Source organism: Gracilinanus agilis, chromosome 3 (assembly GCF_016433145.1).
Source record: "Gracilinanus agilis isolate LMUSP501 chromosome 3, AgileGrace, whole genome shotgun sequence".
Lineage (NCBI taxonomy): Eukaryota > Metazoa > Chordata > Mammalia > Didelphimorphia > Didelphidae > Gracilinanus > Gracilinanus agilis.
The window spans coordinates 247,524,462-247,668,640 of record NC_058132.1 but is presented as its reverse complement, the minus strand read 5'-3'; the positions used below and the strand labels follow the sequence as shown (position 1 = coordinate 247,668,640).

General features: G+C 38.1%; 1 protein-coding gene across 1 annotated transcript; it reads right to left on the bottom strand.

Moving 5' to 3' along the window:
- Positions 1–37,510: 37,510 nt before the first annotated feature.
- On the bottom strand, positions 37,511–127,294 carry WIPF1 (WAS/WASL interacting protein family member 1). Its single transcript, XM_044666494.1, has 8 exons — positions 127,142–127,294; positions 64,209–64,296; positions 58,879–59,008; positions 52,465–52,644; positions 48,456–49,238; positions 43,343–43,555; positions 42,465–42,578; positions 37,511–37,707 (listed from the first exon to the last, which is right to left on the bottom strand). Exons 2-8 carry the CDS (start codon positions 64,257–64,259, stop codon positions 37,652–37,654), a joined length of 1,527 nt encoding a protein of 508 aa, XP_044522429.1. The 5' UTR covers positions 64,260–64,296; positions 127,142–127,294; the 3' UTR covers positions 37,511–37,651.
- Between the last annotated feature and the right edge of the window lie 16,885 nt (positions 127,295–144,179).

Below are 144,179 nucleotides of genomic sequence, written 5' to 3'. Positions count from 1 at the left end.
TGGGCATCTTGCAGCTTCTTGGAGCCACAGACACCCAAGGGAGAAGAGAAGTCCCAAAGAGGACTCACACCAAAAAGGCGCTAGTCTTCCCTGAACACCCTATACTCTCAAGGTGCTTAATAAATGTTCAATGACTGACTGATGTTTGGCAAAGTGGAAATCTGGTCTCTATTTGAAAGTCTAATACAGAAGAGATCACTATTTTTAGAACTTCATTGATTACACAGAAAAAAAGAGACCTCTAGTGTTCATCTAATTCATACCTTGCTTTCAGGAAGAAATATTAGCCATCTCAGAGGGTTGTCCCTTGACTTTCCCTAAGATAGAGGAATCTGTCATTTCACTTGGTCATGAATTTCAGTGCCATCTGAATGTAACTAGCACATTTTGCTCATATTGTTTCTTGAAATAGGCTCTTTCTATAGCTTCTTTTCAAATTTAGTATAACAGAGCTCAGTTGATGGATCTGGCTTTTCTTTTTCTTTCTTTTTTTTTTTTTTCCCTTTCTGCTATTTAAAGGAAAAGATGTGTCGAATGATGTGCAATTGCTCCCAATTTTGACAACTCAGTGGAAATTTATCTTGAGCTTGTCATAATTAAAAAAAAATTATTCACATAGTGGAGAAAGTGGTACAGATGGGGAAGAATGGTATAGCTAATTCAAATCAGATTAATTCAGAAGGCATTTAATTTAGATTGTGGAATGTTTTATATAAATTTATGTAATAGATTTTTGACCACAACAATTTGGATGTTTACTACAGACATAACAATCTATGTGATCCTTGCCTGTGACTGCCCATAGTTTATCAAAAGGAAGATCATCCAACATGCTAGGCTGTTCCTTGCTTTTCCTGATACTACAAAAACAACTGGATGTTCACTCTAAATATATGTCAAGTACAGCTTTTTTCACCATATATTTCCTTTTGACTCCCATTCTCCTTCCAAATTCTTGGTCACACCCACCATGTACATTATATACAGTTGTATATTGCAGGAGCTTCTTGGGAGCAGAGACTGTTTAATTTTTGCCTTTTTACTTCCAAAGCCTAACATAGTCTCCGGTATATATTTGATACTTTAATAATTTCTTGTTGATTGACTATGATTTTCTTTTTCATGCAGTCCCTGGTATTTTAGTTGGCAATTTAGTAATTTCTTAATGACTTACTGATTTTATTTTTCATGCCAATTTATTCTTTAATAAGCTAAGATGAAAATTAGAATTCTCTGACCACACAGTAACTTTGAATTGGGGAGAAGAACTCCAAAATGTCTAAGTATTGGCAAGAAGTCAAGTCAAGGAGCAGTTAGGTGGCATAGTGGAGAGCCAGGTCTGGAGTCAGGATGACCTGGGTTCGAATCTAACCTCAGACCCTTCCTAACTGTGTAATCCTGGGCAAGTCATTTACCCTGTTTGCCTAATCCTTGCCCTTCTGTCTTAGAGTTGTTACTAATGCAGAAAGTAAGGGTTTATTTAAAAAAAAAGAAGTCAAGTCGAGATTTTAAATTTGCTCAGGAAAATTCATAATGCAGTTGTTGAAAGTTTATATCATTTGGATGTTGGCAATTAGTGGTAAAACTATCTCCAGTGGAATTATGTATTCTGAATATTCTAAATAAAGTATCTTTCCTGGTGGTTTTGAAAATTCAAAAAGGAAACCATTTTCAGAGTGGAAATTTTGAATGTCATGCAAATTGTGAATGAACATATAGGCCACGTAGGAGTTAATTGTTCCTTTTGAAAAAGTGACTTGAAGTTTAAAAGAAAAAAAAAGATCAAATTAGAAGAATAAAGTACATCTGAGATTTTTACCTTGTTCTTACTCCTACTCAGTATCTAGTATAGAACTTGGCAAATATTTAACTCTATATAAATATTAGTTATTGTTGGTATTAGTATTAGTTTTACCTTTACTTTTTAAGTTGTGGTTCCTGGATTAGATTAGCAATAGTTTGTTCTAGGGAAGTTGAATCTTCTCATCAAGTCACATCTTTGCCTTAATAGACAGGATAGTGATGATGGTAAGAAGTCCCTTTAAAATGGCTTTCTTTTGGAGGGGGCAGCTGGGTAGCTCAGTGGATTGAGAGCCAGGCCTAGAGATGGGAGGTCCTAGGTTCAAGTCTGACCTCAGACACTTCCCAGCTGTGTGACCCTGGGCAAGTCACTTGACCCCCATTGCCTACCTTTACCACTCTTTTGCCTTGGAGCCAATACACAGTATTGACTCCAAGATGGAAGGTAAGGGTTTTTTAAAAAAAATAAAAATTTAAAAAATTAAAAAAATAAATGGCTTTTTAAAAATTTTTGTAAGGGAGTTCTCATTATAAATGGAGGCTATTGATAATCTTCGTACAGACTCTTTTGGTCTTTTAGCTTACAGAGTTTTATTCCTTCCTTCCATTTGCAATAGCTTCAGAGATTAATTGACTCCAATACCCATGAAGAAACAGCCTGCACACCTTAATAGTTACTTGTCATCTCTGATCTTTTCTCTTAGGTCTCATTTCTTTGGGCACTTTCCAGAGGACTCTTTTTTTCTCCCTTGTCCTCTCTCTTACGGTAGTCTCCTCTTGTCTTTTACTGGATATCCCTTGCCTCCGGGGGACCTGCCTAGAAGGCTGAAGACTCGTTACTGTAAGATTAGATAAAATAGAACATTGCCTGTTGGCTCAAATAAGCCAATTTTTAAAAAGCCAATTATTAAATTTTTAGTACAAGCATCTATACTTCAGAAATTGGTAAACAAATCCAGTATTGATTTATTAATTTGTTGATTATCTTTATTGGAGAAAATAACTGAGAAAATGTAAATAATGCAAAATAAACTTAAAAGTATGTAGTGTGCACATTTCCTCCCCAGAGGGCCAGTTGCTAAACATTTGCCAGCACACCACTGTGACACAGTTGAATATTGTTTATTGGATCACTGAGAGTAGGGCTTTGCCTTGGGACTTAGTGGGACAGAGCACCATCAGAGTTAGACTGGAATAAATTTGCTATGCAAAGTGGATAAAGGGCATTAGTTTGTTTTTTTTTAAATCCTTACCTTATATCTTAGAATCAATTCTATCTTTTGGTTATAAAGCAGAAGAGTGGTAAGGGCTAGCCAGTGGGGGCTAAGTGACTTGCTTAGGGCCATACAACTAGGGAGTGTCTGAGACCAGATTTGAACCCAGGACTTCATCTCCAGTCTTGGCTCTCTATCCACTGAGTCACCTAGCTGTCTCCTGAAAGGCATTATTTTTGACACTTGACCAGCACTTAAAATGGTGATGGCAAACCTATGACACACGTGTCAGCACTGACATGCAAAGCAATTTTCGATGACACGTGGCGGTTGCATGCTGAGGAAGAAATGTTTGCTGTAGTGTAAACACTCTGTGCACTATAGATGACAATTCTACCTCTATTAATTTACCTATTTTTGTTTATTAAATAGTTATATATTATAATTATACATTTTTGTTATTTAAACTATAAATATTGTGAAGTTATGTTTTTTCTCAAAGTGACACACCACCCGAGTTATGCTCGTTTTTTTGGCGAATTTTGACACATCAAGCTCAAAAGGTTGTCCATCACTGACTTAGAAAGTACTCATTAGGTACTTATGGAATCAAATGAATAGTTTCCTATATTTAGGTTTACTATCTATTCCATAATAAGAAATGAATTTATTTTGCTCTTTTGAATTGAAAAGACCATTACAGGTCTAAATGCTGACAGGGATAGTCATCTATTGATAGACTGTAAGGATTTGGCTTTCTTTGCCTTTTAAACACTGACCCTGCAGCTTCCTGTGAATATAAGGAGGTGGTTTAAGCATGGTAGGATACTTAGGACAACTAAATATAAGAAGAAATGGGATATTTACCCAGAGAACTATATCCTACCCAAGACTCTTTCAGACTGCCAGGTCCCTCATAACTGCTTTTCAAGAGAAATATTCAGAGTGAGCAGAGTGGAACTTTAGTGATAGTAGTATTCTTTGGAAAGAAAATACTATTTAAAATAGATCTTTCCTTCCATTGAAACTATTTAAAATGTCAGGCCAACTGGAAGTTTGGGAATTAGTGGGAAAAGATATTTGAAGGGCTGTAATTTTTCCCTTGGTCATAAGTGGGTGAATCTAGAGTCACTCTTATATTTACTCACTATTGCTTCCTTATTTTAGGCCCTGGGTAGGTCTGCCCTGGACAGAACTTGGGGAGCTTCACAGGTACCTGAGCTCCATTCTGGACCCAGGATCCAGCATACTTATATTGCAGTAGGATCTGGGCTTCTATGAACACTATTTGCTTAATTAAATAATCACTGTGCTGAGGTTTGGTTTAACATTCTGACTGTTGTGAGGATTATTTAGCAATTAATTTAGTATTAGTGTTGGACCTAGCAGGAAGGGCTGGAGGATTCCAAGATGGAATGAAGGAGCAGGAAGTGGGGCTTGGACTCTGAGGGCGACTCCATTAGTGGTTGGGGACATAACTGTTGCTAACCCTGGGAGATCTCAGAGTTAGGGAAAACCTGCATCCAGATTTCCTGGGATCCTGAGAGGTGAAGGCTTTCAGTAGTGGACAACAGATCTGCAGAGCAGCACCAAGTGGGGAAGTGGTTTGTGATCTGGTGGACAGCATTTCAAACTCACTCTCCCTACCTGGGTACCTTGGATCACCTGGTGGAGTTGCCTCTTGGCATCCTGTGACCATCCTTGGATTCACCGTGAGACCCCATTGAAAGCCATCCTCAGGCCCTTTAGCTGAGCTGACCAACCCTGGCTGGAACCAGGTTTGAAGAAGCTTTCCTTGTGACTTCAGTACTGCTTCCTTTGGGCCCTGCCTGGCTTAGGTCAATAGGATAGTGTAGTCAAGTCCTTCCCTGCCCCCTGTGGTTTGCCCTTAGGTTTCAAGTATAGAATCCCTTATTCCCATCCTTTTATTATTTTCCTCAATTAAACTGTTATAAACTTTTACCTTTTTGCCTGCTGGTTCCATGGCCTACGTGAGCTGAGTGACTGTTGGGCCAACTGCCATTCCTGTGTCAGTTAATAGCTTGGCAGTGAACCCTGGTCTCCCTATCCTGGTTAGTCCTGTCTCTCCTTCAACCCAGTGTGAACCCACAAACCATTTAGATTACATTTTAATAATAATAATTAACATCCCTGGTGCCTCACCATTACATAACTAACACATTCGATCACTTTGCAACACTCATTTTTTTCTTCCCCAAATCCCAATTCTTTTCCTCCAATATTTCTTAGTTTTGCCATTTGTATACATGCCCTGAAATAGTTCCTCAAAGTAACTGTTTATTTTTCATGATTATTCCATTAGCCTTTAATTATTTATTTCAAACAGGGACAGGAATACTGCATAATGAACAATTGTGAATAACAGCTATTCTCAGCAACAAATCTATCCCATTCAAAACTATCCCAAAGAACTCATTATAAAAAATGCTGTGGGGCAGCTGGGTGGCTCAGTGGAGTGAGAACCAGGCCTAGAGACAGGAAGGTTCAAATCTGATCTCAGACACTTGCTAGCTGTGTGACCCTGGGCAAGTCACCTAACCCCCATTGCCTACCCCTTACTACTCTTTTGCCTTAGAACCAATATACAGTATTGATTCTAAGATGGAAGGTAAGAGTTTAAAAATAAATTTTAAAAAATAATTTAAAATGCCATCTACTTCCAGAGAAGAACTGAGTCTGAATCCAGACTAAAGCAAACTTTTTCACTTTCTTAATTTTTTTTCTATTTAAATTTCCTCCCACAAAAAGATTAATATGGAAAAATGTTTTACATGATTGCATATGTAAAATCTATCTGAGACTATTTAAGAGGGAAAGGGGTTTGGTCAGAGAGAGAGTGGGGGAAGGAAAGAATTTGAGGTTCAATATTCCTTGAAAAATGTTGAAAACTTTTTACATGTAATTGGGGAAAATTAAATTTAAAAAAATTTCTCTTGTTGCACTTATACTGGTTATTTTTTCTCTTCTAGTTTTGCAGCCTATTAATTTTTGTTCTGTCTGCTTCTTAATCTAGCAAGTCAAATTATTCTGGCATCTCTTAAATCTTGGCTCCCTTTTTTCTTCGTTCTGGCTATATTCTCAGTAAATCTCAACTCCTAAGGGTTTAACTATCATCCCTATTCAGATGACTCACACACACATATATTTATTTACATATTTACATATACACACAGAGATCCATGTGTATATAGTCATATATACGTATATACACATACACATATAGCCCAAGTTTCTCCTAAGCTTCAGCCCTGAATCACCAATTGTCCATTGCACCTTTTGAACTGGATATTCTGAAGACATAAACTCAAAAAAACTAGTTATCTTATTTATAAATAAAAACTATTTATAAAAAAAATAGTTATAATACCCTCTCCCCCAACCATCTTCCCTTCCAAACTCATCTAATTCCATTTCTAAAGTTCAAAATCTTGGAGTTATCCAAGAATCCTCACTCTCTACTTTACACCTTTCCCATATCCAGTCAGTTGTTAAATATTGCCATTTCTATTTTCCCATCACCTCTCACATCTACCCCTTTTTCTCTACTTACACAGCTAGCACCTGAGTTCAGACCCTCCTTACCTTTTACCAAATTATCACAACAACCTCCTAACTGGTTTCATTGTCTCAAATCTCTCCCCATTCTGGTCCATCCTACACAATGCTGCCAGTCATTTTCCTTAAGCCCAGATATGAACATGTGACTTCCCGACTTTTTCAATCCCGGTAGCTTCCTGTGTCCCTAAGATCAAATAGAGTATACATAATATAATTTTATAATATAATATAATGTGAAATTATATTACAGTAAATTTTAGGTATGTTGTCTAGCTCTTAAAGACCAACACAACTGGGTTCAACCCATCTTTCTAGGTTCATTCCATATTACTACCTCTCCTGAACCCCTTCATTCTTCCAAACTGGATTTCTTTCTGTTCCTCTTATGTGACATTCCATCCTTTATTTTTCTGACTTTGCACTGGCCATCTCACATGCCCGGAAAACACTCTATTCTTATGTCTGCCTCATAGAAATTTTCTTTTCTTTTAAGATGTAGCTCAGGCACTGTCTTCTGCATGAGCCTTTTCTGACCCCTTCCTCCCATTTAGCTTCTTACCTCTCAAATTGCCTTGTATTTTACAGTTTATGTTTATATATATATACATATATATTCATTCATCCATTTATTCATTTTTTTTGCTGTACACATTTTTATGTATTTCATCTCCCCCAGGAGGATGTAAACTTTTTTTGAGTAGAGAACATTTCATTCTTCATACACATATTTCAAGGACTTAGCACAGTGCCTAGCACAGAATAGGTGCTTAATAAATACTTATTGATTGGTTGATTGAGCATGTTTCTTATATTCTCACGTAGACCCCTGAGAAGAATGGTCCAACAGTTGCCCTACATCTTGCTGTCATTGAGCACTACCACTTAGCATGAGATTGAGTCCTTGGCATCAAAAAAACTTGAAAATAAGCTTTCAGGTTGTTATGTACCTGCTTAAAAGTATTTCTGTAATAAGTAACTTTATTTCTGATGAATGCCTTAAAAATTGCCTTTTATTATCCCTTTCACTAAAGAGCCCTTTCCCAAGAACCATCATCCACAAATAAGAGATGGGCAAACAGAAGGAGAGATGTTAAACAGTATGAGTAAACAGGATTGCAGGACGAGACAGAGGAAACTGACTTGTGTTCTAATTGCCATCTCTCAATGTTCTTTGTTGTTTGATCAGAATAGCTTCTTTCTGCGAGGCATTAGTGATTCTAAATGCTGCTTTAAGTAGTCTTTTTATTATAAAGGAAATGATTGAAAACTGCCAATCACTAATCTGGCAATCCCCTCTCCTGTGCTTAAAGACTGTTCTGATTACGATAATTACATTTTCATGAATATCCTACCTCCAGAGTAACAATTTTACTATGTCAGAATACACCCTACAAAGATACATCAATTTCATCTGCAAGGAAAAATAGCACCTAATAGCAAAGTTATTTATATGATGGTAAAAGATCAAGATGCAACATGAGTGCTTCGACTGAAAGAAATCTGATCATTATTTAACCTTTAGATGATGATTAAGGATGAAGGCTTGTCATGGCTTTCATGAATCATCTTTTCATGATTTTGGTGTTTTGTTTTGATTTTTAAAAAATCCATTATCAATGTTTTGGTTTTTCTTTTTAGCTGAACAGATGGTAAAGCCAAAAAAAAGACAAACAGGTATGTTATGACCAAGTGTCCAATAAGTGGTGCTAAGTAATTTTAAAAGCTCACAATAGTATTTCAGTGTCAAGGAAGTCATGCCAATGGGTTCACAACTCTTTGACTATTCTGAGTGAAGTTCTTCAAATAATTAGAATGTGGTGCTAATAAATCAGACAATTTAATATTTGAAATTTGATCTTTTACATATGTATATTTTTCCTGAGATAACTTTAAAATTTTTATTTTTAAAAATTCAACACCTCCATTCCCTTTCCACACCATAGAAGGTATCATCTGGCAAACTATATAGATTATAAATATTATATTTCCATTTTTCAGTTCATTCTCTCCACGTAGACATTTACAAGTGATTCTTCTAATATTAAATCTGTAACTGTATTTAATGTTCTCTTGGTTCTACTCATTTCACTCTTCGCTATCTCCTGGAAGTTCCATTCTTTATGATGAAACATATCATTGCCATGATCTGTTGACTTTGGTCAGCCATTCTGTAAGTATTTGCCTTGGTTACAAAGTTTACAAGACAGAAAAACTTCAAATCCTTCACTGATACTGGTAAAATTGTTGAGAAAAATGAATCATATTGGTGATCAGTATTGTCACTCTTATTTCCTTTTAAATCATCTATCATCTATCTATCTATCATCTATCTATCTATCTATCTATCTATCTATCTATCTATCTATCTATCTATCTATCTATCTATCTATCTATCTATCTTTAATACTCACCTTGGTCTTAAAATCAATACTATGTATTAGTTCTAAGGCAGAAAGGTGGTAAGAGCTAAGTATTTTGGGAATTTTAATGTAACAAAAAAGTAAAAAAATTTTTAAGGATATAGAAGGGCCAGCTAGATGGCTTAGTGGACTGAGAGCCAGGCCTAGAGATGGGATGTCCTGACTTCAAATTTGACCTCAATCACTTCCTAGCTGTGGGACCCTGGGCAAGTCAACCCCCATTGCCTAGCCCTCACCACTCTTCTGCCTTGGAACTGATACTTAATATTGATTCCAAGATAGGAAGTAAGGGCTTTAAAAAATAATAATTTAAGGCATTTTTTTCAAATGGTTGTATGTAGCTTTGATTTCTTCATTCAAAGAATGCCTTTTCATATCTTTTGACCATTTATCAATTGGGGAATGGCAATATTCATATAAATTTGACAATTTTATAATAAATAAAGGACAGCCATTATTTGAGTATCGGAGGTCTTTCACTCTGCCACAGAATAGGGAGGTCTTTGTACTCTGTGCAAAATCATCCAGTACAGGCTTGATGTTTTGTTTTGACTATTTAAAATCCATGATCAATATTTGGATGTTTTTCTTTAGCTGAATAGATTGTAAGGACCCCAAAAGACAAACAATGTTATGATCAAGTGCTAAAGGAAAGATGGTAAGAAATTTTAAAAGCTCACAAGAGGGGTCAGTCAGATGACTAAGTGGATTGAGAACCAGATCTAGAGATGGGTAGTCCTGGGTTCAAATTTGACTTCCGACACTTCCTAGCTGTGTGACCTTGGGCAAGTCACTTAATCCCTACTGGCTAGTCCTTACTGCTCTTCTGCCTTGGAACCAATGCACAATATTTATTCTAAGAAAAAAGGTAAAGGTTTAAAAGAAATATTTTTTTAAAGCTCACAACAATGTTTCAAGGTCAAGGAAGCTATGCCAACAGGTTCACAACTCTTTGGCTACTCTAGACTCAGCTTATAGAAAAGGAACATATCCAGAAATCAAATGCTAAAACTAGCCAAATATAACTAGCAGGAAATGTCTTGGAATAAATTCATTCTTAATCACACCTGAATTAATAGAAAACAATTTTCTAAATCCCTCCTCCAGTAGAAAAGGAAGTCAATTTATTCTGGGGCAAGAATATCTACTGAGAAGGAAGCACCCTCTACAAGATATGAAAGAGGAGGCTGCCTTACATCAGTTTAAGCAGCTCTTGGCTTCCCTAGCTGTCACTGGTGAGGGTTTGCCTCTGCTGCTGTTAATGACAGATAACCACCGCCTTCTGGTTGTCAGTTTGTTTCAGCTCTGCCTCCACTATTCTATCACAGATAGTCTCACCTCCACATATGTCACTCCATCCTAAAATTTCCTCTGACATCAATCACCCTATGCAGCTGAAGCCTAGTTGCCACTTGCACTTGTCCTTGCTTGCCTCAGGCTTTTTCACTATCATACAATGGGTCCCTTCCCTTCCCTTCCCTTCCCTTCCCTTCCCTTCCCTTCCCTTCCCTTCCCTTCCCTTCCCTTCCCTTCCCTTCCCTTCCCTTCCCTTCCCTTCCTAGGCTCCTATGATGACCTTTCTCATACAAGTGTTCTTTAGACTTTGATAAATTTTGAGATGGCATGAAGGTGCTGTGGGGCACAAAAGGGAGTAGGCACATTCATCGAATCCACTGCTGGCATTCCTGATATCCTAGTAGTAAGTATCCTTCTGCCCTTTCCAAACTAAACTCAACAACAACAATAAAAGCTTCTCTGATGTTTGAAATCATTACAGTTTTTATATTTATATAAAAAAGAACACGGCATAGGTTTTGAGACATAGCTAATGTGAGAATTTGTTTCTCTTGGATAAGTGTATTCATTAAAATATTACATATTTATAACAAAATATATATATTATGTTACTGTTATGTTACATATTATATCAAGTTATATGTAAAATAAAAATAAAAATAAATGGTACTAAAAACATTAATATTAGTAGTATAGGAAGTTCTGGAGTTCATTCGCCAAAGATATTGAATGTCTACTCTGTGCAAGGCATTATGCCAGGTGTTGGGAATATAATAATAATAATAAAAATAGCACATAAACACTATTTTTGCCTTCAAGAAACTTAGAGTAGAGTTCTGTCAGAACCATGGCAATGAATCATCAGAACTACCAGTGTACCATAGATTTTGCACTCCCATGTTTAGAGCACAGGGACAATATGTAATTAGGATATTAAAAATGAGGTAATGTGGTGACTCTCCTTGGTGAATAACAAGGGTGTTTTGTCTGTAGCTCAATAGCCCTTTGGTGTAATGTGGAGTCAGATTTAGGTCCAGATTTTTAGTTAGAGGAAGGGGTGGATCCATACTCCTAATGAAGGAGGAGAATTATTTCTTAAGGAATTATGAAAAGTTTGAGGTAGAGTTAGGGGCCATCATAAGCTATGGGATGCCACAATTATCTAAAAGAAGTCTCACAACCCATGCTGACTGACTTTACTATAAATTTATATTATCTAATTTCAACAGGGTCTGTCATGTAGCAAGTTATCTTTATATTTTCTCTTGTCTTTCTATTGTATAGTGACTATTTCAGATCTTTTCTTATCTCCTTGAGCTTTCCCCCTCTTTTCATATTTTATTGAGAAGAGAGAAGCCATTAGCCATGCGCTTCCCTTTATCCCCTATTCTGTCTTAAAATCCATTGTCATACATCATTCTTTCTTCTTTTACTCAAGAATCTGATGAAAAGGTAGCCCTTCTCCTTGTCAAGATCAAGTCCTCTAATTTTAGCTTTGATATCATGCCCTCATAGTTCCTCTAACAGAATTCCTGCCATCTTTTTGTGCTGCCTCTCCATTCTTTCCCCTCTCCTCCTCCATCCCAATTTAATATCTCCTTATCTATTAGCCCCAGTTTTGTTGCCTACAAACATGCCCAGGTCTCCTCCATCCTTAAAAAAAAATCAATCAAACCAACAAAACAAAAACTGTCACCAGGCCCTTTGTTTAGTCATGTCAATTATATTGATTCTTCATGACCCCATTTGGGGTTTTCTTGGCAAAGGTACTGGAGTGATTTGCCATTTCCTTATTCAGGTCATTTTACGGATGAGGAACTGAGGCAAACAGGGTGAACCAGGTGCCCAGTGGTCACACAGCTAGTGTCTGAGGCCAGATCTGAACTCAGGAACGTGACTCTTCCTGACTCCAGGCCCAGCCCACCTACCTGCCCCTACCATCCCTTTGATTCTCCTCTATCTCTCTTCCCTTTTATGCCAAAGTCCAGAGAAGTCTCCAATTGCACTCATCTCTCTGCTTAATCACTTGAAATTCAACTTCTCTTATCTTTCAACTGAAATAACTCTTTTCAAAGTTACCAGTGTCAAATCCAATTACTTTTTCTCAGGTCTCATCCTTCTTGATCTTTCTACAATATTTGACACTAAATACTATGTAGATAGAATCCACTTCTCAGGCTTATCCTCCCCAAGCTTGTCCTACCCCGTATCACCTTCTTACATGGGTACATTGCGTGACAGAGAGGGACAGAAAGAAAAAAGTGTGGTGCAGCATGTGGAGCACTCTCTCCATTGGCGCTAGTGTGGAACATGGTCTAGAGTGGAGCTCTGGTGCCTGCTGTGGCACTTGAGGGTTTTTGTGGACTTTGATGGCTTGGCAGACTTTGGATTCTGGCTTCCTGATTCGGCTTGGGGTATTTTAGCTAGGTGATATTTTCTGTCTCCTTCATACATTTCTGTCTTTTTACTTTATCTCCATTTTGATTAAAAATTAATTGTTAAGAGTTACTAACAGACTTGTGACTTAAGAGTTAATTTTATAAACGACAACCACAACAATTTTTTAAAAATTAATATTGCATTTAATATTTTACTTTCATCATTACAATACTTTTTCCTCTGGATTTCAAGATAGTAATTTCTTTTGGTGCTCCTTCCTCTCTGGTGACTCCTCAGTTTTCTTTTTTGGATTCCACTCATGTTCCATACCCTAACCATGGTAACCCCCCACGGATCTGCTCTGGGACCTCTTTTTCTTTTCTCTCTATACTCCTTTGGTGATCTCATTAACTCTCAGGGGTACAATGGTCATCTCTAAGCAGATGACTCCCAGACAGATATATTGAGTTCTAGTCCTGAACTACAATCTCTTATCAGTCAGTTGATAAGTGTTACAATGAGCTAAGCATGGTGCTGGACAGGTAGGTGATGCGCTGGATAGAGCATAGGGGCCTGAAATCAGGAAGATCTGAGTCCAAATCCAGCCTCAGATACATACTAGCTGTGTGATGCTGGGCAAATTATTTAACTCTGTTTCCCTCAGTTTCTTCATCTGTAAAATGACCTGGAGAAGAAATGGCAAAGCACTCCAATATCTCTGCAAAGAAATCCCAAAAGGAACCACAAAGTGTCAGATATAACTGAGCAATAACAATAAGCATAGTGTTAAATTTTGGAGATTCAAAGAAATTCAAAAAACATAGTTCTGCCCTCAAGGCATAAACCTTCTTATAGGGAAGACAATGCGTAACTTAATAGGAACATATGAGATACATAGATAGTAAAGGGAAGGTGATCTGAAAGGGGAAGATTCATGAGGAGAAGGAATAAAGGTCACAATGATAGATAGGTAAAGCATTTATTAAGCATTTCCTAACTGCCAGGCACTTTGCTAAGTGCTGGAGATACAAATAGAAGAAAAGAAGATAGTATTTAATTTCATGGAGCTTAGTGGATGAAGATAAATACAAAGGGGGGAAGAACTTAAGATGGGAAATGAAGGACAGAGACAAGGTTGCAGGCAGGAGAGTCAGTTGATGAAAGACTAAAAAGAGCATGGCTGGGGTTCCTTATGAAAGGGTGATCTCAGCCAGGCACTGACCACTTTGGAAAGAAGTCCTAGTACATAGTTAAGTTGGCAAGGCTACAGCTGAGGAAATGGAGCAGTCCAGAGTTATTTGACCAAGGGATAAGGTGAGTAAGGCAAGGGCTCCTCATCATGTCATGTCACCATGAAAAGTTTGTTAATTATGGAGGAGAAATTCCAGAAGACACATTGGAAAGGGTAGAAAGATCTGAATTGGAACATGGGAAAGTGAAGGATAATTTTGAGGTGAATAGTGTGAGAGAGCAGTAAATTGATGATGGGGAGTGTAATTTCTACATTCACCACATGGGGTTTAGGATCACTGGGATGAGGATGAATATAAGTGAATTTCCAATTCATTAGTGAGTACAAAACAAATATCAGTGCTTGGAGAGAAGTCTATTGAGAGAGGCACAAGATTAGGTGGTCAGATAGCCTCTCTGAGATTCAGTTTCCTGGTAAATGGAGATAATATGTCCTTTTAAACCATAAGGGAACCATCTTACATCAGGTAGGGGCAAGAGGAGGCGGGGGGGCCCACTGAGGAGGTAGGGTGCTGCCTTGTCATTCCAGGAAAAGGCTCTTCTACTCAGGAGATGGAAGAGATCTTCTCTGCAGAGGTTACTTCTGAATTGCAGACTCCCCAAGTGTGGCATGAGAGATGGTCTGGGAATATGGCAGGTGGGAGTGCAACACTCCTTAATTGCCTATTGGATTTTGGTATTTCAAACTCAAAATATGCAGTCTCCCCTCCCCCCCAACCCATTCCACTTCTGAATTTTCCTATTTCTGATATTCATAATCTCAAAATTATCCTTGACTCTTCACTTTCTTTTCCTTACCCCTCATATCCAATCAGTAGACAAGTCTTACTGATTCTACTTTTATATCACACACATCAGACTCTTCCTATTTTCATGGTCCCAGTCCTATTAGGGTTCTAATCACCTCTCACCTGTCTGTTGCAAGAACTTCATATTTGGCCTCCTTGATTTGCCTCTTCTCTCTCCAGCTTATTCTCCACAGAGTTTGCAAAGCTGTACTTTTGGTAGTTTTATTAGTATAGCATTGTGTGTAAATTTTTTTTTAATCCTTAACTTCTGTGTATTGGCTCATAGATGGAAGAGTGGTAAGGGTGGGCAATGGGGGTCAAGTGACTTGCCCAGGGTCACACAGCTGGGAAGTGTCTGAGGCCGGATTTGAACCTAGGACCTCCCGTTTTTAGGCCTGATTCTCTATCTACTGAGCTACCCAGCTGCCCCCTGTAAATTGTTTTAAAGAGTATTGTGGGTTTTTTTTCCTCTTTGGATGATTCATGTATCTATTTGGAGTGAGAAGCCTTTGGTTTGGTTGAGTGTAGGATTTGAAGTGCCTGGAAGTAAATTCAAATGCTAGTTTTGTCATTTATAACTTACATGACTTATAAGAGAGTTATTTCTCTTCCTTGGTTCTCAGTTTCCTCAATTTTAAAACAAAGGAACTGGACTAGATGACCTTTAAGGTTCCTTCCACCTCTAAATCTATGAAAAAATAGAGACTTTCTTAAAGTTTGGACTCTGAGGAAAGAATTATTGCTCCCCTTGAGTGTAATATGCAATAGTGGTAGAGAATCAGGGATGACCTATGGTTCGTCTAGGTCATAGAGCTACCATACTATCAAAAGGAAGTCTTGAAGGCCCTCTGTGATGCTCTGTAACATGGACATTTAGGAGAGATGAAAACCTAAAATTCAAGCTGTCAGTACTATTCGTATTGCTCCCCTTAATGGTTTTGGGAAGAGAGAGCCTGAGTGGGAATTGAGTCTTTAGGGGATTCAGGGAATGGAGTGTGAGATCCAAGGGATGGACACAAAGGATAGATAATATATATATATCACTGTAGCTGAATTGGTATCTGACCTACTTTGGCTGAGATCATTTGATAATCCCAACATTTGATAAAGTTGAATCTCTTCTAGTTTTCCCAAGTAAGAAATTTATGGGGTACACCCATAATAAGGTAATCAAAGCTTCCATTTTGGCTACGGTTACTCCTCATAATAGAAGGGATTCTCATGGAGTACCAAGATTTTCAGGAAGCATTTAGCTAGGAATGAGTTGACAAATTAGTTATACTATTGGTGTCCTGATTAAGCATTGGCTATCCAGTGTCAATATTGATTTAGGCTGAGATCAGCATCATGAAAAATTCCTGTCAGAAACCATATGAATTCCTATATCCTCTACATGGAATCAGGAAGAGCTTGCCTATAGAATTCATTTCCCACTTTTATAGAGGAATACCACCATCTGGTGGATCACTTACTGAGAACATATTAGTTCATTCTAGGCAGCTAGATGGTATAGTAGATTAAAGAGCTGAACCTGGAATTGGAATAGAACTGAGTTCAAATCCAGCTTCAGACACTTATCAGTGAGGCAAGCCTGGCACATAATTTAATCCTTGTTTGCCTTAGCTTTCCCATCTGGAAGATGAGGATGAAAATAGCATTCACCTTCTAAGGTTGTGGTGAGGATCAAATGAAATATTTGTAACCTGTAATTTGTGAACCTTATGGCATTATATTGATACTCCTGCTACTGCTACTACTATTGCTACTACTACTATTACAACAACCATTATACCTACTAGTACTACTACTACTGCTGCTGCTGCTGCTACTACTACTATTACTAATCTGAAACTATAGTCCACTCCAGGGACAGTGTGTTTTTTTTTTTTTTTGAGATCATATATCTGCATGGGATTTCTATACAAATTATATCAGAGAGGGGCAGGAACTTACCTCCAAACCCTGGAAAGAAGTTTGAAACAGTTAGTGTTTCAGATCTCACCATGACCCAATAACAATAACAGTGATAGTTGTGATAATCCAGTTAGTACTAATTTAAGGCTTGCATATCACTTTACACACATCATAATAATATGCATAATAATAATAATAGCTGCATTCATATATATTGTCTTTAGGTGTTCAAAGCTTTGTATGTATGTTATCTATTTTGAGCCTTGCAACAACCATGGGTTTTTACAGATGAAGAAACTGAGACTAGAGAGGTTGAGTGGTTATGTCAATGTTAATGAGTTTCATTTAATCCTGACAACAACCAGGTGAAGTAAATACTAACACTACTAGTATCCTCGTGTTACAGATGAAGAAATTGAGGCTCAGAGCTGCTAAATTTCTTGCCAAGAGCCACGCAATTAGAAGGTGTTAGAGGGGGCAGCTGGGTAGCTCAGTGGATTGAGAGCCAGGCTTAGAGACGGGAGGTTCAAATCTGGCCTCAGACACTTCCCAGCTGTGTGACAAGTCACTTGACCCCCATTACCTACCCTTACCACTCTTCTGCCTTGGAACCAATACATAGTGTTGATTCCAAGATGGAAGGTAAGGTTAAAAAAAAAGTGTTAGAATCAGGATGCAAACCCAAGTCTTCTTAACTTCTTGCTCTTTACTATTCCTCCCCCTTCTATTATGGACATAGAACACATGCAAACCAAGATATCAAGATGTAAGTGTAAGTGTCCTATTACACCGCACACTTATAGTAGGACTGGGTCTGTTTCCTGCTGATAAACAGTTTGCCTAGGACCATGTTATGCACTTTGGCTTTGACAGCTCACCTTTTTAAGTTTTCTGCGGATTTTCACCACATATGTTCATGGCAGACATAACAGGTACTCCATAAAGGTCAGCTTTGAGGAATCAGGAATAATCCCTGGAGAAAGGAATCCAAGTTGTTAAGCAAGCATTATGGAATAAGTAAGTCTTTAGAAGAAGGTAAGGCAATAGAGGCATTACTAAAGGGGGATTAATGAAGAACAAAGGCTTCCTTGTAGCCTGGAGACCAAGTCTGACTTTGTAACACATAGATCCAAGTATCCAGGTTCTCTTAAATTTTAGGAGACAGATCCATGTCTGTTCATCATCTCTAGATAATAACTTATAGTCTATGAACTGCAACTACCACAAAAGTAGACCCAACTCAGTTTTTGAGGGTAACAAACCATCCCGTTTTCCCAAATTTCCGTGGAGACAACAGAAATGATCCACTTCGATGTAAATGGGAAATGGAGGAATGAGGAGTGATAGACAGAAGCAGAATATTGGTACTACAGATTGTTTGGGAAGAACTTGACCCAGAAGACTGTATAGAAGAGATAACCAACAATAGATGTGTCTTTTCCCTCATTAGATTTTTGCCCATGATGTCCAATCTTTCCTGAGGGGTCAGAGAAGAGTAATGTCAACATTGGGATTGTGTGAGGCAGAAGAATGGGCAGGTCAAAATGGAGCAGCATTTGCAGCTATTGAATAATTTTGTTCAGTCATTTTTCAGTTCTGGCCCACTCTTTGTGATCCCATTTAAGGTTTTCTTGATGAAGATTCTGAAGTGGTTTGCCATTTCCTTTTCCAAATCATTGAACAGATGACGAACCTGAGGCAAACAGGGTTAAATGACTAAATCAGGTGGATAGTATGGGTCTAAGGCCAGATTTAACTCAGGAAGATGAGTCTTCATGACTCCAGCCTCGACACTGCCCACTGTGCTACCTACTTGCCTCATTGAATAATTAGGCAGATTTAAAAGTATTGCTCTCTAATAGACTTTCTTTTTTTAAAACGTTTTTTGAAGGTGGGGATTTTTTTTTAATTTTTTACTTTTTTGTCAATTATGTATCATAAATTTCCATATAAGTTTTCTGAAGTTATATGATCCCGGTTGTCTCCCTTCCTCTCTTCCTTCTCCCCTCCTGGAATTGGCAAGCAATTTGATCTGGGTTATTCATGTATTATCATGCAAAACCTATTTTCTTATCTAATAGACTTTCAAAGGAAGTCTATGTCAGCTCTAGGGATAGGGAATGAGGATCTGCTGTGGGCAAGCTTTTTGGGAAGTTTTACTAAGATGGGCATGTCCTTGTGTTTCTTCCAATATGTTGACCTATGGAAGGGCAGCAGGGGAAGCTGTACATTATGTCTATAGTGTTCTTTTCCCATGAATCTTTTGTTCTTTGATTATGCTCAGTACTTTCTCTGGAGGTGATTTTTTTTATTTTAGTAGAGGCAAGTCTGTGAGTAGAGGCTATTCTGAGCTAGTGAAGCCTTCATTTCTGATAAGGTCTGAGGCATTGCCAAATTTCCTTTGTATCACACTTCCATGTCCATCTCTTTTCACCTCTAATAAGTCATAAGCTTCTGAAAGACTATGTTTGATTGATCTTTATATCTCCACCAACATCTAGCAGTGAGTGCTTGTGAATGTTTGGAAAGAAGGAGTAAGGAAAGAAGGAGAATGGTTCTTCAGATAAGGGAATAGCATGAAGAAAGCAAGGAAAATGGCACATAAAGGGGGAAATGAGGAATGAAATGAGATATTTAACCAACATCAACTTCTTTAAATAGCATCAAGGAATTAAAATTTTTTTTTAAATCAGTAGTTGAGGAATATTAATATGGCAATGAGATCTCAGAGGGATTGGAACAAAGAGAGATAAGGAGAGAGATCAGGGAAGAGATTGTTCCAGTAATCCAGGAAGGAGATGTTATTCAGTTGTTTCTATTGTGTCCAATTCTTCATGACTGCATTTGAGGTTTTCTTGGCACACTACTGGAGTGGTTTGCCATTTCCTTCATCAGCTCATTTTACAGTTGAGGGAACTGAGGCAAATGGGGTCAAGTGATTTGCCCAAGGTCACATAGCTAGTATATGAGGAATCTAAGTAAGGAATGAAATAGCAAGGGCTTTAACTTGGCTGGTATCAATGGAAAAGAAGGAATAGAATTGAGAATCATTTCAAGGACAGGTCTATCAGAAAAATACCTGGAAAGACTTAAGTGAGGTGATGCAAAGTGAAGTGAGCAGAACCAGGAAAACATTGTATGTAGTAACAACAATAATACATGATGATCAACTGTGAATGACTAACAACTCCAAGGGACTCATGACCAAAAAGGCTGTTTACTACTATAGAAGGCTGAATGCAGACTGAAGGATACTGTTCTTCACTTTATTTCCTTCATGAATTTTTCTCTAGGGTAAATGATATGTGTTTTTCACAACATGACAAACACAGAAATATGTATTACATGATAACATGTGCACAATCATATTACCTGCCATCTCAGGGAGGGGGAACGGTAGGAGGGAGAGAGAGAGAGAGAGAGAGAGAGAGAGAGCACATGGATCACAAATGACAGAAAAGGATCATTAAAATTGTATTTATATGTAAAAAAGGAGAATTATTTCAAAATAAAAATTGACAGGACAAGATTGCTCATTTGATTTGAATATAAGAAGTTCCTTTAGGTCTAGTATTTATTTCCAATCTTTATTACTTGTCCCCGAGTATCTATTACCAGTTTAATTTTTCTTAAATAATGACTGGCATTTATATAATGCTTTGCTTTGTAAAGCACTATACACATACATATCTTTCATTGGATTCTCATGCTGATGCTAGGAAGTAAATGCTATTATCCCCATTTTTTTAATTGAGGAAACGGGCTCAGAAAAGCTAAGCGACTTTCCTAAGGTCATATACCTAAATGTTCTGAAGGAGCATTTGAATTCATATCCTTTTGACCAGTTAAGCCCTCTAGAAATTCACAGTACAAGTGTACCAGGTGGAAAATTGTTCACTGCATGTTTAAGGCATTCAGCCATGAATTTTTCAATGTCTGGCATCAACCTACATAGCATAAATATAGAACATAGATTTTCTTTCTAGCCATTTCAAGAAAACAATTATATATTACTACATTTATTGTTATTCAGTTGTTTTTATTTGTGGTCGACCCTTTTTGATCCCATTTTTGGGTTTTCTTGGCAAATGTACTAAATAGAGTGGTTTGCCATTTCCTTCTCCAACTCATTTTACAGATGAGGAAACTGAGGCAAATTTGAGGGTAGTGTCTGAGGCCAGATTTGAACTCCGAAAGATAGGTCTTCCCGTTTCCAGGCCGGGCACTCTATCCACTGTGCCATCTGGCTGTCCCATACTATTATGTATTATATATTGGAATGGCAAGATCATTTTTCCTTTTTCAAGTCTAATTATTCCATAGCTCAATAGAGTTTAAGGTACGAATTGGAGAAGCCATTTCACCACACCTTTAGAAGTACAGAGAAAAAAGGATCAAAATTTTAGAGGGAGGAGGAACATTAATATTTGTCTATTCCACCCTCTTCCTTTTACTGAATCCCAAAGAAAGGTAAGTGATTTGTCAAAGATTACATAGGGAATAAATGTTAGAATCAGGATTTGCATTCTGGTTTTCTGATTTCAGTTCTGACACCCTTTCCCCTTTATTACCTTGTCCCCTCTGGTGATGAAGTGTGGGCAAGGCAACAAACTAATTGTCCCAATTATAGGCCAGATTAATCTCTCTGAAAATTCATTGGTGTGTTGGTAAAGATTTAACAAACTGGCTCTCTCAAGATAATGACACACCTTTAAGGTTTTTTTTTTTTATTATTTTTTATTTTTTTAAACCCTTACCTTCCTTCCATCTTAGAATCAATACTGTATGTTGGTTCCAAGGCAGAAGAGTGGTGAGGGCTAGGCAATGGGGGTTAAGTGACCTGCCCAGGGTCACACAGCTGACAAGTGTCTGAGGCCAGATTTGAACCAAGGACCTCCTGTCTCTGGGCCTGGTTCTCAATCCACTGAGCCACCCAGCTGTCGTCCACACCTTTAAATTTAATCTGAGTTAATATTTTCTTTCTTTCTTAAATCTAATCTATCAACAAACAATAGATCAAATCCTCATGTGTAGCCAAAAGATTTTTTTTTTTAAAACCTTTACCTTCTGTCTTAGAATTGATCCTAAGTATCACTTCCTAGGCAAAAGCGTAGCAAGGCATTTGGGCTTAAATGATTTGCCCAGGGTCACCCAACTAGAAAGTATATGAGGTCAGATTTGAACCCAAGATCTTTTATCTGTAGCTGCCTCTTGTAGTTAAATTCTGAGGTGAAAATACTTACACTGATATTTTAACAATTAGCCTTTGTGAACTGGTAGAAATTGATTCCAGCACTTTATTCTGATTTTAAATGTTTTCTTTCTCCCAAAGTTTCATTTTTCTTCTATTTGATTTTCTATTTATGGTTTTTTTTCTTTTGAATTTACTCATACAACCCCATAACTCAACCATGTATCTTGAGCTGATCTGGGTATTTCTTTTTTAAATACCCTCATCAGGGAGGATTGTATTTTTTTTTTTTAACCCTTGTACTTCAGTGTATTGGCTCATAGGTGGAAGAGTGGTAAGGGTGGGCAATGGGGGTCAAGTGACCTGCCCAGGGTCACACAGCTGGGAAGTGGCTGAGGCCGGGTTTGAACCTAGGACCTCCTGTCTCTAGGCCTGACTCTCACTCCACTGAGCTACCCAGCTGCCCTGGATTGTATTTTTATAAAATCCAAGATTTAATTTTTTGTTCGAGAAAAATTCTCAGGGAAAGAAGCTTGCTGACTCTTTAATCCAGAGAATGACTGTTTGCAGAAAGATGCCTGAAGAATCTACATTGCATCAAGAGATCCAGAATGAACTTTGGGGTACAATTGATTGAACTGATGGGATTTGAATAGTTATTTTGAATGTACATTTTATACTCATAGGGGACTGCCCCCAATTGGTTTCTTGTCAATGTGCTTAGCAAACATTGGTTTTGCTTTCTCTCTCTTCCATTCCCCTCTTATCTCTAACTATTGTAGTTAGAAGACCTTTGTGGGTATAAGATGATTATGTAAAATGATCACTTGGGGTGACTAGGCACCCAATATGATCATCAGGGGGATTGTGTAAATGGAATTAGCTCACCCCATTCATAGTGAAAACTCTACTATCAGAGATGATGTCATCCCCACCTCCCTTAGTGGGGAGGGGAGATGAGTTACCCACACATGACAATAAGTAACAAATCAAGAACAAGGGACTGCCCTTTGGGCAGTCCAAAACAGTGTTGAGGCTGCCATCAGTCCACTTGAAATTAGAGGTGGACCTCCAGGAAGTGATGAAAAGCTGCTGGTAACTTCCTGCAAGGCAATTGGCGCTTTGAACTTGGTGTGGAAGGATCTCTGGTGAGACCTCAGGTGGCTTCCCTCTGAATTGTCACATGGGTAAGTTAGGCTGATTCTCTCTCTCTCTTCCCTTGGCGTTTTTTTGGAGGCTCTTCCCTCAGGGAGGCCTCTCTTGCCTCTCTAATTGTAAAAGGCCTTGTGGCTAATAGCCTTGTTTAATTAACCTCTGTGCCCCTCTAAATTCTCATCCCCTCTGGACCTCTGGTCCAGGCCAGAGTTTCTCTCTCTCTATCTTCCTACCTTCAACCTTCCTAATTGTAAATAAACTACCATAAAAGCCATCCTGACTTGGGTCTATTTTTAATTATGGAATCAATCTAAATCTGATTGATTCCTGGCGACCACACCTTAAAAAATATAATATATATAAATATCTAATTTCCCTTCTTACACACCCCTCTAGACCAATGATGGGCAAACTACTGCCCATGGGCCAGATGGGGGGGGGCCTGAAATGTTCTCTCCAGCTGTGCCACATTATTCCTAATCTGATAAATACAATGAGTAGGATACAATACAATGAAACTTCAAAAGAGTTGCCTTAGAAACAGACTTACAGATGAGCATTAACTTTCCTTTGGCCCCCTCTTTAAAAAGTTTGCCCATCATTGGTCTAGACTCTAGACCAAAGTTTCTTGCTTTTTCTTGTCTAATTTTATCAAGATGGTTAACATGCAGAAAAGAGGGTTTGAATTTGTAAGGGAGGAGCTCTCAATCATTCATATTTCAGCTGGACAACATGAATCATATACAAGTACTTGTTAAGATGAGAAGATGAATTAAAAAAAAAAGAATGGGTGGTATCTCTTGATAGACTGGAAAATCCTTGAGAAGAAGGACCATGCTTACCTCTGTCTTCCCCTTCCTTTTCACAAAGTGTAACAATAAAAGGAGACCCCCCCCCAGAATGGATGTTGATAGGGGGGAGAGAGAGAGAGAGAGAGGTGACTCTCTTCTCCAGCACTCCTCTGGGGCCAAATATACACTGGGAGACTTTAAGGGGGTGTCACCCCAAAACTGGGTGACCTGGATGGTCATGCCACCCCACAGGAGTTGGGGACAAGGATTCCCTACACGAGGAGGTATGTGGTACCCCAATCTGATTCTGAATAAGAATGGAGTTCACTCAAACCTCCCCCAAGGTCAGTTATTTTCACAGCGGGTGGTCTGGCTCAAAGAAGGCTGCCAAACCAAGCTGTGGTTCCCCTTTCCCTTATTGTCTCTCAGGCACACTGGAAAATGATCTACTGTTAAATGACTTTTATTATTAACAAATCAGGGATTGAGGAAAGGGATGAAGGGCAGAAGGATTTTGGGGTATCCTCTTTGCTATTCCTATGGGGTGTGTCACTTAGGTAGGAACCCTAGAGGTTCCAACTCCTAAGCTTCTCCCCACCTCTTCTATTTCTATTTCTATTTCTATTTCTATTTCTATTTCTATTTCTATNCCCCACCTCTTCTATTTCTATTTCTATTTCTATTTCTATTTCTATTTCTATTTCTATCCTTTCCTATAATTGTAAGCTTTGAAAAGGATCTCTCAGGAAGGATGGGTAATGGGTGAAGGAGACTAAGAGATTGCTTGCTCCCAATGGAGTCTAAAATCTTAGCTGACTCCATGGTTGTAGTCTTGAAGGATGAGTTATGATGAAATGGCTGTGATTAGGGAATCAGGGTTTCAATTTCTGAGAGAAAGATCCTTAGGAAGCCCACCGTACCTGATCAGAGCTGGATTGTCTCCCTCTTCACTCCTCCCAGCCCTCACAGGAAGACCACTCTTTCTCCTCCTTTTGGGAGAAAATCCCAGAGTCCTCTGCTGGTTTCAACTGCCAGCAACTGCCTTCTCCTCCTTTGGTTCCATCTCCTTTGCACAAAATCCATCCTTACAATAGTGGCTTCTCAATAGATAATGTTCAATTTAATTGAATTCCCTACCCTATTTATAGACTGTGACATTTCAAATTCAACCTCCCCCCAAAACTAGAGATTAAAATTCTTGTTTCCCTTCATGAGTCTCTAAAGGTTGCAAGATAAAGTACTGCCAAGATCTAGGTAAGACCCAAGTAAATTGTGCTTCAAGCCTTGATAACAGAAACATCCTGTTTTTACTTTCATTAATATTATAATTCCCCCTTTTTTTGTGTGTGTGGCTGGATAATGAGACTCTTCCACACCTTTCCCATATGTGAAAACATCTAATGAGTAAATAAAAGAATGTCTTTCTCTTTATGTACAGTTGTGCCAAAGACTCAAGTCACTCCTAAAGTATTTGATGTTCAAGAAAATGGGAGGACTGAAATGGGAGTGTCGATTGAGAACATGTAGGGGCAAAGGGCCCAGGGACCAAAGTCTGCTTTGGAACCTGGAATTTACTCTCACACCTTAAATTCCAAGTATGTTATTTACAACATCATATTATCTCCTGAAACCCAACCATTTGGATTTTTAGGTTTCCCCTCTAGTCATTCAACTATGTTTCTGAGGCTGGTTGAAATGAATAATATTTTAATGAGAAATCCTTACTTTAAAAAAATGAATTTTTTCTCATAAAATAAAGACAAATAGAAAGTAGCAAAAGGGCCAAGTCTTCCAAAATCTTGATTCAAACTACCTTTCCAAACTTATTTTAGGTTACTGCCCTTTATGCAGGGTCAACCATAAAACCAAACAAGCAATAATTACGGGGCTCTACTAAATCAATCAGGCATACAGCTCTGGAGCAAAAGTGTTTGTTTCCCCTGAGAGAGTTAAAAAAACACACATGTGGTGGTGCTGGTGGGGGTTGGATAGACCCAAGACACCCCTGAAGAGACTGGAGGAGGGTAGTACAGGCTTATATAGTGTTTCGAGAAAAGGGAAGGGGAGACATTGGGGCAACATGGGAGACTTTTGCCCAGCACATGAAATAGACTGTCAATCTTTTGGAATGTACCAAGAGGCAACTTCAATAAGATAAAGGAAAATGTGGATGCTATTTAGGGTGTGCTGAGCTTTTTGGGCTGCAACATTGTAAAGTCACTTTCAAGCACGTGTCACTATTTCATAATCTTGAACATCATAAAAGCCATCAGAAACCTGTTAACTTTCTTTCTTCCTTTTTTTTTTTTAAAGAAAGGAAGCAAAATCTTTAATGAGGATGAGATAAAAACAATATACATACATAGTTTCCAAATCTAAGACAAATCAACACAAGATGAAATAAAATAGAAACCTGTTAACTTTCAACATTTCACAGCAGTAATTCAGCCAAAATGGAACCGTTCCCCAAACTCAATGATAAAGAGGTTAATCAATTAAATGAGTGCCCTACTCCTGACAAATCCATGTACTCAATTGATTTGATAAAAATACAGAATGTGGAGAGGTAGTACAGTTCAGTGGAAACAACACTGGATTTGGGCTCAGGTTCGAATCCAAGATTCTGCTGCCTACCTGTGTGAATTTGGACAATTTCCTTCCCCTTTCTGGTTCTTCTTTTCTTACCAGTAGAATGAGGGGGTTGGATTAGATGACCTTAAACCTCTTTTATCTGATGTGAATCAATCTCTTCTGGGCTCCTTGCTGCTGGGGAGGAGATGCTTTTTCAATTGGTCATAATTGTGAAATTAGAAGTAGATGAACCTTTTAAAAAGTTCCTGTAGGAGGAGCTTAGTAGCTCAGTGGATAGAGAGCCAGGTCTGGTGATTGGAGGTCCTGGGTTCAAATTTAGCCTCAGACACTTCCTAGCTGTGTGACCCTGGGTAAGTCACTCAACCTCCACTGCCCAGCCCTTACTGCTCTTCTGTCTTGGAACTAATACTCAGTATTGATCCCAAAATAGAAGGTAAGGGTTAAAAAAAAAAGTCTGATCAACCTCTGATATTCTTATCCCTTGTCTATTCTCTCTTGGTTTGATTCCTTCACTGAGCATAACTGGTACTATTGATGCTGTAAAGAGAAGAAGCCTCGGGCCTTCTCCTTTGTCTTTTATCTCTCTTATCACACCCCACGTCCCTCCAGTCTCTCTCTCTGTGTCTCTCTGACTCTGTCTCTCTCCCCTTTCTTCCCCCTCTCTGTCCCATTCCCCCTCCACTCCCCACTTTTCCATCCCTTCTCTCACCCCATCTCTTCTCCTCCTCCCTCTGTTTAAAAGGTCATGTCTGCCTCCTTGGGCTGGGCTTATAAAACTGGGATCCCGGAATGCTGGAACATTCAGAGCCTTGTTTTTCTGATCTTTCAAAATTCACAAAGTTGAATTGAGGCAACCAGCCAACCAGAATTTATTGAGTGCCTTCTAGGTGCCAGGCATTGCACTAAGTACTGGGGATACACAACAGAGCGAAACACACACACACACACACACACACACACACACACACACACACAAGCCCAGTTTTTGGTCTCAGGGATCTGATAATCTAATGAGGGAGACAACATACCAACAATTAAGTACAAACAATACCTATACCAGAGAAATTAGAGAAAATTAGCTGTTGGAAGGCACTAGCATTGAGGGAGATCAGGTACAATTTTAGCTGAGATTTGAAGGAAGCCAAGACATAAAATGCCAAGGGAGAGAATTCTAGACATGGAGGATAGTCAGTGAAAATGTCAGGAGTCAGGTGATGGAAGGAACAGCAGGGAGAGGTTGGGTGATCACAGAGTATGCTGGAAGAGAAGGAGAAGAAGAGAGAGAAGGCAGAAGAACAATGGAAAGTTAGAAGGCCTTTTAAAGCCAAATGGAAGATTAAATATTTATTCTGGAGGCAGTAGGAGTTTATTAAATAGGGGGATCAGATCTATACTTTAGGAAGATCTGTTTGACACTAGAGTGGAAGAAGAACTGTAGAGGCAGAGATATGGCAAAAAGTACAGGAGTGAGGTGTGATAAGGCTCTATACCATTGTAGCGGCAGTTCCAGTAGGGAGAAGGTAGCTTGTAGAAGAGATGATGTGAGAGTAGAATTAACAGGACTTAGCAACAGATTGAGGGGCAGCTAGGTGGCACAGTGGATAGAGGACCAGGCCTGGAATCAGTTCTTTCTGAGCTCAAATCTGGCCTCAGACACTTATTAGCTATATGAGTCTGAAAGTCACTTCACCCTGTCTGTCTCAGTTTTCTCATCTGTAAAATGAGCTAGAGAAAGAAAAGGCAAACTGCTCTAGTTTTGCACATGGTGTCACCAAGAGGCGTACTGAAATGACTGAACAACAGCAGATCAGGTGGGGAGAAGGGAGAATGAGTAAGAAAATAAAGAGAGGGATAACAGGTAAGCTGTGAGTCTGGGTAACGGAGTATGGAGGTACCTTTGGCAGGAGGAGCTAAATTAGGAACAGGGAGAGTTTTGGGGGCAAAGATAATAAGCTCAGTTTTATGCATATTTATTTTAAGCCATGTACAGGATATCCGAATGAAGACGACTAATAAGCAGTTGGAGATGTGAACATACAGGTGAGGAGAGAAGTTAGAACTGGATAAGGAGATCTAGGAGCCATCAACATAATGATGATAATTAAATAACTGAATGAATGAGAATAATTGAATACATATGAGCTGATGTGCTCCTGAAGTGAAATATTTTATAGGAAAAAAGAAAAGGGGCTAAATCAGAGCCTTGGGGGACACTCACAGTTAATTAGCATGTCCTGAATGGACATCGAGCAAAGGAGACCAAGGAGAGGCCAGACAGGTAGGAGGAGAACTCTCCAGGAGAGAGAGTTGAGTTATGGGAAGCTAGAGAGAAGAGAATATCAAGAAAAAGATAACCAACCATGTCAAAGGCAGTAGAGAAGTCAAGAAAAATGAGGACTGAGAAAAGGCCAGTAGACTTGGTGATTGGGAAACCATTGGATGCTCCAGTTAATCCCCTTCATCTTAAAAGGAAGGCAAATGACCAAGGTCTGTTTGTCATGGGGTTGTATATTGACCTCAGAAGGGAGAAGGCCCAAGACATCTCCCCATTGTATAGTTTTTTCTCACTGGACCAGATTGACTTATGATGCATTGGGGTTGAAGGAGAAATGATTACTCGTAAAGCCAGACAAATTATTGATGAAATATATGGAGTATGTGTTTTGTAAGCTACCGTAATATGTTTTATTTGTGTTAACTGCTATGAAACTGCTTCTTTACTGAGTACAGTTTTGCCATGTATACAGAAATGTAGTATTTGGAATATGCTGCAGATATATAGTTCCTTGACATATACTAATGCTATAAGAACATGCGACCTATACATATGGCTATTGTGTGTAACTGTGTGTGAGATGATTATGTAAGGAGAAGGTCATAATTAAGGGATGCTGTCCTTTGTGTCATGTGAAATACTAGCATCTGGCACAACAGACATTTGATAAGTGTCCCATTTATCCCAATATCAAACCCTAACAAGCAATGGACTGACCTGAGTCAGGCCACATCCAGAACACTCACAGGCCAAATTTTCTTGGGATTCTGCCCCTAGATTGCAGGTTTTGACACTGTTCTGAACTTGAATTGCATACTGTCACGTGTTCCTTTTTGAGCTGAAGTCATAGTTAGGAAGTTGTCCTCTTTCAAATGAACTTGGCCAAGAGACATATTTAGTCATCATCAGTCTCTGTGTCTACTCTGTCTTCTGAGACTCTAAAGCACAAGGTAAGAGGTTAAGGTGGGAGACAGCTAGGTGGTTTAATGGACAGAGCCAGACCTGGAGAGAGTTTGGATTGGGTTGGATTCAAATCTGGTTTCAGATACTTCCGAGTTGTGTGACCCTGAGCAAGTCACTTAACCCCCATTGCCTAGCCCTTACTGCTCTTCTGCCTTGGAATCAATACCTAGTATCAATTCTAAGACAGAAGGTAAAGGTTAAAAAAAAAAAAAAGGAGGTGAAGGTGGCTCTTGCCAAAATATCAATAACTATGGAGTAATGCCATAATTCTTGGTGGCATTTCCATCTCCTAGAAATGCCACATGTTGAATCTACTTGAGTATACTCCTTAGAGATCAGGGTTCTCAGTAAGTTCAGTAATATCTAGCTAAGATAATGCTTGTCTCCTTACAGACCCAGCTAAGATCTCATCCCCAAGAACCCTCCCCTGATCTTTGCCTTCCCTCCCCACAATCTGTACTCTCTTTGGCCTTAATTTTCCTCTGATTATCTATCTCTACTTTTTATTTCTAGCTCTTCATCCAATGTTTTGTATATAGTAGACAATAAATAGTTGTCAAATTTATTTAAATTGTCACTAGAGTGAATGCATGGTGATGAATTGTCTGGCCACAGAAACTCTTGAAGATCATTCATTGAATCAAAGAAATAGATGCATGTTAGTGTCTCCCACATTAGACTGTGAACTCCTTGAGTGCATCTTCCTTTGATTACTCAGCAGTGCCTGGCACATAGTAGGTGCAACAAATGCTTGTTGGCTTGAGGCATGGAGAAAATGAATAATAGCAGTGAAGTAGGAGTACTACTAGATTGACAATAATAAGTATATTTGGTAAAACTTTGTTGAATTGAAATGGTTAAGGAATGAGCTCTTCCAGTTTTTTTCCTTTAGGTTAGCCTTTTTGATTGAGTTTTTGTTTTTTAAAAATGTTCTAAAATATCATTTTGTATCTCAATTAAATGTCTTGTATTGGATTCCATGACTAAGGATGCTCTTGACTCTTCTCCTATCCCTTATCTTTTTGATTTCTACTTAATTCTGCTTTGTTGGCTCCTCTTACTCCTCACTTCAAGGCTCTGTTCTCAGTTTTCTCTCATCACTTTCTCTATTGGTGGTATCATCCACTCCTCTGGCTTCAGCTATTATCTTTACTTTCATGACTCCCAATTCTAAGCCTCAAGCCCCAAGTTCCATATTTTAATTTCCAACTTCCAATTCATGATTAAGACCTAGATCCGCTAGACCAGTGATGGTGAACCTTTTAGAGAAGGAGTACTGGGCCCTGCTCCCATCCCACCCCACAGACCAAATGTGCGCCATGCCCCTTCCCCCTACTGAGAGCTGGGCAAACCCTGCCTGCCTTTTACCCTACATGGGGGAGAGCCATTGGGCTGCTGGGCAGAGGGGCGAGTGATGTGAAAAAATGTCATCAGGCACAGTGGAGAGGGGAAGGGAAACTCTGCCCAAGTCCCTCTGTTTTTCTAGTAACAAATTCTGGGGAGGGAGGGCAGCCGCATGCCCACAGAGAGCACCCTGTGTGCCATCTTTGGCACACATATCATAGATTTGCCATCACTGCTCGAAACTCATGTTACTATTACAATCAGAAAGATTGGGTAGTTGATGGGGGGTGGGTGATGAGGGAGGAGAGGTTTCCAAGAATCCAGTGAAGACATTGGCCCCTGATACAACCTGAGGTTTCCATGCAATGGACAAAATCAATCAATCAATATTTATTTGGTACCTACTATGTGCCAGGCACTATAACCTCAATAAACTAGAATATTGTACTTTGAGCTGAATTAATTATATAAAATTTCATAGGGATAAATATACAATCATTTTATAAAAAGTCTTTTTCACAAGTACAAGACAGGGGAGGGACTTCTAGAGGACAATTTTCCTGAAAAAGATATGAGAATTTTAGTGGACTGCCAGCTAGGTAGCACAGTGGATAGAGTATTAGGATTGAGTTTAGATCTGGCCTCAGACACTTACTAGCTGTGTGACTCTTGGCAAGTTATTTAAATTTGTTTACTTCAGTTTCTTCATTTGTAAAATTAGTCAGAGAAGGAAATGACAAATCGCTCAAGTACCTTTGCCAAGAAAATTCCAAATGGTGTCATGAAGAGTCAACCGTGACCAAAACACCTGAACAATGATGATTATTATTGCTATTTTTTTTAAAACCCCTACCTTCCATCTTAGAGTCAATACTATGTTGGTTCCAAGGTAGATGAGTGATAAGGACTAGGCAACGGGGATCAAGTGACTTGCCCAGGATCACAGATTTGAACCCAGGACCTCTTGTCTCTAGGCCTGGCTCTCAATCCACTGAGCCACCCAGCTGCCCCCTATTGCTGTTATTTTTGGACTGCATTTAGTAGTGTAACATGACAACCAAGAAAGCTAATACAATCTGAGGCTACTTTAAAGTATGCATCATATCTAGGACTAACACCATAAAAGTACCACTATATTTTGGTCAGAACATAGCTGGCATATTGAAAGCAGTTGTCCACAGCACATTTTAGGGAGGACATTGATGATCTGAGAAGGAAAAGATAGATGGGGGTATGGATTCAAATTCATGTTGTACAAAGATCATTTGATGAATTGGGGACATTTACTTTGAAGAGAAGGTTAAAGTCTGTATTGTCTTCATATATTTAAAGGGCTATCATGTGGAAGGGCCATTAGTCTAGCTTTGATGGGTCTCAGGGTAAGAGAACAAGGAACAATCGAAAGAAGTTGCAAATTTAGGTTTGAGATAAAGAAACATTTCCTAACAATTAGTGATTTAAAAGAGGAACTGTGTTACCTTAGGAAGAAGTAGATGCCCCCTCTCTGAGGTCTTTAAGCAAAGACTTTTTAGGTATGTTATAGAAGGAATTCTTATATGAGTAAGGATTGGCATATATTTAATGTGACAAACATTTATTAAGGGCTCACTGTATGCCAGGCACCAAAGGATAAAAAGAAAAAAAAATCTCCTTATTAAGAAACTCACCTTCTACTCCTGGCTCTGAGATTCCTTCTAGCCCTGAGATTCTGTGATCTTCTCTGTCACTCATTGGTTTTGTGACCTTGAATTATTAATACATTCTCTGGGCCTCAGTTTCCTTATCAGTAAAATGACAGGATCAAATGAGGTGATCTTGAAGACCTCTTGCAAATCAACAAATCCATGATTTTGAACTGAACATAAAATTTTGTCTTGATAGTTCGTGCAGGATTTTAGAGTCATTCTTTAGATCAGATATGATTGTGTCCAGTGCTGTAACTTGGATGATGTCAGCAATTAGACTAAATGTGAACTGATTCCAGATCTTAGCCTTGAAGATTTTATTTCTTATTTTTATTGGGGGGGAGTGTGAGGAGGGCAAAATGGGAATAAATTGGTCTATTTTCATTTGTCTCTTTCCCCTAAAAGACTCTACTAAAAAAATAACAACATGTAGGTATTTGGATTCTGAAAAGGTTTGGTGGGTTGCTCTCTGCACAGACCGTTATCAATGAATCAACAACTACTTTTAATACTAATAATAACAGTATTTATATAGCGCTTTAAGGATTGTAAAGCACCTTACAAATATTACCTTATTTGCTACAACACTACCGGGGAGCTATTATCATCTCCATTTTGCCGATGAAGAATTTGATGCTGAAATAAATTGAGTAATTTGTCCAGGGATACAGCCAGGAAATATGTAGAGCAGAATTTGAATTTGTTTTCTTGACTCTAGGTTCGGCTCATTGGCCCCTGCGCCGCCTAGTGGCCTCATTCGTGAAGGACTCGCTGCATGCTCTCGGGCATTGACTGCCCTGGCTGTCTAAGGCTAGAGGCTAGAAAGACAGCAATGAAAGTCTGTCTAAGGTGGGGGAAACGATATTTGAACTCCTTTTCTCAACTCTAGGTTCCGCACATTGGCCCCTGCGCCACCTAGTGGTCTCATTCGTGAAGGACTCCCTGCGTGCTCTCAGGACTGGGTGTTGAGGCTAGAAAGACAGCAATGGAAGTCTGTCTAAGGTTGGGGAAAAGATAGATACACAGACCCATGCCCATCCAGGGTCAAAGTAAGTTGGCATGTGATTAACTGGGCAATGTGTGTATGCTTCCGCTGAATCCCTATGATCTGCCAGTCTAGCTAGACTACAATACAGAATTAATAAAAGTTTCAAAAATCATCCTTCTAACAATCCCATGAATCTGTGCGTGCTCCCTCCCATGCATACCCCTCCAGTCTGTGTCACTCTCGTTGATGCCCTCTCCTAATATAACTGGAGGAGGTCATGTGCTGACTGACGGGCTTTGTCACTTTCTCTCCATGTTAGGAAGATAACAATTTGCTAAATTTCTCTTGTCCTGCTGTTCCTGGTATTATGATGTTAGGAGAATATGAGCTCTAAGAAAATTCTTTTGACTTTCCAGACAGACATAGGTCATCAGAAAAAAAACAACAACACAACAAACAAATAAGAGGGATGAGAATGGAGAGCCAAGGAATACCAGCCTTTTTGTACAGATCCTTTTGCTTCCAACGGTATTTTATGTTTCTGTGGGGAGCCTGGCCTGATTCCATGGTGGAAGGCAGAAAATGGACACTCACTCTTCACCTGTTGTTGTATGAAATATATTTGTAGAAAAACCACCAGTTGATGCTTGATCATTCTGATTTTATTTATCATCTGGCTAATTTTAAAAGGCGCAGATCACTATTGCTGACTAGGCTCCATCATTTAAGCTATTCAACAATGAAAAGTTATCAAAATGTGCATGTTTACAGTGCAGTGCTATGAAAATTTACCATTTGCCTGTCTATGGTTTCTGACTATAAAATAGGAAAAGGTGAATTTCATGCAAGAAAAATTCATTGGGCATTTACAAATCACCCCGTTTGTGCTACTAAAGAAATATAAGAAAGTCTCAACATTTGTATTACATGTTAAAATATCAAAGTCTAACCTTTCTTTTTTTAAAAACTAATATGCTACTTAGACACAAAAGGTTGATTTCTTTGAAATCCCAAAGTAAGGCACCATTGGATTAAGGATTTTTCTTTTCTTACTTTATCCTTTTTACTAAACAAAATGCATAGTGAAATAAATATTGAATACTGACTCTTAATACTGTAAATACACTTTAATATAAAATGATATGATGAATGTTAAAATACTGTATTGCATCTTGAATATATCTAAAACTTTATAGAAAATGAAAACACACATCATAACTTCAGACTTGGGGAAAAAAATGCTGATTTTTGCAGTAGTACTTTCTTGTCTTGTTTTTGTAGTTTTACCATAGAGGGTGTTATTTGAAGTTTTGGTTGGAACTGGATTTTGTTTTTTTGCTTTTTTTTTTTTCAAAGAAAGTAAGTAGAGATCCTTGGAATATTGAAACATTCATTGTTTTAAAAAATACATTCTAAATATACCAGTTTCGGGTGGTTGGCAACTTTGAGTTGAGATGCTCAGTCTTAAGCTGCTCTCTGAAGATTTGGGCTACAGAATGTAACCAGTCAACTGTTCCATTTATAAAACTTGGACCATTTTTACTGTTGCAACTTTTTTCTCTTCAACACATTTACCCTGAAGGCCATTATTTAGAAGCTCGACCTCCTTTTTCATCATAAGGCTACTACGTTGTCAAAATGAACTCAAAGAACAAGACCACATGTAAAGAGAGTTTGATGGTACCTCAGAGGCTATCTATTTCAATCCCTTTATTTTATAGATGAGCATTCTGAGACCTAGGAAAAATGAACTGATACACAGCATCAGTGGAGAGAAGGGGGGTTTTGAAGCCAGGTCCTGTGATTCCAGAGAAGTGCTCTTTCCAAGTGGCATCTTCTCTGAGGCTTTCAAAATAAGATGATTTTGTTCAGTAGATAAATTCCCCAAACATTGTAGATCACACTTTTGGACGTATTGGGCCCAGCCCTTGCAATACCTCTTTAGTCCTTGAATCTTTCAGGGCAAAAGATGGCATTTACTGACTGGCTGATATATGTGGGACATGAGAGGGAAGAAGAACCATTTACATGTGTCAAATCCAAGACTTTGGCAAGGAGAGGCATAAAAATCACAATGCATTCAAACTGGTAACTTAATAATTCATTAGATATCCCTAAGTTCTATTGGACATTAATGAGATGACACTTTATTCTATAAATATGAACGCATCTTTTGAATCTGTCTTTGGATTGACTTTTTTTTAGTTCACCAATAACTTGTGAATAATAAATTGATATTATAATAAAAATTTGGGTAGATCCACATATTCTCATTATTAATGTGCTTAAAAAAACTAATACATGAAAGAATTTTAGACACAACCAACAATATAAAACATTTGGATGGAAAATTTTTTCCCCTTCTTCTTCCTCGTCTTCCATTCTATCTTAAGATAAAAACCTCACTAAGGCTCTGTAAACAAAACTATGAAAAAGGAACAGTCCCCTTTTCCTATAGTTCGTATTGAAGCCCCATTCACAGAGCTCCAAGACAATAGGTCCCTCTGTATGAATTTTTCTTACAAACATTTTTTATTTTCTAGTGTTCCATCCCTCCAAAATGCTCTAATCTCAATAAGCTTCAGCCTTGGATTTTCAAGGCCTTATGTTCGCCTACTCAAATCTGTCTCTTTGCGCATGTTTCAGATAACAGAATTCGATGCAACATTTTTCTCACATTCTCTCCTTTTCTGCTCTGGGTCATCACCTGGACTTATGCCAGACAGATTTCATGGAATCTGCCTCACAAAGGGAGAAAGACAAAAGTTGCTTTGAGTTGGTGTGGCAGGAGTCCAGTTGACATACAGATGGATAAAGCAGCTCGTTCCGAGCCAGGGAGACTCAAGATTTTCAGTTTTTCTCTTATGATTGGTTTCCACAAGACTACAAACTATACCAAACCAAGTTCTACCTTGAGGTACACACCAAATTTATGCATAAAAATTTGGATAGTGGTGTGGTATGTGTGTGTGCATGGGGTACAGTAGGGGAAAAAGGGAGAAAATGCTATTTAGCCTTCAGTTCTCTATTAAAGAAGGAATATGGGATTCTAACTTTTTTTATTTACTTTTTAATTACTAAAGCATTTATTGGTTGTCTTTTTTAAAAATGGGATTGTGGTCCACTGTTGTTGTTTTTTTAAACCCTTACCTCCTATCTTAGAATCAATACTGTGTATTGGTTCCAAGGCAAAAGAGTGGTAAGGGCTAGGCAATGGGGGTTAAGTGACTTGCCCAGGGTCACACAGCTAAGAAGTGTCTGAGGCCAGATTTGAGCCCAGGATATCCTGTCTCTAGACCTGGCTCTCAATCCACTGAACCTCCCAGCTGCCCTCCAAATGTTTTTTTAAAAGAGGTTTTTGTGTTATCTTCTATTCCCCCAGACCCTATCTTAGACTGCCAAGGGCTGGAAGTGCTGGGGATGAAAGCATCATTTGAGCCTGAGCTCAGTAAACTCTCCTCGGTTGGTCTGTGGTTCAGAGAAGCAGGAAGTAGGCCAAGCATGCAAAGATGGGGAAGAAAAATTAAATAAGCAAGTCTCCTTCTGAAAGAGACATTCTCAGGTGAGTGAAAAGGCTTTAACAAGTACAGGTTTAAGGCAAATAAGCAGTAAATGCTCAGACTTTGTTCTGCTAACTTGAATTTTGAAACTTGTTATTTTTCAACATGCAGGCAGCAGTTGAAGCAAGCACTAGCTTTGAGAATAATACATATATGTATATATATACACATACACATTCTATATATGCATACATATGTATGTATATGTATATATATCTATATACTGGTCATAAATGCTAGGTGCATTTTATGACTTGGTTTTTGGTAAATCCACAAAATCTACACATATAGCCAATATAGCCCCATCTTTTACCCTTCGGCCACATGAAGGGAACACAAAAAAAGAGGCAACGATGGGGGGTGGGGAGGGCAAAGTGAAGGGGCCGATTTTCCAACGGTGACAACAGAAGCAGCTCTTCAGTTCAGGTAAATATAGCGATTGGCCGAGGCAGGTCGACCACCTCATTCACCTTGGGATGGGGGGAAGTGGGGGAGCACCTCTTTCCCTCCTGTTGGAGCCACCTGGGAAGATGAAAGGGGGAAAAAAGAAAGATGATGGGAAAGTCAAGGAGTGCTTTGGTTAGAATGCTTAATTTCTTTCATATGAAAATAAAGGGACAGTAAGAGAATTATTGTTTTTTTAAACCTTTATCATCTGCCTTGGAACCAATATTGGTTCCAAGGCAGAAGAGTGGTAAGGGTTAGGCCATGGGGGTTAAGTGACTTGTCCAGAGTCACTCAGCTAGGAGGTGTCCTAGCTTAGATTTGAACCCAGGACCTCCTATCTCTGGGCCTGACTCTCAATTCACTGAGCCACCTAGTTGCCCCCCAGTAGTATAATTATAGACTTGCTGACCCAACAACTTAAGCAAACACATGTCATGTAGGTAATAAGTGAAGGGAACAGAAGTAGACTCCAGGATCCTAAAGGAAAGGCTTTTGGGATCACTGGGTCTAACCCAGCACTGTGTACACAGCAGGGGCTTAATAATATATGTGTAGCTGCTAAACAGACACGGTTCCTCACCCTGGGCTGCTGAGCACATGTACAAGGCTGCTACGTTTCATAGCCAATTCAATTCAACCCATTTCTAACATGAAGAAAATCCTTAAAAATCCCCTCTAATTTGGTCAGCCATTAGGGATAACACCAGTATGACACCATTAAAAATCCTCAGGAGCGTTGTTGGTCACAAGGCAGCTGAGCTTGTCTACCCTAGTTAAGTGTCCCCATGATTGAGCTTGGTTTTCTTTTTACCCCCTACAATGTCTATCTCAATAGTTATGCTGGCTGCCCACTTTACACTATATGAGACTATATTAGGATACAGAGTCATCTGATTGGTGTCATGGTCACAGTAATAGATGGGGCCAGAAAAGATCAAGTTCCAAATCTGTCTGAGACCCTTACTAGATGTGTGAGCTGGGTGAGTCATTTAACTTCTCGCTGCCTTAGTTTCCCCAATTAAAAAACAAAGATAATATCTCATAGGATTCTTACAAGGATCACATGACATACATGTAAAACACCGTGTAAATCTTAAAGTGCTATCTTAATGCTACTTAGTATAATGATTAGAACTGGGTCTGTGGAGTAGGGAGTTTGGTTTTTTCACAGAATGGGACTAAGCCAACAAGAAATCCTTGGGGATTGTCACAGGGACATGCTCATTGGCATGCACATCATGGGGGAAAACCATCTTAGGGAGCTTCCACAAAATGGGTTGTAATTCACCAAAATGGTATTTTGCTGATATTCAATGCACACAACAGTCTGTAACTCTGAGTGGGAAACAGCAATAGACTTGAGTTCCCTTCCAGGAGCTAGCAGATGGGGTAGAGTGCTTGAATTAAAGTCAGGAAGATCTGGGTTCAGATTCTACCCCAGATATTTGTCTAGCTCTTAAATGGACAAATCTCTTAGATGCTCCAGGCTCTCGTTTCCTCACTTGTAAAATAAGGGGTCTGAGCCTGAGCACTTCTAAGGTCCCTCTCAGCTCTGCGTCTCTGATTCTAGGCTCCTGTGAGCTGGGCTTGTTGTCCAGGTGGGGACAACAGGTGTTTAGAAGAACTGCTTGTTGGTAAATATTATAACAGATGAATAACAAGAATTGCCATGCTGAAAAAAAAATCATGCTTTATAAAATCAATATCTATAAAGTATAAAATACAATATGTATTTATCTGTTTTGTTCTGCAGAGCATAGGGCACTTCCAATGTGGAAAGTCCCTCTATATTCATCTATAAATAATGATCTTGGAGAGGTTCCCTGGTGGTTGCAGGGCAGGGACTGAGAGGTTCAGCGACTACACTTATGCAACCCATGGTTGCAGAACTATGTCAGTATGTGTCCCCCAAATGCCATATACAATTCTATCTTTCACTTTGGGAGATGGCTGGGCAATTAACTTAAAGACAAATCATGTTCAAACTGGAGTAAGAATGTTTCTATGGAGGCAGCCAGGTGGCCCAGTGGATAGAGATCTAGGTCTAGAGAGGGGAGGTCTTGGGTTCAAATCTGACCTAAGACACTTCCTAACTGTGTGATCCTGGGCAAGTCACTTAACCCCCATTGCCTAGCCCTTACTGCTCTTCTGCTTTTGAATCAATTGATTCTGAGACAGAGCTAAGAGTTTAAAAACTAAAAAGAAAAAAATGGATCAATGGAACCAGGGAAGATATTCAGGCCTTCTGTTTACTCTTGGACACAAAACTTTTATTCCTTTAAATATACCCAAACATAGTAATAGCCCCCAAAAGGAAGAAACACAATTATATCTTTCTTATCAGACAAAGTTCTCTCCTGTAATAAAGATGTGATAATAGTAACAGATATATGCCTCACTCAAAGATTTATTTCCCACCCCCACCCCCAAACTGCAAGCACTGTATTTGTCTGACAAAAGCATTGTAAAATGATGTCTCGTTCAGGGGGCATTGTCAGGGGGAGAAACTGTCCTAATAAGTGAATTCCAAGTGCTTGAAGTTCATTTGAATTAAACCATATGTATTTAATATATTATGACATTTAATATATTTATAATATCCTATATGTCTATATAAAGCCCCTTACCTCTTATCTTAGAATCAATACTATCAGTTCCAAGTAAGGACTAGGCAAGTAGGGGTGCCCAGGGTCACATAGCTAGGAAGTGTCTGAGGCTACATTTGAACCCAGATTTCACTCCTCTCCCGATCTACAAGCCTGGCTCTCTATCTACTAAGCCATCTAGCTGCCTCTATTTAAACTATTTTTGATGGAAGTAGTTTTAAATTATGTAAGTCACTTTTAATAAATAGGGAATGCTGACTGTAATTTAACTTTTTCTTTCCAATTCAGGGAAAGACGGTGTGGAACAATGGGTAGAAAGCTGGACTTGAAGCCAAGAAGTCTTGATTTCAAGTTGTACTTCTGATCCTGGACCAACTTCTAACTGTTCTAGGTGATCCTTTAAGATTATAAGTTGCTAATAAGGTGCCGACCTGCATTGAAGAAGAAGGTTCCTCCTCTGGGGGGGGAGGGTTCTCTATTATAGGTCCAATCTCTTAACCTCATTATCTCAATGTCATCAGGTAGCTGGCCCAGTGAAAAGAGCCCTGGGTCCAGATTTGAGGGCAAATCACTTAATCTGTATTTGTCTGAGTTTCCTTGCTGTAAAATGGGGATAATAATAGCATTTTCCAGGGTTCTTGTGAGAAGCAAATGAGATTATAATTGTAAGTGTTATATTATATATATAATTGTAAGCGTTATATAATATATAATAAAGTTATATAATAGTAGCATCTAGTACAGTGAATGGCAAACTATGGCCCTCAGGCCAGATGTGACTCCCTGAAATGTTCTATTCGGCCAGGGGACATTATTCCTAATCTGATGAACACAATGAATAGGATACAATATAATGAAACTTCAAAAGAGTTGCCTTAGAAACAGACTGACAGATGAGCATTTCCTTTCCTTTGGCCCCCTCTTTAAAAAGTTTGCCCATCACTGGTAGCACATAGTAAGTGCTATATAAATATTAGCTATTATTATTATCTTTATGAATATCTATTATTCTATCTATAATGCAGTAATAATCAGCACAATTCTAAGTCTACCTTTTAGTTTATTTTTTTTAAACCCTTATTTTCTGTCTTGGAATCAACACTATGTATTGGTTCTGAGGCAGAAGAAGACTGGTAAGGGCTAGGCAATGAGAGTTAAGTGACTTGTCCAGGATCACATGGAAGGCCAGATTTGTCCATCTCCAGGTCTGGCTCTCTATCCAATGATCCACCTCTCTTCCTCCACTTTTTAGGTTATTTTTTTGTTTCTTCTCTTAATGTGAGATTATTACCCGTCCCCTCTACCTGATGTCAGTGTTCAGGCTTCTAATTATCTGTCACTTATTATTTTTAGCCTGCTGGTTCTAATGGGTAAGGGGGTAGAAAACCAATGAACCAAGCTTATGAAAATTATGTCATAAGGAAGAATAAATAGGCTTGAGGGACAGTAGAATGGCCTATCCTATGGATGAAAGTATTAAATTTTAGTATAACGGTTCTCTGACAATTATGTCAGGATACTGAAAAGCCCTTCTCACTTATTTCTGAGATTGGAGATGAGGCTGGATCCTGTGTATAGGGATGAGAGAGGCAGGTAAGCATCAATCTCCCACCTAAATAGACTTCTTCTCCCAACTCTCCCTTTCAATGGATAATATTCTGATCCTTCTCATTACCCTGACACATTTCCAAGTCATCTCTGCCTCTTCCTCTCCCTTCTTTATCCCATTTAATTATCTGCCAAACTCTGTGATTCCAATATCAAATATCTCTTTTTTATTCGTTTAAAACTCCTATCTTCTGTTTTAGAATCAAAAATAAGTATTGGCTCCAAAAGAGAAGAGAAGTAAGGGTTAAGCAATTGAGGTTAAGTGACTTGCCCAGGGTCACAGAGGTAGAATGTGTCTGAGGCCAAATTTGAACCCAGGACCTCCTGTCTCTAGGCCAGGCTTTCCATTACTGAACCTCCTAGCTGACCCTAAATGGATAACTTAAAAGAATTGTCTATGGAGGACAGACTGGGTATAACAAAAATCCTCATTACGTGAAGATATTATCCATTTACTAGAGGATAATCAATTCAAATGATCTTGAAAGGAAATCCTTTACCTCTTTCCCCATCTGATAAACTTCTCTTTTAATAATGACAAATGGATGTTGCTAACAATAAAGCCAATTAGTCAGTCCCATGTTTAAATCACTCAAGGACATTTAGGGAAATACTTACTTCGGCTTTCATTTCTTGCCACTTTACTGGGGTAACTCTTGGTCATTGGTACATATGGCTCTGGAGGCGGCAAATCAGACAGCGGATGGAAGTAGAATCTGCTTTCCCACTCATCTGAGGAAAAATCAAATGATACTGTCAATAAAAGACAATCTCCTACAAGGATAATAACCAAATAGACTGAATGAAATTCAACCACAATTAGGTCCAAACTACTTTTGGGTTTATGTTCATAAAAGAAAAGCACTTAAACAAAGACCCAGTATAGCAAATGTTCTAAAAGATATTTGTTAATTAGCCCATTAGTGCAACCACTACCTAAGACAGCCACATCTGATAGATTCACAGGACGATATTTGACATGATCAGCTATAAAAGAAATGCAAGTATTGGGCCAGCCAGGACCAGCATCATCTTTTCTCCCAAAAGGCAAAGAAGAAGCATGATTAACTGAAGTGACTCCCATAACAGTGGCAGTTTGCTGGAGTGACTCCTTTGGCTTCTTCCTTCTTTGCAAACTGTCCAGAAGTAAGGTAATACTGGGTGGAAAATCATTATTCTTTTAGGATTCTAGAATCTTGTAATTCTCCATTTTGATATAATGGCAAACAAAAGTAGGTAGGTGAGGGAAAAATTATCTTGTCACAATGAGAAGCAAACAAAGACAAGCTCTGGGAAAAATTATCAGCTCTCCCTCTTTTTTATTCTGGCCTTACTATCTTTAGTTTTAAGTCACTATGGAAGATGCACTGTTAGGGTCCCAGAATCATTAAGAGTAGGGGAGGAATTTAAAAAGTTGTTTTTATTTATCAATGATTTACAAACACAAACAAGAACAGGCCAGCAGCAGTGTAAAATAAATGGGGATCATATCTCACCTTCACATGATAAATCTTGGAAGCCATTTCTCATTGAAGATGAGGGTGGTGGGGGAGGTGGAGCTCCAGAGCCAGGCCTGTCTGGAGGAAGAGGAGGCCTTGGGCTACCTCTCTGGTTTTCTAAGCCACCTCTGGAAGGCAGTTGAGGAGTAGAAGGCAGTGCTCGGGAAGTATTGCCATTTCTGTTTATAGGTGGAGGTGGTGGGAGAGGTCCTGAAGTATTAAAAATAAAGGAAGACAATATGGCATCTCACACTTTCATTACAATTGACAGTAACAAGTAAGATAATTTTCATCAGCTTCATGACATGCAACATACCTCAATTAAGATAGCTAGGTAGTAAGCAGAATGAAGTGGGGACTTGGGAAATCGGAAGAGGAGATCATATCCTGTTCCAGATGCTGTCTAGTTGTGGGATCCTGAGTCAATCACTAAACCTCTTTTAGCCTCAGTTTCCTCACTTCTAAAATGCAGATGATGATAGCATCCACTTTGCAAAGTTATTAAGAAGGTCAAGGGGCAGCTGGGTAGCTCAGTGGAGTGAGAGTCAGGCCTAGAGACAGGAGATCCTAGGTTCAAACCTGGTCTCAGCCACTTCCCAGTTGTGTGACCCTGGGCAAGTCACTTGACCCCCATTGCCCACCCTTACCAATCTTCCACCTATGAGACAATACACCAAAGTACAAGGGTTTAAAAAAAAAAAAGAAGGTCAAATAAAATTACATATATGTGATATATGTATGTAAAATACTTGGCAAACCTTAAAATGCTATATAAATGTTAGCAATCATGATGGCTATGCGGTGCAATGGAAAAAATGTTATATTATAAAGCTGGGTGGACAAAGGTTCAAATCCCAGCTCTGCCATTGTAGGAACTCGGGCAGTTACTTAATCTCCTGTGGCCCCATTTTTCTCATTAAACTAAAAACATCTTATTTTTAAAAGAAGATTAATAAAAATATCCAATCAGCTGTAAAATAAAGGGATTTGAATCATCTTTAAAATGTGGAGGATGGGCTAGATAGCCTCTAAGATTCCTTTTAGCTCTGAATCTAAGCTCCCATGGAAATGACTTCAGGAGGCTATGATTTAAGGCGTATACAAAATGGCAAAGCATATATGAACCATTAGCAAAGATTCACATTAATTTACCTACATAAAAATATATGCCTATACTTATGTATCTACCCAGCTGGAAGTTTCCTAGAGGATTGGAACAACTTCATTTTTGTTTTTGCATCTCCAGTGCCAGTGCTGTATCTAGCACATAAATGCTTATTTAAAAAATAAAAACACAGTCCTTACCTTAGAATCAATGATATAATAATAATAATAATACATTTAATTATCTTAGAATCAATACTAAATCTTGGTTCAAAGGCAGAAGAGCAGTAAAGGCTAGGCAATGGGCTAAGTGATTTGTCCAGGGCTACATAGTTAGGAAGTGTTTGAGGCCAGATTTGAAGCCAGAATTTCCCAGCCCTCTATCTATTGAGCCACTGAGTTGTCCCAACACATAAATACTTAATTGATTGATATGTATACAAAGTAATACACAGTAATACAGGCTAGAAGGGGTTATTTGGGTAGTTGGTTGTGCTGCTAGAGATCAGACAATGTTCTACTTTAGTCAAGGAACATTTTCCCTTTAATGATTTAACCTATTTAATCCTTAGATCCTGAAAAAATGTTTTGTCATTCTTTTTGAGCCATTTTATCAGTTATTTTATTTGGTGGACAATATAATTAGAGATTTAGACCTGGAGGGAACCTAAGTGTCCTGAGACAGCCTGCTTTGTATTTTGTGTGTGTGTGTTTTTGTATATTTTTTTGCCCATCAACTCCCCCAAAAGATTGTAAGCTCCTTGAAGGGAGGGGCTGCCTTTTGCTTCTTTTTGTATTCTCAGCACTTTCCCAAGTGTCTGACACATAGTAGCATATTAATAGATATTTAATGTTTGAATGCTAAAAAGCAAGATGTTTTTCTTTAATAAAAAGTCCTTTGAGATACATAGCAGTAAGATGTTCTTTAAATACAAAGTATCATTGATGCATTCACAGGCACATTCCTGTAATGAACAGTTTCAATCACAATCAGTCCCTGACAGCAGTATCATTAGGAAACCAACCAGCTGATATATTGAAAAGAGAAGTTCCCTCTTGGGTTTTCCCCTTCAGAGGGGTCCTTGGACATTTAGGTGAAAAAAAAGATTAGCTGGTAAATTCCAGAGGGATGTGTTCCAAGCTTTAATCTCTTAAATCAAAGTTTGCCAGAGAGCAAAGCATCAGACAATTTCCTTTCCTTAAGAAAAGCAGACTAACCTTAATTTGCATTTCACTTAGGTGCTCGGAATACTCACTAAAGAGGCTAATCTAAAGGTATAAACAAATGCTAAAAAAATTAATAAATTATTTTTAAAATGATTCTGTGTAGTAGTAAAAATTATGTACCTCCTGAGTAAATATTTCAGCAAGGATCCCTTGAATCTTTTATAACAACAAAATAAAGAGATCTTATTCTTATCTCAAATGCAGATTAATTGTGTCATATGCACTGTAATTAATTCTTAAAAATGGAGTAGGCGAATTGCCTTTGATAAGCCTTCTTTTACAAAAAATTTCAATCTCTGTGGTTGGATTCTTTACTAGAGTTAACAAATAGGAAAGCAAATTTTACCTCTGATCTTTCCTTGATATTTCAAGGAATGTCCTTTGCTAATGACAGTTAAATGGCCCAAAGACAGAATGAGAAGCATCTTGAAAATTAATTAAACATTCCCAGAAAAACTATCTCCCTAATGACATTGTATCCCACAGAAGATTGAGATTCAATTCCCAATTTGAAGAAAAACTTATTCAGTTGAGGAAAATATTGCTATAGGGGAAAGAACACTAAGGAGTAAGAAAGTCTGAGTTCTTGTCCCCATCTTGATCAAGCATAAATGAACCATAAACAAAGACCTATAGATTAAGTACATAAAAATGTACACACACACACACACACACACACACACACACACACACACACACACGGAACTTCCCTGACAGAATGCAAGCTCCTTGGGGATTGGAACTATTTAATTTTCATTTTTGATCCCCAAGTGCTTAACACAGTCACTAGAATGACCTTGCATAAATAGAGTAGAATAGGATGAGGGGTGAATTAAATTCAGAGGTATCAAATTTGGAGCCTACGGGCCACAAGCAGCCCTCAAAATCCCAGACTGTGGCAAGAATCAAGACTAAAATATAATCAGGAAACATTTAGGAAAAGAAATAAAAACACAATACACCCTAGATAATGTTAATTTGTAGTTTTCTAAGTCAATATGTGGTGAGCAAGGATGCATTTCTCCTTAAGTTTGAAACCATTGGGTTAGATCACTTCCCACAGAGCTGGGCATATGTGCTTGTCTCTATGGGGAGGGACATACATGCTCTGTCTCCTTGATAAAGGGTTTTTGGTTAGTATATGGTTCTTGTAATGGGGTGTGGGGAGGGGCTACTGTGACAATGAGGACTGGCAATTGAGCAAGAAGGAACAAGGAGAGGCAGTTCCCAGTCTCTTTGGAGGAGAACTCTTTGTTGGGACATAGCCAAAAGCAACTCTTCCTTGGACTTTCCAATAATTGGGGAGGGAATAGTATGCATGCCCACCTCTGGGAGAGCTGCTTCAATCTAAGCTCTCATTAGAGAAGTAATTTATTCTCTCTAATCCTCAGTTTCTTTATTTCTAAAATGAGTAAAAAGCATTTTATCCTGACTAACCCATAGGGTTGTTTTTGAGGAAAGTGTTATGAAAGCCTTAAAGAAATATAAGCTGTTAATATTATTGCAAAGATAAAGTGGCCTGGTAGCTGAGAGGTGGCCTAGAAGCCAGAAGGACCCAGGCTTACTTCTTGCTTCTGACAAATACTGGCTGTGTGACTGCATTGGGCATCCTCATCTCCTTATCTCTGCCTTATAGGGAGGCTGTTTCCTCTTCTAAGAGGCTGCTCGAGGACCATCTTCTGCATGGGGCCTTTTTTGACTCCCTCAGTGCCTTCTCTCCTAAACTATGTATCTAGAATTTTTATCCATATTGTAGATACAGATGTCCCTTCCACATTTCCACTTTCCCCAATGTGGTTTTGATATATTACATATAAGAAATTAAACAAAAAATTTGGGGGAGTTTTGCAGAAGCTGCAGATGACACATGAAGGCCAGTAGACAACACAGAAAAAGTTTACAAACTGTATAGCCTGTGACCAAATACCTAACCCCAAATTTACAACAAGGTACTGGAAATACCCCATAAAAGAAAAAGAAAAAAATTCAGACTTCTCTGGAATGAAAGGAGGGATAAAAAAATTTTATGTGGATTTTCTAGATGGTGGGGGCCCCTAACCCCTGTGATGTGGAAGGCATATCTGTGTATTTGTATTTACACATTTCATATTTGTATGGTATATATTTTTATATGTATTTGTCTCTCCCCTTAGAATGAGCCCCTTGTAAGAAAGAATTGCTTCACTCTTTGTATTTGTATTCCTGTCATCTGTCAAAGTACCCAATACATAGTAGATCCTTAATTAATACTCTTTGGTTGAAAAAAAGTTATAACAACCCCTCAGTGATCTCAGGCAACTCTCTAAGATGGGGTAGTAGAGCTTTTTGAGTTATAAGCCACTTTGGCAATGGGGTGAATGAATTCTGTGGGCCTCTTTTCCAAAAATTTTTTTCAAATGTGTAAATAAAATTCATAAGGTTACAAAGGAAATCAGTTATAGTGAAATAGAGTTATCAAAAATATTTTTAAAAATTCACCGACCTTGGTTAAACATCTCTGCCCTAAGATCCTAAGTTATAGCAGAGGCCCTGACCTGAATTGGGAGAACCAAAGGTCCAGTTCTTATCCCCATCTCTGAATATTATCTCAAGATTTGTGGATCCTGGATCCCCTTTAGAACATAAGCATGTCCAGGGCAGGAAATGCCTGTGCCTCTCTTTATAGCCCCAGCACTTAGCATAGTCCCGGCACACAGCAAACCCTTAATAAGTGTTTGTTGATGGAGTGCCATGGATGATACAAAGTTGGCCTGTGGGGTTTCTGGAGATTTTGCCATACCTGATCTGCTTGGTGGATCTCTCACCGGAGGAGGTGGCCTCTCATTGGGTGGGGGAGGAAGTGGACCTGACCTCCCCGGTGAAGGCAAGAGAGGAGCAGAAGAAGTGAGGGATAGGTTCCGTTGGGGAAGCCTGGGGATTTCATCATTGCCACAGGAAACTGGAGGCACAGGAGGAGGACCTGGCCTGCTGGGAGGAGGAGGAGGCGGTGGGGCCTGGGAAGAGGAAGATGGCCTGGGAGTGGAAGGCACAGGAGGCTTATTGTTTTGTGGAGGAGGAGGCGGAGGAGCCCCTTCTCTATTGATGGCTGGCCGGTTGCCCATTGGAGGAGGAGGTGGTGGTGGTTTGTCATCCATGGCCCTGCTGGGGGCGGGAGGAAGGGGAGGCCTGTTGGAGAAGGGGGATGAAGAGCCTGGAGATGACTGTCGAATAGAACCTCCAAACCCTGCACTTCGGTTCCCAGGGAAAGGAGGAGGAGTTGGCCCCAGGCTGGGCTGTCGGTGTACTCCGCTGGGTACAGGGGGAGAGCCTCGGTTGTGGAGATTTGATTGTGTCGGTCTTGGTGTGCTGGGCACAGGAGGTGGCCCACTGTCGGGCTTGGAACTCAGGTCAGGCCTGGGAGGAGGAGGCATTCGATTCCTCTGGGGCTCGGGAGGACCACTTCTGTGGCCTGGAGAAGGTGTGGGAAATCGCCCTACACCACCTGGAGGGGTAAATGGCTTGGCGGATGTAGCTCTTCCTCCTGGGGGCAAAATGGGGGGACGGGTTCCTCCTGAATCTGAAACTGGAGAAGATAATAGCTTGTTAGAGACTAATAAAAAGGAAAAAGAAGACCGAAAGTACTTCCTCAAATATGAACCTCTTTTTCTAGAGAATTCTAAAATAAGGCCATCCATTCATTTATCTAGGTAGGGGAATGGATTAGATAATTTCTAAATGCCTTCTAGTCCCATGAACTCAGTGGATTTTGGAAGGTTCTATACCAATTTCTCAACACAATTACTGAACATGAGTTGCCATTAAGGGCAGACCACTAAATGGAGCTAAAGTTATTATTTAGTTCATACTATTAAAATGAAACAAAACAAAAAAAAATTCCCCAAACAATTATCCTTTAAACTTGTGGTTTAAAAAAAATACAGTCTTCCCAGGTATAAAGACTGTGCTAGGTGAAAAAATGTGACAAATTGGAGTCTCCCAACAAGGAAAAATGGAGGTTGGCAAAGGCTGTCAGAGGAAAGTCTGGCAAGTAAAAATGGGGTAGAAAAGGCAGCTGTAACTGGAGTGCCTTTATGCAGGACTGACTGAAATGGACAACTGAATTCTTTCCTGATGGATTATTTTCCTTTCAAATTAGATAGATTAGGACAGCCTTATTACATAGTTAGCATGAACTGGATGGGGCCACCAGCAAGAGTACACTGGAATCATCCATCAATTTAGAATCAGAAGATCATGGTTTGAATTCTGTTTTGGCCACTATGTGATCCTGGGCAAATCATCAACTTCTCTGAGCCTTAGTTTTCTTGTCTGCTAAATGAGGGGGTTGGACAAACTGAATTCCCTTCCAGCTCTAACTCTATGATCAAATGACATAACAAAGCTGAAAAATACTCTTATTTCTACCCCATCTTATTCATTTCCTTATAGCACGTAGGTGGGTGGCTCATTGTAAAGAGCACCAGGCTCATAGTCTTGATATTCAAATTTGGCCACAGATATTTACTAGCTGTGTGACTATGAGCAAGTCAATTAACCTTATTTAACTCAGTTTTTTCATCTGTAAAATGAGCTGGAGAAGGAAATGGCAAACCACTTTAGTATCTTTGCCAAGAAAACCCCAAATGGGGTCACAAAGAGTCAGACATGGTTGAAATGACTGAACAAATATTCATCTTCTTAGAACTCATGATGATCTTGGAAACTGAGTTTTACAATTTGAGAAACACTGCTTTTGACCAGGAGCTCTTACCATACCAAACATAGCAGTAAGTGAAGGATTGATGTAATCAGTCCAAATAAGTCCCCCCCGCCCCCCATCCTAGGTCAGTCGTTCCAGATTAAAGATCATGAATACATATGGAGGGAGTCAAGTATCTGAGAAAAATGGAAGTTAAGAAGATCCAAACAGCAGTAAAAAAAAAAAATTAAATAAAAAATATATATGCTATTAAAGGTTTTCAAAGCATTTTGCTTCAATTATTTCATTTGAAGCTCAAAATAACCTTGGGAGATAAGTTCTATTGTAATCCTCAGCCCAAGGAAATTGAACCTGAGAAGTTAAGTGCCTTACACAGAGGGCTGGCCATTTCAGGGAGAAGAATGCTTGAGTGAAATGGCATCAATTGGAGGAGAGAGGACATAAAATGTTAAAGGTGAGCCAAGTCAAAAATACCAGAGTAATAATTCTGGTATGAGAGCTTGCATTGGTCAGAGGAAGACCCTCTGCTGAGTCTGATATGTCAAAATATATTGGCCATCCTTTCCCATCAAAAGGAAAGGCCTTTCAAGGGCAAGTTGAAAGAGAGAAAGAGAGAGAAAATATGAATGTGTGTGTGTGTGTGTGTGTGTGTGTGTGTGTGTGTGTGTATTTTATGATTTTTTTTTTCAAAAAGATACTGCAGCTAGGTGGCACAGTGAATTTAGTGCCAGGTCTGCAGTCAGGAAGGCCTGAGTTCAAATCTGGCCTCAGACACTTAATAACTGTGTGACTCCAGGTAAGTCACTTAATCCTTTTTGCCCCTGTTTCCTCATCTCTAAAATGAATCAGAGAGGAAAATGGCAAACCAATCCAGTATCTTTTCAAGAAAACCCCAAATGGGGTCACAAAGAGTCAGATATGATTGAGCAACAACAACAACAATGAAGGATACTAAAGTGGGTTGGGTCAGAAAGTAGAATTTATTCTTCCCGTTCCCTTCCTTATCTAAGTGAGCATTTTGAGGAGCATTTTCTTAGGTAATTTCTTATGTCTTTGGATAGACGAGATAATCTCATGCAGTAGGCTAAGGTTTTCATTTGAGTACAACTCATAGAGACAGGGGAGATATTTTAAGTTTTTACTGTGCTATCATCAACTCAGAGCAGATGCTGCTTCGGAGGGTCCCATCAGCATATTTTTAGCATCATAAGCATATTTATGATAATTTATTACATATTTACAACAAATCATATGTATTATATTCACTATTACATATTACTTTGCTATACATATAAAGAAAAATGGTAACTCAAAAATAAGTAAATGTATCAGACTATCCGTTGAAATTATATTCTAATTTTTAAAAAAGGGGATTGCAATTCCAGTATCATCATCAGGAATTCGATGAATGCCTCCCACAGATGAGACCTTGTTTTAGGTATTTGGTAGGGGTTTGCAAATCCCCTGAGATTTCAGGAAGATCACCCCCATATTAGATCCTTATGATTTAAGTGCAAGAGACTGATTTTAGAAAGTGATCTAAAAGATAAACTGGAGAGCAGAGTCAGACAACTTCCAAAAAGTAGAAAGGGCAAATTCCCAGGATGCCAAGCCACTAAGCAGAGATCCATAACTAGTGGGCCATAGATGCTGTATTTTCTCCCAACTCTGCTTATGCTGGAAAACTATCCTCCATAAGTATAGGGCTGCTCCATAAGTTACCACTGATATTGGTAGAGAGAGTGTTAACTACACTTTGTTTCTACAGAAGGAATAGGTCTACTTCATATATTACCAAATTGGTAGAGAGAATATTGCTTAATATAGTTTATTCTGTAAAAACAGCCTTAATTTAAAATAGGCTATAATTTTGAAAGAATCAAGGCAGCATGGTACTATGGGAAGAGTAATTAGGCTCACAGGGTTCAAATCCCATTCCTGCTACAACCTATGTGACCATGAACAGTCAGACACTTCAACTCTCAGTTACATTATCTCAGTCTCCTTATCTCTAAAATGAAGAGATTCGAATGGTGGGGAACTACATTAACTCATTAAATTAGGAAGAAAGGATTATTCATGCCATTACCAGTATCTCGGTTGGCTGTGGACCTCAGCTTCGGCATTCCAGCCTGGAATAATCCGCCTAAACCAGGTGGACCACTCCCTCCAAAACCACCTCCAGAAGCACCACCACAACTTCCACCAAATCCACCAGTACTGCTTCCTCCTCCAAAGCCACTGCCTCCACCACCAGATCCTTTAGGTTCTGCAGAGAGAAGAAAATGCAATCTTTAATGCAAACAGAAAACACGAAAGTTATTTCATAACTAGCTTTTTCATCCAGCCCTAGACTCTATAAAACAATAGAGACGGAAAAACAAGAGAACAAGGACCTACCTGGACAGCAGGATGATGAGTACCCTTTGGAGTCTCCTTCACTCCAGTATCTTTCTCTATATTTTGTCGTCCTTCTCTGAAGGGCCTTAATAATAAAGCCCAGATCTTTACCTCCTCCCCACCTCAAATACCACATTTCTCTTCCCTCCATAGCAGCTATGAAAACGCAGGAATTTCCGTGGTGATAACAAAGGAGTACAGAGTAGAAAAAGGAGTGGGTGATCCAATATACACTGACTTCCCTCTTCCTTTCTCTTTCCCTAACCAAAAGGCAGTGGATCTGGGATTCTGCGAAATCTTCTCTGGCCGATGTCTGCCTCTCAGTGTGCTGGGAAGCAAGCTACTTGTGCTGGGGAAACAAAGTTCACATTGTGGTGTTTGTCATCACTTCATTGCTGGGTCTGCAAAGCTCATAATCTGGAGGCTATTCTTCCTAAATAATAATGCATTCGAGTTTCATAGGATGATTAGATTATGAATTTAGAGTTGGGAAGAGCCTCAGAAGTCATCTTGTTCAACTCCTTCATTTTACAGGTGAGGAAACTGAGGCCAGGACAGGTTAAGTGACAGTAGAAGATGTTTATATAGTTAAGATTTGCAAAACACTTTACTTAGCCTTCTCATTTTGCCAGAGGTCACCAAGTTAGAAAATGAAAGAGCCAAAGTCCTCTGCCCCCAGATTGAGAATTCTTTACCCAGTAACACATTGCCTGAGTCCACGTATTCTGAGAAATCTGGTTCTTGGCAGAAGAAAAAAACAAAAACCAAATTTTTTCTTCAACTTCCTCCCATAAAGTTGACCAAACAAACTCACTCATCTATGAAAGAAAATTATATTCACATGCTTAGCCTTCATTTTCCTAGTAAGGACGGACATTTTCTTGTTTTGTTAAATTGTTTCAGTCGGGTTCAACTCTTCATGACCCCATTTGGGATTTTCTTGGCAGAGATATTGGAATGGTCTGCCATTTCCTTCTCTGGCTCATTTTATAGAAGAGGAAACTGAGGCAGACAGGGTTAAGTGACTTGCTGAGGCTCACATAGCTAGAAAGTGTCTGAGGCCAGATTTGAACTGAGGACAGTGAATCTTTCTGACTCCAGGCCTAGCAGTCTATCCTTTAAGCTGGCTAGCTGCCCTAGTGACATTATTTTACTTGTCCTAAAACACCTTGAGGAACTGTGATTTAATCTTTGTGGGCATTTCCTCCACCACACCTTAGCAGGCTTTCTTGAGTTTCTGTGGCTGAAAAAAAAATCACTGGTAGCCACTGGTTTAAAATTCAAAACATAAAGTTATTATTAGTGTGGCCTTATAGTTCAGATAAAATTGGCTTGAGGCTCTTCCTATCTTAAGCATAAAAGAATTATTTAGCTAGGTGGCATAGTGGAGAGAGTGCTGGACTTGGAATTAGGAAGGTCGCAGTTCGAATCCACCCTCAGACACTTATTAGCTGTGTGACTTCCCAGGGTTGTGGTGAGAATCAAATGAGATTCATATTTGTAATGTGCTTTACTTTAAAATCTTAAAGTACCACAGTGATGTGCTTCAAGAGACTGTATCAACTACATGAAGTACTATACAATAACTCTTATTATTCCATCACTTTCATGTGCCATAATTTATTCAGCCATTCCCCAACTAATGCTAAGGTATTCCCCTTAATTTCCAGTTTTTTTTTATTACCACCACAAAAAGCAGCTATAAAGAGTTTTGTTACAGTCATAATGATCACCATGAAACAATTACTTACAGAGCTACAATTTAGACAGGACTAACATTTTCAAGCTGAGCACAGTGATGGCACAGTGACAAATTAGGTCCCTTTTAACCTTTCTCTCCCCCAAATTCTAGATTCTATGATTCAAGACAGGACTGTGTCTTGTTGGTTGTTTGCAAAGCCCATGTAGTTCGAAACAAAAGTATAAATACTCACCTGCCTGTTTAGGCACACAGAATATGAGAATACTTATTTGATGGGGCTTGTTCCTACAGGTCTCAGAACACTTTTTAAATATCCTGAAGAAATGGGCATCCTTAAGTGAGACACAGTGTGGCTTGGTAGATAAAGGGCTGACCTTGAAATCAGAAAGATCCATGTTCGTCCTCTTTTTGATACATAATTGCTGCTAGACAAGTCACTTGACCTCACAGTGATACCAGTCTACTCTTTAAGACTTTTTAAAAAAATTTTTAAACTGTTACCTTCTGCCTTAATATCAGTTCTAAGACAGAAGAGCAGCAAGGGCTAAACAATTGGGGCTAAGTGACTTGCCAGGGTCACACAGCTAGGACATGTCTGAGGCCAAATTTGAACCCAGATCTTTCTGACTCCAGGCCTACTGTTCTGTCCACTCTGAGATTTTTAAGTTACAGATGAAATATTGATTTGTATCAGAGGAGTACCAGTTTTTATACATGAAATCACAGATCTGGAGTTCTGCCCTGACCTCTCTTCCCCTCTGCCCCACAGAACTCCTCCAAGAGCCCCAAAACAATAAAATCAAAACAACATCTGCTAACAGGTTCAACTACCAGAAGGAAGCTGGTGGGAAGGTGGCAGTTGCCATGGAAAGAGAGATGCACCAGGGGCCCAACTTTCTGTTCAGCTCTGACATTAATTAGGTATACAATCTTCAGTAAGTTGCTTCTCTCTGGCCCTCAGATTCTTTATCAGAAAATGAGGGAGCTGGACTCAGAGATCCAATCTTTCCCCCTCCCAGCTTTTTATGATTCTTGTATTACTTCTAGGGAGGATTCAGGGATTCATCACTGGTTCTTATTCAGTTGTTTTTCGGTCTTGTCCAACTCCTCATGATACCATTTGGGATTTTCTTGGCAGAGATACTAGAGTGGTTTGCCATTTCCTTATCCAGCTCATTTTACAAAAGAGGAAAATGAGGCAAATGTGGTTAAGTGCCCTGCCTAGGGTCACCCAACTAGTAAGTGTCTGAGGCTGGATTTAACTCAAGAAGGCTTCCTGACTTCAACATCCAGTACTCTATCCACTGTGCCACCTAGGAGCCCCGACATCAGAGGCAGATTTAGATTCTGATCCATTTTGGGGCTCCCTCAACATGTATATGAGTTTGCATCTCCTCTTCAGTGATTTAATCTATTCCTTGAACTATATCCAGCCTATCCTCCTAACAGAGAAGTTTGCCAACCCTTCTTCCTCCCAGTTCTTTAGGTTACTGTTGCTGCCATTGAGAAAGCTGTTGTAATGAGGTTCCTAGAAAAATAAGAGACTGAATTTTGTCCATGTCACCAAGAGCTGAGAATCTAGCAACAATAGATTTCTTGCTATTTGCAGAACTATGTAACATATTTGCAAAAATCCCAGAATTTAAAAATTAACAAGTTGCCTGATATTGAAAGTATGTTATGCACAATGTCAGAGATACTGAACATGCATTTGAAAATGCTATTTCCCTGCTATTTCCAATAATACATTTCCCTTGGTTTTCAAAGAATTAGTACATTTCCCACAATTTTATACAACAGCATACTTATTTATACTACTGGTATAGTTTTACAGGATAAGCTTGACTTTTGATCATCTTTTTCCTCCCCTTTGGGGCAGCCAGAAGAAATTTGGGTCCACTGGACCTGGCCACAAAGTTTCATTCTCAATGGAGAGAGTGCTGGACTCAGAGACAGAAAGTCTTGAATTCTAATTCTGCCTCAGACACTTAGCTATATGATTCTGGCAGATCACCTAACCTTGGTGGCTCTTAGATTTCTCATCATAAAATGAGAAAATAATAGTCCTTATTTTGTAGGGTTATTGTGACTATCAAATGAGATAAAAATGTAAAGTGCTTCATAAACCTTAAAGCATAAAAATGTTAGTTTTAAATATATAAATTTTTTTGGTTGCTGCTGCTGCTATCATCATCATTATTATTTTTAATGGACAGCATGTTATCTTTTTATTTTTTATTTTTATCTTTATTTTATTCCAATAACAAATTTATATGCATTTTCCAAAATTACATAATTTACATCGCCTTCCTCCTCTTTTCACTCCCCCCTCCTGGAATTGGCAAGCAATTCAACTGGGTTTTACATATTATTATTATTAATTTACCCAGAAAACCCTTCCTTTAAAGGCAAAGATCTTCTAGAAATATTCTAGCTTCTGGCCCTTTAGTATTTTGGTTCCTTTTATATGAAATAGCACAGGTAGGCAAATAGATAACATGATACAATAGGTAAAATATTAGATTGGGAATTAAGCATGTTGAGTGCTAACCCCAGCTCTGTCATCAGTCATTTATGTAATCCGATGTAACAGGCAGCTAGGTGGCACAGTAGATAGGGCATGAGGCTTAGAGTCAGGAAGACATGAGTTCAAAGCCAGCCTTAGACATCTGCTAGTTCTGTGAACATGGGCAAATCACTCAACCCTGTTTGTCTCAGTTTTCTCATCTGTAAAATGAGCTGGAGAAGAAAATGGCAAACTATTCCAGTATCTTTGTCAAGAAAACTCTAAAGCCAGACATCACTGAAACAACTGAACAACAAAAGTAGTAACAATCAATCCTGTGTAGGAGAAATCTGAACCTGGGCCCCTGCTTTTTATAAAATCAGGGAATCAGACCAGGAAATCTCCAAGAATTTCCCCTAGCTCTATTCAATGAATCCATCACTTTATTCTTCTAGAACAAGGATTCTTAGCTTTTTTCCTTCGTCATATTAGATCCCTTTGGCAAATCAGGTTAAAACCTATGGACTCTTTTTCTGAATGTTTATAAATACACAAGATTACAAAGAAAACCAATCATATTGTAAAAATTATTAAAATATTAAAAAAAAACAAATTTATAGGCCTCAGTAGAAAAGAAAATTATCAGGTTCTAACTGACTTATTTTCTTTTTTATGTTTTATTTTTCTCAATTTCACTTAATAACAATTTTCAGTGTACATTTTCTTAAATTGTAAGATTTAGATTGTCTCCCTTACTCCCTTCCCTCCTCCATCCTGAGGATGGTAAGCAATTTGACCTGGGTTATTATACATGTATGATTATGCAAAACATACTTTCATACTGGCCACTGTTGACCAAACCTCTCAAATAAAAACACAAATAAACTAAAGTGAAAAATAGTATGCTTTGCCTCTAATAGTTCTTTCTCCAGAGGAGGACAGAATTCTTTGTCATGAGTGACATTTTCTCAGGAGGGCGTTATTGGGATTAGAGGTTAAATAGTTTCAAATCAAAAGTTGAAAAACCCTGTATTTCCCTTTTGAGGGGTGGAGAATGTGCTCTTGCTCAATGACAATTGCTTAGCCGAGGAGCAGTAGTCAAAAAACCTCCATCAGTTTCCTCTTCTCCAAGTTCCTTCTCTCCTCAACTCTTCTGCCCTTTAACCAATGCTCTCCCCCTTCTGCTGACATTTCTACCTTCTTACCCATCTGGCAGGCAAGACATCTACAAATTTTCCTCCTACTCTTGGTTTTCCTGCCCACTTCAGTCAGTCTTATGTCCCCAAAGCCTTTTTAGGACCTTGTAAGAAGTACAACCCCAGCCTAACTAGAATCCATAAAGGTTATGTAAGATAAAGTTATAGCTCCAATATTTCTGACTGGTAGAGAAGACAGGTCTGGTGGTGTGCACCAACAATCCTGAAGGCCAGCCACGCATTAGTACTAGATTCCATCCAAGGATCATGCTACTGAGTAGCAGTGCCTGGTTAAGTATGCCAGGGCAGGAGAAAGAAAACATCAGGATTTCCTGGCTGGCTTTATAGACTTTTCACTGGATAAAATAACCAGTGCATCATGGGCTCCATCATCTCGATTTCTAAAAGAGAATATGATGGCTCCTTGGTCCTGACTTGGGGCATGAAGAGCAATGAGTTAAGATTTAGAAAGTACTTTGACCTCCTCAGAAAGGAGTCCCTGTGTGCTTGGGACAAAGAATGATTATACCAGCTTCCTGCAGTATTCAGGGAAGAAAGCCATGAGGACCCTGGCACCCAATGAGTAATAGAGTACTTCCATCTGCCAGCACTGCAGCTGGCATTAATAGAATTGTTTGGATGTGATTATTAGATCATAAACCATTCATCATGCCTTAAAATATATTTTTTTCTACTTACTGTCCAATATTGGTGCACTTCTGTCATTGGTGACTGTTTTCTTGAGTTTTTTCCCTTTGTTAATGTCAGAAAGGAGAGCATTTCTCCCAGCCTGCTCCGATTTGTTCAAGGAAGGCTTCTCTGTGTTTGCCTGAAAAATAACCGTGTAAGCTTGCTATTTATCAGGAGAATTAAGACCATGAACTGCAACATTCAGTGTGGGCAGCTGGGGTAGAGGAAACTCCTAATTAAGAAGCCTGGCTGGTAACAGGTTATAAATTTTGAGGAAGTTTGACGATGATACAAATGTAGCTCTTTTTTTTTTGAAGATGGAGATTATCTAGGGGTAGATATAGCAATAAATATCATTTATTTTTAGTTCAGGCAAGTTGCTTCCAGAAAGAAGACTCTGAAAATTCATGTCATTGTCTGTTGGATTATAATGGACAGAGATGCTGGCTTCAGACTAGGAACAAAAGGGAACTTTAAAATTGGGAAATTTTATTATTGAGGTAGAGATAGCTTTGCAAGAGGTCTCCAGGGTTTGATCTTGAAAGGACAGATTCAGGAACTGCTACATCTATCCATCCAATTCTTAAAATAAGCATGTATTAAGTGCCTGCATACATTCAGCAAGAGGTGGGATGTCACAGTGGATAAGGGGTGGTCTCAGAGACTAGATAACCTAGGCTCAGGTCCCATCTCTGACCATACTGGCTGAATGACTTTGGGGAAATCACGCAAGGTTCCTTGGCAACTTTCAAAGTCAGAAATTGTAAAACAGATGCCAATCTAGGCAAAAAACAAACATGCATAGCATTATGGTAGCTGCTGGGGGTAAAGCTTCAAAATTGTCCTCCGCGTGGTACTTGTCAAATTGCATAATAAATGTTTACTGATTGACTTCAGGACTTCCAGGATTTCATCGATGTGTATATGTCCTCTATTGGTCCAAATCCCAATCCCAATATGACTCCTGAGATGGTTTCTGAGACTCAATGGACTTGGAAAAGCCGTTAGGCACCCTGTGGCCAACCTGGTCCTGAGCTCTTTTGAATTTATCTAGGCTAGTTTTCAAGTAGACATACAACTTGTTGTCATCAGGTCCCATATGACTAGAGGAGATAAAAAGATTAAATAAGAAATGACCCCTCTTCTTATTAATTTTCTAATCATGTAGGCAAGGTCTTTAGTGGAGTTTGCCAGTTATATATGGAAAAAATAATACCTGGTAGCATTAAAGTCCAGTCCAAGGATTGCCAAGGTAGTGTGAGAATTTAATATTAGCCTTTGGTACCCTAAGACCAATGTGGGGGTTTTGAAGGGAGTTTTTTTTAGGTTGTAATTCAACCCCATCTTTTGGTTGAATTAAAAACAAGGCCTAAGGTTTATATATATAAGGGGGATGTATGCACTCTGGGAGGACACCAGAAGCCTCCTGGCTCCTTGGCACCTGAAAGATGCTTGACTCTTGTCCCACATGACTGCTAGCATCCTGCAGACCGACCTCTGATCTGGACTGAGGTAAAACCTGCCAAATCAGAGGGACTCAGAAAAAGTGACATCATGGAAAGATATGTTTCAATTTGAAAATGAAGGGAACCTCTTTTTTGGCCCTAGAGTCACAATGTGAGGAGGTGCGTCTGTAGGGAAACCACACAGCAAGTTTGGTGGCTAGGTGACAAGGCTTGCAAAGGGAACAGCCAGCCACATGTGCCTGGTGCCTTTTCTTTCTTTCACCTGCTTTTTAAATTTATTGAATAAATAATTATAAATTAAGATACAGTTTCCAGAGAATTTTAATCTTAACAGTAGTCAGGTGGCATAATGGCTGGTATGTTGGACTTGGGAGTCACAAAGACCTGAGTTTGAATCCTGCCTCAAATGGTTACTAGCTTTGTGACCCTGGGCAAGTCATGTACATTCTCTTAGCTTTAGTTTCCTCTATAAAATGGGGTTAATAGCACTGTATAAATGGAGATTTTGAACCTTTGAACTTCATCCCCCAGACGTCCCTTAGTATTTTCTAAAATTCCCTTTAATCTCTCCTGTGCCTCCATGTTTGCATGGTCACATTATTGTTTTATAAGTTTTGTAGCTCTTCTCTTCTTCATGAGCATGGTTGAAGTTAGTTTAGCACCTTTCCACTCTAGTTTTTTATGTCAGTATTATTATTAATAAACATTTATAAAATATGATACTTAGTTATTGAATATTAATTTTCATCTTCACAGCACCTACCTCCTAGAGTTATCATGGGGGATAAAATGAAATAGCATGAGATAATTTGAAAACTTTAAGGTGATACAGAAATGATGATGATGATGATGATGATGATGATGATGATGATGATGATGATGATATAGTCTGGCTATTCCAGGTTGGTCTTGGGGCAATTCTTGAGGTGATAGATCTTAGATATAGTAATGTTGGGACCCAAGAGGTAGTCCTTGCAAATTTTATGACTATGAAGGTCACTCTTAGATTTGTTCACTAGGGGATGGAGCCAGCCCATCTTTCCTTTGATCTCCTATATTTCAATTCTTCTGACCTCTACTCTCAACTGGGTAATAACGAACAGTACAGAGTTAATGAGAAAAATGAATCCTCTCAATTCAGTAGCTAGCTAACTCCCAGATTACATAATCCTTTAATTTCTCTGTATAGTGGAAAAAGCACTGATCTGGGAATTAGGAAATGTGTATTCTAATATTGGCTCTGTATGTATGATTCTGGGCAAATCACTCCACTAAGATTCAGTTTTACCATTTGCATAGTAAGGAGATGTTTGATTTTTGACTGTTCAACAAGTATGTTGCACTGGGCACTATGCTAGGCACGGGAGATACAGAGACAAAAACCCCAAATGGTGCCCACTCTGAAAGATCTTACATTCTGAGGTGGTGGTGGCTAGGGAGAAGGGAAACATCATGTACACAGAAAATTAAAAACAAAATAGGAGAGCAGAGATGGAGTTAGCAATAGTTCGTTCTGGATGGTGGAAAAGGAAGGGTTCTAGCTTAGCAAATGAATCATTTTTTGCTGCTGATGTGACAGGGGGCAAAGTATTGGAAAAAAGAAAGAGAAAGAAAGCAACAGGGCCAACAAAACAAGGGATCAGTGTGTTATTAACAGCTATTTTGATGGACATGAAGCTGAAATGTAGATTGTCTGTGTTTCATAAGGTCATCTTAATCACCTGCATCCATAGGATCCCTATGTGTAGCCAGAGCCAATATATCTTGGGGGGAATAGCTGGGTGGCTTAGTGGATTGAGAACCAGGACTAGAGACAGGAGGTCTTGAGTTCAAATGTGACCTCAGACACTTCCCAGCTGTGTGACCCTGGGCAAGTCACTTAATCCCCATTGCCTAGCCCTTACTGCTCTTCTGCCTTGGAACCAATACATAATGTTAATTCTAAAATGGAAGGTAAGGGTTTTTTGTTTTTTCTTAAAGACTGTATCTTAGAGAGTGACCTGAGTTGTAAGCATAATTGGGTGACTATGGAACTATTTCAAATTCAAGAATGTCTCTGAACCATGAGTAATGGGGTTCAGGCCAAAACAGAATGAGTAAAGGCAAGATTAGAATGAAGGAATAGGGTATGTGTTGAAAATGGACTAGTCTTATTGGAGGAGGAGAGGATTACGTTGGTGAGGACTAGAAGAAGAGACTCTATATGTAAAGTGTATTCATTGAGGAACCTTGAATGCCAGGCTGAGCTTGGATTTGATATTATGGTGAGAAGGAACATAATGGTAGATCATGAGCTGGGGAATGACATGATAAAACCTATTCCAGGGACACTAATCTGTTGGCAGTGTGAATAAAGGATTGGAATTAAAGAAAATATAGGAGAAATATTAGCCTCTTGACTTACATTAGAAGTAAAGTGATATGGAACTGGATTAGGGTATGGCCAAAGAGAAAGCTGAATCTCAGAGGCACTCACAGGGAGAATTGATCTAACGTGGTGATAATGTACCAAGAAAACCCCATAGATTGCTATGGTCCATGGGGTCACAAAAAGTTGGATGTGGTTCAATGACTGAATGGGAAAAACCAAACAAAGCAGATACCACCAGGAGGGCAGTAACATGACCCAGGTTCTGGTCCTACTTTTGCTATTTAATTAAGCATGGTTCAGGGCAAATGAGTGATTTTCCTCCATGAAAGGAATGTGATGGCTTGAATTAGGAGGGGCTGGAAGATCACCTGATCTAAAAGGTACCTTTGAACTGCTAATCTTTTGACTCTTTTATGTTTGGATAAATCTAATATGAGGGACAGAACAGAGGGGAAAATGTGGGGAGTACACTAGCTCTGGAGTCAGAGGATGTGGGTTCAAAGTGGATTGCTTATGATTATTAGTTGGGTGATCTTGGGAAACTGACTTAACCTCTCCTGGGTTTCAGTTTCCACAGAGACAATGAATCTATAAAATGAGGGAGATGGGGGGGGGCAGGTAGGTGGCTTGGTGGATTAGAGAGCTAAACCTGGAGACAGGATGCCCTTTCAAATCTGGCCACAGATACTGCCTAGTGGCCTGGGGTAAGTCATTTAACCACCACTGCTTAGCCCATACCATTCTTCTGCCTTGGAACCAATATGCAGTAGATCGAAGGTAAGTGTTTTAAAAGAAGAGAGATAGAGTAGATGGCCTTTGAGGTACTTCCTAAGTCTAAATCTATGATCCCACGAATTTAGGATTATAGTGGACCTGGAAGAAGACTACATAGTATAGAATGTAAGCCCTTTGAAGACAGGGATTTTCTGTTTTTGAATTCCCAACATTTTGCAGTCTTGCACAAAATAAACACTCAATAAATGGTTATTAAATTAAATTGAATTGAAGAGAGTTTAGGGCAAAAGACAGTGAAAGATAAGTCCTTGTCACACCAGTGCCACTGAGTTCAACTGGAATTGATCTCATTTCTGAGAAGGAAATAGGTCAAGCGTTGAGGATTGGCCTCAAGATGAATGGCAGTTCCTCTATCTGCCTCCTACCACCAATTAGAACTGGAAAAAGTATATCAATGAATGATGGGAAGAGCCAGCCCTTGGAACAGTGTGTCCTCTGGAAACTTTATTTTGGTAATATAGCTGACAAGGGCAGAGTGAGATCTAATCAGACTTCATGTAAGACTTAAAACAGTTACAGAAAAACTGAAACAAGTGGAAACTATAAAAAAAAGTTCTATGTTAATTGTACCAGATTGGTTTGGGGTTTGCTTATATTGTGCACCTGAGTCAATCTTATCATGTTTTATTTTAGCAGAAGGAGTAAATATGTTTAAAACAAATACACACTTATCTTTTTTTCCTAACTAGTCCCTAGGGGATACTCACCAGGGCAAATGTTGGTGGTGGTGGAGGTGCTGGAGGGGGAGGAACAGGCATCTTGGAAAATTAAGTTTCAATATTATCACTATTAAACCTGTAAAAAGCAAGAGAGAGAGAGAGAGAGAGAGAGAGAGAGAGAGAGAGAGAGAGAGAAACTTGTTAGGCTCTTTTGTGGCAATATATCCTAAATTTTTTTTTCCTTTTCCCCTCCTGACACCACAAAATCAAAGTTGAAGTCTTTCGCCAACTTTTTTCCTATTAAATATATTTTTAAAAAGTTATTTGTTACATTAAAATTCCTAGATAGTTCTAACTTTCCCACTTCTCTCCTCATTAGAGAAGGAAAATTTGGCAACTTTTAAAAATTCTAAAATTAAAATATTTTTTCTCCTAAGTCACAAAATAAGCCCCAAAGCCCTCAACAATGGAATTTGAATTTATTTGTTTGATAGGACTCCAGTCTTCTTCCAGCTCCTTCAACCACTTAGTTCCACTAGTTTCCAAGTGGAATCACAGTGGAGTGGAATGGAACCTTGGCCCTTGGCCCTTGGCCCTTGGCCCATGAGCAAGAATTTATTGTGAAACCACCAGAACTTCACCCTGCTCCACAGCCGCACCTGACCTCTTCTCCCAATCAAGTGCCATTGGCCACAGTATGGACTCATCAAGAGATTAGCATGAACTCATAAGTCATTCTGGTACCCTTTGTTTACTGAAGAGACGCATTCTAATTGAAAAGCAGCTCTCTGTTAAACACTCCTCTTTCTTCCCACTGGTTTTCATTTTAAAATCAGAAATGCATTTGTCCTGGAAAGAAATTCAACCATCTAATATATAGGCAGATTCCACAAAACATTGTATATTAGTTCCCTATTAGGCCAGACAATATTACAGGAGACAAAGTGTCATAAGTATATAATCCAAAGAATTTGCATAGCAGGCCAAGCAAAATCATATACGGTTTCACGTGTTATGGTCAGGTTTGGTTAAGTATTCATGAAGTTTTTGAGAAATAATATTGAGTTGTTTTGAGTTGAGTCATTGAGTTGTCATGGAAGTGAAAGCCTGTTATTCTAGCTATTCTAGCTGAGACTGGAGGATCTCCTGAGCTCCAGAATTTTGCTATGTTATCCACATCTAGAGAAAGAACTGTGGGAGTAGAAATTCAGAAGAAAAACATGATCTATCACTTGTTATATGGGTATATGACTTGGAGTGTTGGTTTTAAAAGATGACTCTATTACAAAAATGGATAATAAGGAAATAGAATTTGAGTGATAATATACTTATAACACAGTGGAATTACTTGTTGACTCTGGGAGAGGGGAGGGAACACGAATCATGTAACCATGGAAAACTATTAAAAAAAATAAAATTAAATTAAAAACATAAAAAAAGAATTTTGAGCTATAGCAGGTTACACGGATTGAGTACATTGAGCAGGTACACCAAGTTTGGCGTTAATATTGTGAGAGTCTGGGAGATGGGGAGGAGGGGCAGAGGGAGTACTATACCAGATTGTCCAAGAAAGAATGAACTGACTCAGGACAGAAATGAAGCAGGTCAAAAGCATTCATTCTGATTAACAGTGGAGTCCATTCTAAAACTAGCTCTTGTACTTTCAGCCTGGGGTAGGACGGGGAAACCAAGACTTAAAAATGATATTGGTTGGGTCAGGATATTGTGGCTATACCTATGTTAAAATCAAGTGAAAAAAAGAAAAAACTCAAATGTGAGAATGCAGCTAATATTAATAATTTGTATTAAAAGGGAAAAGATTGGTTTCTGAATAAAAAGACAGAATAAAAACAATGAAAGTAAAAAGAGTGCAAGTGACAAAAATGGTGGCAATATAATTGTCTGACTTGTTCTCCCTCCTCTACTGTACCCACTATACAAACATTCTTTTTTTTTTTTTTAAACCCTTGTACTTCGGTGTATTGTCTCATAGGTGGAAGAGTGGTAAGGGTGGGCAATGGGGGTCAAGTGACTTGCCCAGGGTCACACAGCTGGGAAGTGGCTGAGGCCAGATTTGAACCCAGGACCTCCTGTCTCTAGGCCTGACTCTCACTCCACTGAGCTACCCAGCTGCCCCCCAAACATTCTTTATCAAGTTGTCTAAGCTTTTTACTTGCTTACTTTTGAGACACTTGACACTTTTCACTGAAGGCAATTCTTTGAATCACTTATAATTTTTTTTCTACTTTCTAGGACTTGATGACTTCTATCCCAAGTCTTGACTTGAGAATAACCCTTGCAGTTAGTAATGATTTCCTTGAACAGAAGGAGATGAAAGCTAAGGTTGGAAATGTTCAGTCTTTATTTAGGAACCCAATCTATAACTGTTAAGACCCAATGTCCTCTGACGGCTGGCTGATACCTTACAACTGTCAGCAAATTAGATTGTGTCACTGTTGTTTGGGGTAGCCAGGCAGTGCCAACTTATCTTCCTTAGTTTATATCTGGCCTCAGAAACTTACTAGTTGTGGGACACTAGGTAAAACCTTGGTTGGCTCAGTTTACTCATTTTTGAAAATGAGCTGGAGAAAGAAATGGCAACCCATTCTCTAAAGGCTATTTATGGGCCAAAGACCTATGGTACATCTCATCTACTCAGTGCTGATGGAGCCATACTGATCACTAATAAGAACTTGATCCTGGAGAAATGGGATGAACAATTCCACAGGGTTCTCAACAGACTGTAACCAATCAATGTGGAAACCAGTGGTCATATACTTCAGGCTGAAGTAAATCCCTCGCTTCCATCCCTTGGCTAAAAAAGGCAAACTTCCAACCAAAGGAGAATTTTTGAGTGCCATTAAACTCCTCTTGTATGGTAAAGTGCCCGGTGCTGATTCCATGCCAGCAGAGATTTACAAGGCAGGAGGTTCACTGCTCTTGCAAAAGCTACTGAAATCTGGATCATATGGCAAGAGGAGGTTATCCCCCAGGAAAAAAAGGATGCCTCCATTGTCTACATCTATAAAGGAAAAGGAAAAAGGTCACTGAGTGACAATCACAGGGAAATTTCTCTGTTAAACATTGCTAGCAAGATTCTTTGACAGAATCCTCCTTAATAGGCTGATCATCTACCTGGAATATGATTATCTAGCCAAGAACCAGTGTAGCTTCAAAAAGGGCAGAGGAATGGTCAATATAGTGTTTACTACCCTACAACTCCAGGAGAAATATGAGAGGCAAAACAGTTCTGTACACAATGTTTGTCAAATTGAGCCTTTGATACGGTTTGTTGTGAAGACTTATGGAAGATCATGGCAAAATCTGGTTACCCAGAGAAATTCATCAGTATAGTATGGCAGTTCCACACAGATTCTGGATAACACATAATGCTCCCACACTTTCCCAGTCACCAATGGAATAAAGCAGGGCTGTGTGTTTGCTCCCTTGCATTTTAACATGATGTTTTCAGTAATGTTGTCTGATGCTTTTAATGAGGACAAAAATGGCACTAAAGTCAACTACCACAATGATGGTAAATTAATTAACTTGAAAAGACTATAAGCTAAGAATAAAGTGGAGGGAGAGTTGGTGTTTCTTTCTGAAGACGATTCTGTACTCATTGTAGCCTCTGAAAATGAGATGCACTAGAGCAGTGATGGGCAAACTTTTTAAAGAGGGGACCAAAGGAAAGGGAATGCTCATCTGTCAGTCTGTTTCTAAGGCAACTCTTTCGAAGTTTCATTGTATTTTATCCTACTCATTGTATTCGTCAGGTTAGGAATGATGTCACGCTGCCGGATAGAACATTTCTGGGGGGGGTCACATCTGGCCCTCGGGCTGTAGTTTGCCCATCGCTGCACTAAAGTATGGATCCATTTTCTGCCACTTGTGTTAATTTTGATCTGACAATTATCACCAAGAAAACAGAAAACAGATGTTCTCCAGCAACTAGCATCAATCACATCTACCGCACATGGAACCATTGGTTAGAGCAAATGGAGAAATTTTGAATGCTGTAAATAAGTTCATTTGCCTTGGCAATATACTTTCCAGGGATGTCCACATGGATGATGAGATTGATGCGTTCATTGATATTCATACAGGCTATTTGTGCCCAATCTGTGGTAGAGCCTAAAGATCAACCACAGTTGGACACACTATAAATTGATCTTCACACAGTGATGTAATTTTGGTCCTCCTTGAAGATGAAGGGCAACAACCAACAACCAAACAACTTTAGGTCAGTTACTTAACTTATACGGGGCTTACTTTTCATGTCTATAAAATAAAGGGATAGGTCTCAATGACTTCTGAAGTTACTTCTGTTCATAAATCTATGATCTTAGGATAATTAATATTCAACATTATTGAACATGTACCATGGGTAAGATTCTATATTAGATACTATCATGGATGGCAAGAAAAATATAAGCAAACGTCTCTGATCTCAAAGAGTTTGGAGTCAAGTAGGTAAGAGATGACTGACTCACATGAACATTGTGAGCTAATATTTGATAAATGCTAAATGTCTGATACAGACAATAAAAATTAGAAGATATTCTAAGGAGGAACTTTCCCATGCCTTCTCTATGAAGAGGTTATAGGCCAGTCAGATATAGCATCACTTCCTGCATGATTCAATGTATTTCCATACTGGCCTTTTCCTTTTCTCAACTCTTCTTGCATGTTATCTTTAGCACCACAGTTTAACCTCCAATTATTACTATTGGTTTCATAGTCTGGTCTACTCTTCAACTAAAAAGAGGAAGATCTGGAACACATTGAAAGAAAATTCTGCACTACACCTAGAGAAATGATAAACCATGGAGTACCAGTATATTAGGATGAAGAAAATTATTTCATATTTAGGTATTCAATTTTTCTTATCTTTCAGTTTCTCCTCCAGTATGGATTGCCTTCTAAAGATCATATTGGTTCAAATTAGACCTCAGATACTTCTTAGCTTTGTGACCCTGGGTTTAACTTCCATTGCCTACCCCTCGCACCCTTTTGTCTTGGAACCAATCCACAGTATTGGTTCTAAGATGGAAGGTAAAGTTTTTAAAGAAAAAAACTACATTTCTAGTTTCCAAGTTGAAATATCTCTAATAATTATAGGAAGTTAAACTAAAATTTACTGCCAGAATACCAGTACAATTTGGTGTAAAGAGCATTGGACTAGAATTCTGTAGATTTGGGTTTTAGTCATGGCATCCCCATTTACTAGTCATGTGATTTTGGGCAAATCAGAATTTAACCCTTATGAGTCTTCAATTCCTCATGTATAAAATGGAGTTAACAACTCCACATCTGCTAACTTCACAAGTTGTAAGGCAGTAGAGTAAGAATCATGAGATAATATACAAGAAAGCTCATTGTAAATGAGTGTGTTCCACACAAATGCAAACTATATTAATAATGTAATTTTATCTTTATACCTTTTTCTTTAATTTTATGAATTAAAAAAGTATGTCCTTCTGAAAAACATTCAGTACACATAAAGAATTATGAGAAATACAGTATAAACTGAGGTAGCTAGGTGGCGTGGTGGTTAGAGCATCAGGAAGATCTATTACTTGCTAGCTTGGTATCTGAGCAGATCATTTTGCCTCTGTCTCACTTTCTTCTGCAAACTATAAAATAGGATTGGATAATAGTTTCTACTTCACAGAGTTGTGAGCTTCAAATAAGAAAACATTTGTAAAGTGTTTGCCTGGCACATGATAGGCATTTAATAAACATGTATTACTTTCCCCATGTACTTCTTTAAACACAGAGGAAATAGTGATTCCTGAATTTAATAATCACCAACTGATTCGCCTTTCAAGATATCACTAGGACATTGAAAAAAGAATTGGTTTAAGTCTTCAAGTACCTGGTTGACAAAGATATTAACGATTTGGTGGTGAGTTGAGAGAATCATTTACAAATAATTAAAAAAAAATCCTGATGTGTGAAGCCTAGAGGTTTCTTAGTCAGTCTAAATGGATAGGAAAGAAAGCCAAAATGACTCATGAATCTATACAGTTCAAGGGTTTAAAAGGAGCCAATCCTGTTGACCCTCTATCCCAGTTAAGGTGTCTGGGCTCTTGCCCTGAGACTTGTGATTGACATCTGCTTTGTCTTTTGGTTCTAAGTAACTAGGTCCCTATCTTATTCTTGGTGCCCAGGGCCCTGTGTGAAGTTCCTATTCTGACATTGGAAGTCTAAACCACCTTCAAAAGTTAAATTTCCAGAGCAATATATAATAGTTGCATGGATAAAATTCACTGGATTAAATAGTTCTATATTATAAAATTCAAGGTACAGCTAGATGACCTGTTGGTTAGACTGTGTTGGGTCTGGAGTCAGGAAGACTCATCTTCCTGAGTTCAAATCTGGCCTTAGACACTAGTCGTATGATCCTAGGCAAGTCATTTAACCTTTTGTGCTTCAGTTTCCTTATCTGTAAAATAAGTCAAAGAAGGAAATGGCAAGTCACTCCAATATCTTTGTCAAGAAGACCCCAAATAGGGTCTTGAAGAGTTGGCCATCCCTGAAAACAACTGAACAACAACATAATACTCAAATAGGGACAGCTATGATGTAGTGAATAGGGAGCCAGCTTCAGAATCAAGAAATACTGGGTTCAAATTCTATCTCTGACATATAATGGCTATGTGATCTCAGCCTAGATCTCTTAAGCTTTTATGCTCTAGCATAAAATGCCATGACGATGGTGTCAAAATTAAATAGAAACTGGGGACACACATCTGTACATAAAGATCTCTGGTACAGCATACTGATTTAGCTTCAAAATGTATTAGTTATGTTTTATTGTATTTTAATTTCTTTTGTTAACTATTTCTCAATTACATTTTCAGATGGTTCTGGGGGTACCCTGAGTGTTGTGGCAGTTCCTATCCTTATAAATAACAGAGCATTAACAAATTCCCAGAACCCCATCATGAAGTTACCAGTTATAGAAAGAATTTACTGACTCAATTCATTCTGATTACTCTTTTGCCCTCAACATCTATGCACACTTTTTTGTACTTACTGATTTTTCACTTCATAAATATCATTTAGTTATTCTCAGGTACACATTTCATGCATGCCCAAACAAACTATTTGGTTGACTGTATTTCTTGCTTTCCTTTCTTGTCTTGAACATATCATAGCATCAGTAGATATGATAAAAGGAACAATGGCTTTGGAATCTGATTTGCTAAGTTTTAGTCTTGTCTTAGACACTTGCTATACTTGTGTGACCTTTAAAAGTCAATTTTCATACTTAAGGTCTCTGGTCATTTAAGAGACCTTAGATATCATCTAGTCAGACCAATACTTTCATCTGATAGAGGTGGAGATTGAGGGCTAGAGAGGTTAAGTAATTTGCCTATAATCACACAGCTATGATTTCTATGCTGTTGGCAATGGGTCACTTATCAGAGCAATATTTTGAATAATAATATTTTAGTACAACAAAATAATTTGTATACTTTCTTAAAATTCATAGGATTGGGATATGACTATAATTTCTTTTGTAATCCTCCCTTTTTAGCAACTAGGATAGTTATCAGCACACAGGGACCATTTCTGAGTTCAGTCATTCCTTTGATGCCCACATGTGGTTTCATTTCTTCATGAATACTTCATTGATAGTACACTAAGTATTCAAGTTGTCGATTGACCAAAATATTGCTGACTATCATGGCAAGAGAAATAGTGATGAAATAAAAAAGGTACTGGATTTAGAGTCAGAGGACTTGGGCATTACATTCTGGATGACACTGAGCAAATTGCTTAACCCCTTGATCCTGTTTCCTTACCTATAAAATGAATGGCTTCAAAGATATCAAAAGATTGAAATAGTCAATATTGGAAGGATTATGGGAAGATGGGCACACTGGTGCATTGTTGGTGGTTTTATGAATTAGTACCATTTTGGAATCCAACCATTTTGGAAAACAATTTAGAATTAGTCTAATTAAATGACAAAATTTTCACAATCTTTGCCGGGGATCCATTTTTAGACTTCTTCTCCAAGGAAGCCATTGATAAGAAGATGAAAATTCTCATACTGAGCAAAATAGTTAGAGCAGCACTTTTTGTGATAGCAAAGAATTGAAATAAAGTAGATGCCCATTGATTGGGGAATGGCTAAACAAACTATGGTACATGAACATAATGAAATATTACTATGCTATAAGAAATGATGAATGGGACTAACACAGAAAAGTATGGAAAATTCTACATAAACTGAAACAGAGTGAAGTAAACTGAACAAGAAAACAACATACATCATGACTACAACAATGCAAATGATTAAGCATCTACTCCCAAAATCAAAACAGAATGTTGACAAATAATAAAGAATAAGCATAGAAGAAGAGATATGAGAAGATTCTATCCCATCCCATCCTCCTTCACTGCACATACACACTCTTTTCCTTGGCAGAAGAGGGAAGTCCACAAGTGTTGGATATATCTTTAGTTTATTGGTCAGTCAATAACACTTATTAATTACCTACCATGTGCCAGTCACTGTGCTAAGTGAAAGGAAGATATATAAGGACAAACTAAAAATAATCAATAGAGGGCAAGGCACTAGAATTAAGAAGGATCAGGAAAGATTTTCTGTAGAAAGTGGGATCAATTATGTTGATTTTTTTCCTGGTCTTTTTTTTTGCTGTTAAAAATACCATTTGTTATACAGGATGTTTCTTTGGAAGAGTGAGGTAGAGGGATACTAGAGGAAACAATGGTAACATAAAAAAAAATGAAAGCATTAAAAATGAATGATATGGACTACTTAATTTCTAAAGTTAAAATTTTTAAAAATTTTTATTTAATTAAATTTCTATTAATTAATTAATTATATTATAAAAATAATAAATATAACTCTTAAAATAATTAAATAATTATAGAGACAGGAGGTCCTAGGTTCAAACCCGGCCTCAGCCACTTCCCAGCTGTGTGACCCTGGGCAAGTCACTTGACCCCCATTGCCCACCCTTACCAATCTTCCACCTATGAGACAATACACCAAAGTACAAGGGTTTAAAAAATAAAATAAAATAAAATAAAATAAAACACGACTAAAGCAGGGATTTGTTAAAAAAAATATGGTAGAACACTTTATATTCCAAGAGCTTCTTTGCTTTTATTTTCCTCATCAAAGTTTTTTGTTTTCTTGATAACATTTTAAAAACTATGGGGACTGGACTTCCCGGTTAAGATGGCTGCAGAGTAGAATCAGGGTGCTTTACTCTCCTCAGTGAACCCATACAGCATACCTCCAAAGGACAAAAAAAACAATTCCAGATAAAAGAAGGGTCCCCACAATAGGGCACAGTATTGAAGGAATCTGGGATTTGGGCACTTCCAAGCTATAAGGGAGAGAAATAGCTCCCATCAAAATACAAGTTGATCAACCCTCCCCCACTGCACCCACAATACCAGAGTCAGAGGCTGCACACCAAAGTAAGAGCGAGCTGGGGCGCAAAATCTAGCTACTGGGTAGCTAACTAGGACCACTAGGAGCTTGCCCCTTGGAGCAGCAAGACTTGAGACCCCAGGAGGCTGAAGAGTGCAGACCTTGGGCACTGGAGTGGTGCTGAGAGAGGCACTGGAAATTAGAAGTAGCTGAGCAAGCTGAGACTCAGGGGAAAACCTCAGGTGGGGAGCAAGCATGGGTCAGTTTCCAGGCTCTGGGCAGCCAACTAGGACCATGGGGGATAGACCCTGAAAACAGCAAGACCAGAGATCCCAGGAGGCTGAGGAGCACAGACCTTGGGCACAGGAGTGAGTCTGAGAGGGACCAAGGACAGCAGAGGCCTAGCAGACAGTGGAAGCCAGGAGAGTCACAAAGTAGCCTCAGGCAAAAACTGCTCCTTATGGGGGAAGCTGGGTAGCTCAGCAGATTGAGAGTCAGGCCTAGAGAAGGGAGGTCCTTGGTTCAAAGCCGGCCTCAGACACTTCCCAGCTGTGTGATCCTGGGCAAGTCACTTGACCCCCATTGCCCACCCTTACCACTCTTCCACCTAGGAGCCAATATACAGAAGTTATAGGTTTAAAAAAATAAATAATAAAAAAAACTGCTCCTTAGCTCTATACAAAGAGAGTCAGCTTGCCTTACTCCAACTTCTGGCTGAGAAAGCATAATGATGCTAAGCAAGGCCCAAGAAATAAACACAAAGGGAGTGGTCATCTAGCATGGTGGCACTCCCAGGGGGTCATGGAGCAGAGCAAGCAGAGTTCACTCCGCATAAGGCACAGCTCTGTTTAGAGGCCTAATCAGCCCTGTTCCCCCTTTCCCTTGATTAAAGAGTGGCTTTTATGAGTAATAGCACCTTCCTCTCAGGGCTGTTGGGAGGATAAAATGAGATTATTTGTATAGTGTTTTGCAAACCTTAAAGTTCTATGTAAGTGCTAGTTATTATTATCATAGATTTAGAGCTGACAGTCCATAGAGACCATCAAGTCCAATTCTTTCATTTTACAATTGAAGAGACTGATGCCCAGAGAAGTTAAATGACTTGCCCAGGGTAACACAACTAATAAGATCTGATTCGAGAGCCAGAGCTCTTTCCACTCCCCTACATGTCTCTAGAGTGAAGGGAGTTAGTTCAAGGTCACCCAGTAGATGAATTGGGACTTGAATTCAGGCTTCCAAACTTTCATTCTACTGCTTTTTCTTTAACATTTTTTTCTTTTAATTGACAGGTAAGCAAAACAAAACACCTAATTCAGGTTTATTTTTGAAAACAAGACACTTGCCCTAAGAACAGAATTATTAAATTAGCCTCTAAAAATTAATTGCAACTAACTTCCAGGCCATGTAAATTGAAAATTAAACTCTTCATTTTAGTTTATTTCATGGTCCTAATTTTTTATCTTTCTTTTTTATATCACCTCAATTTTTAAATATGTCTCTTCCCTTCTTACCAAGCTCTCCGTTGTAACAAAGAATAAACAAAAAAGAAAGAAAAAAGTACAACATAGCAAAAATAAGTAATATATCTACCAAGTCTTGCAGCATATGCATTGTTTCATATCCATAGTCTTAATCCCTTACTTACTTACTTCTTTTCTTCCTTCCTTCCTTCCTCTTTTTCTCCCTTCCTTCCTCCCTTCCTCCCTACCTAAAAAAAGAAATAAACACAAAAAAGACCAAGAAAAAAGCTCTAACACTTGATAACTCCCATAGATAAAAACCAGAAAACAGAGGAGGACAAACAACTAAAGACATCCAAACGTTCCCAAAAAAATGAAAATTGGTCACAAGAGTTCAAAGAGTTGAAGAGTTCAAATCTGATATTATGAGAAAGATGGAAGAGATCCAGCAAGAAAATACCAGTTTAAAAAGCAGAATTTCACAATTGTAAAGTGAGGTTCAGAAATCAAATGAAATGATAAGCAAATTAAAGACTGGAAATGCCCAGCTGGAATCCTCAAAGAGCCAGAAAGACCAGATTGAAAAGGAAAACCGAAAGATTATAGCTGAAAACCAGTCTTTAAAGGCAAGAATTGGGCAAGTAGAAGCCAATGATCTCACAAGACAGTAAGTATTAATAAAGCAAAGTCAAAAGACTGACAAAATAGAAAGAAAAATGAAATATCTCAATAAGGAGATAATAGATCAAGAAAACATGTCTAGAAGAGACAACTTGAGAAAATCAGAGACAAATAGAAATTTAGATACCATGCTACAAGAAATTATCAAAAAATCTTCCCAATGTCCATTGACCCTCTACACTAACTCCTCAGAAGACAACCCCCAGGAATGTAATAGCCAAATTCAAAAGCTTCCAAGTACAGGAGAAAATATTACAAGAAGCCAGAAAGAAACAATTCACATATCAAGGAACACCAATCAGGATTACACAGGATCTGGCAGCCTCCACACTACAAGACCAGAAGGCTTAGAACATGATATTCAGAAAGGCAAGAGAATTGGGTCTACAACCAAGGAAAACCTACCCATCAAAAGAGACTCTATACTTCCAGGGGAAAGTATGGGCATTCAACAAGATAGAAGATTTCCAAGGATTTGCACAGAAAAGACCAGGACTAAATGGAAAGTTTGATATCCAACCACAAAAACCAAGAGAAACATGAAAAGGTAAATAAGAAAGAGAGGGGAAAGAAAAAAAACATATCTTTAAATTGCCTTCTTCAAGGTTTTCAAATTGCCTTCAGTAAGATGAAATTGTTTGTATTCCTATATGGAGAAATATTATGTGTAATTTTAAATAATTGTACTAACTATTATAGTAATTAGAAGAATTACTGATAAGGAGACGTTGGAGTACTAAATGGTCTAAGATGATATGGGGCAATAACTGGGGGAGAGAGGGTGGGATAGAAGATGGCACCAAGAGTAACTTGAAGGAATAAGAAAAATAGGATAATCTATACCACACAAAGAGGGCATGGGAAGGGGAGGGGATGAATACTATTATAAGAAGGAGAGAAAGAAAGCATTAAGTATTTCATAATACTTAAACCTTACTCTCAGCAGAATTAATCTTGATAGGAAAGAGTGGCTAGATCCATTGGGATATCAAATTTTATCTAACCCTAGAGATAAAGTCAGAAGCGCTAAACTAAGGGGGGCTTTGGGGTGGGGAGTTCATAAAGGGAGGGGAAGATAGCAGGGAGGGAACTCAATAGGCCTTTAAAAACAATAAGAGGGGAAGGAAGGGGGTGTAAAGGATAGTAAACCAAGGGAGAGGACAAGGGGGACTGATTTAAAACAAACCACTGCTTTAAAAGGAAATAGTGTAAGAAGAAGAGGTAGAACTAGGAGAGGATACCACAATGTTAGGGAACACACAGCTGCTAATTATAACCCTGAATGTGAATTGGATAAACTTGCTCATAAAACAGAAGCAAATAGCAGAGTCGATTAGAAAACAAAATCCTACCATATTTTGTCTACAAGAAACACACATGAGGCAGTTGGACACACATAGGGTTAAGGTCAATGGCTGGAGTAAAATCTTTGGGGCTTTAACTGAGAAAAAGAAGGCAGGAATGGCAATCATGATTTCTGATGAAGCCAAAGTAAAAATAGATCTGATTGAAAGAGACAGGGAAGGTAATTATATCCTGATAAAAGGCAGTATAGATGATGAGGAAATAACAGTACTCAACATGTACTCACCAAATGGTATAACATCCAGATTTCTAAAGGAGAATCTGGCAGAGCTCAAGGAAGAAATAGATAGTAAAAACATACTAGTGGGATATCTAAATATTCCTCTTTCAGATCTAGATAAATCAAACTAAAAAATAAATAAGAAAGAGGTAAGAGAGGTGAATGAAATCCTAGAAAAAATAGATTTAATAGATATGTGGAGAAAAAGAAATAGGGACAAAAAGGAATACACCTTCTTTTCAGCTGCACATGGTACATTCACAAAGATTCACCATGTAATAGGGCATAGAAATATAGCAAACAAATTTAAAAGAGCAGAAATAATAAATGTAACCTTTTAAGATCATAATGCAATAAAAATAATAATCAGTAAGGGCACATGGACAGGCAAATCAAAAACTAATTGGAAATTAAATAATATGGTTCTCTACAATTAGTTAATTAAATAACAAATCATAGAAACAATTCATAATTTCACTGAAGAGAATGACAATGATGAGACATCCTATCAAAATCTGTGAGACGCAGTGAAAGCAGTACTCAGGGGGAAATTTATATCATTGAGTGCATATAATACCAAATTAGAGAAGGTAAAGATAAATGAACTGGACATGTAAATCAAAAAACTAGAAAGGTAACAAATTAAAAATCCCCAGTTAAAAACTAAATTAGAGATTATAAAAATTAAAGGAGAAATCAATAAAAGTAAAAGTAAAAGAACTATTGAATTAACAAATACGACTAGAAGCTTGTACTTTGAAAAAAATAAACAAAACTGACAAAGTACTCATAAATCCAATTTTAAAAAGGAAAGAAGAAAACCAAATCTTCAGTATCAAAGATGAAAAGGGAGACCTCATCTCTAATGAAAAGGAAATCAAGGCAATCATTAAAAAACTATTTTGCCCAATTGTATGCCAATAAATATAGCAACTTAGGTGAGATGGATGAATATTTAAAAAATATAAATTGCCTAGATTAACAGCAGAAGAAATAAATACCTAAATAATCCCATAAGAGAAAAAGAAATTGAACAACTCATCAAAGAACTCCCTAAGAAAAAATACCCAGGACTAGATGGATTCACAAGTAAATTTATCAAACCTTCAAAGAACAAGTAATTCCAATACTATACAAACTATTTCACACAATAAGCAAAGAAGAAGTTCTACCAAACTGCTTTTATGACACAAATATGATACTGATCCCAAAGCCAGGTAGATCAAAAACAGAGAAAGAAAACTACAGACCAATCTCCCTAATGAACATAGATGCAAAAATCTTAAATAGAATACTAGCAAAAAGACTCCAGCAAATGTTCACGAGTGTTATTCATTATGATCAGGTGGGATTTCTACCAGGAATGCAAGGATAGTTCAACATTAGGAAAACCATTCACATAATTGACCATATTAACAAGCAAACCAACAAAAACCATATAATTATCTCAATAGATGCTAAAAAAGCTTTTGAAAAAACACAACACCCATTCCTACTGAAAACACTAGAAAATATAGGAATAGAAGGTCCTTTCCTAAAAATAATAAACAGTATATATCTTAAACCATCAAAAAGCATCATCTACAATGGGGATAAATTAGAAGCCTTCCTAATAAGACAATGAGTGAAACAAGGATGTCCATTGTCACCTCTATTATTTAACATTGTACTGGAAACACTTGCAGTAGCAATTAGAGAAGAAAAAGCAAATGAAGGTATTGAAATAGGCAATGGAGGGACCAAGCTATCACTCTTTGCAGATGATATGATGTTCTACTTAAAAAATCCTAGCGAATCAACTAAAAAGTTAGTGGAAATAATAAACAACTTTAACAAATTTTCAGGATAAAAAATAAACACACATAAATCATAAGCATTTCTATATATTTCCAACACATCGTAGTAGGAAGAGTTAGAAAGAGAAATTCCATTTAAAATCACCCTAGAAAATAAAAAAATACTTAGGAATCTGTCTGCCAAGACAAACACAGGAATTATATGAACACAACTATGAAACCCTTTCCACACAATTAAAACTAGATCTAAACAATTGGAAAAACGTTGAGTGCTCATGGATAGGATGAGCTAACATAATAAAAATGAGCATCCTACCCAAATTAATCTACTTATTTAGTGCTATGCCTATCAAACTAACAAAAGCTTTTTCACTGAATTAGAAAAAAACTATATAACAAAGTTCATTTGAAAGAACAAAAGACTAAGAATATCAAGAGAAATAATGAAAAAAAATATGAAGGTAAGTGACCTAGCAGTACCATTTATAAAGCAGTAGTCATTAAAACAATATGGTACTGGTGAAGAAACTGAAGGGAGGATCAGTGGAATAACCTAGGGGTAAGCAACTTCAGTAAGACAGTCTTCGATAAACCCAAAGAACCCAGCTTTAGGGACAAAAAAACACTAGTTGACAAAAACTGCTAGGAAAATTGGAAAACAGTACGGGAGATATTGGGTCTAGATCAACATCTCACACCCTATACTAAGATAAACTCAGAATGGGTGAATGACTTGAATATAAAGAAGGAAACTATAGGTAAATTGGGTGAGCACAGAATAGTATACTTGTCAGATCTATGGGAAGGGAAAGATTTTAAAACTAAGTAAGAGTTAGAAAAAAAATCACAAAATATAAAATAAATCATTTTGACTATATTAAACTAAAAAGTTTTTGTACAGACAAAACCAATGCACCCAAAATTAGAAGGGAAGCTACAAATTGGGAAAAATTCTTTATGACAAAAAACTCAGATAAAGGTCTAATCACTTAAATATACAAGGAGCTAAATCAGTTGTACAAAAAAAATCAAGCCATCCCTAAATCAAAAAATGGGCAAGGAATATGAATAGGCAATTTTCACATAAAGTAATCAAAACTATCAATAAGCACATGAGAAAGTGTTCTAAATCTCTAATAATTAGAGATATGCAAATCAAAACAACTCTGAGGTATCACCTCATACCTAGCAGATTGTCTAAAATGACAACAAGGGAGAGTAATGAATGTTGGAGGGGAAGTGGCAAAATTGGGGAAATAATGCATTGCTGGTAGAGTTGGGAACTGATCCAACCATTTTGAATGGCAATTTGGAACTATGCTCAAAGGGCTTTAAAAGACTATCTGCCTTTTGATCCAGCCAAAGCACAGCTTGGATTACACACCAAAGAGATAATAAGGAAAAGACTTGTACAAAAATATTTACAGCTGCACTCTTTGTGGTGGCAAAAAATTGGACAATAAGAAAATGTCCTTTGAATGAGGAATGGCTGAACAAATTATGGTATCTGCTGGTGATGGAATACTATTGTGCTTAAAGGAAGAAAGAACTGGAGGAATTCCATGTGAACTGGAATGACTTCCAGAAACTGATGCACAGTGAAAGGAGCAGATCCAGGAGAACATTGTACACAGAGACTGATATACTATGGTAAAATCAAATGTAATGGACTTCTGTACCAGCAGCAATGCAATGATTCAGGACAATTCTGAAGGACTTATGAGAAAGAACACTATCCACAACCAGAGAAAGAACTGTGGGAGTAGAAACACAGAAGAAAAACAATTGCTTGATCACATGGGTCAATGGGAATATGATTGGAGATGTAGACTCTAAACTATCACCATAATGCAAATATTAATAATATGGAAATAGATCTTGATCATGACACATGTAAAACCCAGTGGAATTGTGCATTGGCTATGGGAAGGGGGTTGGAGGAGGGGAGGGAAAGAACATGAATCATGTAACCATGGAAAAATATTTTAATTAATTAATTAATTGAACTTTAAAAAAAAAAGAAATACTATATGGCTATTTGTGCCTGACCTGTCCTGAACTCTTATTGGACAGCCATATTGTACATTGTACATTGTACACATTGTACATTGACCCCAACATAGTGATGTCATTTTGGTCTTCTTTCAAGTAGGAAAACAAGTCACCTGCACATACCACAGTGTCCAGCACAAAGAAAGTACTTAACAATACTTATTGATTGATGAAAATGGAGAAGGCAGAACTAAAACAATTCAGTGATGCAACAAGAACTATAAGCATTAATTCAAAAGGTAGCAAAATTAATAAGGATATCTAAAATCACACATATATAATTGGCCTCAAAGATAAAGTCTGAATAAATAATATAAGTATCATTGACCTAGACATGGTGGAAGGAGATGGAGATGAACATGATGAAAATTTTAAAATCTGAATATCATGTTTTAAGAAATTATAGGAAACTATTGCTCAGAATTTATATAGGTTCCTTGAGAGAAGGAACCATACATTTTACTTGTTTGCATCTAAATACTTAGCTTATCTGTGCAGAGTGGGCTATGAATGTCTGTCAAATATATTTGCATTCACTCCACTCCTGAGGTATCTCTTTGGTTGTCCTTTCATACTACTATTTCTACCACTACTACTACTACTAATAATAATAATAACGATAGCTCAAATTTATATAGTCCTTTAAGGTTTGCAAAGTATATTACATGCATCATCTCATGGATCCTCTAATAATCTTGTGAGGTTCCCATTTTAGAGATAAGGAAACAGTTTGAGAGAGATTAAGTGCTTGCCCAGTCACATAGCTAGTAAACATCTAGGGTAGCATTTGAAGTCAGGTCTTCTTGACTCCAAACTCAGTACTTTTTCTATTATGCCACTTAGCTACAAGTATTTTTGTTTCCCCAAATCTAAAAGAAATAGTTTTCTACATGTTCTTTTCTTTGGTATAAGATAAATTTTATTGATTTATTTTGGTTTTATATCATCTACATTTCCTAACATGCTCCTAGGTGGTACAGTGAATAAATTGCTAATCCTGGAGTCAGGAAGAATTCGGTTCAAATTCTGCCATAGATATTTGCTAGTTTTGTGAGCCTGAACATGTCACTTAACCTCTGCCTGCTTCACTTTTCATTACTGTAATAATGGCACCAATCTCCCATGGTTGTTGTAAAATGCTTAGCAGAGTGTCTAACACTTAATAGTTAGTTAATTAATATTTGTTTCCTTCCTTCTCTTGTTTCTTTTCATTCTCCTCCACTACAAACACTTCTTATACTAAAGATTTAAATAGAGGGGGATAAAAGATTTTTATCTTTTTGTTGGTTGGCAAAACCAACCAAAATACTGAAAGAGTCTGACATTATATGAACTGTTCCTCATTTCTTCAAATAAGTAGGGTATTTTTCACATGTACAAAAATCTATTTTTCTCCATGTTACTCTCCCCAACTAGAAAACAAAAGCAAAAATGAAATTCCTTGTAACAGATATGCATAGTCAAGCAAGATCCAGAAGTCAGAAAAACCTGAACACCAATTAGAGTCTAGCAAGCCCTCCTAGCAAAATTATATCAGATTGACAGAAAAATAATCCTTTTAGATATTGCAATCTGTTAGATCATAAAAATTAAAGAAAAGACAAATCTATCATCCCAATGCTTCCTCAATATCACTGAACTTAAGCAAACAATTAAACATAGTCATAATCTCAATCATCTAAGGATACAAATTTCATCAAATGTTGAAAAGAAAACTCTTTTTTGTGAACTTTTATCCTGATTGAGACAAAACTCGGGTCACAGAAAATTAAAAAGAGACACTTCCCAGCTGTGTGACCCTGGGCAAGTCACTTGACCCCCATTTTCCACCCTTACCACTCTTCCACCAAGGAGCCACTATACAGAAGTTAAGGGTTTTAAAAAAAAAGTATATCAAGGTAGCAACACATGGAAGGGCTGATCACTGGGGATTAGCAAGGTCTAAAGATGTAGCCAGCTTATATTGAGATACAAACAAAGCTTTCTTAATGGGATAAAGACCATTCTGATAGGTTCACATCAACAAAAGAAAGTGTATCACCTAGTACTTTACAACTTACACAGGTAGGGTTTGTGACAAATATTAGGGAATTCAAAGTTGCAGGCTGAGTTAGGCATCCCCAACTCTGAATGACTGTGTAAAAGAATGGGTCACTGAGTTAATAGGAGTTTTAATTCAGAAAATATAGGCAAACTAAGTCAGGTTATAGATTAAACTACATTTAGAGAATTCACAAATAGGCTAATTGTGATTTATATATCATCAAGGAGAGACTCTTTTTCTGGCTTTTTATGTAAGCAATGTTTAAGTGCTTTAAGCTCTCTCATATTCCATGGGACAGGCTCTGGACAGGTGAAGTTAATATTAACCAAAAATTGTAGGAATCACAAAAGAAAATGAACAGTTCACATTGTAGCTGGAACTAATTACCATACTTTATATAGTGAAAAATAGTGTCATTAAAAGACATGGAACCCTCTATGGAATTCATTATTTGCACTAAATCACAATGTAACTATAGGTAGATAGAGATAAAAGAATTTGAACTTTGAATCAAAAGAACTGATATTGAGTCCTTGGTGTAACACCAACATTTGTGGAACTAAGAACACTTCTGTTAATCTTTCTGAGCTTTGTCTGTAAAATGGTGATAATAATATGTTTGCACTATATCTATTACAGTGACATAATGAGAAAATGGCTGTGTAATTGTGTTTTTATCATTCTCTGGCTGTTCCTGAGGTCTATCAGAAGACCAACTAACACAAAGGGTCCTACCAACTAAAATACAAATTTAGCCATCTAGGCTTTGTAATTTATGCCTCAACTTCCTCATTATTCTGTGGGAGAGTTTGATAATACCTGGTTCTGGAAGGTATGCTGTCAAAGAATTACCAGGCTCTGATGAATTTTTTAAAATAGAGAAATTTATTGAGTTGAATGGCTGGGAGGCAGGTGAAGGTAAAAGGCTGTCTCCCAGGAGAAAAGGGCTCCAGGATTTTATACCTTAAAGGAACAGAAATTATGTGACCAGAAATAGAGGTAGGGAGGGGGATATACAAGGAGATATAGGTGACATTTCCATGAGAGGTGATTTGATGTCTGGGAAAGAAGCACAGACATGTTTGAGATACAAACAAATATGCTAAAACCTCTTATGAAAAAGTCTAGTGAAATGCTACTAAAACAAAAGGTCTTTGATCATGTGGTTTGTCTCTGCAGTTGCATTAGAGCCTGCTTCCTTTATGCTGGCATGGCAAGGGACTAGGATTGAGAAATTGCTCATGTACTCTTTGACCTGGGATTCTTCTAAATGGAATTTCTCTTTCTAACTTTTCCTGCCAGGATGTGTTGGAAATATATAGAAATGCTGATGATTTATGTGTGTTTATTTTATATCCTGTAACTTTGCTAAAGTTGTTGATTATTTCCACCAGCTTTTCAGTTGGTTCTTTAGGATTCTTTAAGTAGACCATCATATCATCTGCAAAGAGTGATAGCTTAGTCTCCTCATTGCCTACTTTAATCCCTTTAATTTTTTTTCTTCTCTAATTGCTACTTCTAGTGTTTCTAGTACCATGTTAAATAATAGAGGTGATAATGGGCATCCTTGCTTCACTTCTGATCTTATTGGGAAAGCTTCTAACTTATTCCCATTGCAAATGTTGCTTGCTGATGGTTTTAAATAAATATTGTTTATTATTTTTAGGAAAGGTCCTTCTATTCCTTTACTTTTTAGTGTTTTCAATAGGAATGGGTGTTCTATTTTGTCAAAGGCTTTTTCTACATCTATTGAGATAATCACATGATTTCTGTTGGTTTGATTATCGATAGGGTCAATTATGTGGATGATTTTACCAATATTAAACCATCCTTGCATTCCTTGTATAAATCCTACCTGATGATAGTGAATAAATCCTCATGATAACTTTCTGGGGTCTTTTTGCTAGTATTATCTTTAAGATTTTGCCTGGGATTCTTTCAGAGAACCCTGGACCCCCATATCAATTTCTCCTTTATCAACTATTACTGGATACTTACACCTACTGGTTGGGGACAGGGGAGTCATTTAGCAAAGACTTTGACACAAGGTCCTAACAAGCTTGAGGTTTTCAGCTATAAATCAAATCCTCCAAGCAGGCATTATCTCGTTTCTCACCCTCACACACACCCTCTGCCCCAAAGATGTCTTCTTGCTTAATAAGCATATTAAACTTTCTCTTTGTTTTGGGGATCTTGTCTTCCATTTTGAGGATTCTGGACAAATAAAACACTTATACTTATTTCCAAATCAGTCACTGACATTTATCATTGAGTGAAGGCTATTCCCAAAGAAGCTGATGAGAACTAGAAAGGCTTTATAACTGTTTTTAGGTGCTGGGTCATTTTCTTCCTGAATGTGTCAATCACATTATTTGTTGTTGTGTATCTACTCTTGATTCTCTCCTTCCTTGCTTCCTAATCAGCCCTATTTCTCCCAGTTTGGACTCAGATAACCATGCTCTCCTGACCATTCCCATAGTCTCCAAATTTTTTTTTTCAAATCAACAGTCCACCTCTCCATCACATAAAGGCACTGTATAGATGTATAGATGACATGAACAATCAGTAAAATTAAACAGATGGAAAACATGTAGTCCCAGAAGCATCCTAGTAGGTTAACTTGTGGGAATTGAATGAGAGGAAGGAGAATAATAGGGATAGAGAGCTAAAATAAGTTTAGAATATAAAAAAACCAATTCAATTCCAAATACTTCTAGGCAGAAATAAAATTGGATTTTTAAATGTTTCCTGGAATCTATACATATGCAACAAGGAAAAACAGAAAAAAGTAAAGAGAAAAAAAATTGACTTACATATTTTCTATTAAAAGATTGTATAGATTTTATACAGCTCACTTCCTGAAAAGTAAAATCTTCTTTATTTCAAATAAGTTTTGCTAGATGGTGGCTCTGAGATAACTTTGCCATTTAGAGCCAGTTGTTTGGTTGGGAATTCATAGTAACATAATATTAAGGTTTGCAGATATTAAATTTGACAGCATCACTGATAGGTAAGTAGTCAAGCTCTTTTGGTATAGTTTTTTAATGTTAGTGTATAAATTATTTAACTCTCTGTTTAATTCAACCCATATTTCTCCATATTCTCCACAAAAAGAAGAGATGACTTTGCCAAAACTCTTACTGAATTTGGGAAGGTGGGGCATTTTATGGCATTTTTCCAATATGCTAGTCTAGTAACTATCAGAATTAAAAGAGGAAATATTAATTTAGCATGTCCCAGTGAATATCAGCTACTTTTTGATGACTAGTATTTTTTTTCTGAAATTAGGAGACCACACAATGCAATATAAAAAGAATTGGATTTGGAGTTTGAAAGATGTAGAGTAAAATTCCAACTGCTTATACTTTGTGACCTTAGGAAAATCTCTTAACCTCTTGGCCTCAGTTTCCTTATCTGTGTCAGATGTGTTTACCCATATAAAATATACAAAAGTCCACCTTACTGAATAAATGTAACTACCTGATGAGGAGGAGAAAGCGATCTCAGGAATCTGTCCTTCTCCATTACAAAGGAGACAGTCATTTCTACCTTTAAGGGAGCAGAAGGAAAATATCTTTATGTTTGTTCCTTTCCTCATCAGTTTCTAGGAAGGTACTGGGCTTGATTGAGATCTCTTTATTCCCCTCATATGTTCTTGACATTACATCAAATTCATTATTTTCTCCATCAATGCAGAGTAATCCCTCTATCTGCATTTAGGCTTGGATAAAAGCTAAGTTATAGCTTTAAAATGAAGGTACTTGCTCACTTGTCCCACCTCTTCCCTCCTTATAGGTTTATGGAGATTTGGTTGATATCAGCTCTCTTCTTGATTGCCATTAAGCTTTGGAGGAGTTTAGACCTATTTTTAAAATATGTTTTAAAATTCTGCTTCAGCTATATTTTGGGGTTATCAAGCAAATTTTGACAAATGAAGGACCATGTTTCAGATCTCCCCCAATATATATATTTTTGTAAAAAAAAAACATAAAAATTAAAAATAAATTAAAAATAAGTGATTAGACCAGATTATTCCCCTAAGGTCCCTTCTAGCCTTAAATCTATGATCCCCCATTGAGGTATTAGAGCTTTATCAGCCATCTCTTTTCTACTTCTTGTCATTGAATAGTATGTGATTCCTATATATAGTGAGGTAATGATACAATGGCAACTATCATCACCCCAATGTGGTAAGAAGAGATAAAAGAAGTCTGACTGAAGAGGCTCAGAGTGACCATAAATCAAATATTTTCCCCAAACCCCTTTGTTTTGTTTGGAAACACAGGGAACCAAATAAAATTTGGTGAGGGTTATTAAGAATTCTGAAACTATCTTCCAGGCAGATCTATTTGCATTTCATAACATGAGTCAGAAACCTTTTTAGCCCCATGCCACTAGCAACAGAAATGAGTAATGAATGTGGGTATTCATGGGTATTACTGGAAAACCTGAGGTATAGAAAAGAATAAAAAGAGGGGAAATGGTATAAAAAGAGTTAGAGATAAAGAAAAATGCAAGGATATAGATAGGGGGAGGGAGAATACACATTTGTAAAGTATCATCTATCTGTCAGTCACTGACCTAAGTGCTTCACAAATATTATCTCATTTAATTCATTAAATAAACAAAAAAGAGGAGAAGGAAATAATGATATACAAAAGATAGGAAGTGTAAGAGTGCTACTAAAAAATCCTATCTCAATGAGCTACTAAGTCTATCTTGTGCCTCCTTACCCTTCAAATTAAAGTCTAGTCTTGTGGGAAGGAAAAAACATGGTCATAACCATGCTTTAATAGGTAACGTTAGCTTCACCTCAACTTGTTTTCTTTGAATCAAGTAAGAAAATTCTAAGTATTATTCTCAAGTATTGAAACTTGTAATATTCACTATTTCCTTAATGACTACAGTAAATAAATTTTAGAAGCTTGTTTCCCCAGATTCAGGAGTTACAGAGTTACTTTAAGATGTTTTATGAGAAACATATTTTTTAAACTGTAATACAAAATATGTACTAAAATAGAAATTGCTAGCATTTACATGGTGCCTTAAAATTTATAAAGAACTTTATGTATGTTATCTCATTTGATCCTCATGACAATCTTGTAAGTCAGGTGCTAGTATTATTTCCTTTTTTATAGAGGAGAAAACTGAGGCTGAGAGAGGTCAAGTTACTTGCCCAGCTAATGAGTGTCTGAGGCAGGATTCAAACTCATGTCTTCCTGACTAAGAGCTCAAAGCTCTGTCCATTAAGCTTTCAGCTGTCTTGGTCACACTTCCAGATTTGTTTTACAGAATTATAGTCATTTATTTAAGTAGTGATTTGTTTGAATGATTATTAAAATTGTACTGCATATATTCCATGTTGTATTAGAAATGATCCCGATTTATCCCCCATATGATATATAATGAAATCATTGAAAAGTAGTTATTGCCATAGTGTTAAAGGTAAGAAACTAGGACAGGAAGAACAAAAGGTAGCATTTCTGCCGCTTCTATTTTTAGTCATCTTCCTGCTAGTGAGAACATTGGTGTTACAAATACTCATCTTGCTCTCTCTAGTTTTCCCATGACTTATACTCAGTTTTACTCCTGTCACGATTGCTCATCAGAAGAAAAACAGAATTTGTTGCCATAAGAGACAATATGATGGATTGGAAAGACCTGGGTTCAAATCCTTCCCCAACATTTATTTTATCATGTAATCATGAATATTACAGTTAATCTCTCTAAACCGTTGTCTCCTCATTTGTAAAATGGGGATAATAATTCTTGAAATATCTACCAAACAAGATTGTGGTAAGGATCAAGAGCATTTGAGTGTATGGTCAGCTTTTGCCATTATTACATTTATAAGGTTTTATTCTACATTCTTGACTTCCATTTTCTCAGCCAACTTAGAGAGCAAAGGGCAGTGTCAGGAGGTATAATGTTCCCATTGTGCAAAGAACAGGCATGTGACCCTTCCTCAACTGAGAAAATGAACATCAAACTAGAGTGGCTATTATTAAAGAGATTTTCTGGAACTATCCCCTATTAGGATTGGATAAAGTAGACTGTGTTAAGATTTGAAGAAAATAGAAGGTTAAAAAAGGAATTAAATGAAAAGAAGCATACAAAGCACAAGAGAGGACACTGGGACCTATCTTAGAAAATGCATTAACCTGAGAAAAGAGAACTTGAACAAAAGAAAAGGCTTAAAGAAAAGGAGAAAACATGGTCAGACCTAAAGGCAAGTGAAGGTTAAGGTACCATCTGAGATAAAGTTCTTAAAGAGAACAAATTGTAATTACATTTTAAAAGGTTTATAAAGTTAGTATTTTTATTATAGAATCTGAGGTACAGAAGACTAAAATTTTGTATAGATATTTTTCTGTTAAAAGTTCAAGTGTAATAATGATTTTAATTTAATAACATTTTAAGTCTAAAACTACAATCAACCTAAATGCCAATCCAGATAGTGAGTGATCTTATCAGTATAAAGAACTGCTTTTAGAGAGCTCTAGTCCTCAACATAACACAAATGTTCTGGTTTCTGCATTTGAAGTTACATACATCTTACTTAGTACGTATGAATTAACATAATATAATTCCTAAATTAATATTTTTAAAAGCTGTTAAAGATTTATATTTTTAAAGAAAAGTGGGAAATAAATAGTATCATATAATAATAGAGCTAGAAGAGAAGATAGAAATTGTCTATTCTTACACTTTCATTTTACAATTTAAACTATAAACTTTTAGAATTTAATATACTGGGGATAGCCAGCTGGCTCAGTGGATAGACAGCCAGACCCACACCCCTTGAAATTTCAAACCTGCAGAGAAGTCAAAAATCCCAGCCCAAGGCAGTCTGAGCTGAAAAGGGCTGATCAATGTAAGCTCAGAGCAAAGCCAGGAGTCCCAATCTGGGACTGGGATGAGGACATTGTTCACAGTTTGGGGTGGCTGATAGTACTAAGCCCCACCCACCCCAATCTTTTTGCCTAAAGCTCAGGGCAGAGCTCCAGGACAGGCAATCAAGGTGTACCTGATTAGAACAAGTATAAGTAAGACCAAAAACTTAAACCTAAACCTAAGCCCAAGGCTACAATTTAAGTAGTTCCTGACCTGATAAAGTTGAGAGTGAGATCAAAGATTTACAGCCAAGCCTATGGCAAGTCTTTAAGCTATCAGCATCTCAAGGGTCAATTGAATCAGCAATGGGAGGGGGCTCTCAGAGCTCTCAGCCCTCAAACCATCATATCATCCTCCAAGAACTGAAACTGGTAAAAACCCAGAAAATAAGCTGACAATAGCTTGAAGTTTAAGAGGGTACCCCAACTCCCCAGAAAAACCTACCTATAATTATATAGGAAAAATAAGCAAACAACAACAAAAAAAAAGCATCTAACTCTAAAAAAAAATTATGGAGACAAAGAGACACAGAAGGGAATAGTGGAAACAAAGGAAACACATGCAAAGTCCAAAAGAAAAATATGGATTGGACACAGATTCTGGAAGAGTTCAAAAAAAGACTTCAAAAACCTATTAAGAGAGGCAGAGGAAAAATGGGAAAGCAAAATGAAAATGATACAAGGAGAAAGGAAAATGATGCAAGAACAAATGGGCCAATTGAAAAAGAACCAAAAACTGACAGAGGAAAGGCCTAAAAAGTCAGAATTGACCATTTAGAAGCTCATGATTTCATGAGAAATCCAATGTAATCATGTTCCATCATATTCCCTTATCACTGTGTCTTCTGATCCCAGAGTCTTCTGACTTCTTTCTGTTTTGTAATAAGAAACTTTTGTTTTTAAATCCATCTGTTCCCCTAAATAGGATTCCAATAATCCTTATGCAATTGTCCCATCATTCCTAAACAATTAATTTATAATTTTAATTATAATCTTCAAAAACTTTGAATAGTCACATTGAACAGAAATGCCTCGTAGCCATCCCTACTTCCATTAGGGCTTTGGCCACTATGAGAAACTCTTCCTTCTCTGTCCTCAAAACAAACTATGTTTCTCCAATATCACTTTTTTCTGAAGATGTATTTCTTCTGGAGCTAATATCATCAGTGTTCCATATACATTTGCTCTAACTCTTTCAAAAACCACAAATGTCTACATTGTATGTGTGTATGTGTGTGTGTGTGTATGTGTGTGTGTGAATGATCTACTATTCAACAATTTTGAAACTTGTCATTTGTTCTTCTTCAAGTCCTTTGTTGTAGTCATTAAAGAGGTGGCACAGAGGAATCTTAAATTCTCTAGCCCCCAACCATTTTTGTGACTGTTTTATAACATGCTGTGAAAATTTTATAATCTGTTATATAAAAACATATATGAAAGCCTCCTTATTTTCCATCCAGAATTCCCTGATTAAAAAATGGACAATTAGCATGAAGATTTTATAGCAACTAGAATAGGTATAAAATCAATAGCTGTCAATGTATTGTTGATCACATTTTTAACCCCCATAATAGAATCATCTTGATTTTTAATTCTCTTATGGTTTACTTTTCGAGTTAGAATGGAAATCAGTTCCTGAGTATGTTTAAAATTATTATGCTTTGAGCATAGTATATTGGGTCAAGTCCAGGTATTCTTTCAAACTTTAGCTCTTCGACTACCACAGCCATTTCTTAACACAGTACATTGGATACTAAGTTAGTAGTGTAGTGCAGAGAGAGGGGGTCATGATAGTTTTTTCAAGCTTTGGCTGAGTTCTGAAATCATTTAGGAGTTTAGAATCTTGTGGGAGAGAAGGCAGTTGGTTTGGGAATCTCGTGGAGAGAGGGTCAGACCAGCTGAGCTGCTTCCTTGCCTATCTGAAGAATTGAAAATTTAGCCTAGCTTTGGAATATTTATTTAAGAATTGTTAGTTTAGATAAACCCTTTGTATCTTCATTCCCTATATTATTTCCTACCTTCCTTCCCTTACCTTAAATGTCTGTGGAGTTAATAAGGAGAGTAAATTAGAGAGTAGTTCAAATCTGTGAGGGGTTTAACTATAATTTGGCAGTATTTTATCTAAAGAAATTGGTTAGTCATCATTTTATTCCCTTTAGACATCAAGAGCACCTTGAGAGCTGAGCTAAGGCAGGACCTTGCTCAGACTCCATCTCTGCCTCCCTTCCCCCACCTGAGGTTTCTTTAAACAACTGTTAGGGCTTCCTCAATCCACTTTTCCTGACAAATCAACCTTATAAGACAATAAACCCTTTTGTGTTTCAACAGACCTGTTAGTTACTTTGTCAGTTAATTAGTAAGAGAGGGAAGAAGAGGGAAAGAACCAACATACTCTGGGCTTGAAGGGAAGCCGGGGTATCCATCTTGAAGGAAGGTGTAACTTCAAAACAAGTCCCTTCCTGTGAAATTAACTAAAGCCTGTAGTTAATTTCAGTTCAGTCTATTTCCCTCAGTTTGTCTTTAGTCTAAGTCCTAGTCTATAAGCCCTGCTGTTCCTTGCCTGTTTAGATTAATTTCCCTCTCCCTGAAGATCTTTGTTCCCTTCAGTGCTATACTCCTTGACTTCAGCCCCATATTATATCCTGAATCTCCTTATTCCAGCATACCTGTAACCCATATTACTTACCTAGCAAGTCCCTGACAACCTCCCTTCAAATCCCCTTTTACCACACACCTCTCCTCAAATTCTCCCCATTACATGATCTTCTCCTGGCTTCCCCTTCATTGAAAGATTATAAGATCTACCTTTGCAACCACTCTCCACCCTTTCTTTTTTTTTTTTTTTTTTATATTTTTAAACCCTTAACTTCTGTGTATTAGTTCCTTGGTGGAAGAGTGGTAAGGGTAGGCAATGGGGGTCAAGTGACTTGCCCAAGGTCACACAGCTGGGAAGTGTCTGAGGCCAGATTTGAACCTAGGACCTCCCGTCTCTAGGCCTAGCTCTCAATCCACTGAGCTACCCAGCTGCCCCAGAACTTTTTCCCTGTAACTAAAAGAAAAAATATTACTATAGTTCTGTGGCAGCATATATCGTGCTAATGTTTGTCCTTCTATCTGAGGTTTCCAATTTCTTCCTTCACCGGAGGTCCAAAATAGGTACTTGCTAAACCAACTGTCCCGTAATAAATATTTGGTCATATTTTAGCACATATGGAAAAATACAAATACAGAAATAAATATCAATTTCAGAATATAAACCTATTTCAAAGCAGTTAAAACCTCTCCAATGAAAAGGAAAAATAATAACAGTAAAAATTTTTGTTCATTATAGTTTAAAGTTGCACTTAGTTCTTTAATGTCACCCCAGGGATGACTAGTGAACACTACCATGATATGAAATACAGATGAAGTCACAGTGAGAAAAGATCTTTTCCTTACAAACCAAGCCTTTTCATTTTGACAAAGCAGATGTCCCAGTAAAAGCCATTTTGTTCTCCCTAGGACCTTGTAAAGGAAATAAATTTAGCTTAAAATACAGTTTCTCTTACCGTCAAATGATTCTGTGGAACATGCATGATCGGGGGTGCAGGCAGAGAGGATATATAAGACCTAAAATAAGTAAGACAACCATCCCTGAAAACCGAATCAACGCCTAAGACCAACATGGTGTAGTCAAACCAGCCATTTTAGACAAGATCTGGACTTCTGGCTAAGTGTGACACACTGAGTCAGAGACAGACATCCTTCTGTGGTTATTTGCTTCCTGTCTGATTAATTCGTTGTTTGTTCCTTCCTCCTTTACTACAAACTACTGTGCAGAAAATGTCACTGAATTGGTTTGTCTTAAGAAAAAAAAGAAACATTTCAAAAGTCTCTCCTCTCTACAGCCTTTACATCTATCAATTCCAGTGACCCAAATGCACCCCTGTGCTATGAATGGGCTCAACTTTTTCATTAAGTATTGAATAATAAAAAATAATAGTCACAGCTCTTGAGATTCCTTTCAGGGAAGTCTGTTTGAAAATGTTTCTCTTGATGTGGATTATTCATTTTAGTAACTAGACAATTGCCAAAGGAATAAAATATTTAATTTCATGAATAATTAAAGTGCTCCTTGGTCCTACAAGGGGATGTAAAACCTAAGAAACAGACCAACTCATCCCTAAACATGCCAGGTACAGAGAGCTACATTTAGGAATTACCAGTTTAGAGCTAGAAGAAAATTTAGAGAACATGTAGGCCAACCCACTCATTTGACAGATAAGGAAATTTAAAGTTCAGAAGTGATATGGGAAGTAAGTTGCAGAACCATAATTCGAACCTGGTTTCCCTGACTCCAAGTCCAAAGTGCATCCCAGGGCATCCCAAGAGAGGAGGTGGTGAGTAGGAAGGAGATAGGAAACTCTAGGGCAGGCAATGAAAAGACAAGGTATTTTGAAATATAAAACTTGTGCTCATATTTATACATTTTACATGCATGTTTTTGGGTATAATCAGACACTAAGAAAGTCAGCTGCATAGCCATAGTGAAAGAGAGCAAAAGTAGATTTTGTTTATTTTCACTGTCAGTCAGAAAGGCTTTATTTGGTATTGTTCCAGGATTAGTTGCTAAACAAACAATATACCTACTTAGAGATATTTGAGAAAAAGTGCAGAAATGAAGAGAACGAATGGAGAAAAATCATGTCTGTCACTATTTAGAGACTAGAAAAGGGAATCAAAGTAGAAAATGAGAACATAAATATGGAACACGGGGAAAACAACTTTAAAATGCTGGTAAAATTTTCCTCTGACCCATCTGTGGGATTTATAGTTCAAATCTGCTATAAATGTCCTTTGGCTTTGTGAGAACAAATTCACTCATGAGGAAGAAAGGCCTAGTTCCCTAATGGAGTAAAACCCTGAAGCAAATGAGTTAGGGTAAATTCCCATAATTCCCCTGTTAGATAGTCAACCAATAGTAAGTAATCTTGGGGATCATCACTTAAATTCTCTGGGCTCTTACTTCTTCTCTGTAAAATGAAAGAGGGTGGAGTAGATGATCTGTTTTAGTTCTAAATCTATGATCTATCTGAAGAATATGATGAAAATTTCCCTTTAAGTTTACTATTTTATTCTAAAAATCTACAAGGATGGCTTTGCCAAAATCCCTTTGATATATCACTAATATAATACGATATGATATGATATGATATAATATAATATAATATAATATAATATATATTTTTTAAACCCTTAACTTCTGTGTATTGGCTCCTTGGTGGAAGAGTGGTAAGGGTGGGCAATGGGGGTCAAGTGACTTGCCCAGGGTCACACAGCTGGGAAGTGTCTGAGGCCGGATTTGAACCTAGGACCTCCCATCTCTAGGCCTGACTCTCGATCCACTGAGCTACCCAGCTGCCCCCCTAATATATATATATATATATTTTAAACCCTTATGCAACTTCTGGCTTAATATCAGTTCAAAGACAGAAGAGAGGCAAGGGCTAGGCAATTGGGGTTAAGTGATTTCCTGGGGGCATACAGCTAGGAAGTGATCCAGATCCCCCAACTCCAGGGCTGGCATTCTATTCACTGTATTACCTGCCTGCTCTGATATATACCATATATTTTAACTACATCTCCTTCTCCCTCAATATCATCCCATTCCCCTCAGCATTCAAATATGTCTCAGCTTCTTAACCTGGTGTCCATAAATTGCAACAAAAAACTATTTTAAATGTTCCCATAAATAAGGAAGAATCCAAATAAATGCTCCAAAACACAGAAGGATCAGGGCAGGTGGGAAAATATGAGAAAAGTTGGATTGGAGCTTTGGTTCTATCCCCATCTTTATTAAAGTCTTATGATACCATCAGCAAGAAGCTTCTTGGAATAGTGTATGGGAAGTTGGCTTCTTAGTCAAGACATGAATTTTCTATATATGGCAAGATACTTTAATACTTTAATTTTTTGGATTTTAATAACTTAAGAATAGCAAGTTGAAAAGCTGATATATAAGTACCAATCATTTTGAGGTCAGTCGTAAGTAAAAAATATAGTTAATAGTTGAAACAAGCTTATAAATTTAGCTTTTTAAAAATTGAATATATAGGTCTTAAAGTATATATAAGAATATAAATATAAGAAGTTGAAAGCTATCAACAGAAATTCATTTGGTACTGTGTTAAGCACAAAATCAAAAAACGATGGCTTGGTCCTTGGGTTCATTCCATGCTCTACTTCAAAAAGAAATTATTGCCTCTATTTTGAAACAATATAATGTATTTACTGAGCATAAATTTTGCTTTAACTTGTGATATTTTAAAAATACTCTGCCTCTGATACATACTGGCCTTGTGGTCTGACTGTAGATAAATCCCTTAACCTCTTAGTGGCCCAGACAACTCTTTATAATTAGAAATCACAGAGAAGGTGCCAATCAGTATTAGTTGACAAGAATTCCTAAGTGAGAACTATTTACCCTAATGAAATAAATAGATCTAGTTTTTAAAATGTTGATAGCATCCATTAATTTATTGACTGTCTGTCAAGCACAAAGCACTATCTCTGGTACTTTAGGGAGTAACATAAAGAGTGGGAAAGGATCAAGCTGTATCAATTGAGGCAGCAGCACATTTACACATAATAGAGATAGCAGGATGAAAATGTTATTTGAATAAAAATGATATCTGCTCATAATTATTTGTATTTAAAATACATTTTCCCAGAGAGGAGAAATTCTAGTAAATCATACAAAGAATTGTTAAAATTATTTTTAAAAATTTCTGGTAACATTTGAGGCAATTGACACTCTTGGTACTTTCAGTATTAAGAATATACAGTACAACCCATAAACTTCGCCATAGTATAAAACTCTTAATAAGCTCTTATGATCATGAAAAATGCAGAAGTTCCAAGAGAGGAATGACAATGTTAACCAAAGAGAATGAAAGATGATTGATAAAGGGTTTTACAGTTTTCCAGAAGAAAGATGTAACAAAGCAGAAATCTCTAACTCCCTTGGTCTACCAGTGAGGCTAAGCAATGCCCAAGAAAACCACTAGGTGCCACTAAGTGGCAAAAAAGAAAAGAAAAATTAAGAAAGGACACAGAGGAAGGGAAAAAAAAGATAAAAGAAAGGAGGAAGAGAGGTTATAGGGGAGAAATATGTATTGGCCAGACATCCTTCTCAGAGATCCTGCAATCCAGAAAGCCCCAAATCTGTAGAAAGATGAAGGTACTTCATCAAAGGTACTTCATACAAACCAAACAACCTAAAATTCCATCTCCTTCATGATTACCCACCCCTTCCCCTGGCCCAGCACCCTCAATTTGACCTCTGCAACATCTTTCCATCCACCACCATATTTTAGCCTTCTGGTTAGTGTTCCTATTTCCTGCATTCACATTTTCCAAATCATCTTTCACACAGCTGCCAAAATAATCTTCCTAAGGGCACAGGTTTGTCCTGGCCAAAAAAGCTGTATGACCTCTAGGAAAAGATTGTAAACTCCCTAGTTCGGCATTTAGGGTTTTCCATCTTTCTGTTCTCATTTTATTTTATGCTCCTTTTGAGCCTTTATATTAAAGCCAAAACGAACTATTAGTCACTACCCGAATTTAAAATTCCAACTCCTACCTATGTACATTTTCACAAGCCAGAAGCTCTGGCTGAAACATACTTTCTCTGCATCTCCTGCCTTTTCAAGTCCTTATTTATTCCTTCAAGGCTCAGCTCGAGCACCACTTCATCCACAAATCTTTCCCTGAGTCTCCATGTCGGTGTTTCCTCCCCTCACAAATTGTCCTAGTGTCCCCTTATTTTCTGATCTTTTCCTTGATCATTTTATTATATGGCTATTGTGTTTACCCAGCTAGGTAATACAGTGGATAGGACACTCCACCTAGAGTCAGGAAGTATTCCTTTTCCATTATAAGGCAATCCTTTAACTTCACCTTGATCTTGGATCCCTGGAGTCAGGTTCAAAGCTAGTCTTCAGATAATTCTGAGTCATGTGACCCTGAGCAAGTCACTCAACCTATCTGCCTCAGTTTTCTCATCTGTAAAATGGGGATAATTAAGAGCACCTACTTCTCAGGGTTGATGTAAAGATCAAATAAGTTCATAGTTGTAAAGTGTTTGTTCAGTTGCTTCAGTCATGTTCAATTCTTTGTGATCCCGTTTGGGTTTTCTTGGCAAAGATACTAGAGTGGTTTACCATTTTTTTCTCCAGTTCATTTTACAGATGAAGAAACTGAGGCAAACAGAATTAAATGACTTACCCATGATTGCATAGCTAATGTGTGTCTGACACTGAATCTGAATTCAAGAAGATGAGTCTTCTTAACTCCAGTCTCATCACTCTAGCCACTATACCTCCTAGCTGCCCCTAAGTAAAGTTTTGCAAACCTTAAAATGCTATCATTAGGTGCACTTAGGTGGCTCAGTGGATAGAGAACCAGGCCAGAGACAGGAGGTCTTGGGTTTTCCCCATTTCCTAGTCCTTACTGGTCTTCTGCCTTGGAACCAATTCTTAGTATTGATTCTAAGCCTGAAGGTAAGGGTTAAAAGTGCTATTATTATCCACCACCAAATAGAATATCAGGTTCTTTAGGGCAAGGGGGGCGTCTTTCATTTTTGTCCTCAAAGCCTAGCACAATACTTTGCCTTAAGTAGGGATTTAACAACTTTCTGATGAAATGAATTGGCAGACTTCAAGAGAGTAATTGCAATCAAATCCAAGGGGTGAGAGCCAGATTGCAAGGAGTTAAAGCATTGAATGCCTGATGAGGAAGTGGAACTAGTGGACACAAACTACTCTTTTGAGAAGTTCAGCAATGAAAGGAAAGTAAGAGGAGGGACAGTAGTAGAACTCAAGGAAGATTTCCCTCCTACACAGAATAAGGGAGATGTACAGACTTTAGAATTTGGAGGCAGAGGGGAAAAGAACTAGTGGAGAGGGAGAGATTGAATTTGCAAGAGATTTATATCTTATGCCCTAGAGGTGGTGGGATGCAGTGGAATCAAGGCAAGGTTGGCCTTATAATGGAAAAGAAATACCTCTTCCTCTGAGACAGAAGGAAAAAGCAATGTTGAGGAGGGTAGTTGAGTAGGTTCACAGTAGATGGACTCAATCATCTGTAAAATAAGGAGCAAAGTGAACTAATCAATATGTACAAGAAGGGTGGGGATATAGTTGTTCATCCTTAATTACTGAAGAGGTTCAATGCCATCATGGATGAGGAGTCTTTACTTGAGAATGGATTGGATTTAGGTGAAGCAGAGTTGCACAAAGTTTTCAACCTCACTCTTTCTTCCAGAGCCATAGAAGTTCAGCGACAAGACAAAAATCAAGATAACTGGTGATGGTCTGGGATGCTGAGGATGACCACAGCATCTTCAACGTCTGACCAAGCTCTAAGTACTCCACAGTGCCTGCGTCAGCCTCCTTCATGGCCACTGGAACAAATTGTTCTCATCTGTCCATTCTGCTTGGGGAAGTCTTCACACGCTTGGGGTAGACACCCCCAACTCACTGATGGGTTTGAGACTTGTTGGTTACCTTCAACCTGGCTTAACTTGTCTGCTCATATGGTTTTACAGGTGAGAGTTGTGGGAAAGGTGGACACCAGAAGTGGATGAGTAGCCCTGAAGGAGCTCAATAGTCCCTCACATCAGAGGTACTTAATGCATCAAAGGATAAAATGGTCAACATTTATTCAGCCCTTTATATTTTGCAAGTACTTTATATATAGCATTTTATCCTCAACAACCCTGGAAGAAAGGCGCTATTATTCTTGTTTTACAGTTGAGGAAATGGAGGAAAAAAGAAATTAAATGATTTTTCCCAGGATCACACAACTTTTATCTGAGGCAGAATTCAAACTTGGGTCTTGGGTCTTCCTAACTCCAAGGTCAGCACTGTGCCATTGAGCTGCCTCTAGAAAAGATTTACAACAGATGTTTGGTGGCCTTCTAGAGAACCAAAAGGAGATAAACAGAATAAATTCTGAGTGGCAGTAAGGGACCTGCATGAATCTATATTAGATCAAATAAGCATAAACTTATAACTTTCTGTAGTAATAGCTAGTTGGGAGGGAGGTGGAGATTTCCTAAGGTTGGGGATTTGCCAACTTCATTTGGGTGGAGTTCAAAGAGGCAAAGTATTCAAGAATGATCTCCATGGCGTTTTTGAAACTGTCCAGACTGTGTAGGGAGGCAAGTCAGAAGGAGACCGACAGATTAGTCAAATAGTGGAGGTTTTAATTTTGGGCAAATTATTTAACCTCTCAGGGAATTGGTTTCTTTATTGATAAAATGAGGAAGTTGGACTAGAAGGCCTCTGAGGCCCCTTTTAGGTGTGGTGCTTAGCCCAGTTTCCTAGCACATAGTAGGCAATCAATGGGGCAATTGATATTTTTCTGCTTCTATGAAGAGTTGGATCAGTAAGAAGGCTCTCTCCCTTGGTAAATGTTAATGGATCAGAGGGGAAATATCAGAATTTTAGAATCTAGGGGTAAAAGCTAGTATAGAAATCTTCTGACCAAATGTGGATTGGGAACCTTATGTTGGCATGAAGACAAGGGAATTCATATAATTGCACTGTAGGGAGCCAGTGAAATTAGTATAATTGTATTGTAGTTACACTAATGTGTATCCACAGAAGTTGTGATCTGGAAAAAAGGAGATGAATGAGAAAGCACTGATGAAGGTGGGAGTAAGGGTGGGAAAGAGAGGGAACGCACCAAAAAAACCTTTAGCTTTTAAAAAATCTGTGGGTTCAGAAACAGAGGAAGGAATAAAATAAGCAGGTTGTGTTTAAGGAAGCAAATCTCAAAGTCAAATAAATGATCAAATAAAGGGGAATAAGATCTTTCTGCTCCTCCCCACTCCTTCCTACTTCCCTCCTACATGTTGTGGCTTCTTGTTTCAGGGTATGAAGTAATACACTACTGATTACTCCACCCTTGGCTTCTAGCAATCCAGTTAGTATTAGTCTGTATCTTAAAAAATTTTTTTTCCCTAAAAACTCTCATCTTCTTAGAATCAATTCTATGTATCCATTCTAAGGTTCTAAGCAATTAAGTGGTTAAGTGCCTTGCCCAGGGTCACATGACAAGTAAGTGTCTGAGACCAGATTTGAATATTTGAAGCCAGGACACCCCCTCACCCCCCCAGGGATCAGTCTCTCTGTCTCTGTCTCTGTTTATCTTTTTATTCACTGAGACACCTAGCTATCCACTAGGCCAGTGATGGGCAAACTTTTTAAAGAGGCAACTCTTTCGAAGTTTCATTGTATTGTATTCATCAGATTAGGAATAAAGTCTTGCAGCCAGATAGAACATTTCAGGGGGCTGCATCTGGCCCATTGGCTGTAGTTTGCCCATCATTGCACTAGGCTATATCTTTTGACATTAATGGGGCTAGCAATGAGAATATCATGCCAAATCTTCTCTTGTGCCATCTTGCTCATTCATACTCAAGAGGCAGCTATGGGTGTGGGTATGGAATGCTTGGGGATGGTGTAACAAGTAGAACTCTGGGCCTGGAATCAGGAAGACCTCAGTTCGAATCTAACATCAGACACTTCTAATTAGTGTCACACTGGGCAACTCATTTTACTTCTGTCTGTCTCCACTTCATCCACTGTAAAATGAAGATTATATGCAAAATGCAATCAGCTCTCTAAGAAAGAGCTAATGGAGTATGAATGCAGACTGAAAAGTACTATATTTCACTTTCTTTCATCTTTTCCTTCTTTTTTTATCTGAAGTTTCTTTCACAAAATGTTTCATATGGAAACATGTCTTAAATGATTGCATTTGTGAAATCTATATCAGATTGCTTACCATCTCAGGGAGTTGGGAGGGGTGAGAAAAATGGAGGATGGAAAGGAGGGAAAGAATTTAGAAATCAAAAATTTTTTTAAATGAATGTTAAAAATTGTTTTTGGGGAAAATATTATTGAAAAAATGAGGATCATAAAAGTATTTATGCCCCAATGTTTTAATGAAGTTTAAGTGAGATAACACTGATAAAGACTTGACCATCATGTTACCAGCACAGAGTAGATGCTTCCCAACCCTTTCCCTTTCCTTCTCACCAGGGGCTCTTTTAGCTAATGCAAACATGATTAGTGGACAACTCAACAGTTTCTAGAAGAATGCTAATTAAGGTAGCATTAGCCTGTGCTAGGTATGGTGAAGTTAACTTATGAAGAAATTAAAAAGACCCAGCAATTATATAGTCAAGGGGAGGCTGTGTCTTTAATTTCACTTCCCTACTTGATTTCGAGCCTGTTTTTTGATGAACCCTAGAAGAAGAGGAATGAGGGGAAGGACATATGGAAAGATAAAAGAAATCTAAAGACATCAACGATGGGAGGATTGGAACATTGAGACAATTTTTAAAATTTCAGTTTAGGATTGTAAAACTTTATCTTATGTTCACATTTCTCTCCCAGCTACTCACACCAAACATTGGGAACCCAAATATGGCACAAAGTTGAAAGCAACTAGAGTTCAGAATTGTCCTGCATATTACAGGCTACGTATAAATTACAACAACAAGTCTTCTGCTACCATACTGGGGTAGCAAGGGCAGGTGAGCCTGTAGGGGCAAGAAAGCATCAACGAGAGGCAATAGAGGCAACAGACTTGATGACTATACCAGCCCTTTTCTCTCCTACCCTGGGACCATCTGCAGACAGAAAAGAGAAGTCCCTTTGGAGTGGTGTTGTAGGCTGTACATCAGATGCTTCACATCAGGGGAGTTTTCTTTAATGGTAGAGTAGTGTGGGGTTTTTCTGGTGGCGAGGAGGGACAAGAGTGGGTTTTCCTTTGGTAATTTTTTCCAGGATGTTTCTGTATTTCCCCACACTGTATGTAACCTGGGGAAGTATGACCCAGTGTGCTATACTACATTTCAAGTCATCTGAAGTCTTAGACACAGAGAATACCAAAGGTTTTGATGGTGGTGAACCTATGTCACAAGGTCAACAATTGCTAAAGCCATGACAACACCTTTGGAGTAATTCCTTCTTCTCTCAGGTATGCCTGTATCAGAAGTTGAAAGACCCCGAAGGTCAGTGGTCAAAAGAATGATACCTTTTTTACAATTTACAGAAACAAAAAGGAAAGGAAAATTTGGAAATGATCCGAATTATGCTGTTCTCCCTTTTCTAGAGAAATAGGGGTGGTCACATTTGAAATTCATCATACTGAAGTCTAAACCAGCTTATACTGATTCAGGGAAACTGAAAATTGCCAAAGCTACATATATAAAATATAAATCAAGCCTCTTCAGGGTGTGCTTAGGACTTTGGGGCAGGAGTATTGTGTAGCAAAAAGAAGATCAGATCTAGAGATTGCTTTTGCCTTATACACTTATCTATCAGCTCTGTGACCATGGACAAATCATTTCTCATCTTTCTTTTCTACAAATGCAAAATGGGGATAACAATACTTTTCATACCTGCCTAACAGCATTGTTATGAAGAGGAACCCAGTAAACTTTAAAGACTGGTCTATATAGGTGTCCCAAAAGGCTTAGTGCAGTCTTAAAGCTTTATTTTTAGATATTCTGAGCTGTCTTTCTCCGACTATTTGTTAAAATATGGCATTTGTAATAGCACGTGGTAAGACACTGAAGACTATCTAGAATATGAATGAATACTGGACACATCAATGTAGATGAATAATTGAAATTTCCTGGAAAACAGGAAGAAATTAATTGAGAAGCAGTGCTGTACAGTATGTTGGATTTGGAGGCAGAAGACCTGGACTTGAATTTCAGCTCCATTTCTGTCATTTTCTCAGTTGTGTCTGATTCTTTGTGACTCCAATTGAGTTTTTCTTGGTAAAGATACTGGAGTGGTCTGCCATTTCCTTCTCCAGCTCATTTTACAGATGAGGAAACTGAGGCAAATCAGATTAAGTGAATTGCTCAGGGTCACCTAACTGGTAAATATCTGAGGTCAGATTTGAACTCAGGAAGATGAGTCTGATTTCAGGCCCAACGTTCTATCTACTACTTTACCTAGCTGTTCCTTTACTACCAATATAAACTTGGGCAAACAATTTAAACTCTTGCATCTCAGTTTCTTCATCTGCAAAAATGAAGATGCTGAATTCGATAGTAATAATAATAATAATAATAATAATAATAGCTGGCATTTACTAAGCACCTAACACATGGTAAGCACTGTGCTAAGGACTTCACAAATAGCTGTATTTGATCCTCACAAGAACCCTAGGAGGTGGGTGCTATTACCTTTCGCAATTGTAAATTGAGGTAGACCATGGTTAAGTGACTTGCTTAAGGTCACACAGTCAGTTAGTATCTGAGGCCAGATCTGAACTTGTCTTCCTGATTCCAGCCTCAGCACTCTATCCACTGTACCATGTAGGGCTGTCTGAGGTCTTTTCCAGCTCTAAATCTATAATACCATTAGGAAATATTTGCTCCTAATTCTCTCCCTCCTCTATTTATCTCTATCATAACCATCAATGCCACTATCATCAGAGTCTGTTGAAGAATTTTTTTACTTCATAGACTTTGATTTGGATCATGTAGGCCAGTGGTTCCCAAACTTTTTTGGCCTACCGCTCCCTTTCCAGAAAAAATATTACTTAGTGCCCCTGGAAATTAATTTTTAAAAAATTTTAATAGCAATTAATAGGAAAGATAAATGCACTTGTGGCCATCACCACCCCCCTGGATCGCTACAGCACCCACCAGGGGGTGGTGGCGCCTACTCTGGGAATCACTGATGTAGGCCAACTCTATCTTTTTACAATCAAAGAAACTGAGGCCCAGGGAAGTTTAGTGACCTTGCCCAGAGTTATACAAGAAATAAGTTTAAAGGTCAGGATTTGAATCTCGAGTCTTTGACTTAGGATCCAGTGCTTCCTTACCAACCCTACTGCTTCCCATATAAGAACTCAATAAATATTCGTTGAAATAATAAATATTAATGGGGACAGCTAGGTAGCTCAGGGGATTGAGAGCCAGGCCTAGAGATAGGAGGACCTGGGTTCATATATGAGCCCAGATGCTTCTTAGCTGTGTGACCCTGGGCAAGTCACCTAACTCCCCTTCGTCTAGTCCTTATACCTCTTCTGCCGTGGAACCAGTACACAGTATTGATGATAAGAAGAAAGTAAGAGTTTAAAAAATGAACAAATATTAGACCTCAGAGTTGACAAGTTAACAATCAGTTTTCAAAATCATCGATTTGGTTGACATTTGACAAAAACATCAATGACCAGCAGGACTGAGCCAAGTCCTAAAGAGCTGTAGGGGAAAAAAGATAAGAATTAAGGTAAGATCTTTGGACCTATTAATGGTAGCTTCAAATTTCCTGTTTTGAAAACTAACAAAACCCTCCCAAACTTGGGCTATTCTAGACCTCAAAGTGACACATGTACCAAGACACATGGAGATTCAAAATGTCAGGGCAACTGTTTGGTATATTAAATATCCCAGGAGAGAAAGGTAGGCACTGAACATTATGGTATCCTGTGGCATAGTCAAGACTGTTGATCATCCATTCCCTATATGACAATCACCATTAGAAGGCTCTAGGATTTCTCTCTCTCTCTCTCTCTCTCTCTCTCTCTCTCTCTCTCTCTCTCTGACACACACACATACACACACAATTCCAGGCTATTGGTTCCATGTTATTAAACTGGACTTTATGTTAATATGTTATAAAGGTGACAGTGTTGAAAGAAGAGCTTGGTGAGAACTCACTGTGCAGACCACTACAACTACAGAAAGTCTGGTTAACCTGTATATCTGTTGTCATGTGTGGTACACTTCTAGAAAAATTTTCTGAGAAACTGAAGGGAAGATGGTACAGTGAAAGGAAACATTTTGGTCTAGCTCCCCAAGCATATCTCCTTCATAATGACCTAGAAAACACACAAGGCATATTTTTGATTGAGAAAACCAAGAAAAAGTCACAGTGAGTCATTTTTCTAGTCTAAAGGAGTTAGGGAGATAGACAGAAGGGGTCTGTGGACATTGAGAATAGGATATGGCCAGGAGCATGTGGTGGGATGGAAAGTATTCTAGAGCCCAGACACTGAAAGGAACTAAGACAGAGTACCTGGGCAGGAAGCAGAAGAGCAGAAAGAGAATCCAGGGGACCTCTGAACTAGCTCTGGGAGAAAGAACATAGGCAATCTGGTATTTCTGTTGTCTATTACCCTGTTCTGGGTCACAGACCCAGGGCAAAGAGGAGTGATTGTAGGCAAGCAACTCCCTAGCTGAGTACTGACCACAGAACAGATTCCAGAAACTTAGCTATTTGTCTCTGAGACTAGGAACATAGCAGCAACTTAGTTCTAGCCTTTAGCCCGGCATATAAACCTGTGATAGGACAACCAGGGCAAGACCAAAGGGGAGCCAGCAGTTTAATTGCTATGAATCTGTGGAATTTGCTAGTGGGCTAACAATGACTGAGTCCAACACCTAACTTCTTAAATCCAACTATGCATAAGCCAACAGACTCAGATTGTAGAACTAAGACCAAGAGGGTAGTGTGAACAGTCTTAACTTCAGATCACACAACTTTGGAAGTGTAGACCTCTAGACTAAACTGAAAGCAGCAGAAGGATATAAAAGGACAGAAGCTCAAGTCAAAAATATCCTGTGCCCCAACCTCTGAAATTAACAGAACCCAACACCAACAAAGCCAAAGGCTGGAAGAATGAGGCAAAAAAGAACCCAACCATAAATTAATTCCAGTACTATATATAATGTTTGAAAAAATAGGTAAAGGGGTTCTACCAAATTCCTTTTTTGATGAATATGAATTTGATACCTAAACCAGGGAGAAAAAATAAAAAAAGGAAAACTATTGGACAATTTCCCTGAAGATTGATGCAAAATTTAAAAATAAAATACTACGGAGATTGCAGCAATATGTCAGAAATATCATATACTATAACCAGATTACATTTATAGTAGGAAAGCAGAATTGGTTCAATATTAGGACAACTATAACCATTGACCATAGTAATAGCAAAAGCAATAAAAATCATATGAATAGATTCAGAAATGACATTTCACAAAAATTAATGTGTTTCTTTTTAAAAAATTTGATATGATATATGATAAATATGTAAGTAGTGTCTGTTGATAATGAAGAGCCAGAATTATCTGTAATGAGGACAACCTGGAAGTCTTCCCAAGAAGATCAAGAGTGAAGCTGGGCAGCTAGGGGGAAAATGGATAGAGTGTTAGCTCTGGAGTCAGGAGGACCTGAGATCAAATCTGGTTTCAGACACCTCCCAGCTGTATGACCTTGGCCAAGTCACTTAACCCCATTTGTCTAGCCCTTGTCCTTTTACCTTAGAGTTGTTGCTAAGTAAGAGTTTTAAAAAAAAGATTAGGAGTGAAGCAAGGATGTCTCTTATCACCATTACTATTCAATATTGAACTAGAAATGAATATTGTATTAGAATATTGTACAATATTGTATGGAATAGAATATTGTACAATATTGTATTAGAAACTATAGCAATAAGACAAGAGAAAGAAATTAAGGAATGAGTACAGCCAATGAAAAAATAAAACTATCACTTTTTGCAGATGATATGATAGTTTATTTAAAGAATGCTAGAAAGTAAACTAAAAAAATTAAACAATTAACAACTTCAGCAAAGTTGCGATATGTAAAATAAATACACATGGATATTCATTTCTGAACATTACCAAAACAAAATCCAGCAGGAAGAGGTAGAGAAATTCCATTTAAAACAACTACAGACAGTATTAAATGCTGTTAAGTCTACTTATTAAGACATATGCAGGAACTTTTTGAACATAATTATAAAACAACACTTTATATAAATAAAGGCAGATCTAAATTATTGGAGAAATATTACTTGCTTAAGGGGCAGCTGAGTGGCTCAGTGGATTGAGAGCCAGGCCTAGAGACAGGAGGTCCTAGGTTCAAGTCCAGCCTCGGACACTTCCAGCTGTGTGACCTTGGGCAAGTCACTTGACCCCTACTGCCCACCCTTACCACTCCTGGGCCAAGGACGGTCCCTAGCCCGGATGAAAAAAGGAGGAGGGTTGGGCGTGGGGCTAGCAACCCCACCCTGTAAAAACTACATCTGCTAAAGAAACTGCAACCTAAAGCAGGGGCAGCTGGGCTAGCTCAGTAGATTGAGAGCCAGGCCTAGAGATGAAAGGTCCTAGGTTCAAGTCCGGGCTCAGATACTTCCCAGCTGGGTGACCCTGAGCGACTGTGTGTGTCCCATTGCCTACTGGTTGTGGCCCTATGCTCCTAGAATGGAGTCCCAGGATAAAAAAAAAAATTACTTGCTTAAGGGTAGGCTGAGCCAACATAATAAAAATGAGAATACTGCCCAAATTAATTTACTTATTCAGTGGAACACTAATTAAACTCCAGAAGGACTATTTTATAGAGCTAGAAAAAATAATAACAAAATTCATTAGGAGGAACAAAAAGTAAATATCAAGAGAATCAATGGAAAAAATGAAAAAGAAGGGGGGTTTCCAATGCCTGATCTGAAATGATACTACATAGTTTTAGTTGTTGAAACAAGGAACTAGATAAGAAATATAGAGGTTTATCAGTGGAAAAGGTTAGGTACACAATATATAGGCACAAATCAGCACAATAACATAGTGTTTGGTCATGCTAAAGCTCCCAGCTTTGAGGGACAGGAACTTAATCATTTGACAAAAATTATTGGGAAGGCTGAAAAATAGCCTGGCAAAAATGAAGTGTGGACCAATATCTGTTATAGTATATTAAGATCAATTTCAAATGGGTACATAATTTAGACATAAAATGTAACATCATAAGCAAATTAGAGGAGCATGGAAGAAACTGCCCCATAGATTTATAGATTGGGAAACAGTTCATGACCAAAGAAGAGGTAAAAAATTCACAGGAAGTAAAATGGACAATTCTATTTACATAAAGAGCTTTTGCACAAAAAATCCCCAATGCGACTAAACTTAGAAGAGGAGGAAAGTGGGAAAAACTTCTTGCAATACGTTTATATGATAAGGGTCTCATTTTTATGATATACAGGAATCTGAGTCAAATTATAAGAATAAAAACCATTCTAAACTGATAAATGATCAAAAGGATATGGATAGACAATTAAAAAAAGAAATCTGAGCTTCAATAGCTATATTAAAAAATGCTCAAAATCACTAAGAAATGTAAATGAAAACAACCTTGAGATACCTTGCACCTATCAGATTGGCACAGTTGACAAAAAGGAAAAAGGTCAAATGCTGAAGGCTTTGGAAAAACAAGTACACTAATGCACTGCTGGTAGAGCTATGAAGTAGTCCAGTTATTCTGGAAAACAATTTGGAATTATGGTCCCAAAGCTATTGAACTTAGTCTATCATTTGACACAGTGAAATCACATCTAGGACTATATCTCAAAGAGATCAAAGAAAAAGGAAAATAACCCATATGTACAAAGATATTTATGACAGCTTATCTTGTATTAGCAAAGACCTAGAAACTAAAGACAATGGCTGAACAAGCCATGGAACGTGAATGTGATGGAATATTATTGTGCTATAAGAAATGAGGAAGGAGATGAGTTCAGAAAAAACTTGGGAAGGTTTGTATGAATTGATGCAGAGTGAAGTGAGCAGAACCAAGAGAACAATTATATAACAAAAACAATATGGTATAACAATCATCTTTAAAAGATAGAACTTTCATAAACACAATGACCAACTACAATTTCAAATGACTCAAAATGAGACATGCTACCCACTTTCAGACAGAGAAATGATGGACTCAGCATGCAGATCAAAGCATATATTATTTTACTTTATTTTTTGGACAGCTAATATGGGTATTTAGTTTGGATGGCTATATTTATAATAGGTTTTGTTTTTCTTGCGTTCTCAATGAATAAAGGAAGGAAATTGAGAAGAAGAGAATCTGAAACTGAAAATAAAATTAAAAAAAAATTAAGTCTTGTGCAGCAGGTGGAGCTAAAAACTGGCCAAGCTTCAGTGGTGAAGCACACCATAGCACTGGATCATAATAATAAAGGTCACAAGGCTAGTGTCAGGTATATCCTTAGGAAATAGTTTCAAAAGTAGGAGTTCTTAATCTGAATCCATGAACTAAATATATATATATATATGCATAAATAATTGTACTTTGATGCAATTAGTTTCCTTTGTAAATTCTTTGTGTTTCAGTTTTTGCACTTAATAACTTTGTGAGAAGGGGTCCCAGAGGCTTCAACAGATTGCCAATGGGGTTCATATTACAAAGAGAGATTAAGTACTCTTGCTCTAAGTTTTTCTCTATTCCTTTAGGTGTTCCTGGGTCAGAATCCACCTTATAGGTGGATTATATATTAGGAGCCTGATAGTCCTCAGCTGCTTGGTGCCATCTCTCAACACTGGACCATGCTAAAGTATTCTTGAGCCTGAGAGAGGGCTATTTTCCCAAACCAATATCTTATACAATAGCTCAGTGGATAGAGTAGTAGGCTCTGTTACCTGAACAAGTCATTAAACATTGCCTCAGTTTTCTTCTCTGTAAAACAAGCTGGAGAAGGAAACGGCAAACTACTCTGGTATCTTTGCCAAGAAAACCCCAAATGAGGTCATGAAGAGTTGGACAAGACTGAAACAAATGAAGAACCACCACAAATACCTTATGCAAAACCTACTTCCCTTTCAAGGTCCTTTATCCTTCTTATTTCATCTCCCAATGAAGTACATTTTGAATGATGTTCAACTAAGCAATTGGGAGCATATGAGCATATTTTCATAAATTTTCAATTCCAAGTCTTAGTCTGGCCTTCATTTAGCCCAGGGCTGTGGCGACATTGCTACATATTTGGTATGGCCTTGGCTCTAGAATCCACACTCAAGGGGAAAACCAGAAAACCACTAGGTTTGTTCCATCATACAGAATCAGGAGTGATATTACTCCTAACACACCTTGAAGAAAAGACAATGCAGAAATATATTTAATACTCAGTTAAAATATAGTCTCCTTTCTAAACGGGACCATTTGGAAATCTTGGGAGTATGACAGAAAGACCAGGATGAATGATGGAGTAATTAGCTTGAAGAAGGAAAATGGGGAGAAAAATTCCAGTTTGGGAAAGAAAAGTGCTCCATAGGTTTTCAGGTAAGATTATGACCCAAAACTTAATTGAAACCAAAGAAAGCTTTGAGTTCTGCCCTCCTATTTTCCTTATTTCTAGGACGCAAGGGACACCCATTTAATAATGTTTAAAGCTTTCTAAAAGTACTATGTGCAAGCTGCTTAACCAAAAATCTGCATTATCACATAGCCCAAGCAGGGCGTTTATAAAGTGTGGTATGTTGGAAGGAAAAGTGGATCTAGAGTCTGAGCACCAATGTTAGATTCCTGACATGTTATTTATTAGCTTTATGATCTTACTCAAGTCATCGATTGGTGGGACTAGACCACCTCCGAGGACCTGACCAGTTCCAAATACCTATGATCTTGTGACTTAAGAAAAAACAACACAACTTTTAAAAAGCAAAACCCTCAAAACTTTACTTAATTTTTCACAAATGGGATTTCCTAAGAGATTTCTAGTAAACCAAGTTGCCCAAGATAATGGAAAAGCCCCCTTCTTGTCTTCCTCAAAATCAGCTTCTCACAGAGGGGAAAAGCCATTTCTTTGGGCAGAACTGTTCATCCTTCTTTCTTGCCAGTCCATTGTTTACCTTTCAATTTGAAAGAGAGCCATTCTTTCCCTCTACCCTATAGGTGCCAGGAGACAAAAATTTATGGCACTTTCCTTTAGTTTTTTTTGGCCCATTCTTCTTCCCTCCTACCCTCCTTACTGTTCCTTAATTTTGTTTCCTGTTTTTGTGATTATTGAGAAGTTCAGTCCATTTAACCAGTAGAGACCAAGGTGCCCAACTAGAAAGACTGATGGACCCCTAAATAAAAAATATGAATAATGGAGAATGGCTCTCAAAATTTATTCCTGTCTTGGAATGTTAAGGATAGAAGGGGACATGAGAGTAATCTTTAAGTATCTGAAAGACTGTTATGTGGAAGTGTAATTAGACTTGTTTTTCCTGCCTGCAGAGAGTAGAATTAAGAACAATGGATGGAAATTGCAGAGATGTAGATTTAGGCTTGAAGTCAGGAAATATTCCCTAACAATTAAGTTTGTCCAAAGAGTGGAATGGACTATATAGCTTATGAGTTCCTCATTTCTGAAAGTGTTCAGCCACACTTGGATAACTATTCATTGGGCATATTATAAAGGTAGTTCTTGGTTGGGTACAAGTTAGACTACCTAGATCCTGATGTCTCCTATAACTTTGTAATGTGTGACCTTTGGGATCATCTACCTAATTTTCTTTATTTTACATTTAAGGAAACTAAGGCTCATTAAAGTTAAAGAGTTTCTCCAAGGTGACTCTGAGAATCTGTGGCCAAGCTATAATTTGACCGCAGAGCTCTTAACTCCTGGGCAACTAGGTGGCACAGTGGATAGAACAAATGGCTTAGAATCAGAAAGTCTCATTTTCAGGAGTTCAAATCTGGCTTCAGACACTAGCTGTGTGACATTAGGAAAGTCACTTTATTCTGTTTGCCTCTGTTTCCTCATTTATAAAATGAGCTGGAGAAGAAAATGGCAAATCACTCCAGTACTTTGCCAAGAAAACCCCAAACGGGGTAATGGAGAGTTGGACATGACTGAAAAATGACTGAACAGCTCTTAACTCCACCTCTATGATTCTGTCGATTTTGCCACATTGCTTGCTCTTTGAGTTGGAAGGAAAGAATAAAATTCCACACAGCCCTGCTGGTTAATTATTAAGTGGCTCATAATTGCTTTTGGTGACCTATGTTCAGAGAAGAACTTTTATTATTGCACACTTTTCATCATAATCATTTGACAAATAAAGGAAAACATTTTTTTAATATTGCCTTTGGACTATAGTCACACTGAATATTAGCATGTGGATGGTGGTAACAATGATATAGCAGGAATATATGGCCAACCTGGTTTACACCTTAATTTGGAGGAACCTCTTTCTTAAGAGAGGCATTAGGGTCCCTTTTATCTCTCAATCCTCTGAGATCTTCAGCCACTTCACTTGTTTTTGAGGCAAGAGGTTGCACTTTATAATAAAGATTTCTTTGGTATTTAAAAACTCTGTAGATTTACAGATTTGTAAAAATAAGTCTGCTTATAAAGCAACATGTGGCCTTTGTGGAAGGAAGGATCGGTGCCCAGAAAAGTCTCCCTCTCCATACTGGCCGGAACAGTTGCCAGATGTGGATGTGGAGAGACTTAAGAATCACCAATGATCCCCACAGGCCACCGCAGCTCACAACATCTGCTTGACTTGCAGGGTAAGAGAATTCCAAAGAAGCCTGCTGACCACTGGGAGTACATGAAGCTCTTGCCTTCAGAAAGCCTTGCACAAGCAACTCAAATAAGAAGGGTGGGCTCAATGTTCATTGTTGTAACTCTGGCTGACTTTGTGAAAGAATTTGCTACTTTTGAAGGATAAGAAATAGAGAAAGACAAAGTTATGAAAAGGAAAGGAAGAAATTGTGGGAAAAGAGAGCAGCTTTGTGGAACTAACTCTTGGAAAATGCCATTCCAAGTATGTTTCCCTAAAAAATGCAATCCCCCAAATGCTTGATATTTTTCTTTCATTTTCATTTACTGAAGGATCTGAAGTCCCAACAGTTAGAATTTTTTTCTGGTATTAATAAGCCACTTCTTTTTAAAGAAAACGCCACCTCTAGGAGGGCTAAGGAGTCATCAGTTATTAACAATGCTGTGAATTAGTTGAATCTGCTTTCCTTGTTTAATACCTAACTGAGAACATCTGCACAGGAACTTTGTATATGTAGTTGTCTTGGCTTGGGATACCTCAGTGTAAGCTTAAAGACAGGAAGAAAGGAAGAAAGACGAATTATATTCTCTTAGAGTTGGAAGAAATCATAGAAATCATTTAACCTACTACCTTCATTTTTTTAAAGTTGTGGAGACTGAAGTCTAGAGAGGGGGAGTGACTTGACCAAGGGCATTCAGCTGGTAAAGAAGAATTCCCAAAAGATAATTCATATCTTCTAGTTTCTAGCACATGTTAGCTACATGGGAGAATACGTGAAACAAACAACTCATTTAAAATTTTTGTCTGGAGCAGAGCCCATGGAAGGAGGAAAAATCTCTTTTACCTCATGGTCCATGCACCCCTCAGACAATTATTAGTCACAGCACTGTAATTTAATTTTATTATGGGTAAACAGACTTTTGTAACTAGTCTAGGAAATTCACTGCCATTGACCACATTGCTAGACAGTAAGATACCTGATGGCAGGGAATGAATCTTATCTAAAATTTTATCTCATCTTTTAAATACTTTCAGACAATAAGGGGCTGGATTGGATGACCTCTTTGAAATCTTTAAACTCTTTATAACATCTTGTTTCAATGCTTAGTGTATTTTAAGCCTGGGGCCAATATAATGACCTCTAAGGTCCACTTGGTTTTTACCTCTTTAGTTTTAAGGAATTTATTTTAAAAGAAAAGTTCTCAATTATGTCACAAGTGCTCTGAGCTCCCAGTTAAGAAAATTTCCAATATTTAGGCAGGTGTAGGATGAATACTGATACAAAGTGAATAAACAGAGGTGGCTAGGTAGCATAGTAGATCGAGACCTGAAGTCAAGAGGATACGGGTTCAAATCTGACCTCAGACATTTCTTAGTTATGTGACTATAGGCAAGTCCCTTGTCCCTTGTCCCTTGTCCCTAGCCCTTGTCTTAGAAATAATGCTGAGACAGAAGGTAAGAATTTAAAACAAAAACAAAACAAACAAAAGAAAAAGTGAATAAGGAAAGCAAGAAAACAATATATCCTACAACAATATATAAAGAACCACTAAAAATCAACTGAAAATAAATGTTACCAAAGTATAAAGAACAAGCTTTGCCCCAGGGAATATAAGAAAAGGTCTTCATTGAAGGTCATCTTATCTAGCCCCTTAGAAGTATGACATACATAGGTTTCTCTTTGTTGGTAGTTAAGCAGCATAATGGGGCAAACAGGTGATGCAGTGGATAGAACATTGAACCTGAAGTTAGGAAGACCTGAATTAAAATCCAGCCTCAAGACCCTTACTAGCTGTGTGATCCTGGGCAAGTCACTTAACCTTGTTTGCTTCAGTTTCCTTATTTGTAAAAAGATAAGAAGGAAATGGCAAATCACATTTGTATCTTTGCCAAGAAAACCCCAAATAGGATCATGAAGAGTTAGACATGACTGAACAAAAACAGCAACAAGGCAGCATAGTGGCTAGAGTGCTGGACTTCGAGTCAAAAACAATTGAGTTGAATCCTTTTTTAGATACTACTTCTAAGGTGAGCTCAAATGTTAGATAAGACTCATTCCCTGACCTCAGGTAGCTTACTGTTTAGCAATATTGTAAAGTGGTGGTGGGTTTCCAAGGCTAGACCATCAATGTCTGTTTACCTATAAAGAGAGAAATTTTAGTCTTCCTACTAGTGCAACTCCATGCAAGTCCATGGATGTGGAATATTGTACATGTTTTTCATTTTTTGATGTATTAATTGGTTTTGTTGGTTTTTTCTCTTTTATTAAAAATGCTTTGTTATATAGGATGATTCTCTAAAATGAAGGTGGGAAGGCATATAGGGGAAAAATAAGGTGATGAAAAAAACAAAAGTTATCAATAAAATATTTATTTAAAAATAGTTTGAAGGTACCAAAGGAATTGGTACATGGAATATGGAATAAAGAAGTAGGGGGAAATAAAGGACAATTTTTAAATGATTCTAAATGGAATCATAGCATTTAGGAGCTGGAAGCAACAATAGTTACTCTGGGCCTGTGGGACAGAGTCAGCATACCACCTGTTTTTGTACAGCTTTTAAGAAAAATCATTCATAGCACAAAAAATCATAAAAAAAGGTAGAGGGCCAGATTTGGGCCACAGGTCATTTATTTGGCCTCTAATTCATTCTTCTTACCAAGGTAACTGACATGGAAAGAGGAAATTAATTATATTAAACAAATATAACATTTAGCATAAATGATACTTGTATAATCAGTGACATTATTGCATATGTACAGTGAGATGGGCAGTTAGGTGGTACAATGGATAGAGTGCCAGGTCTGGAATCAGGAAAACTAATCTGAGTTCAAATCTGGCCTTTGATACTTACTAGTTGTGGGTCCCTAGACAAGGCACTTAACCCTGTTTGCCTCACTTTCCCCATCTGTAAAATGAGCTAAAAGAAGGAAATAACAAACCATCCCATTATCTTTGCCAAGAAAACCCCAAATGGGGTCATGAGGAGTTGGACATCCTGGAAATGACCAAGTAACAACAGTAAGATATTACAATGCAGTGTTTCATGGATAATATATTACAGGCAGCACAAAGGTGATAGATGTAAGCAATGCACAGGAACAGATGGCTGGCCTGGGACCCTTGTTAGAATTCTGGCTTTGGGAAGAATTCTTTACTTTGCATTCAAATACTCCAATCAGATGACTGAATGCACTATGGATACTGATAATATATGAATGCTAGAATTACTGCAATATGGAAGGATGATGGGATTTCTCAGGGACATGATGATTGAGTAAAAGGAGTGGACCTGGTAAGATATAAACAGATGGCTGTCCTTAGAGTCTTCTTTGAATTGAACCATTGGAAGGGCTATTACTCTGCCTTCTGGAGGGCCAGAGTTTACTGAGTATACTTGAGTGTGAGTACCAAAGTCGAGGCCTGGCCTCAACTGGACCAAATTGGACCAGACTAACTGGTTTCTTTACTATGCATGCTATCATTCCAGGACTCCAGGACTCCAATCATTGGACCAGAGTATAATGAACATACTGATAATGTGTGAGTACCATTGCTGACACATATCTACCTCTCTCTCTCTCTCTGTCTCTCTCTCTCTCTCTGTCTCTCTGTCTCTCTCTCCTTCCCTTCCTCTCTCCCTCCTTCCTTCTCTTTCTCTCTCCCTTCTTTTCTCTCTCTCTCTTTCTCTTTCTCTGAACATCCATCTATCTGTCCCTCCCTCTATCTATCTATCTATCTATCTATTTTTATCTATTATATCCACTACATCACTACACTATACACAATCTATATATATTTCTGTATGATACATAATATAAATATAACATATATATCATGAGTAGCATGTGTCTTATTTACATACATATGTAACAGGTATATATATAATATATGGTACCTATTTATTTAACATCTATAACTTATAAACCATAGATAATGCAAGCACAATGACATATTGTTCATGCCTAGTAAGTGACTTATCCCACATGCACAATGCCATTTATTGCTCATAGGCAAAATATAACATGTAATATATGGCTGATATATATAAGCAATCCATATGAAATGACTGACCAGAGTGCTCTCCTAAAATGGAAGTTTTAGAAGGAGTTGTTTTTTAAAAAAAAACTACTCTAGTTGTTTGATTCAATTAAGAAACAAAACAAAACGGAGGATTTAGAAGTAGTTTCCTTTTTTTTTTTAAACCACTCTGGTTGCTTGATTCAATAAAAAAAAGTTCTACCAAACAAAGGTAATTATTTTTAAGTGGGTGAAATAATCAATGGAGACCCACCATTATTCATAGGATTTTGAGATCCTTTTCGTTTTTAAGGGAAAGCGAAGAAAATGAGTTTGGGGCTAGGTAGAAGGAAAGGAAAAGTCCATGATTAGGGCATCTGGGTGGTGTAGTGAATAGAGCTCTCTTGACTTGGAGTCAGGACAGACCTGAGTTTGATTCTTGCCTCAGATAACTTACTAGCTATGTGATCCTGGGTGAGTCATTTCACTTCTCTCAGCCTGTTTCTTTTATGATAAATGAGGATAATAATAGCACTTACCTTACACAGATTGTAGAGAGATCAAATGAGATGGCCTGTGTAAAATGCTTTGCAAACGTTAAAGAGCTATGGAGGGAAAGGGGTTAAGGAGGAAGGAGGAAAGCATAGGAGCAGAAGTAGTTGAGAGAGAAGGAAGGGCTGTGGTGATTATGCCACAGGAAGTAGTTGACCTGGAAGGAGGTTATGATAAATTGCTACCCCCTAGCTATAGTTCCTTATTTGACTCCCAGAGGGTAAAGAGCAACATCAATTTTAAAGAGAGCTGACATTTTGAAGGGAGGACGGTGGGATATGTGTGTGTGTGTGTGTGTGTGTGTGTGTGTTCAGAGGGAAGATGGGATGCAAAATGGTCTATTTAGTAATTTCTCAAATATAGACTATTTATCTTCCTGATTGGCCTTTCTGCAACACACAAACCACATGTTTCAGGTCCCTTGAGCCTTTTTGGCTTGTTTTTCTCACACTGGTCACTGTTTAAGGGAAGTCATGGAATTTCCTTCTTAAACAGACCACCCACTTCTCCTTGTACCTGAATGAAACTGATAGAAAAATCTTCAAATGCTTTAAGTTAATTCCACAGAACAGCAAAATGGGTCATTTCACTATTGATGTGAAGCAGAGTAAGTAGCCAGTACCAATATGGATCTACTAAAAAATATGCTTCCCACAAACTCACAAAGTGCCTTCTTTGGTTAATGAGAGTTGGGTGCCATATTGCCCCCACCTGGATCTTTATTTCTCATTTGTAGGTGAAGGAATTTCTACCTCAGTACTTTCCAACTGGGAGAGTATCCCACAGTATTTCCTTTGGGTTGCTAGATTATCCTACTTCAGACAAATTGGAAGAGATGAGGGGAAAAAACGTTGTTTTTCAGGCAGTCTGTTTTCCCTATCAATCAGCAGTAGAACTGAGTGGCCAAGTCTTCTGACTTGCAGATGTAGCTGCAAAGCCAGGGTCATTCTATTCAGATCAATTTGGTTTCAGGCAAGACATTGAGAGAGGCAGAACCTTGTTAAGAGATGCAATCCCTCTGACTCCATCCTCTACATCTGCTTGTCTATTGGGAGTCAGAGTGGGAAATGGCCACATGGCACTTTAGGGAGTAACTGTTAGTCTCTCTGTTTTCTTACTTTCCTGGCTGGACTAAGGGATGTCTACAGTTTCCTTTCCCATGGATAGCATTCTGATTCAAAATGGAGTCCTGAGCTTGTGAAAAATACCAAAAAAGCAGAGAAATTAGTCTTTAGCCTAGAATACATGTATATTTAAAAAACAAAACAAAATTCTTACCTTTTGTCCTAGAATTGATACAAAGATCTGCCTCAACAAAGAAAAGCTATAGGACTAGGCAGTTGAGGTTAAGTGACTTGTCCAGGGAAATAAAACTAGGAAGAGTCTAAGGCCAGAGTTGGAACCAGGACACTCCACTCTCTCCCCCATCTCAAAGCCTGGATCTCTATCCATTGAGCCACTTACCTGCTTCTCTTTAATACAATTTCTCGCAAAAGTTGAACAGAAAGAACAGACAAAAGAAGGATAGAATTAAATTGAATTCAACATACACTTATTAAATGTTATCTTTGTGCCGAGATTATTAACTCTCTTTTGAGGTCACTGCAGTATTTTTCCTGGTTCAGGGCACAGACCCCAAGTGTTACCACACTTCAGCAGACAAACTAGAATTGATGATCTACTCTCTTAATTTCTGGGAATATCTAGTATCAATCAAGGCTCAGTTCAGGTGTCATTGCCTACAAGCCCTCAGACTCCTCTAGCTGTTAGCTTTCTGAGCTCCTCAAACTATTTATTTATGCTTACTCATTTACTTTATATTAACTCTAAGTAAAAGCAGTCCCCTTGAGGAACAGGGAGTTGGCACAGAGGATAGAGCACTGGGCTTAGAATCGGGAAGATTCATCTTTCTGAGTTCAAATCCAGCCTCAGACACTTACTACCTGTGTGACTCAAGGCAAGTCACTTAACTCTGCTTGTCTCAGTTTCCTCACCTGTAAAATAAGCTGGAGAAGGAAATGGCAAACCAGTCCCTCCAGTATCTTTGTCAAGAAAACCTCAGATGGAGTCATGAAGAGTAGGACAAGAATGAAAACCACTGAACTACAATCTCCTTGACAGCAGCACAGTTTTTCATTTGTTGTTGCATCCCTAGAACCTAACATAGTGTCTTGATCACAGAAGTAACTTAATAATAGTTTGTTGAATTGGATTTATATCACTGCTGGTATCTGGATATGGCACCTGGTTAACTAGGTACTTGTCCAAAACTTAGTACAAACTTGTTCAGAATTTCTCCCAGGAAAGTGAGTCTTCTCTTTAATGCCCATTAGATTTAGAGATCCAAAAGGGACCTTCATCATCTAGACTAACTACTTCATTTTACGGATTTACAGACTGGGGTCCACAGAGGTTAAGTCACTTGCTTAAGGTCAAAGGGGTAGAAAAAAATCAGGGTTGGGATTTGAATCTAAGTCTTATGAGTTTAAATCCAAAACTCTTTCCATTGCAATCATGCTAGGGGCACCAAACTGGCTCATGCTTATTTTCATGGCTGCTTTGCACTATTAATTACTGAAGAGTAACAATAACTCACATTTGTATAATTATAAAATATTTTACATAGATTATCTTGCTCATAATGCATCTTGTAGGTAAGAAAGTAATATTCTTTTTCTTTCATAGATGAGGAAATTGAGGCTTATCAAGCTGAAGAACCTTATTTTAGAGACAGACATCCAGGGCATGCCTGTGGGGGGACTCAAAGTCAGGTCTGCTGTCTCATGTCCAGGACTTCTCCCCCATACCAGGGCTGTCTCCTAAATGAAAGCTTTTAAATGTGGCACAAAGATGCTGATATATATATATATATATATATATATACATATATATATATATATACACACACACACACACACACACACACACACACACACACACACACACACACACACACAAATGTATACTAGGCTGGCAGAAAACAGACCTAAGTAAGACCTAATAAGTCTAGAAAAGTGAAACAACAGCCCTGCTCCTCACATCAGACATTGGCACCACAAGATGGTGGCAGTCGGGCATAAAAAAATCTTAGCTCAGTGCCCAGAGTCAAGACGAAGCTTAAGCCCCTAAGAAAAAATTCCAGATATTAAACATTTCCTAGCCAAGGTTTTTCAGAAAGCCCAGGTGAAAATAACTAAAGAGACATTTATTTTCAAAAGTGCAAAGGCCGCTTGGTTTAAAAAATTAACATTTTATTGATGCTTATTGCTTTTCTATCTCATTCATATTTAAATAGATCATACTTCTCCCAGTCTTTACCCAAGGAATCTTTTTCTTTTGTAACAAAGAAAAATATTTAAATAGAATCAACTAGTAGCACACCCATGTCCCACCGCATATACAACACTGTATCCACAATGCTCTCCATTTCTAAGGAAAGGAAGTAAATTTTCTTGTTTCTCTTCTGAGGTCATAATTTGTCATTATGATTATTCAGTGTTTCTGTCATTGTTCTATTGTTTTTTTTAAAGAACTTCCTATTATATTTATCTTTTTTCTCAGATAAATATAAAATTTAGATAAAGATGAAAAGCTATATTATTATTGTTTTATTGTTTGGATACTCACCATCTCACAATTTCTAACCATTTTCCCCACCACTGCCTTTTTAATCTTTATATTCAAGCTCACATAGGCAAATGATTAAAAATGTATATCCCTGTGTTATTTTTCCCAGAGCTTTGTTCAGGTTGCTAGATGAAATCATCTAAAAATACTCAATGATAGGCAGGGACAGTGGAAGGATGTAAGCAAGGTCGAGAAACAAATCAGGGCCAAAGAAATGCTCAGACCAGCATAATATTGTAAGCTCTTCAAAGATTATAGGCCTATTAAGAATTTTCAAAAAGTAGTGCCAAAACCAGAGAGTTGAAATATAAATATTACAAACCACATGGCCTCGAAGTGCCCTTTTAACTCTAAAGCTAGTAGTCTGTGGTATAATATTTGTTGTACCATGTATAATGCTTATATTTATTATTATATTTTCTATTTAGCCTAAGATAGAGCACATAGAATTGTTTTGTTAGAATTATTTGGTTTTTGGTATTTGTTTAGTCTTTTTAAAATATAATCTTCATGAAAAGGTTTCATTATTCAATGAAGCATGCTAAATTCAGGGAGCATAAAGACAAAATGAGAAAGCCCTTGCCTTCATTCAGTTTACATTTTACTAAGGAAATAAAATATGGGAAGAGACATATTACAAAGGGGAAGAAAACATGAATCACTAGGACAATCAGAAAAGGCTTCCAGTAGGAGACAATACAGGAATCAAACTGATCTGCTTGTTGTCCCATGGCAGCATGGTGGCTCAGTAAATAGTGTGCCATGCCTGGAGTCAGGAAGATTCGTTTTCATGAGTTCAAATCTGGTCTCAGACACTTACTAGCTGGGTGACCCTGGGCAAGTCTCTTAATCTTGTTTGCCTCAGGTTCCTCATTTATAAAATGAACTGGAGAAGAAAATGGTAAACCACTCTAGAATCTTTGGCAAGAAAACCCCAAATGAGGTTATAAAGAGCTGGACAAGACTGAAAAGTGACTGAACACAAGTTTGACTTTCTTCTCTAGCCTCCAAGTCCCCCATATAGGAATGGTCTTCTCTTTACCTCAGCCTCTAGAACCCATGGCTACCTTCAAAGCACAGCTCAGATGTCATCTCCTCCAGGAAGACTTTCTTGCCCTATTCCTCTTCTCCCCAATTATTAAAGCTCTCCTCTCAAAAATTATTTTGGGTTCATCATACCCACACGTACATTCTGCATGTACTTTTCTGGGCACAGGCATTCTTCATTTTACTGTACCTCACTTTACAGTGCTTTGTAGATATTGCACTTTTTACAGATTGAAGATTTGTAACAGCCTTTTGTCAAGCAAGTCTATTGGTGCCATTTTTTCCAATAGTATGTGCTCGCATCTCTGTGTCTCTGTGCTACATTTTGGTAATTCTCACAAGTATTTCACACTTTTTCATTATTACTCTATCTGCTATGGGGATCTTGTGATGAATGATCTTTGAAGTTATTATGTTAATTGTATTGGGGTGCCATGGACTATGCCCTTAAAAGATGGCAAATTTAATCAGTAAATGCTTGGTGTGTTCTGACTACTCCACGGACCAGCTGTTCCCCATTTTTCCCTCTCCTCGGGCCTCCCTATTCCCTGGAGACACAACAATATTGAAATTAGGTCAGTTAACAACCTTAGAATGGCCACTGTGTGTTAAAGTAGAGTCAATCGATGCAGCAAACTTTATTGTTTTATTTTAAGAAATTGCCATAGCCGCCCCAACCTTCAGCAACCTCCTCCCGGATCAGTCACTAGCCATCAATATGGAAGCAAGATGCTTGACCAGCAAAAAGATTATGACTCTTTGAAGAGTCAAGTGATGGTTAACATTTTTTAGCAACAGAGTATTTTAAAATAAAGATATTTTTAGACATAATACAATTATTGCACACACAATAGACTACAGTATAGTATAAGCATTTTATATACATTGGGAAACCAAAAAATTACTGTGGCTTATGATATTCACTTTATTATGGTAGTCTGGAACTGAGCACACAATATCTCCAAGCTATGCCTGTACATGTTGTTTCCCCTAGGTAGAATATAAGCTCCTTGAGGGCAAGCACAACAGTATTTTGTTTTCCTTTGTATAGCACAGATGCCTGGCACATAGTTGGTGTTAATAATACTTGTCGAAATGAAATTGGATTAAGTTGAGCCTTGAAATTTTAAGAGGTCAAACGAAGAAGTGAGTGAGTTTAAGGAATGGAGGACATCCTATGAGAAGACCCAGAGGTTGAAGCTAGAGCTCTGAGTTTGTCTTGAATAGAGACTGTGAGTGTGTGAGAGTGTGTGTGTGAGTGTGTGTGTGTGTGTGTGTGTGTGTGTGTGTGTGTGTGTTTGAGAAGGAGACAAACATTCTAGGCAGGAGCCAAAGTAAGAAGGTCCTTAAATGTATGGGCAAAATGTTTTGTATTTTTCCTAGAGTTATCAGGAATCACAGAATTTTTAGCAGGATATTGATATGATTGAACACGTTTTAAGAGGATGATTTTTATCATTGTTTTTAAAAGCCCAAGAAAAAGTGATTTAAAACTTTTTTTTCCTTCAAACTCTAGGTTTCACAGATTTTAATACTGTGAGGGATCTTAAAGTATATCTAGCTAACCTCTCTTCATTTTACAGATGAGGGAACTGAGGCTGAACTAGTAAGTGGCAGAGATGGGACTTGAAGTCAAGTCCTTTGACTCCAAAGCCAATCTTTCTTCTATTGTAACACACTGTAGATGGCAAAGTGTATTTTTGAAAGGTATTTTTAAAATGCATAACTCTGAAGATACAACATAATCTCACATTTGCGGTTATGAAATCCTTACAAATGCTTATTGATCACATAAGTATGAAAGATAAAAAATTAGATGATAATAGTGATGGCTTACTTTTTTGATTTTACAGAATATTATCAGCTTTAAGACAGGGGAAAATGTTAGTTTGTAGAAAACTGACTATTTGAGGAAACACTTTGCAAAACATGAGTAACATGGTATGTTATATGGTTTATATTCTAACATGTTTAAAACATTCAAATGAGTTTTACCTATAAATTAAAAAAAGAAAAGATGAAAATGGAACTGCTTTGATGAAAGCAAAAGTAATTCAACTTATAGTTGATCTAATTAGTCAAGGGCAGAAGATCTTGGATCTAATTAGTCAAGGGCAGAAGATCTTGGACATTAATTGGAACTCAGCACCAAGAAAAATTCTATAGAATTCCTCAGAAAGTTCAGAAGCAGACCAAAGGTGAAGTAAGGACATTATTTCAATTTGGACTTTATGAATCATTCATCCTTGTGAACCTGATCCTGGATATTAATGAAATTCAGTGTGTATGTGTGGAATGCATGTGTGTGTGTGTGTGTGTGTGCGTGTGTGTGTGTGTGTAAAAGAGTTCAGAGGGCAACCTACCCTTGTCTCCTGCCAAGACTAGCAAATGAGAAATTGTTCCATGAAGTCATGTGAAAACATGAAAATTATAGCTAGTTTCTGCAGTCATCACTCAATCATCAGATTGCTTGGCTAGACTGGAGGCCAGCAGGAATTACTCTCCCCACCAAAAAAAAATTAAAGTAATGAGTTGAAGGAAGTGGGATGCTGATACATCAAAAACAATCCTTCAAACAAGAAAGTTAAAAAATATCTCTACATAACTCTGAAGTCAAGAAGCAGTTAGCTTTAATGGAGATTAAACCTAGAATCACAGCACCCATTGGCTACATCTAGGCAATATGATGGGTGTATGTGGAAGTGGCAGTTATTAGAGAATTTGTGCCTCAGTGATTTGCAAATTAGAACAAACTATAGGAAAATTGTCAGAGCATAGGAATGAATTGAGATGTATATTACAGACTATTCCATCTCCATCGAAGTCCTTCCTTGAAGTTTTTTTCATCATATGGGACTGACCCCGGATTCTTGAAGGCTAAGATGAGATTTTGATAGGTCCTAGAAAGGTGGTTATTGAGGGCTAAGTCAATGGAGGACAGCCCTGTCCAGGTGTTAGATTAGATTAGTTAGAGGACACCTGTCCAGGCGTCCAGATAGAGATTTTCTGTTTAGAATACAAGGGCCAGCCTAATTCACTTTGGAAAGGTTCATTTCTAGAAGGATGGCTGGCAAGTGATTTGTTCTGGTCAAAACAATTCATGAAACTATCTAAGGAATGACATAAGGGTGACAGTAGTGGTGAGAATTTATTATCTGCATCAGTGCCCATGTGAATGAAATTATAGATCTTTTGAAATACAGAAATAGTATACAATGTACTTTTTTTAGCATGGGCTCTGGACTCTCTCTGGAATGTTACACCCCATATTTTTGTATTTTGTTACTGTTTAGTCATTTTCAATCATGCCCAACTCTTTGTGACCCCACTTGGGATTTTCCTGGCAAAGATACTGGAATGGTTTGCCATTTCCTTCTTCATTTTACTAATGAGGAAATGGAGGTAAACAGGGTTAAATGATTTACTCAGGGTTACACAGCTAATAAGTGTGTGAGACCAGATTTGAAATCAGGAAGATGGGTTTTCTTGACTCCTGGCCAGGCACTTTATCCATTGCTCCCCCTACTGCCCATTCTTAAGTCTATTGTTAAGCAATCGTGCTAGAATTTATCTCATAAGATCCTTGGATAATAATAGTAGCCAGTAGTTCTATAGCTTTTTAAAGTTTGCAAAGCACTCTACATATGCTATCACATTTGAATGTCATTTGAAGCTGTTTGAAGTAGGTATTATTTAGAAAATTTTTTTAACCCTTACCTTCGGCCTTAGAGTAAATACTACATATTGATTTCAAGGCAGAAGAATGATAAGGGCTAAGCAATGGGGGTTAAGTGACTTGCCCAGGGTAACATAGCTAGGAAGTGTCCAAGCAATGGGGGTTAAGTGACTTTCCCAGGGTCACACAGCTAGGAAGTGTCCGAGGCCTGTTTGAATCTAGGACCTCCCATCTCCAGGTCCTATACTTAGCTCACTGAGACACCCAGCTGCCTCCAGTAGATATTATTATTATTATCCCTATTTTACACATGAAGAGATTGACGCTAGGACAGTTTCTTTTTGAGTCCAGCCTGTGACACTTGACTGTATTATGATTAAAGATTTAGAGTTGGAAGGGACCATAGAGACCACTGAATCCATCCTCTCATTTTATAGGTGAAGAAATTGAGGCTGAGGGAGGTCAAATGATTTACTCCAGTCACACCTATAGCGAATGTCAGAGACAGGATTAGAATCCATAACTTGTTCTATTTCTATTATAACAGATCCCCTCTACTTTCAAGACTACAAGCCATGGTCTTGGCACCTCCAATACTTGATATTTCTTCCTGGAAAATTTGGCACCTAATAAACAGAAATGAAGAGAGGCACTTTTGCCTTGATTCCACCCCTCCAGAAATGTATTTATTCTTTCCCACTAGATCCAGGACAAATAAGTCAAAGGATTATAGATTCATAGAGTTGGAAGAGGCCTTAGAAATTACCTGATCCACCTTTCTTATATTATGGATGAAGAAACCGATATCAAGGAAGGTGAAGGGATATTCTGAGGGTCATGCAGGTAGTAGTAGGCGGTCAGAATTCAAATTCTCTGACTTCCCGCGCAGTACTCTTCTCTACACCATCGATGACGCCTCCAAGCTTTGCTAAAAATTTATAATAAAAACAGCCCATTTGTAATATTTCAGTTTTAAGATATCTGGAATATTTGCCCCCAAATTAAATGAAATGATAAGACAATGTTCGTTTCTGAACTAAATTTTGTAAATTTCTGGTATTAGCCATACACAATGTGGATGCATAGTTTTATATTGCTGTTATTGCTGCTGTCCAGGCATGTCTAAGTCTTCATGACTCCATGAATCATGGTGGGGTTTTCTTGGCAAAGATAATAGAGTGGTTTGTTATTTCCTTCTCTAGTTGATCAAGGCAAACAGGGTTAAATGACTTGTTCAGCATCACACAGCTAGTAAGTATTTGAAGCTGGATTTGAACTTGTCTTCCTGACTCCAGGCTCAGCTCTGTCCAATGAGATAGATAGTACCCTGTGGCTTCATATACAATGCTATTTTTCTGAGTTTTTCTGAGTTCATAATTAAGAAGAAAAATATTTTGTATTTCTTTGAAATTTTATGTAAAAGCATCTACATTTCTGTTAGAGCCAACAGAAATGTGTCATGTTAGACTAAGCTATGAAAATTTTAGACAGTTGGGGAAAAGATATTATAGAATCCAAGAAAGGAAAAATCTTCCTTGCCCAGTTGCCCTTTCAGTCACAGACTGTTCAGTAGCTTGGTACAGAACTGACACATTTCTTCAGCTCTAATAGTATAGAATTCATAGGGGAAAAAATCCAGTGATATATCTATTAATTCATCCCTACAGCCCCATGGGATAGAAGCAAGGGAATGGTATTTGAACAGGTTTCTTAAATTTTAAGTGTGGACATTTAAACCTTAGAAATGGACAAATACTATAAATCACTGCTTGATTTATTGCTTTGTGAATTCTCTAGACTTAAAAAATGGATGGAGAACATGTTAATAATACAGATTAAACTTAAGTGTATTGTGTGTATATTTCTACCACCCCAGACAACTGGTTGTTGAAACATCTACCAGGGCATTATTGGATAGAAGAAACTTTTTTAACTTTCCATCAGTTAACAAGCATTTGTTAGACCCCTATTATGTGCCAGCACTGGAGATACAAAGAGAGACAAAAATAGTCCCTGCCTTTGAGGAGCTCATAGTCAAATGGAAGACAGGCCTGGTAATCATCCCTATATTTTTCCTATAGCTTGTTCATATTGGCAGACCATCTGGACACAAATTTGTCCAATAATTACTTCCTCCTAACAGTGTGGCATAGGGGATAGTGAAATGGGTTCAAGTTTGCTTTTGATGAATATCAGCTATTTAACTTGAGGCAAATTAATTTCTCAATCTTGAAGTGCCCCAGGAAATATGTTAAGGTTAGATATATTACAGAGGAATAGTCACTTTGCATATATAGATGGAGTTTCCACCCTCAGAGATCTCTATACTGATGAAATCACGGCTCTGGACCAAAACAAACAACCCTTCCCAAACCAAGAAAGGGTTAAGAAAGATGAAAACTGCCCCTCTCCCCACTTTTTCCCATAGCCATTTCAGTAAATCCACTCCATACTCAAAGGCCTTTTTTGGAGGGAAGTGGGGCACCAGGGTGATTGAGCTTAAACATAAAAATTCATGCCACTGATATTCAAGTGGGCAACGAGGCATTCTTAGCTTAAACAGCTGCAGACATCTGTGCTATCTTGGGAAGTTGTGAAGTTCTCCATCACTAGATATGTTTGAATAGAGGGCCACTCCTCTGAAAATGTATTTATTCAGTCCCCAACTGGAACTAGGATGAATAAGCTAGATACTTCCTCCAAACTTAGACAACTAGAAAAATTTATAAAAATGGAACATGCCAATACAGGTATGGGTGATACTAGAATGAGAGATTTTAAAATTGATATTAAATATCATTTCCAAGGCAGAAGACCAGAATGGCTAGGCAATTAAAGTTAAGTGACTTGCCTCAGGTCACACAGCTAGGAAGAGTCTGAGGCCAAATTTGAACCAAGGACCTCCTGGGTCTGTAGGTCTGGTCTTCTGTCCACCGAGTCACCTAACTGCCCCAGGGTGACAGATTTATTTCTAGAAAGAATCTCGAGGGTGAGGGGAAGAACAAGCATTTATTAAGCACCCACAATGTTCTAGGCATTGTGCTAAGTGCTTTATAAATATTACCTCATTTGATCCTCATAACAATCTTGGGAGGTAGGTGCTATTATTATCCCCTTTTTATAGCTGGGGAAACTGAAGTGGGCAGAATTCAGGTGACTTTCTCAGGGTCACCCAACTAGTAAGTATCTGAAGTTACATTTGAATTCAGATTTTCCTAAGTGCAGATCCAGTGATTTATCCACTAGTCCACTAGATATCCACTAGAATATCCACTAGAAGTCATCTAGTCCAACTGCCCTCATATCACAGGTGAAGAAACTGAGATCTCAAAAGGTTAAATGACTTCTCCAAGCTAATACATTGAGTGGCTTAGCCAGAATTTCGTGCCAGAGTTGCTAACTCCAAATCCAGTACTCATTTTACTCCATCATACTGAAATCCCTTCCAACTCTCAGCCTTTTCACCCTCATTATACATCACTCCCTTTTTTCCATCTGAGTGACTTTGCACTATTTATCCCCCATGCCTCTAATGCATCCCCTTCTCAATTTTTCCACTTAGAATCTCTTGTTGCCTTCAAAATTCTGCTCAAGAGCTAACTTTTACATGAAGCCTTTCCTGATTCCTCCAGCTGTGAGTGTCCTCCCCTCCCAAAATTTACCTTGTATTTATTTTTCATTCATTGTTATTATTTTTTAGCCCTTATCTTCAGTCTTAGAATAGATGTTAAGTACTGATTCCAAGACAGAAGAGCAGTAAGGGCTAGGCACCTAGGGTTAAGTGAGTTGCCCAGGGATACGCAGATAGGAAGTATTTGAGTCTAGACTTAAACCCAAGACTTTCCATCTCCAGCCCTGAATCTCTATCAGCTATCAAGCTGTCCCTTTGTATTTATTTCTTAAAAGTTTGTAGATGCCTATTTACATACATGTTGACTCATCTGATAGAAAGTAAGCACCCTGAAGACAAATAATTTTATCCCCATTACCCATCATAGTAGTAGATGCTTAATAAAAGCTTATTGACTGATCAAATGATTCTGATAATAAATGTAGAATTCAGATGATGAAATTATTTCCTAAGGTGCTTTCCTTCTCTCAAAGGACACAAATGAAGAGTCTTTAATTCTATAGCCTGCCCATCATCTTTCTAGGTGGTACCCTAGTCAGCAGTCCTCTGTGGTTCATATAACCCAACATTTCCTTTCAGACTACTCTGGAAAAACACATTGAGTAATATGGGATAGAATGATCTGTTAAATGTTTCCAGTGTTACTTTTTCGGCCAGAAAAAATAACAGATCATAAGACATCTGGGAAAAAGGAGATATGCTAAGCAACAGCAATAATTTTATAAAGCCTTGGAGGGTAGAATTGTTAGAATCCACAGAAGTCACTATCACCATTCTTTATACCCTGTTTAATATGAGTTCTCCATGCTACAGTGAAATTTTAAGTTGGAATCCTCAATGGTTCAGCATGGATTGGCATTAAGAGTCCTTTTTGGCTTGGAGTCAAGTAACTCTATTTGCCTCAGTTTCCTTATTGGTAAAGTGAGCTAGGGGAAAACATGTTAAACCATTTTAGTATCTTTATTAAGAAAACCCCAAATGGGGTCCCAAAGGGTCAGACATGACTGAACAATAACAAACCTGGAGGTATCTGGCCTCAGACATTTACTTGTGTGATGATGGGCAAGTCACTTAACCCTGTTTGCTTTGGTTTCCTCATTGGTAAAGTGAGCTGGAGAAGGGCATGGCAAACTACTCCAGCAAAACTTGCTGATTAATCAATTCAACAATATTTGCCAAGAAAACCCCAAATGTGGTCATGAAGAGTCAGACACAACTGAAAAATGGCTGACCAACAACAACCACCATGACCACCTCGAGGACCAATTCCAGTTTTTCTACTTACTAATTTTGTTACCTTTAACAAGTCATTTCACTTTCTCTGGGGTTTTAGTTACCTAATATGTAAAAGTGAAAGGGCTAGATTTGGTGACCTCCAAGGTCCAAATTTTAAAAATCCAGAAGTCTACTGTACATATTAGCCAGAGCCAGATGACTGGGGTGTGGAATGTTTGGTTTCTCCCTTTGATGGTCCCTTTTCTTTGTTTTAAACAAGTGGACAATTCAGAGTTACGGCAAGATGATAATTAGGAGGATGAATTCTGAAATCACTGAATATTTCAATAATTACCTGAGAAATGACAGAAGGGAGAATTTCTCATGTAGGGTGAACTCTTCTCTGATGGCTTTTCCTGGACACAATGAAAATGACAGGTGTGAGGATGGGGAGGGGCATATTCCCATCAGCTACTTCCTTCCTTAAGCTCTCTCTGGCTTCTGGGTCAGACTAGATTAGAAACTCAGGGCCAGTAATAGCTTTAAAAGCTGGAGGGAGGTGACTTATGTTCACCTCCAGACAATGCTGACTAGTTGATGGAAGAAATTGCTGCCATCTATCTTGACTTTAGGCCTCAGTCTTTAGATTATCAGGATAAATTCTTTATCCTTATAAATTTTGCCTACGTGGGTTAAAAATACCAGAGCTACATCTTCAGATGCATCTTTTTTTTTTTTTGTAATAATTTAAGAATAAAATGGAGTCATTTTAAGATTCAAAGAATGCAAAACTTGCTGATTAATCAATTCAACAAGCCTTTGTCCAGTTCCTATGATGGGGAAGACAGTGATAAATAGACACACACGGAAAATAGACAGCTGGTCTTGGAATCAAGTCAGAACTCAAGTTCTGTCTCTGATATACTGGTTGTGTAACCCTGGACAAATCACTTTACCTGTCATTGTTGCAGGCAACTTTCTAAGACCATGGAAAGTAGAATAAATGTCAACCTGCATTGATAAAGGAAATTTTATCACTGGCAACTCCTAGGCCAATAAAATCTAGGTTTGGTCTCCCAGAGATGTGTAAATTACTCTAAATGCCTGGGAGAGGAAGAAGAAAAAGCACAAAACAGATACTGATCTTAAGGAATTTTTACACTAATTGTGATTATTACGAGTTTTTCCCAGAATTTTCTCATTGGCCAGATTCAAGCCTTTGGAGCAATGAGGAGGTTCCCAAACATATTAACAGTTTATAAATTATACACCTGCTTTTGTCTGGGCCACCATATGGAGAAAACAGAATCTCAAAAAGATTCATGAAATAGAGAAGTTGAAAAAAAGCTGTCTGAAAGGGCAGGGTCTAACAAAAGGGGGAGGTTAGAGGCTGAGTTAAAGGCTTTGAAGTTTTCTTCTGCTTCCTGAATTTAAAATCATATCCATCTCTGTTTTCCTGAAAATGAAGTATCTCCTAACACTAGTGTCTCTGTTCTCTACTAGCTATTGGAAAGTTACCTTTCGTCAAGCCTCAGTTTCTTTTTTAATAAAATGGCAGCACTAATACTTCTATTACGAAGCTCACAGCGTTGTGAAAAAATCATTTTGCATATCATCAGGTTATTATTTTTAATGACTGTCATCTTGTTCTTATCTTTTTTGGATGGTGTTAGAAAGAGTTGAAGGACAAGTTGACCTACTATTATTTTTATCTTTAATGGTGTGCAGACAATTTCTTGGCTGGAAAAGCTTGCTTTCTTCATTCTTTTCTCCCTTCCTTCCTTTCTTCCTTCTCACCTAGACAACTGTCTAATCTTTTAATAGGTCTTCCAGGCTCCACTGGTTCTTTCCCAACCACTACCTAAGTAACTTTTATTTCATTACCTAAGTAACTTTCCAAAAACACTATTCTGAGCATACCACATCTCCACATAAACATATATAATGCTGGTCTCAGACACTTCCTAGCTGTGTGATCCTGGGTAAGTCACTTAACTCCCATTGCCTATGCATTGATTTTAAGATGAAAGGTAAACATTTTAAAAGAACAAAACAAAACTTAGGGTGGATTTTACTGATTATCAAATAAAGTTTTGTTTTGTGGATTGCACAGTGGATAGAGAAATGGACCTAGAGTCAGGAATACCTAGTTTAAATCTGGCTTTAGACATTTACTATCTGTGTGACCTTAGGCAAGTCACTTAACACTGTTTGGCTCAGTTTCTTCATCTGTAAAATGAGTTGGAGGGGTAAATGTCAAATCACTTTAGTATTTTTACCAAAAGAAATACCAAATATGGTCATGGAGTTGGACACAACTGAAAATAACTAAATAACAACAACTCTTATTCCCTGTGCCATACAACCAGGGTATGTTTGTCCTCATGGTACCTTGCTTAGGGTTTTTTTTCCTTTGTACCTACCATTTTTTCTCTTATATCATATCTTTGAATATACTTCCTTCCCACCTTTTCCTTTAGACTGTGAGCTCTTTGAAATAAGGGGCTGCCATCATTGTTTTTATCTACAAATCAATCCTTAGAAAATACTTATTGATTTGAATGGCAAATAAAATAACTAACACTTAATGGTTAATCCCTCCTTTTATCTAGCATAACTTCTCCACCCACAACTCCATACTCCATGTGAGCTCTTATTGCCTCTTTTTCATTGTTGACTTTGATATTCATTTTAATCAGATTTTTTAGCTCTATGCGCATGTGTGTCTATACATATGGCACGTTTCCCCAGAAGCATCACCATTCTGTCCTCCTTCCCATCTTTACTATTATGTCAGTTTTCATAGGAATCTATTCCTACCACTCAAACTACTCCTGATACTGAAACACTGGAAAGCACCTGAGGTGCCTGGGTTGATGAGTCTATAACATACATTTAGAATGTGAAGACTGCCTGGCATTTCTTATAATGACATACTCCAAGCTCAGATTTCATTTTCAGAATGTCAGTAAGAGAGAATTCTAGTAGAAAGACTAAAAGCAAAGAAGCAATTATATTTTTCCCCTGTAGTTTTACTAGGATTGTGTTTTGCAGAATAACTTGATCATTGTGCATTTCTAGGTCAAGAGATAAAATCTTCCCTCTAGGGATTCTTTCTTGGAGTGAGGAGATGGGGGTCTGTGTGGAGTGGAATACAAGAGCCAGGATTCGGCTATATGGATATATTGTTTTAAAAGTAGCTGATATTTGGCTATTTCTTAATTCAGTTTCTTCAAATAAGTCAGAAAACTTTAAACAGGGGGAAGTTAGGTGCCTCAGTGGATTGAGAGACAAATGTGGAGATGAGAGAACTTGGGTTCAAATCTAACCTCAGATACTTCTTGGCTGTGTGACGGTGGGCAAGTCATAACCCGAATTGCCTAGCCCTTATCATTCTTTTGCCTTGGAACCAATACTTGGTAAGAAGAAAGTAAGGGCTTTAATTTTAAAAAGAAAGAAAGAAAACTTTAAACTCTAGGCTTCTAAGGTAAACTTCCAGAAAAGGCCCCCTTGCATATTTCTGCATAAACATAAATACTGGAAAATGGAACCTCTGTTTTGTGGGCTAAATGCTTGGAAATGATGCTTGGGTAATACTAACACCTAGTAATCAAGGACAATCATCTTTGTGGATTGTAAATATCATGAAAATTCAGCTTCAATTATTCATTCATTTACATTTTTACAATATCCTACATTTCTTGAATAATTACAAAATATCACCCCCCCCAAATACTGAAAAAACCCATTGTATCTTGTATTTTTTTCCCTAACTGATGGAATGGAAGTGATGGTATAATAGAATCAACATTGGACTTGAAGACTGTAGAAACCTAGGTTGAATTCTCCCTCTCTTACACACTAGCTGTGTCACTGTGGACAAGTCATTTAACCTCTTTGAGCCTCAGTTTCCTCATTTTAAAAAAGGAGATGATAATAATTTCTGTTCCTTAAACTTGGCATTCTACCTCCAGAGTCTCTGCCTTTGAATAGACTATTCTTTATGCTTGGAATTCACTTTCCCCTTATTTCTGTCTGTCTGTCTCTGCCTTTGTCTCTGTCTGTCTGTCTATCTCTCTTTTTCCCTTCTCTGTCTCTTTCTGTATCTATCTCCATCTCTTCTCCTTCTCTCTGTATCTCTCTGTCTCTTCTCTCTCTCATTCTCTGTCTTTCTGTATCAATCTCTGACTGTCTCTCTCATTCTTTTTGTCTTTGTCTCTCTGTCTCTCTCTCTGACTTCTCATTCTCTTTCATCTTTTATTCTGTCTCTCTGGCTTTCTCTAATGTTAAATTTGACAGTTTCCTATTCTTGATTCAATCCCTAGTGTTGCTCCTATTGGAAGGAACAGAATTCTGTAAATCTTGCCTTCCTTCCAATAAGTGGACAGAGCACTCAACATGGTGACCTACTATATATTCATGGCTGAAGCCTGGTGATTGATGGCAGCCTAGGTTCTTGACATCCATAAAATATGGGCTTGGATTCTGCACCAGGTGCTTCTGGTGTTTCTATTTTGCTTCCTCAGGATAGAGGTGTAGGAAGTCTTTTGTGAGAGGCAAATTAGTGTGAAGAGTCATTCACACTTGGAAAGAATACACTCTTTTTTCCCCACTTTCACCTCTCAGAATTTTTATTTTCATTCAAGGCTTAACCCTGCTGCTACCTCTGATATGAAACCTCATTTTATCTCCCAAGGTGTTTGCACTCCTTTCCTCCTCAATTTCTCAATGTATTCATCAATATGTATTTCATATCCCTGCAGTAAGCTCTACGAGGCCAGGAATATTCAGTGTTTTTTTTTTTTGTCTCTATCCCCAGGGCCTAGAACAGTGACTTGTACAGAGAAGGCACTTACTAAGTGTCCGCTGTAGTGAACCAAATAACATATATGAAACCCTCTGTAAACATTTCATTCTATGATCATTTATTTATTAAGGAGTTACTATGTACAGGGCACTTTGGTTTTCCTGGGTGTACCAAAAAAATGAAACAGTACATGAATGCTCTTCAAGAGGTTATATTCTAGTAGGACTGCCAAATAAATACATTTCAAAGAAACCTGAGGCAGGAAAACCCTAATAACTAAAAAGATCAGGGAAAGGTTTCATAAGGAACTGACAAAGAGGTTGCACCCTGAAGAATAAGGCATGGGAAATGACTATTATAGTAGTCAAGGTGAGAGGTGTGATAAGGACATGAACGACAGTAGCAGATCTGGGAATGAATGTAAGCAAGTAAGTAAGGTTGTGGAGAGAAGTTGAACAAGGATTGGCAATAGAATAAGGAGAGGTGAGAGTCAAAAGTTGGGAACTTGGGGTATGGGGAGGATGATAATGTTCTCACCAGAAATGGGAGAGTTTGAAAAAGGGATGCTTTGGGTCAGGATAAGGAAGGGGAAAAGGTAAGGTAAGCTTACTCTCTCTTCAACATAGATGGGTACTACTAAGTCAATATTTGTTGTTACCTTGGCCACTTTAGGAGACACAAAGGCATCCAGACATGGAATATTTCTTTGAGTGGAAGGGAGAGGAATTGGGGACTATATGATTATTAACAGAGTTTGGATGTGCATGGGTATGAGGGAGTAGCGAAGAGGATGAAAAGAGGGAGTGCATTGACCAAATGGATTGGAGAGGGTTTAATGTGACCTTTGTAGATTTGATTTTGGTCAGCCCTACTTTCAGGAGGTAAAGAAGGTGGGTTGGCAAAACAACAAAAATAATCAGTGGGGGACAGTTAGTTGGCTCAATGGATTGAGAGTCAGGTCTAGACGGGAGGTCCTAGGTTCAAACCTGGCCTCAGATGCTTCCTAGTTGTATGACTCTGGGCAAGTCACTTAATCTCCATTGCCTAGACTGAACTGCTCTTCTGCCATAGAACCAATATACAGTATTGATTAGAAGACAGAAGGTAAGGATTAAAAAAATAATCAGTGGGCTGGCCATTTGGTTATACTCTCTGTGATGCTGACGTAAGAGTTGCGCTATTTAAAAATCTGCATGGGATGCCTTCATAAGGTTTTCCTTTAAATAGAGAGTCTGCCGGGAATACTTCAGTGCTTAAGCAATAGACAGCCTCATTTTTCTTCCATTAGTGAGTCAGCACTTGAAACATTATACTACAGGCTGTTCCTCTAAAACCGCCTAGCTGGCACTTTCTAAAACTTGGCGTAGCATTTTGTGGATGAGCACAATGGCATCTTTACATATCTGTGAGCATAAACAGGCCATGGAATTGTACAAAGTATGAGTATTAAGTGTGTTTCTGAAAGACTCCATGGTTAAGAGAATGTGTCACTGTTGAGCCAGCTCAGAAGTGAATTAACTCTGAAAACAGTGTCCACAGCTGCAAAATGCAAGTGTTTGGCACTAATACATTAGGATTAGTGAAGACTAGACTACAATAAACCTTTTACCTCCTCTGGGCAGGTGGCTTCCAACTGGAGACTCCCAGAAACTCAGAGTTGGAAGGAGCCTCAGTGGCCCACTAGTCAAATCTATCTATCTACCTACCTACCTATCTATCTATCTATCTATCTATCTATCTATCTATCTATCTATCTACCTACCTACCTACCTACCTATCTATCTATATCATCTAGTCCAAACTATCCAAAGCAAGAAGTCCCTCTAAAGCATGCCACATGAGTGGTCATTCAGCTTCCCCTATTCCCACCTCACCCCTCCCCACTTCCTCCCTACCCCAAAATGTGAAGGTCCAAAAGACAAGCTCTAGATCTCCTCTGGAAAGGACTTCTTTGTGCACTGATTCTCTTTCTGGGGACAATTGAACAGGAATTCTGCTGCCCTGCACTTGGTTGTGAAGAAAATTAAGCCAGTGTTTGCTTATAGAAGTCCAGTGAAAAAGATTTGGCAGCTTTAAGAAATACCCAAGTGAATTATTTTCTGCTCTCTAAATTTGTGTGGATCGGAGGTTATTAACCTGCAGTACGGGTACCTGTTTTTCAAATATTTTAATAACTACATTTCAAAATGATTGTTTTTTTTTGTGATCCTACAAAGTTAATGGCAACCATTTAAAAACATTACTCTAAGAAGGGGATCATGGGTTTCACTAAATTACCAAATGGGTCTAAGATACTCCAAAAGGCTAAGGACCCTTCCCCCCCCCCCCACTTTCACAATCTAGATAATTCTTAAGTCCTATATCTTACTCCCACCTATTTTGCCTGTCAAAGTCCTCTCCTTTAAGATCCTGGTCTCCCCCTCCTTCCTAAGTGAAGAATTTCCTGATATCCCTGACTGCAAGCGATCTCTCTCTCCAGCCTCACAATGTCCTAATAAAGTACTTGTCTGAATCTCTTCTATAACTTTTTAGCATTCTAGTATTGAATTTGGAATTAGGAGACTGGTTCAAATTTCTGATCTCACACGTATTCATTCATCTCTCTCTCTCTCTCTCTCTCTCTCACACACACACACACACACACACACACATTTGCCTTCCCTTCTCCCCATCATAGCCTGTGCCTCTCTATCAGCTGAAGCATGGTAATCAGACCATAGCAGACATCTACCAGGTTGTAGATGTAGCTTCCATTCCAAAAGCCCAATCCAGCATGCAGGACCCCTTAGAAAGAAAGACCTTGCCCTTACTCTCTATCATGGCACATGAATGGGTATTTCTGGGGTCTGTAGTCCACAGAAGAGCACTGAGGGGGATAGAATTTAACACACATATACCTCTAACACATCAAAGTTCCCAGACTCCCAGCATTATTGATAATATATATTCATCACACCCTAAAATTAAAATGCTTTAATGAGGGCAATTGATAATGAACCCAGTTCTTATAGGGCACAAAGTGCTATAGTTTTGATTAACTATAAAAGAGTCACAGGATTTAGAACCAGGAGGGACCTTAGAACTCAGCAAGTCTAACCCTCATCATTGTCACAGAGAATGCAGAGATTTAAGGAGAATTAAATTCTGCAGGAAAGCTACATCTAACTTTTCTCTTCCTACAAAGGGCTGTAGTGAATCCCTTCCTGCACTAGCTCTCCCTATTATCAGAAATTTAAATTCTTCACTTCCTCTTCCTTCTTCTTCCCCTTGGGCAGTTCCCCCCTTCATAGCCGATATTTCTTTATAGAGAACTCAGAAGAGCTCAGATATGAGGTATGGGGCATGCGAAAGCAGCTGATTGAGGAGAAAAGGATGGGTAATCCCAAAAGGTGGGGAAGTTCCTATGCCTCTAGCATAGGACACAGGGTCAAAAAGTTGCTATTTGTTCAGATAGACCTCAAGTTTATTCTTATGACAAAGATGATTTTGGAAAGTTTGAAATCCTGCTGAGATATTAATTAGATCAATATTTAAAAACAAGGCTCTTTCCATGTTCAGGCTCTCTCTCTCTCTTTTTTTTAAACCCTTAACTTCTGTGTATTGGCTCCTTGGTGGAAGAGTGGTAAGGGTGGGCAATGGGGGTCAAGTGACTTGCCCAGGGTCACACAGCTGGGAAGTGTCTGAGGATGGATTTGAACCTAGGACCTCCCGTCTCTAGGCCTGACTCAATCCACTGAGCTACCCAGCTGCTCCTTCAGTCTCTTTTTGAGAGACAAGACAACACTGTTTTGGTCTTCAGGTGAAAATGAATCTGGCTGCCATTAGAGTTTAAGCCTGTAAAGATGAAATTCAAGATGCCAGCTGAGAAATTATACCTTATACCCTTTTGCCCTTCCAAAAAAGAGCATTGCACACAATTTTTATCCCTGGGAGCCTGGTGTAGTAGAAGGACAACTGATTGGAGAGTCAAAGAATCAGGACGTTTTGTGTCCAAATATATTTAAGCATAATCTTGAACAGATTGCTTACTTTTCTGGGTCTAGATCTTTGGGTAAAAATGAGGTGGCTGAAGTTAATTGACTTTTTTGAACTAATTGATTTCTAAGTCCCTTCTGGCAGCCCTTGTAATCCTAGAAATCAAACTGCTCTTACTAGTGTTCTTACAAACAAAATCTAGAGATTAATCCAGGAGTGACAAAGAATACTAGAAGTTCAGGGAAGGGTGAATTTCTTATAGAAAAGACTAAAGATCTACTCTGTCAGTGACCAAGGAAATATTAATGATTTCTAACAGTAGGGCATGTTTTTTCATGCCATAACTAGCAATATTTTGTAACCTAAGCAGTCTTGCTCCCTCTTCTCCCAGGCCTTTCTCATACTCACATTGGCCATGAAACAACAAACATAAGATGATCTCTTGTATAGGATAATATGTGTAGGGAGACCACTGGTGTTATAGGATGAAGTCATTTGATTGGCCCTGGATTCTAGTGCTGCTTTAAGTACTTTGAAAGGGAATTCTTTATTCTCTTTGTCTATTTTGAGTTAACATTTATTTAATCTTTACTTAACACTTTGTTATAAAGTAAGAGAATTCTCCTAGTCACTTACTGGGAGAGCTTCACCCTTTTAATCAGAAACTTGTGAATCCTTTGCTAAAAGCTGACACCTTCAGAGGTCTATGATAAGAGTTGACATCTTCAGAGTATGAGAAGTGGATTACATAGACACTGCCCCCTGGGCAGTGCTAGGCAATTTGGAAGCTGTGATTGGTCTCTGTGAAGAGGGGAAGGGACAAGAAGTGACTACAAAAAGTCCTGAATTTCCTTGGGGGTGTTAATCTTCAGAGGTCATTTTTGGGAGTGGTCTTCAGAAGGTAACTTGGCTTTGACTTGGCAAACCTTGGCTTTGACTTGGGACCTTGGCTCTTAGACTGTTTCTTGGATGAGTGAGTAGCTAGCCTTTCCTTTCCTGGCTTCTAGAGAAAGATTAGCTCTGGAGAGACTTTCCCCTCTTGGAGAAGGAGGCCTTGTGGGTGGAATACCAGGTCCTCCTGCCAAGGGTTAACAAGCCCTGCTGGGCTGAGCCGAGCACCAGAGCAATATTTAGTGTGATAGGCTAGATGTCTTCTCTACCCTCCTTTTGTATTTCTCTACTTTTACTTTTTCCACCTCTTTGTAAATAAAAGCTATTAAAAGTTATTTTGACTTGAGCTATAATACTTCAATTTGGTGACTACCATATTAGAATTCTCACACATTTAGTCAAACCTTTACTTTAATTTCTTACAGTACTCCCATTCCCAACACTTTCTCACTTTGGCAGAGGCTTCTGATCCTTTGCTATCTTTTATCCTCACATATGCCTAGTGTTCTCAGACCTCAGGGACCTGTGACACACAACTTAGAAGTGGAACCAAGTTGAAAATGAAACAGCCTTGATAACATTTGCATAGTGCAGGGCCTGTGTGCACATGGCCATTTCTTGCCTCTCGCCATTTTTTTCTAGTGGAGACACCAGAGCAATGCTCATCATAAATATCATATAAACTTAGGGCTCTGGGGAAAGATCCCATTTATTCTTCCCTACTTACATCCTTATATCTTTGCGTCCTCCTTTCTTAGGATTCACCTGAGGAATTCCTATTCTCCTCGTATAAAAATGAACTAGATCAGGAATCATATCACTTAAATACTCAATTCCTGGGCCTACGGTTGTTGGCCGTACCACAAATTGACCATGTGATTATGGGAAAGACACTTAACTAACTTTGTTGGTCTTCAGTTTTCCCAACTGTAAAAATTAGATGACTTCTAATGTCCTTCAGCTCTAAAATTCTGGGATTCTACAGTTTTCCTTCCTTTCCAAGATTTACACAATGATAAATACCATCTGAAAGGCTAGACCCTAAACTTTTGCCAGATTCAGATGAACACACACATACATTTTATTTGGGTGTATATATATATATATATATATACACACACACACACATATATATTATAGGAATTTAGTTCATTTCCATTTTTGCCTTTTAAAACAAATTATTTTCTACCCTTTTGAATTCCCCTTATTTTTATCTCCTGATGGCACTGTAAATGAAATTAGAAAGCCAGTTTTCTCCTCCTGTACCTAGATTCCTTTTCTTTCTTTTTTTTCCTTAACCCTTACCTTCCATTTAGAATCAACACTGTGTATTGGATCTGAGGCAGAAGAACATTAAGGGCTTGGCAATGGAGATTAAGTGACTTGCCCAGGGTCATAGAGTTAGGAAGTCTCTGAGGCCATTTTTGAACCCAGGACCTTCCAACTCTGGGTCTGCTCCCTATCCACTGAGCTAGCTAGTTGTTCCCTCAAGATTCATTTCCAGGTAGCATTATCTTTCAATTTCTCGTATAGCTAACTTTTCCAAATTTTTTTAGTTTGGTAATTGCTACAGAGGTCAGTCACCATCACAAAAACATGTTATTGCTACTGGATGAGGCTGAGAGTTTATGCAAGTGCATAAATGATAAATAACAATATAAGGTGCCAAATGAGTGGTTCATGTATTAAGTGTTCCAGGAATCCCAAGGATGAAGGGCTGACTACTGAGGACTAGCGGGCCCTGAGCCTTGGTACATGGGAATAGAGTAGGATGGATAAATAAATGGAAGAAATAAAAAGCATTTTTTTATTTTCATTATGTGCCAAGCCTTGTGCTAGAAAATAAATAGGTGACATGGTAACTATCCTTAAGAAGATTATTTCTTCAAATCTGGCCTCAGACATTTCCTACCTGTTTGACTCTGGGCACGATGCTTAATCACAATTGCCTAGCCCTTACTGCTCTTCTGCCTTGGAACTCATATTGGTATTGATTCTAAATCAGATGGTTGAGTTTTTAAAAATGTTATAACATTTATGAGAGCAAGAATATATACATATGCTGATTTACAAATAATGCTAATGAAGAAAAGTAGTAAGCACAAATTAGCATCATACAAATGGAGTTAATTAGCCATTCTATGAACCATGAGCCTCCCTCAGAAAATACATGCTTCCTAGAGCTTTTGTAAGTTACCACTGGAAGAATGATTCCCAAATGAAACCTTGGAGGCATAATGATACCTCTTAGTAGTAAATCAGATTTAATAAAAATTAGTCAAATCCTTCAAAGGTTACTGTGAAACAAATATAAGCATAATCTGAAAGAGTGAAAAAACACTTATTTAGCACTTACTATTTGGCAAGTGCTAATCTTAGGGATATAAACACGAAAACCAGACATTACTGGCTCCCAAGGAGTTTACATCCTAAAACAGAGGAATAATACATAAAAGAGAGAACTTGTGTCCAAGGAGAGAGATTTTGGTATAGAAAAGACAGTGAGTGGAACAAACCCTTTCTAGAAGAAATTACAGAGTTGATTTGATTTGATTTTGGTCTCAGAATTAGAAAGATGGGAGTGACAGGGGTATTCTGCTCTGATTTGGAGCTGATAAAGGGGATTCTGGCTGAAACTCAGGCCTAGATCTAGCAGGGCGACTGTGATAACCATAAGAAGGGTATAAGGGGAAACCCAGGGCAGGAGTTTTGGGCATGAAAGGACTGAGCCCTCCATGGTTTAGTTTCTGGACTGGGGGAATGGAAGCTGGAGTAGGTAGTCTGGAGAATGAAGTGATAATTAGTCAAGGTAAGAAAAAGACCAGGCTATGAGAGATTGTGTTGAGAGGATGGAGATTAAAGAAATGATCAGAAGCTGTTTTTGGTGGTGGTAGGCAATTCTAAAGGGGAAAAAAAGCAGAAGGAGAGAAAGAGGAAGATCTAGAGCCAAAACCTATTTGTTTTGAACAAGAGTACAAAATACTATGCCTGGGGGTTTGACATGAGTACATGAAGAAAACTCATTTAGTAATTGGCACAGAACCCTTTAGAAGATTTCCAGAGCTGGGAGTTGTAGGATCATAGATTTTGATTGGAAGGGATGGTAAAGGCTGATGAATTCAATCCCTTCATTTTACAGATGAAGAAACAGAGGCCCAGAGAGGTTTCAGTGTCACACAGCTGGTAAACATTTGAGGCAGAATTTTAGTCTGGAGCTTCCTGGATTTCTATCCACTATGCCATGCTTCAAAGAAGTCACACCATTGTAGCAAAGCTAAATCCTTT

Excerpts from the sequence above, each read along its gene's own strand:
- WIPF1 (XM_044666494.1), bottom strand. The coding sequence starts at position 64,259 with ATGCCTGTTCCTCCCCCTCCAGCACCTCCACCACCACCAACATTTGCC. Across the intron at positions 43,556-48,455 it reads AGATCCACCAAGCAGATCAG|GACCTCTCCCACCACCTCCA; the intron begins GTATGGCAAAAT and ends TTAATACTTCAG. Across the intron at positions 42,579-43,342 it reads CCAAGATTTATCATGTGAAG|ATGAGTGGGAAAGCAGATTC; the intron begins GTGAGATATGAT and ends ATTTTTCCTCAG.